The sequence below is a fragment of the Leptosomus discolor genome, chromosome 4 (assembly GCF_034619465.1).
Source record: "Leptosomus discolor isolate bLepDis1 chromosome 4, bLepDis1.hap2, whole genome shotgun sequence".
NCBI classification, from domain to species: domain Eukaryota; kingdom Metazoa; phylum Chordata; class Aves; order Leptosomiformes; family Leptosomidae; genus Leptosomus; species Leptosomus discolor.
The window spans coordinates 45,450,127-45,594,305 of record NC_141394.1 but is presented as its reverse complement, the minus strand read 5'-3'; the positions used below and the strand labels follow the sequence as shown (position 1 = coordinate 45,594,305).

The 144,179-nt window shown below is 40.7% G+C and overlaps 3 protein-coding genes across 6 annotated transcripts; 1 reads left to right on the top strand and 2 right to left on the bottom strand.

Moving 5' to 3' along the window:
• Positions 1 to 53,188: 53,188 nt before the first annotated feature.
• TMEM154 (transmembrane protein 154) lies at positions 53,189 to 71,655 on the bottom strand. The gene is made up of 6 exons (XM_009961057.2): positions 71,530 to 71,655; positions 62,823 to 63,134; positions 61,044 to 61,071; positions 59,788 to 59,873; positions 57,537 to 57,597; positions 53,189 to 53,675 (listed from the first exon to the last, which is right to left on the bottom strand). Exons 1-6 carry the CDS (start codon positions 71,594 to 71,596, stop codon positions 53,660 to 53,662), a joined length of 570 nt encoding a protein of 189 aa, XP_009959359.2. The 5' UTR covers positions 71,597 to 71,655; the 3' UTR covers positions 53,189 to 53,659.
• Positions 71,656 to 89,431: 17,776 nt separating this feature from the next.
• On the bottom strand, positions 89,432 to 90,967 carry TIGD4 (tigger transposable element derived 4). Its single transcript, XM_009961056.2, has one exon. The coding sequence runs from the start codon at positions 90,965 to 90,967 to the stop codon at positions 89,432 to 89,434; it is 1,536 nt and encodes a 511-aa protein (XP_009959358.2).
• Positions 90,968 to 91,698: 731 nt separating this feature from the next.
• Positions 91,699 to 134,435, top strand: ARFIP1 (ARF interacting protein 1). 4 transcript variants are annotated; one of them, XM_086464087.1, is made up of 10 exons: positions 91,699 to 91,727; positions 96,144 to 96,223; positions 100,912 to 101,013; positions 110,661 to 110,769; positions 113,516 to 113,587; positions 115,096 to 115,205; positions 120,054 to 120,275; positions 123,740 to 123,897; positions 126,931 to 127,105; positions 134,048 to 134,435. In XM_086464087.1, the coding sequence occupies exons 2-10, from the start codon at positions 96,146 to 96,148 to the stop codon at positions 134,201 to 134,203; spliced, it is 1,182 nt and encodes a 393-aa protein (XP_086320213.1). In that variant the 5' UTR covers positions 91,699 to 91,727; positions 96,144 to 96,145; the 3' UTR covers positions 134,204 to 134,435. The 4 variants fall into 4 exon arrangements, with proteins under 4 accessions (XP_086320213.1, XP_086320212.1, XP_009958148.2 ...); XM_086464086.1 differs by having other exon boundaries at positions 113,516 to 113,611; XM_009959846.2 differs by lacking the exon at positions 91,699 to 91,727 and having other exon boundaries at positions 96,116 to 96,223; positions 113,516 to 113,611.
• The last annotated feature ends 9,744 nt before the right edge of the window (positions 134,436 to 144,179 follow it).

The window sequence follows — 144,179 nt, the reverse complement described above, 5'->3', positions numbered from 1 at the left end:
TACAGGAAGAGCAAGACTGCATTTGTAAAGGCCTGATAAAAGGATGCTGCAGCAATCATGATGCCAGATGATGAGAGCTGGGATGAGAGGTTTAACTATGTGGATAGAATACAAATCTCTCAGATTTTCTGCAGGAAGAATCAGGGTGATTGTAAGTGCAAAACAATAGCAGCCATCTCCTTCTTTGTGGAGAGACACTTGTCTTTCAAACCTGTATTGAGACAACATGAAGTGATGTTGAATGAGGGAGCACACCTATGTTTCTGGCAGTCTCTGTCCAGTGTGCTGCTACAGATACACAGTCAGTTCCCTATTACTGATCCTACCAGTGAGGTGTAAAACAACCACTTCCCACCGCTGTAAAAGTGCAGCGGGGTGTTTCTCAGAATATGCTTGGTCTGGCATTGCCGTACCAGCAAACAGAAGCAGACAGACCTGCCACTGGGAGGAGCTGTACTCTTACTCGATTTTAAATCCTTGCCCTCCACTCTGGAGACTGCAAACCTGACATGTTACCACCATTCCTGCACACCACGTTCTGCCAACCAGACAGAAGCTGCCTGCTTCAGGACACAAAATAGTAACTGAACAAGCACAGAGAACTGATTCTACGTTTTATAAAAGAGAAGTCAGACTTTTAGACCTTCAAATAGTCTGTCATTTGTGTTCTTCCCTAGGTCAGTCCAAAGTTTCATCTGAAGCTATACTGTCTGAATCAAGTGTAGTAAAATGAGTAACCCAAGCACGAAAAAGGCACCAACTTCCCTGAAACCACAAACATTAAAATCAAAGTTTCTCTATAACGCCACTTTCAACAAAAGATGAAGTACTGCAAATATGAAAAAAAAAAACCAAACACCCAACCCACACCCTCTATATCTGTCCCTTTGACCACACCTTCACAAATCGGACAAAAGAAACACTTCAGTCTTCACCATGTCATCTATGAATAGAGGAAACAACAATGACCAAAAGCCTCAATGGTAACTTACAACAAAAGGCTGAAGAGTTGCTCAGTTTGAAGCAGTGCTTCTCCATCTTATTTTGTCACTGAGCCTAGCACAGCATAGCAAAATTAGCAAGGTTCAGTGTGACTCCCTCCCACAGCGCATGCCCAGGCCACAGCCACCCTTCCCTCTGCTGCTGCCACCTCCTCAGCCTCCAGCGCAGGAGTGCTCCCAACCTCTACAGCATCCATAAGGACGGGCCTCAGCCATGCACGGCTCTCCTGTGGTCACTGTCCCTCCTTAGCAAGATGCAAGTTATAAAGCACGAACTCCTGAGCACTGGCAATGCAGCATAGATGACATAAGCCACCTCAGAGCATTATATGGCCCAGCAGAGCCAGGAACTGCCACTGGTAACGATTTTAGATGCAGTTGTCTCCCCACTGAATGATGCTACAAGTGCCAGATGGATTCGTTAACCTCTGGATTAGACGACAAGAGTGAGGAAAGGCAACTAGCCCTCTAAAAGCAAAAAGCATGTGTTTATGGAGGAAAAAAGTAAATACTATTTATCCTATCTACAGAAAATATAGAGCTAAAAACCGAGCCACAGGAAAGGTCACACCAAGAAGAAGGGGGCAAAGCAGTAGGGCAAGTCTATAGATCAAAGTGGCAGAAGAAACTGGCTAGGGAAAACATAGACTTTCCTTCACTGCATGTGTAAAAATAGAGCAAAACATTCCTGACAGACACTGGTTTAGATACAGTAGATTTTTTTCTTGAGGAAGAAAGGTCTCCATCTCCCAAAGTTTCTTCTAGCCCTAGTTGCTCTTAATGAGCACATGTAACAAGATAACAGGACGTTAATACAATTTCTAATGACATTTTACACAGGACTGACTGTCGCGTCACAATCAGCATTTTGGTAAAAACATGAGAGGCCTTAGCAGGGCAGCTGGTAGTGCTCTCTAGTGGAGATAAAGGAGGAAACACTTCAGAGTTCAAAGCCATGGTGGCTTCCCAAAACAGAAAATAAACTCATTTTGCTGTATTTCAAAGATGTAATTTAAATAATCACAATTAATCACTGTAAACATCAATACTCCTATTCAAAGCCAAAGAGGCAAAAGCAGAGTGAACACCTTCACAACATAAGTTTTCTAAATAGCTACAAAAGATAAAGGTGGGGTTTTTTTTTCCTTCTTTAGCTTAGTACATTGCTTCTTATCGAGTTATTTTGCTACAGACATACGACAGAACAAGGAAGAGGCTAGAGAATATAATTATGCAATATTTAAAGTATGCTTTACCATCCATATCCAAAAGCAATAGATTCTACAGGTAACTAATGCAAAGCTTTAAGGTAGATGGATGATAAACTAGAATGAAGTAGAGCCCCTCTAGTGTACTCCTCCATTACTAACATCACAGTTGATGTTGCTTCAGAAAGATCACATCATACAAACACAGCGCAGTACTTAAGTCTAAATAGAGCAACAACAAGTTGCAACCAAAGGCAGCTTTTTTTATTCAAAAATTTTATATCAGGAGTCAAAGAAGCTAAAAAACTTGCCAAGAACTCTATCAAACACGTATTTGAGTTCAATGCTTTGGTGACAAAAGAGAGAGTGCATCCTTATGACATTGCCATGGGCATAAGATCTCAGTTGCACACTTCTGAGATCTTCTGACCCCCAGAGTCCATAAACACTGCAAAATCTTAATGGTAGCCAGAATTATTTTCTCAATGGTACAGTTATACATCCAAGGTAGCAGGAAAGGACTGAACTGTTTCAGGTTGTCTGTCAAGATGACCTAGGATTCAGCTGGAGACTCGGAGCTAAATCTTTGAGTTATTGGTGTTGCCTCTTTTTATTTTGAAGGAGGAAATGAGACTGGCAAATAACTCCTGGGGGCTGGCTGAAATTTTGGATCAAAGTAGATGCTAATTATCAGAGCTGGTAACAGAGAATAGAATGGGAATGTTGAGATTATCTTTTCTGATTTCATACACAGCAGTAAAAATTCTAAATCCCAATTAGGCCCTCAGTTATATCTGTGCAGCCTTAAAACCTTCAAATCAAAACTTAAAGGGCATTTTCAGTGCAATCTGAACATTCTCTATGGTTATACAGGCTTAGTTCTACTAAACAGAACAGAAGTCTGCAACCGCTGGACAAGAAGAAAATTATCTCAGCAATTTAGCAGTAACATGAAGAAAACAAATGCATGCCATAGCATACATACAAAGCTACAGTGACAGTAATTTCAAGTTAAGTTTACAAAGGCACTGAAATTTAAGCTATGGTCACTGTGAAAGATTAACAGTTATTTGTGCATTTTGATCACCAAATATCCAAACAGACAATCACAAAGAAGTGAGGCATTGCATTAAACTTGTCCTCTTTGAAAGATGGAGACAGTTTAACAGATCTATGAATGCCAGCGCATGCTTACAGATGTTGATGTGATTAGGACAATTTAGGTGGAAAATTAAGCAGCAAAACAGCCTGTGTATTTTCTATAAGAAAGTTTCAACAGCCTTCCTGAGGTCCCTGCTTAATCAGTTAACTGAGGGAGAAAGAAGAAGCAATTGTATGCAACCTCACACAAAGAAATACAAAACATTAGTAGGCCATTAACAGAGCATGTAATGCTGATCTTTTGATCCCATCAAAGGCTCATTCTCCTAGGATCTATCTGAAACTACAACCAATGATACCTTGGCTGTAGAGGATTTTTTATTTTAATTTTTTATAAGCATCGGAATAACCAACTTTCCAGGATGCAATAGTTCCCATAAGTAACACACAATAACCTTAAACATTTCCAACACAGTGAAACAAGCTACCTGCACAACAGGGTTTTTTGCAACTGGAAGGGATAGTAAACAGAAATGGCAAGGCATTTTTTTTACTAATGCTTTCAGAAACCGAGGCTCACCTCTCCTGGTAGAGGCAACAAACGTAACATTACATTATCTTCTCTCAGACTAAAGAAAAACTACTGTGTAGGCAAAAACTTACTACTGATCTTGTACACCAGTCTTTTAATAGCTTATGTGCCATTAAATTAGGTATGTAAACGAGCTTATTCTCAGTTACTGTTCTAAGGCAGTACTCTTCGTACTTATTTTCAGATCACATTTTACAAAGAAAAGACCTCATAGAGCAACACAGATGCAGACCCTGCAGAAAGGCAGCTAAATTTACAGTAATGGGAATGTGCAGTGTCAAAAAAGACAGGATGCCAAGTTTTCTACTGGAACAGCTGAAGAGCCTAGTGATCAGTCTCTGATATTAAGAAGGGTTTGCAGCAATTTTATTTTCTGTTTGGTTTAGTTTGCATAAGATTAAAGAACAGTGTGTCAAAGCAACTCTTAATAGTCCCTGGGGTCTTGCAAATTCTTCGAACAGTCAATCTAATCTTAGCACCAGGTATGGAAAACTAGCAATTCTGTTTACTTACCTTGTGCCAGTAGACAGAATTAATTTTGCTTTCCAGCAAGCCGAACATCACTGAAGTGGATAAACATCAAGAAATTCCCCAGCATGGTCTTGGATAAGAGTCTGTACCAAAGGCATCTAACATTTTTCTATGTTAATACGGGTGTGTAGGTAATTGTGAGAGACACAAATAGACAAGTACTGTGGTCTACAGAACCATACCTGTCATTCTACTATATACCCAGAATCCAACGGACCCCTTTGAAGCAGTTGGTCCCTTCGTCTATATATATGTATGATTTCTCACATATGTAAGCTCAGTTGGTCCAGACCTTTGTTATTTTAAGAGTGAATCACCACAACAAGGTACTGGATAGGCAGACAATTCTTAGGAAAATTTGAAAATACTCTTCATAAGAACATGTCTTAGATTCTCAATAACTTTCATACAGCCACCCAGTTTTTTGTGCAATACTCTAGTAAATTCAGATATTCAGATTAATTCAGATTAAAAGATAAATCTGTGTCTGCATCCAGGTTCATATGCAGTATTGTTAAATTATCCTGCAAGATCTTTCAGTTCCATGGCCATCTAAATATTTTTATGATATTGGTATTTAAACAGGAAAATAAATATTGCATTCATTACATGTATCCTATTTTAATTGGATAAAACTCAGTTCTTCATAATCCATGACAAAAATTTCCAATAGTTTGAGGTTTCAGTATAATACTAAATTCCAATCTCTCAAAAAAAAAAAACCCCACCCATAAAGTATTACTATAAGAGTTCACAAAGCCAGTATATCTAAACTAAAAACCCTCAAGATGACACCAGGCACCTTTCAAAATAAGGAGTTTACCAGTGAACTTATCCATTTCCCACAGCTGAGATTATTATAATTTTCAGCTTGGCTATCAACTCAAGTTTGGCCCATTACATAAAATACTACCTAAGTAATAAGAAAGAATAATGGAAGCATTTATTAGGGAAGGAAGGGCTGTTTGCTTTATACTTCCCATTTGTTTGCTAACAAAACATTCTGTTGGACTTTATAAAATAGCAGCACTCAGAATGAACAAACAGAAAAGAATTAAAAATTAAATGGGATACAGTACTCTCTTCCAGTAACCACCACTTCAATAGCAAAGCAAAAAGGTAAATTGACCAATCTTGTTAGAAAAAGATGACTGTCTTTGCTAAAAGATTTCTACTTTAAAAATCTAATCTGAGGAGTATTTCCTTCCAAAAATCTGGATGTTCTTTATACAGATTCCCAAACCTGAAATAAAGGAAAAAAAAAATCAATCCTTTCTAATGGCATACTGCGTGCTAGACCCTCCTGCTGGCTGCTGTTTATATTAGCATGACAGTATTCAAAGACCTGCAAAACCTACACTTAAAAACAATATATAGGCCAGCTGATGAGGACCAGAAGCAGATTCAGGTGCTCCAGGCACCAGTGTCCACCAAGACACATGTTCCTGCAGCTCTGCTTCTGCTCGTGTTCAAGGACTGTAATTCTACCCACACAAAGCAGGATCCCATTCCTTCATGCAGTGGTAACAGGAGCATCTGTAATGTGTACTATTTTTAGAAGCAACTAGTCCACTGCCAGCTGAGAGAGGAATGAGAAGCTGCAAGCCAGAACATCAAATCTGCCTGCTAGCTACTACTGACCCAGAGGGACATGTCAAGCTCCCCCTGCCCTTCACTACTACCTAGAACATCAACTCAAACTCAAGCTTGCTAGAGCCATTTTTCGCCTCTCCTTACCTTACTTCAGGATCTCCTGGACACTCACAGCCAGTTTTGCCTGTGCTCTTTCCAGTCCCAGGCAGGCAATGCTTTGTGGATTATGCTCTGGTGATGTCTGCAGGCTTCTCTTTGCAGCCCATGGGCTCGAGCATTCTGTAGACAGCTCAAGGCTTTGATTGCACCACATGATGGCAGGTGCCAAAACCAAAATTTAGGCCTATAATTCATAGGCCTTTGCTTAACGCTATTCAAAACATCCTTCCAATTAATTTGACCCACAGGAAGATACGTGTGTATCTGAGCACCAAATGACTTCCAAGGCTTTTATATCTACCCCTACAAGAGCAGCACTGTTATTCATATCTAAACTGCACACTGGAAATCAGAGTAAAGCACTAGTTCATTAAATGTTGATTCTAGCATGAGAAATTTTCAAGCAGTAAAAAAATCAGCATGTCTTCTTGGCTGTTTTATGATATTCATTTCAGACATGGAAAATTAGCAACATTTTCAAATAAAGTATGAACAGTCTGCCTTACAGACAGTGATTTACAAGATCCGGGTAAGGCATTTAACAGCTCTTAAGACATCAACCCATATTAAAAAAAAAATAAAGGTAAGTACTAACATCTTTTTTCAGAAGTCTGAGCATTTCAATGAAGTTTCTTCACAGTTCTTTACAAACTGCATTAAAAATTACAGGCAAAGTCTTCACATCAGAACAGGGGGAAAGGAATGAAAATTATCGTACCTGACATTTAGAGTGGAAAACTCCACAGACATAACTTTCCAGAGATTGAGTCACGTAATTGTACCTTTCAAACTTGAGCAAAAACAACTAATGTTGTTCAAAGATCCTGCATTCAGTTTCTATGCAGCACCAAACTCAAATACATGAAGGTCTCTGCTTCCTTTGAGGGAAAAGAAAAAAGTGTGAAATTCTAGCAATAGGATATCAACATGAAAACTTGTAGCAATGCCTGTCAGCATATCCTTGGCAGAACCAGACTGTCATTGAACTTTCAGTAAATACTTATCAGTGTCAATAAATATCAATGCACTCCTTCAACTTTGTCTTTAAAGCTTTAAAAATCCACATGCAGTATCTGCCAGCCGTCCTTCAGCTACAGGTACAAGCCATTCGTATGCGTTCCTTACAATCAGGAATGGCTTTAATTCAAACATTTTACTACTTGTAAGTTACATGGCAGCTTCAAAATGAGACCTCTCTATACAATGCTTAATTTCAGAAGAGTCTTGAGGTAATATATTTGTGCATATATGCTACTAGAGGTATGCTAGGTATACTACAGTAGAGCTGCACACTGAACCGACATAGTTCTTACCAAAGTTGAAGGATCAGCATTCATTTAGTATCATACAATATTTAATGCAGACCAATTGCATGGATTTAAGTAGTGGCCCGGTTATCTCCACATTTGTGACAGCTGAAATAACAGGAAGAACATCTTGGGTCTGGGGAAGTGATTGTTTAGTTTGTTGGTGTGGTCTTTTTCCTTGAGGAGTAGGAGAAAGGATATAATCGCACCTTAAAATTTTACTGTGAAACTTTAGTGTGTATATCTCACACATTGAGAAAGGCAAACACAGAGCCATTCAAGAGCTCTGTCTTATTTTTAGCATAACTATTCCCCACAGTGCACTATAGACACATTCTTCTTCTCTCTGCCTTCAACCCCTCAAATAAATCCCCTTTATTGGATTATGGATTAATGCAGCAACTATAGCAGTAAGCTGTTTCCATGAGAGTGAAAAAAAGGTAAGATGTGGACCATTAAGCAGAGTAACTTCTCATTTGGAGTTTGTGCATCTGTCTTGGCTATTGTGTGCAGTACAGGAAAACAGTATTTATGTCTCATTAAATGTGTTTCGAACAATATCAACAGGGCAGGAATTTAGCACCTGCTAAAACAGTTCCACAAACACCGAAGTAATTAATATAAGCACCCATTTTCAGTAAAATATCTCATGTCCAGTTAAACTAACAGCAACTCATTTTAAGTCACTGGTCCCATAAACAATTAATAGTTATACATATGTTAAAGACCACATTAACTTAATAACATTACAGAAGTTATGGACTGTCATTTGAATGCAGAATGGTGAACTACTGATGCTGCATCTTTTCCACAAAGAAATAAAACTGTGTTATTATACTATCACCACAGACTGTGATCCCCTGAAACAAATATCCAGAACAGCGTTTACCCAAAGATCTCAAAACGTTTTACAGATATGGTTAATTACTCTCTTTTTATAGAGGATAAGGCACAAAAAGCAATATTATGCTCTTAAATAAGTGAATCTTGGACAAAGTCAGTGGCAGAAGATAGGAACAGAAGCCCAAGTTCTTCCAACTATCATGCCACTGCCCTGTCTACATCTCCAGCCCCAAAGGACTGATGAAAAAGGCAGCTATGTGATTTAAAAATAACTTCCGATTAGCAAGGCAGTGATGAAGACAGGAATCCTATGGAAACCAAATGAGCTAGTCAAGGCAGAACTAGACTCTTAGCTGGGGAAATCAAACATTGTGAGGCCAGGTTAACATTCTGCTCAAATTAAGTGAAATTGAGTTTTCTAAGGCAATTTTGGTCTGGAGAACAGTGTTAGAAGCACTGATACTACAAAGCAAAAAATCTCTTCTATTAGTCAAACTGACATAGCTGAAGAGATCAAGTACAGAAGACCTCCAGATTTCAAAAAGACAAAGAACAACCCTTCAGAACAACTTTAAGTTGAGAATATGAGCTCTAATTTCATCTGGGCTATGTTCATTAATATGAGGTGGCTGAAAACCTATGGAATGGAGAGAGGTTTTTCAAGGAAGATGGGAAGTTAAAATGCTTTTTTCTTTCAAGGAGCACAAAAATAGAAAATTACTATTTAACTGTGATACACCAAAGATTTAAAGGAGTGGGAAAGTTTATGCCATTCCACAAAATCCCTCTTCTTGAGGCCATGATAGGCCGCATTATCTCATACTTAAAGACCCAGATTTGTCTTGTGAAGGTTCCTTTAGGCCCACCTTGGTTAAACTCCAACTACTCAGTTCTTCCTCATTGCTTGAAAGAATAGAGTGGTTAGGTCTTTTCTCATTTGTAGATGTGAGTTCATTTGGGTGCTTAGCAGTTGTTTGCTTTCCCTCCCTTTACTCCCATAAGAACATTTGGTGAACTGTACTGAGTACATTACATTCTCGTGTGTGAATATGTAAGACCCACAGATTTTGTTGATTTTAGCGGGGAGGAGAGCAAATATTTACCATAGGATGGTGAAGATTCATTGGCAAGCTTTGCATTTGTTGCTCTGCAGAGCCTGGTACTATTTGATGCAAATTCACCTACAAAAAGTTTGGCTCTGATCATAAACTTGATAGCAAAGGATTGTTAGAAAGCTAGGGAAGAGAGTCAGAGAGAAACTTCTTCCACATACATTTTTCACTATAGCTGGAAATGTTTAACCATTTTCTGTATAGATTCCAAGGCACAATGGTAAGCCACTTCAGGGACTTTTCTTGCTGTACTGCAGCAAGTTCTTGCATGATATTCAAAGATTTTACTATTTCTCTAGAGGAACAGTGTTCTGAAGTATATATTTTGAAAGATGAATATCAAATGCGCTCTTCTGTTGCAGACGCAGGGATATCTAAGGGCTAAACAGTACACATTTTATTGTTATGTTGCAGATGGTTGCTGGTTTTAAAACACACAGATGTTAGTTGTGTCTTCTTTCTTCAGTACATGCAGTTTGTGGGCTGCAATTTGCTACTAAGATGGATGTTTAGGAAGTTGATATTGATGAAGAAATGTATAACAAAAAAGCTAACTGCAGCAAAGCTCTGGAGAGCTAGAATTCTGCAATTTGTTTTATTTCTTTATCTTTACTTAATCTATCTTTCCAGTGAAAACTGCACCAGAATTATGAGTTTTCTTTGACATGTACAGGTGGCATAAGATGCCATCACATATTCAAGTTACAGATGGTGCAGCATCATTATAATATCGACACAAATTCAAAACTAGTTCCCCAACAGCAGGCTGTTAAAACACAAGTTTCCACATAGTAGGATGAAGGGTTAAAAGTATTATTTAAAGCCACACATCCTCCATTCCATTACTTGTAACAATACTTTGGACATTAAGAATTTACAAATATGAATTGTGTTTAGCCAACTGCTGCCTCTGAACTAGATTTCCATGTTGACTACTGTTACAGTATTTTTATAGTAACCATTATAATGTCAAAAACCTTGGATACCTTAACTGATTCTAAACAATTCTGAGGGCATAAGTTACCTTTTAATTTTTTACATCAGGGAGCTAACATGGCCTCTGGAAGAGGTGGCTTCTTCAAAAGTCAGGGCTGACTCAAGGCATTTTTTAGGCTTACAAAGGAAAACCAAGGTTTTTTAAGACATATAAAACTACTGAAACAGCACTAAAATGCAAAACAAGGGTGGGAGGGCAGAACTGGACAAGCAAGGGTGGAGAGGAAAAAAGCTGCAGCCAGAAGGAGATAGAGAGATAGCACCAAGAAAAGAATGCACTAGAGAGCAAAACAAACCTCCTAACACATGCTGAAAGACCACAGGCAGCAAGATGAAAAGCACGGAAGGCAGTAACCAGAAGAGGTAGGAAAGAGGGCACTGTGTACAGTGGCAACAAAGAACTCCAACCCACCTCCTCATGGGAGGGCAAAGTGAAAAAATGTGCTTTCCTGCTCCAAGTTTCCTCCATGCAAAGCCATGCAAATTTTATATTAATGACATTTTGATGCTGTAAGATTCAGAAGAAAAATAAAGTCAAAAGGTACTTCCTCTAAATAGCATTGCTAAACTATAGCTGCTAACCAGAGCATGATGGCAAAGCCTGCTCCTCTCTGAACAGGATCGGCAATGCACAGTCTTGAACACTTTCTCGGTGAGCTGCTTCTCCTCAACGTATTCATATGCAAGCGCAGCCAATCTCATTCCTAACTTCAAAAATAAGTTCATAGGGGAAAACTCTCAAAAGTGAAATCTAGATAAGTCACAGGCTTCACTGCCTGTCAGTTTTCCCCAAGAAATTCTCTCAGGGAAAACTTGCTTTCCTGAGGAATTAGGAACGCATTAGGGCACAAAACTGCTCCACAAGAAAAACAATAATTCAAACACTTTATTGTAATACAGAGACACCACTATGAGCTAGGCCCAACACTAACCGCCAAGCATAAACACAATCCCTACAACAAAACTCAAAGTATAACTAAAGTGTAAAATATATTCCAGCAGCTACTCCTACCAAGTAATAAGTGCTCCAATGCAAATCTGCAAACCAGAAAGCAGCCAGCCACAGAACATCTGAGCTGCACTGCACTCCCCCACCCTAAAAAAAAAAAATATTTGCAGAGAACAGTAAATTGTTCTCGTACAGTGCTTTCATTAAAAAGAAAGTTCCTAATCCTTTTAATCACGATTATAACTTCACGTGTTATGTAATGTAAATACATTCAGCAAATCTATCTGAATCCCCAGCTTCAACTGCAACACTATTATTCTAGTTACAGGAAGATGCTCACCTTTTACAAATAAAATAAGCATAACTCTAAGAATGACTACAATGTCATCACACCTGATTCAGCATCCTTTCATTACACAGACATCAACTTTGAGAACTAATGATTATCATTAACAAAAGTCTAAAGCATCTAACAAATTTGCTCGTCTTAACCATACAGCCAGAAAAAAAAATTCTGTTTGCTTATTTAAACAAATTCTTTGGAAGCAATTCAAGAAATAAAATATGGTCACTTAAATCAATTAAAGGCTATGGTTAAGTCATGTGTGTTAATCACCTAATAAAAGAAAGCAGACAAGCAATAATAAAAAAGAATTTTTTTGAAGTCTAACACACTTTCCATTCAGAAATGAGTACCTACTCAATATGCTTCCTTACAGCTACAGTGCAAATACCTTCTTACTTTACACACAGGTTCCATGAAAAACAGGCTTCAGAAAGTCACTCTCTTTTCTTGCTTCAGGTGGTTCACTATCCGGAGCCACCTAGCAAGAAAAGTAACAGGAGAGGTACACTGTCTCTTGAGTTTTACGTTGCTGAACTCAAGTCAGAAAGCTGCATTACACTTCTCCCCGCACACTTTCCTTCTTCACAAAAAACTTTTTATTGTGCTTTAACAGAAGGTCAATGGCTATCACTTCTCTACTCTAGCACAATGCTGAATTGAAACAAGAACCCATAGCTGCTTGGACCGACAAAGCAACCAGTATGTCTAAGCCAATAAAGCGATTTGTTCATTAAAGCTACCAATAAAGCAACCTTTTGTTAGTCTATGAAACATCAGAAACCTCATAGAATGCATTTAACTATGCTTTCCTAAAAATCACCATCTCAAAAGTTCTAATATCTGTTAACTTCTCCACTTCCTCAAACTGATGATAAAAAAAACCTTAGCACTGACTTTTTGAAAGACAGCAAGTGCAATGCAAACTTTCATGCCTATTCATCAACAGAAAAGTTTAAAGTTCTTGGTGAAGGTATCCCCCTGCCAAGAGCTCAAATTTATCCTATTAATCAATTATGCAAAGTTTCCTATGCAACACTGACAACCTATAATAAAGACAGAACCATAATTCTGTACGACAACAACATCACTCAATGGATGCACTCAGTTTAGATCCAAAGATTCATTTGGATTTGACAAACAAAAGAAATGAGAAGAGCTGTGGTGAGCAAAGATCAAAAATGCTCTAAGTACTTGTGTCCATTGCTTTAAACTAAACTGAAGCAGACAAAGTTTGAACTTAATTCCCCGGTGTCCAGTGGTGTTGTGTGGGGGTTTTTGTACCATTCTTGATAACCAGCTCTAATATGACTATGGCCACAAACTTCTTTCAGGCAAGATCAGTATTTTTTGCCCTAATAAAATAGCTGTACAGTATTGGCAATCCTTGAAAGAATTAAAATGAAGTCTCCTCACTTAGAATTCTTTTATTTGCTTTATTAACAAGTCAGCTCCATTATTCTGGGGGCAGGGGGGGAAAGCATCTTTCCATCTAGTCACACAAGCCAGGCAGATATAATTCCTCTAAACCACTATATTTATAATCTTTGAGACATTTTTACCAGCAGTAACATGCAACTATTGCAGCTGCATAACACGTTAACATAGACAATAAAGCAAAACAAGATCTGAGGGGGAAAAAGTATGTATACGCACTCTATTACTCATATTTAACACTGCAATACCCCTTGTTCTAGCAGCAAGCCAGCATAGAAGCAATCTGAAATCATTCTCTGCCACCATTTCTCATCTGCTTCTTTTTGTCATGCATAGTGCTTGGGGGTTTTTTTATATGTACAACTACCCCCCCCCCCCCCCCCAAAAAAAAAAAAAAAAGAGCAAGTTTCATCCTCATTACTGCAGTTTCTCACGGATAAGATTTCCCATTTGCTACAATGGATGCAGTATTTTTATTCACACTGAAAATTATTGTAACAGAACAGCCATAAAATATATGTCCCCACTGAGAGATATTTACAATTAGCCAAGGTTCTGTCCTTTGTTATTCAGAAAAAATAATCTCTATTTATAAAATAAACAAGTCTGCTATCTAGGACAGCGATAGCATTCCTCCCCCTACACTGTGACTCTCACTATCAAGCCATGAGATTATATCCTCCTTCTGGAATTAAGTGCTTATTCTAACAATAACACTTCAATAGCATGTGAAACTTTTCAATTAAACAGTTGTCAAGCAGCCTGATAAGGCACAGAAAGACAACTGATAGCAGAAACAAGAGTCATACAGTAAGTTTTGCAGTCTTCCTAGCTACTGCCAAATAGTTAATCAATGAGCAGTGATGTTTGTTTGCTTCTTGACTTTTCACGGCAAAAGTGGACAGGTAATTTTATTTAATTGTAAAGTTTCAGTCATCTTCCAAAATTTTCACTTAAAGCTTTTCTTAGACTTTGGAGTCTTTTGCCTACTATTGCACCACTGACATGCTAGCAAAGAAAACAGCAGTACAAGAACTATTGCAGAAACACTGATTCTAAAGAGAGTGTTACACAATGTTTTTCCTATATCCTCCTTGAGAGCAAATAAACATGACTTCTAAACAGCAATTAAAAATAAATTTAAACGTAATGCTTTCCTACTTAAGTTCTGAATTTACATTTTGCTAATTTTCCCTGCCCATACTTGACCAAGTCTTTCAACAATTTTACTGTCAGATTTTCATTTACGCTTAAGAAGACTCATAAAAGAATGAGACCACAACACAATATGCTGCCTGGTATTTGTGATTTGCACTTTTCAGTTTGCTTAACTTCCAAAATTAATCCTTTGCTCCAGTTCAATTCTACTCCTCTCACAGTACAAAGTCAATGGAATTTATGTTCCTTAAAGACTAAGCATACTTGAAAAACCCTGCTCGTCTAAGATTAAACTTCATGCTCTTCCAAATAAATAAATGCAAGCTTAGAGTAATGAAAAGCTCCCGGTACTTTTTAAATTGTGTTATCAATGAAAAACTGAGTTTTGTTCTGAGGCAACAAAAGTACATTGCTAAGAAGTTTGATAAATTTACATTTGTAGCTACTGACATAGCAAACATTTATGCAGACACTTAGCTTTCTACAGGTATTCTTATGATCAAATTTAAGTGTATACTCCAATGACTGCAGGATCAGACTGCATCAGATTGCATTTCATTAATTATATTCACCTAATATGACAGCCTATCAGTAGTGGCAAGAGAAAGTTAACCACTGAGTTAAAAGGCATCACAAATGTCTTCAGATTTGTCTTCAGGACAGTGATCAATTTGACCAAAAAAAAAATCTATGATTATTATTTAAAATTAGCTTTTAAAAAACACTGCCAGTTACAAGCTATTAACACCTTCATAAGACCTCAAGATGTAGCTTGCAGAATCTATTTCTTATATTTTTGCCTTCTGCAAATCATCCAGTTAAATAAAGGCTTTAGAGGTTTACAGAAAACCAATAAGCACTAAGTTTACTTTCTTCACAAAAGTACTCATTTATGTGATAATTTAAAAATGGAAGTTGACAATGCACTATCAACACAGCAGAACAAAAGACAACTTCAATTACAAGAGTTGAATTTTTGTTTGCTTTGCTGGTTGCAACAGTTATAATACTAACATAGGAAACTTACTATTTATAATTTCAGAAAGATACTACGGGGGGGGGGGTTGTTTGGTTTTTTGGGTTTTTTTGGTTGGTTGGTTGTGTGTTGTTTTGGTTGTGGTGAGGGGGGATGGTGGTGTTGCTGGTTTGCTGGGGGTTTTTTTGTGATCCATATCAAGACACTGAAACTTAAAAGTTGCCAAGCTGATGTTCTGACCACATTAAAAGATGGCCACAGGAACAGCTATACAAGAATTGCCATTTCCTGGAGACACAGGTGAGAATGCCTCATCTTTACTTTAGTATCCATCATTTCCACAGGGTCAAGCAATTCTTCAGTAAACATCCCCTTATAGCCTAAACTTCAGCTGCAGTTGCCATTCCCAGGGTTGACTTCAATCCTGAAACACTAGTAAAGCACTGGTGCCCAAGTAGCTCCCCACCTTTTCAATTAAAAAAAAAAAAAATCAAGCAATCAGTGAAGAAATATGTCTTCTTACGGATGTGCACTGTTTCGGCAAAAATTACTAAAGTATTTAAGAACTGGCACCTGAAAAATGGTCTCTTCTGGACCAAAGAGCCCAATTCCAAGGGACCATGCCAGAGGCAAGTGACATGAAAAGCAAATGATAGTGACTGACTGTTCATTGCCTCTTCCAACAGCAGCTAATGAAGCTAGCAGGAGCCACCTTCCAAAACACAAGTGACTCTTCAGGCAATAACTAGCAGACCTGTGGAATTTGTTGTGAAAGGATGGAACAGAGATGAAAAATTTACGTGTGTTCAAGGATAAACTGGACATGTTCACAGAAGAGAAATCATTCAAGAGTTTCTGAACAAACAGAAATAATCTCTGGCTCAGAGATTCCATGAGCTGAAAGTAGCTGGTGAGCAAGCACAAAACGAAAAGTATATAACACTTATCTTGTTCTCAATGTTCCCCATGCATCCACTTATAGATGTTTTTGAGATCGGTCATGTGAAGAATTACGGAACTTCTGGGTTCCTGTACACGATTTTCTCTTATATGGTTGCTATCAGACATGAGATATTAGGCTAGAAAGAACGTCAGTGTGATCCAGTGTAGCAATTCTTCTGTTTCGAAATTAATAAATACATTTTAAAATGGAACATTCCAATTAAAATACAGAAAAAGTGTTTTAATGTTTGGATCCCCCTCCCAAAACTTCCAGCTTGATAAAATACATTACATTCAAATGTTTTAATGAACTTGACCTTTCATTCAAAATATTAGTTAAAAAGTTATTACACCTCTACTGGAACAACATTATTGATTACTCTTCACCAAAACATCTACAGCAGTTTCATAGCTTTTTGGCCTCCTATACACTGTCTCTGTGCAAGCTCTTAGCGGGCTGCAGAATGGTCTTCCACCACAGTCCTGGCTGCCATTTTTCTCCTCAGAAAAGCTAAATGACTCATTCTTGGGTTCGGTTTGCAGGTTGTTTTCCTTCCTGAAAAGGGATACAATAACCAGATGGAAGAACAAGTCACAGGCATCAGCCCATTCACTAATTAGGGAGACCTCTATACTCCTGTTTGGTCTCTCTCCACTGCAAATCTCACAGTATTTCTGTCATCTGAATTAAAGACCTCCTAGATCCCAAATTTAAAGTCAGGAAGACTACCTGAGCACAAGCATTTCCCAGCTGCCAGCACTCCACTACACAATATGGGGGAATGGAAGAGAGCTAACAAACTTAAACCATTAACACCTCATTTGGAGAAAATCTGGTACTTTTGCATTTTCTCATTTTATTAGCAGAAATCAGAACTGGGTTATGTCAGAGAAGCAAGAGAAAAAAAAATAATTTGTAAATATTAAATTAATCTCCTACTAAAAATACCTAATATTAGAATGTGAGAAAACACAGTACTTGCCTACATTTAAAAGAGCCAGAAAATATGATTTATCATGTTACAAACAAACAAGCCTTTCATGCATCAGCAAGCCAGCTGAAACAATTGTTCAGAGAATACTATTGTAAAACACATAGGTTGATATCAGAGAATATACACAGCACAGTTTCTGAAAAGGAAGCTATGCTTTTTTAGGCTAGCAGAATTTCATAACAACAGTATACTAAGCAGAAATTGTTGAAAAACTGACTTTCAAAAAGCCTCACCCAAAGCCTCAAGAGGCCATTAAGGAAAATTAATCTTGGTGTTCAGGGAAAACATTATCTGCATTTAGATGCCAGCAACAAAGCATCAAAAGAAAAAGCAGTAAGTGTTCTGTTAACTTGCAGAAAAAGATTAACAGCAGAAGGCTTCGGTTCTATACTAGAACTACTTCACCATTCCCTAATGGTCCAGAGGGCAAAAAAGTGGCAAAACTCAATCACATGAAAATTATTAAGGTTAAGACAAGAGAAGGAACTTTAAGAACTTCAGATAGTCTAACCAAGCAAGATAAAAAGGGAAATACATGACAGACAAAGAAAAAAATCGACAAGGTATTGCACATCAAGGTGAATATTCTACTCACCAACTTTCTAGATTTTAATAACGAACTCAGACACACATTCATTCTGGATAGTCCATTGAAGAATATTTAGTAAAAAAAGAAGTACGTTAGGATGTATACTAAATGTTTAGGAGAATATTACAACTAGTACATTATGACCTGAATACAGCACTCCAAGTAGGCACACAATGTAAAAACCAGTTTGAAATGCTAATCAAACTAAAACAGTCTTAAAAAAGGTAAAAGTCATCTTAAAGGGGATGCCAAAAAACATAAGACCGACCAGATATGTTAACTGTAACTGAAAGATGCAGAGTAATACACAGGAAAAGGTACAGAAAAAAAACCTAAGAACTTTGAGTTCAACTGGACTTTTATAACAAGAATATATTCGACTACACTACGGGGTTAAAATATTATGAGTAACATAAGGTATTACTATGAAATTCATTATTAATATGACACAATACATTTCCATACAACAATTGCTCAGATCCCCAAACTTGGTTAAAAAAATTTTTTTAAATCACTTAAATTACAAACCTAACATATACTTCTAAAAAGGATTACATGTCTTATTAAACAGCATGATAAGCTGTAACAACAATTGAGACTGATCTTGAAGAACAGTGAATTACTAGAAGTTTTATACATGAAAAAAGTGGTTCTGAAAAGAAAGACAAAAAGACATTTGTCCTATAATAAAAATCCTAATTCTTTTCTGGAGATGGCAACTAATAGGCAGAGAGAATAGCACAAAAGTTAAACTCTCAGCTCTACTATCAGCAGAATTCTTGAACATGATTTTTTTTTTTTTTCCTCTTTGGCAGCATCCAGCAAGCATATACATTCAGCCCAGCTAGCAAACTAAAAAAAAGCTTGGTAGGTTATATGGGGAGTAGCATAGCAGTCAGGCTGCAGGATGTGAACCATATTGTGATAATGGAGGTCACAGAAGATAACAGGACAGTAATGAGGACTTTGTTACTGCAGTGGTGGGATACAGCAGCAGACAGAGGATACAAATCCACAGGAAACCAGGTTTTGTTAGCTCTGCTGCTCATAGAACAATTTGTTTCCCTTGTGTTTTACAGATTTGAATACTAATATTTCTGCACACTGTAGCTTTGATCACTGTGTTAAATGTAGCTCTACTGAATAAAAGGATTAGTTTGTCCAGATTGGCACAGCTACGACTGTGATATGAAGGGAACTCCAGGGAAAAACCTTTGAAGATCAAATGCATGCTCAATTTTGTAGGTTGAATTGGCAGTAGGAACTGAAGGTACTTTTTGTCATGCATATAGTTTACAGTATGATACATACAACAATACTTCTGTAGTTTAGTATACAGATTATAAACATTTTTAGATTACTTATATTTGCCTTGCTGTTAAAAGGGGCAATCCCACTCTCTCCTTACCCAAAAGGGTAAGAAGTCAAGCAGCACTAGCACTCATGTTGGTTCACAATCAGCTGGATTTGCAAACTGGACAGCACAACCACAAACCCACAAGGGGTGTGGGGAAGAGCACGATCAACCCTTTTGGTTACAGCACATACTCCACACTGGCTTCAGCAGATCATCAAGCTGCAACTGTGAGGTTTCAGGGCAAAGTTAAGCTGATTTAATGGCCAGCCAGCGCCCAAAGGATTCACTACCAGCTGTGCATCTCCTGTGCCAGCTCTAACGTACATCCTGTGTCACACTGAGACAACGCAATTTGATTTTTAGTTCCCTTCTCACTTAAATTCAGGGAAATAAAGTGGTAGAAAACCAACAGCACACAATTAATTACCAAAAAGTCAGATTAAGCCAGTAGCAAGCTGTTTATGTTTAGTCCGTACCCAGGGCTAAACTATAACAGTTGCTCTATCACCTGACGACCCCTCACCAGCCAGGGAGGGGAATTGGGAAAAAGAGCAGCAGACCCACGGGTCGAAGTGAAACACCACCAATACCAAAAGAGTATATATATATATATAGGGTTATACTTAGGCAAATGAATAGCCAGTCATCACAACTGACCAGAGAGCAGCCCTCAGGAAAAGCCAGAGGACTAGCAGAAAGAACCCCACAGGAGCTCCCTCTCCTCAGCAAACCTTCCCCCTTTATAATGACCATGACATTATGGGATGGGCCACACCTGCAGCTAACTCAGGTCACCTGCCCTGGCTGGCTTGAAACTGCTAATGGTCTGCCTAGCCTGGCTGGGCTGTGATTCTGTCCCAGCCAAACCAGGACATTAGCACAGGAAGAGGCTGGGGTGGGCAAAGCTGTTTGGAACCACTCCTTTCAGCAGCAACTAAGCAGGTCAAATGCAATATGAAATGACAACCCCATAAAAGACAAATGAATATAACATCTCAGGAACCCACAATCTTTGCAAAGGTCAGAAAGATTTTATGAAGGAATGGTGAATTGTTTCAATTTTAAGTTTCTCTTCTTTAATCTTTGCTAGGTCATGCCTAACCTACACAATCAACTTTGTTCCCACCACACTGCAGCATAAACAAACAATAGGAATGAGAAGGACCAAAACGTTAACATTTCTTTTGTGCCACCAAACAAGCTTCTGTTTTTCCAGTCATTCCCAGCACCCTTTTGAAAGGTTCCCACAGCCCATGTAAACAACACACAAGCTGAGCGGGATGACTGTACGTACCTCCTACCTAGGCAGTCAGCAACCACAGCATGTAGCTCCTCTTAACTAGATAGCCACACATCCACCCCATGACATGGGACACCACCCACCTTTACCCTTCAAACAAAAAATCCTGCCTGTGCTCCTGAGTCATACTGAGTATTATCTAGTACTCCTGCCAGGCACAGCCAAACATCAGTAACGGCTGAGCCGAAGTTTGACCCTCAGTTATTTCAGTATCAGTCCACTTTTCTGTAGAACATCAGTAATTACTTGATTTCAAAATAGTCAAGCATAACAGTATTCAAAGAACAAATAACAACAAAACAATTTGCAAGATTTACCATGGCAATAAGCTATGAAGCTGGGAATACAACACAAAACCTGAAATGAAGAAACAGTACATCCTGGAAACAAATCAAATGAAACTATCAATGTCAAAGTTGCTTTGTACAGCAAGCCATGCCTAAGAACCACCCTAGTTTTAGTGCACTCTGAGGTATGCAAAACTTCCAAAATTTAGTTAAACATCTAGACAAGCTAAGAAACTGCCATTATGGAGATAATCAGGGTCGTTAACACAAACACACTTCTGTATTACAGGTTTGAAAAATTGAAAGTTCAGACACCTGTCTATTAGAGCCCACGTAAGATATTCTTAGTAGGACCTATTTCACATGTTATCACTTCCCTGAAGACACATAATGTCAAAACATAGTTAGAATTACTGCTGTGTTACTAAGGGGCTACCAAAGCCTGTATGCTACTCTTGCCACATTTCATGAACATGAAGCAGCCGTTCAGGACCATGTGCCACACAGCTGGTAGTGCAGAGCAAGTCCAAGGCAAGACAAAGTCCAGCAAGCTGGGAGTCAAGCAATGACTAAGTCTAGCTCTTAACCAGACTGGAAACAGCACAGTCAGAATTCACCTGCTACCACAGATAAAGCTACTCACACACCATGAAAGCAGAGGGGTACAACCGCTCCCTTCTACTAGAGGCTTGTCACAAGGGTGCGCATCTGTCCCCCTCTTGGCTACACAGAGAAGTTTAAACATGCACCAGGTGGACAGTGTGGCATGGGGGGAAGCATAGCAGGTGGAATCATCTCCCTCCCCAGGACTCTTGCAACCAGTAGCAAGTTAGGAGAATAGCAATTCCCAAACACAGTGCCCCCAAAAAATCTGATTTATTTCATCTTGCTGGAACATGCAATAAGGCCTGCTATCTAGGTATGTGGAGAAAGAAACAGCGACAAAAGTTTCCTGGCCAAAAAAAAAGTACACAGCAACTTTGCCTTAGCATGATTTGAAGGATGATGAAGATGCCCTCAAGATGCATAAAAACTGTCACGACTGTACTCTGCAGTAAAGAAAAGTTACCTGTTATTGCAGTGATCCACCCACTCACAGAAATGCCACAGATCTGAAGACATACTCATCAGCTCTGGCAACAACAGACGAAACTGCCACAGCAGAACTCAGAAACAAACATTACAAATAACTTAGGGAAGGGTATCTCCAGGATGGCAGTTTCAGGGCCCTTTTCTGTTGTGCTAGAAGATCTCTTGCTTTGAGCATCATTACATGACTTAAAACAAAACAGCAAGAGAAGCAGGTACTCCTGGCAAACTGCAGGTTTACTGCCCAGCTGATCTGAGCTCAGGGCTACAAGTAACACTGCTTAGCAAAGGCAGAGCATCTAGTAATGCAAAGGCATAGACATCCTGTCTTCCACAGAGATTCAAAAGCATATCAAGCTACACGGGACCACACTTGCCACAAAAGACAAGTAACATTTCTTCAGAGGCCTCAATTCAAAGTTGTAGCTTTGGTTATCATTAAGTGGTTATGGCCTTAAGCACTGAAGAAAATATCCTTTTAAAGAACAGCCTTATTTGGCAATAGAGAATTCAACAAAAGCATGTACCCACTCTTGTCAGGTCTAGCAAAGAAATGCTAGATTTTGCAGCTACTGAGCAACTTCAAGTATGAACTATGCTACAATGCTGAAAGGCTTGCACTTGCCAGGGAACACACTGAGCAGTTACCCTCCTAAAAAGGGAAGCTGGGAAAAAGCTTGAAACCTTTTCTTCCCCATTGGCCTTGGCTTGTGGTGTTTTGGGCTTGTCAGTCATTTAGTAAGACAAGTAGCTTGTCCTGAAGTAGTCTGTTCACTTCTGAAAACATTGTGACTATTTTCATTCCTGCAGATACATAAGGACACACATTCTATCCTATAAAGCATATCACACATTTTGCATAAAAAGAACAACATCCTTTCACATGCAGTTTGTAATATGGCAAAATCCCTACGAGCATAGGCAGATCCTGCATGCTACAGCAGATCTAAATGTAAAGTTTCACTTTAAAGAAAAAAATGATAGACTTTATCCCGAAAAACATGTGCTCCAAACGTATTCGCAAGCATCTGCGAGAACACAGAGCCAATGTGTGCAGTAAGGTCATTATGCCAGTCAAAGAAGGCAGAGTTAAGCAGATACTGTCAACAACCCACACCCTGGGTTTGCAGTTCCTGTCCTTCAGAAATTCAAAGCAATTGCCACAACCTACAACATCACAAAGCCACAGCTGAGTACTCCTGACTGTGCATGAAGTTCAGGAGTACTTCAATCCATCAAACACACAGACACACACCCCAACGTTCCATGTGCAATCAACTCTCCACCACTACCCTAAAGCTCTTTGACAATCCCAGCAAACAAACCCACAAGGGAAGTCTCCAGTAACCCGTATCATGTCAAGGCCTCATCCCACCTTCCTAGTCACCCAGAGCAACATTTCTAAAGGAAGACATGCTGAAGAGGGAAATCTACAAGCTTTGATATAAGACCAAAAGGCTGACAAACTGGAGAAGGGAACAGAGGAACAAGCACAACGATTATCCCAGAATCAGTTCCCATTTCTAATTTTCAAAGAGAAACCCATGTGTAAAGAGGGGGACCAGGGAAAGAAAAGAATGAATCCATGATTATGATGTGGGATTCTGCAGTGGCAAGACTCATTGATCAAGGTTTATGAACAGTTTAGAGGAAACTGTTGCAGCTCGCCCTCCCCCAATGTCCCCTTCCACAGCTCCACGAGGCCAGGTCTGGCCACAGCATGCACACACCCCTCACCTCTTAGCTCTGCCTCTGGGCGACTCTCCTGCCTTGGTAAGGAGGCAAATCTTGTGCCTAGAAAGTGTTGCTTCAGTAGTATGCCCTGCCCGCACTGAAGAGCTCATAGACTTCTCAGCGCTGCTTCTCCGGAGAAGCAACAGGCAGCTCATGCCATCCACATCACTGAAAGGTTTTCAAGAAGGCCAGCACTTCAAAACATTCCTATTTTGGACAACTCGGGATAGTCAGTCTTTAAACAGGAAGCATTACTTAACTACCTCAGAGCTGTCCCTCTGCTATAAGCAGCCATCCAATTGCAGATCACAAGACAAACTAATTCACCTAGGCCAGCTTAGCCATCCACTACCTGCTGCAGGCTTCCCTGACACTGTAGCTGCTAGAAAGCAGTCATGTGACCAATCAGGAACACAGATAAAAGCAATTTCAAGAAACACATTACTCCCCCCACCGCCCCGCCCCCCCCAGCCCCCAACATCCCAATGACCCCATGCCCACATGACATCAAGGGCACATCAAAATGTTAATCAGTATCATAACAATGTATTTGGGTTACAAAATCCAAACAGCACTCTCAACCTTCTGTGACACTATTAAAGGGAAATCGCTTTTATTTTTTAAAATACAATGTGAGGTAAATAGCATTGCAAAATGTATCATACTGGCACAACTCTAAATTACAGCCAAAACTGAAAACAGCACATACAATTAAAACATCCTATGCTTCTCCGTTTTAGGGCCTTATTGGTGGTTGGTCAAAAAACTGGACAAACTTTACTAGTTTATACTGCAGCGGCCACCACTGATCGTGTTGGAGGGATTTCGGAGGGGAAAAAAGGAGCTGTTTGAGAGCAAATCTTGCTCTTGTAGCTACTTGTGAGCATGCAACCTGCTGAAATCACCACATCAGAATCGTACCAGCAAAACAGCACACACCAACACTCCTCATCCTCCAGCGCAAAGCCAACCATCTCAGCTCAAGATGCAGGCAAAGCTTATCTGAGTTAAGCAAGCTGGTTTGGGACAAGAAGGACTATTTCACATACCTCCTCTTACCAGACAAGCTGTAGGTGCTGTATTCTCTAGCCAATTGTACCATCTTCTGTTGCCCCAGCAAATAGGAAAAGATGTCTGCTAGTATGTTAAGATACAACATTACGGAAAAAATACATTGTTCCACCCCTGTAAGAATAACTGTAGTTGTTTCAGAGAATACTGAGAAAACAAAATACTGAAGAGATACTGAATAATAAAGACCTGTCTATTTTGCAAAGATTAACAGTCTTGAAGAGATGACGACATAGGCTTTGTCACAGTGAGCACAAACAAGACTGGATGCAGTAGTTCCTTTTCATTCTGACATTCCTTACTTTTGAAGTACTTGACCTTGCAAACTAAATTATACTATAATGTATATGCATTGTGTTTCCAAATTTGAATTACTTTGATCAAGCTCTGAAAAGTATTATGCTATTTCAAAATAAATGGTGGGGGGAGACGACAAAACAGAAACCCCACAAACAGTTATTAGGCTTCTTTAAGCATAAACTTCAGGAATATGGACTGCAAGTGGAAGTGCTTACAGACATAAATCATATCCACACTACTGACAAAAAAAAAAAAATAGCAAGGATCTATTAGAAAACACTTAACTGCAATGCATACATTGATACAGGATGAACACTGGAGCGGCTGATAAGAATCTCTGGTGGAAAGAACTAGGCAGGATTAACAACATCACAACAGAGTAATTGCTCCCATTCCCTCTCCCTAACCAAAAAATGCTCCCTCACAAGTGAGCTGCAATGCCTCTAGTGCTCATTACAGCCAAAAAAATGTTTTGCATATGCAAAGTTCTCAAAGGAGAAAAGCAAATGCGTACTTTAATATTTAAGAAAGCACTTAATCAAGCCATTAGGTTTATTTACTGATTCCAGCTGACAAGAGAATGGAGCTAAAAAATGGTTACTTCATTATTTCACCCATAATCTCTATAAAATGAAAGTTGTTTCATTTTCCATTGAACACAAAACAGTGACAGGTGAGTAGTGGACAGGATCACACAGGAGTCAGAAGGTATCCAACACAGCTGATGACTCGTATATTCAAAACAAGTCACTAAGCAGTGAATTGCCTACTCTTCCCTCAAAGCCACCAAACACATTCACCCAAGAGGAAGACATCAAGGGTTGCCAAATGCACAGAAATGACACAGCCCTAAAGCACACGCTGATAGCAAGCGGAAGGGTGTTCTGGGACAGGGACTTGTAAGACATAGTGCTGCCTACAGTCTTTCACAGACATCCACTGGTGACCACTGAGAGACACCGGGCTAAACTGGCATTTCAGCCAGACAGCCTGTGTCATAACCAGTGGCCATACCACCACAAAGCAAGACCAAGAAGTTTGTTAACAGTAAGTTAACTTCTATGCTTACATGGTTCTAGGTCTTCGTCAGACAAATATTTCAAGTCTTTATACCCTTTGCTGTTGCAAGAGACTATCTTAAGTCCATAGAAGTGATCCTGGTAAACAAATTTTGTCTATTCTGTGACTATATGGAGCATTTCAGTACACAACCATCCATTGGTTTCCACATACTTTGTCATGGAAGAGCATTTTCAAGTGCGATTACATGTAATCCTCACTATCTCTTTCAAGAATTACCTGATATACAGAGCCCGCAAGAGAAGGCCGAAGCAGCTCTGCAGGTAGGGTTATTCTTATTTCAAATGCAATGTACATATAGTCAGTTAATAAGCCTGTGTTCTTCAGAAAAAGATCCAGAAGACTAAGCATGTTCATTAAATACAGCCTGAGTTTAAAACACGCTGACCAAAAGACACTTAACTTAGTTTACTTTAAAGAGACAGAAGAATAGCATTCCTCTCTGTTTAATAACATTGCCAGGCCTAAATCATCACACACCATTCCTTTCTTTTACTGGTTCAGAGAGAACAAATTCCACTGAAGCAATTAACAAAACTTGTGCAAAGTACCACGTGCGTACATAATGAAGGGAAGTAAAGTTAATTTGTCCATCTAAGAGTCTAAAAATAAAAACTATTTCTTTACTAAACTAAAAAGCTACTCATTATAAAAGCTTCTCTAACAGTTAACTCAAATGAAATTCATATATTTTCTGATAAATATTTATGTTTCCAAACAGACACTGCTGTAATAGCACATTACTCAGCTTGAACAAAGGAACTACACTGATTAGATCTAAGCTGGATTAGAAGGAAAAACGTAAATGTTGACAAAAATAATTTAAATTATATAAAGTGATATATCTTTTTGAGATCTCTACCAACCTGGAACACCAACAAGAATGTGTAAGCGCTATCAAGAGACAGAACTAGGCTGCCATTAACAACCGGATGATGACGGAGTGGGAAAAGGCAGATTTAAGTTTGGAACCAGGAAGTGACATAAAAGCATGTGCAATCACCGTATTGGAAAAAGGACATGCGGCCTTTTAGCTCCTGTAGATACTAACTACAGCATAGCATTGACCATCTTAAGGCCTGAAGAGAATGCAACTTCCTTCCTGACCTCCTAGTTCCAGAAGCAAGAAAAGCACAGTGGGCTGAATGTACAGTTCAACTTCTTTTACTCCCCTTCTTAAAAACAGCAGCAATGACAGGGAGCTTAAGACAGACATACATTTCAGTCTAAAAAAAAAAAAAAAAAAAAAAAAGTGAAACATCAGGTGCCCCATCTACCTTTGTACTTCCTACTGATGTCTAGGCTTCCCCCTGAGAAGCTGTCTCTTTCTCAGTGAACAGACAAGTACACAGTTGAGAAACAGACTGTGTGCACTCTCAAGCGCATAAACTAAAGCACCGAGCGAGTACACATTCCTAGGATTCTGGAGTATGCCTTTCCCTTCACATGGGTGTATTTTAGACCTTCAGCCGCTATACATTTCTGCTACATTGTATTTTTCTCTACTTTCAATTCCATCTGGTAAAGAAAACAGAAGCGCAGGACCCTAACAACTGACCCACAGGATGTTCACAAACTGTTTATTCTGCTTTTAATGAAGAACCTACATTCTTCATGAAGAATCCTACAACCCTTCCCTTCAAAGTCTTTCTAGACTCCTTCCAGGGAGATGTGTAGAGGAAGCAGCGCAGAGGCTAGACTCATGCAAACAAATTTTGCACAGAGTTAAGATTTCTGGATCTATGTCTGAATACTGCCTCATCAAATAAACAACATGCAATCTCTTCACTTTTTAGTACATCCGCTTCACGTGAAAGTAAGTGTTTCATAAATTTTAAGTCCCGAATAGTACAATTTAACGCTTACATACATAAGCGTTCTTTCCCCAACTAGCTACTGTGGCGTTTTCTTCAGTTAAGAGCAAGTTAAGATACTCTATTCAAGCAATCCAAGTTTTTTCTGTAGTTTTTGCTCAGAGGGAAATTCTGCACGCTGCAGAAGTGCTAAAAAGCAAAGCAAAACAAACCCCAAGCAAACAGAGTCCCATTCCCAAACGAGACCCTCCACTCCCCAGCCTCAGAGCAAGGTTTGGAGCAAGAGTAAGAGCACTTGCTCGTGCTTTGGGAAAAAGCAACTTCTCAGATAAACAGGAAGAGCCGACACTACTTCTGGCTCTTAAACTGAATTTAAAAATGCTTGACTTGAAAAAGCAACTCCTTAATAACTTTTTCCCGTGATAACAACAGCAGCATTTTCCACCCAAGTGTTATGTAAATGAGCATGCAGGAGGCAGCCACGGGGTCTATTAGGAGCCACTCAACCCTTTAAAGAACAAAAAAACCCCAACCACCACGGGGGGGTGGGGGGTGTTTGAAAACCTCCCGGCTTACAGCCCCGCGGCTGTGCGCTCCGCTCCCAGCCTTGCACAACTTTCCGCCCCGGCGGTTCCGCGGGGCTCTCCCGGGTGGGGACGGCGGGGTCCCCAGCCCTTTCACCGCCCGCCGCCTTTGTTCGCAGGGGCCGGCGCGCCCGGCCCGCGCCGCGGCGGGCACAGTGCTTGTGGCAGAAGTTGCGGAGAAGACCTCAGCCCTTCCAGGGGCCGCGGCGGCCCCCCTACCCACCCCCTCGCCCCGTCTCCACGGCCCGCGACGGGCGGGAGCGCGGCAGGGGCCGCCCGCCCGCGGGGCACCAGACCGTGCGCAGCCAGCAACGTGAGCCGCATGGGAAGCGGTGGCGGAGCCGCACCCCCCGCCCCGGCCCGGCCCCCGCCCGCTCCGCCGGCGGCCCCGGGGCGCCCAGCCCCCCTTCCCCGGCGGCTCCTCCCGCTCACACTCACTTTTCGGGACGGGCTCCGCTGGGCTATCCCTCCGCTCGCGATGCGGACGCCTTCCCGCCGGCGGGGCGATGCCGGTGGCGAGGCGGAGCCCCCCTCCCCCGGCGGGAGGGGGCCCGCTGCCCCCTGCCCCGGGGCTGCCGCCGGGGGGCGGGCGGCTTCAAGCGGACGGGCGGGTCCAGCCCCCCGTGGGCGGGCTGCGGGCAGGTGGTCCTCGGGGCCGGGCTCCGGGCCCGTTCCCCCGCGGCTGTCCGGGCAGCTCAGGTGCGCCGCCGCGTCTTCTCACATGGAGCCGCCGCCTCGCCGCCCCTCGCTGCCCCCCCGGGCCGGTCCCCGCGCCGCCGCCGCCGCTGGCCGGGAGGCGAGTGGCTCGGGCCGCGGCCCCCGCCCCGCTCTCCCTGTCTGCGGGGCCCCGGCTCCAGCGGCGGGGGGGGCCCGCTAGGGCCCCAGCCGGGCGGCGCGGGGCAGCCGGGCGGCGAGGCTCGGCGCCGCAGCCGCTCCCCTCTCCGGCATGTGTGAGCGGCGGCGCTGGGCAGCGCGGCAGGGCCGGGCCTGGCCGGGGAGGGGGGGCTGGGCGCGGAGGGGCGGCGGGCAACGGCGCCCCGGGATCCGCTCGTTTCCTGCGGCGCCGGGAGGGGGCGGGGAGGGCGGGCGGGCGGGCGAGAGAGCGAGCACGGCGGCGGCGCGCGCGGATGACAGCCGTAACCCGGCAACAGGCCCCGCCCCGCCCCCGTGCCGGCGCGGGGCGATGACGCCACGGGAGGGCAAGGTGGAGCCGAGCAGGTACCGCCGCGGCTGCATGGTTCAGCCTGGGACAAGGGGGCGGTGTCGCGTGGCGGGTCCGGCCCAGCACAGGCCTGCGCGCAGCCGCAGTCGGCGGCCTCGGCGCGCCCCGCCCTCTCCCGCCGCGCGGGGCGGGGCAGCTCGTGAGCTCAGCCGAGGGACAGGGCGGGCAACGCTCGCTAACCCCCCTCCCCCGTGACGTCAGGGGCGCGGGGAGGGCGCGAAGCCCTTGCCCGCGCGCACGTGCGCGTGCCCCCGCCCCGGCGGCGGGGAGGGGCGGGCGTTGGCGCTGCCATGGGAACGGCCGGCGCGAGCGCGGGGGCCGCGCCCCGTCCCCTCCCCGCGGACCCGCGGGCCGCCCCGCCTGACGCCGTAACCCGCCGGGTTCGGGCGGCGGCGCGAAGGGCCTCAGCCGGCCCGCGGCCCTGCGGGTGCTGCCGGCGGCCAGGGAGGCACCTGTCCCCCCCGGGGCCTCCTCGCTCCGCTCGGGCTCCTCCGCACCGTCGCCGAGCGCCTCAAGCTCAGTAGCGGGGGTGAGGGCCATGCAGGCCCTACCCGCCTGGAGACAGGGCAGTAGTTACAGCAGTCTCCGACATCTGTTAGAGCCGTGGCCGCTACACGCGAGCTGCACCGGGGTTCCTTCGGTAAGCGATGCAGAAGATGCGACGCTGTTAATGGAACACAAGGAAAACACAAAACACTTAATTGCTGCTCATTAAGTGCGTGGGATGGCTGCTCGCAGCATCCAGACTGTGCACCGAGAAAAGCTTAAGCCCTGTGGGGAAAAAAAAAAAAAAAAAAAAAAAAAAAAAAAAAGGCGGTATTTGATCATGTTACTATGATAAAACACACACGTGAGGGCAAAATTAAGATTACTCATGTAACTGAGCTCTGGCATTTCCTACCTTGTCAGCACGAGTCTTTGCCGTGTCGATGTATCTCCTGGGCAGAGCGGGCCGCAGACAGACGGTAGCTGCCCTGCCTGGAGCCCACGCCAGCTCTGGGCCAGAGGCTGATAACCACTGCAAAAGCCACCTGATTGCCCACTGGCTTCTTCCCGTCTGCTATTCAGTTTTAATACTGCCTCTTAGTCATCTTACACTGGATGGTTCTTTAACATTTCCCATAACCTCGTTTACCTGATTTTTCTTTTCCTGTATATTAAAAAACATGTTTGAGCTCATCTGAGTCTCCAAACTTCTCCCTTGTCCTTCTGGGACAAGCTAGCAGAGGAGCACTCTCACCCTTCACAGCTACAGCCAGGTCCCTTCCTCACCAGCCAAAGCTCCGCAACCTCAGGCACTGCCCGACTTCTGCTTTTTGTCACAATTTGGCAAGGGGTGCTTTTGCAGACAGCAGCCTCTGTCCCTCGCGAGCCCCGCTTCCACACAGAGCATCACTTGCCTTTCCCACAGAATGACAAAGCAGCCCTGCAGTAAATAGACAGATAAATATGTACTCAGGTAATTAATTTAAACTTCATATTCCTGGAGCAGGCAGGAATTAAGTCTGCATAAGTAATCTAGTATTTTCATTTCGTTAAGTTTCTTTTTTCCCTAAGTTTACCAAAATGTGCATTTTTTGCCCTCTGCAAAGGCAGTGCTAAAACTGGTACATCTACAGTACAGATCTCTGCCCCTTGGGCTAAGGGAACGGAGATCTCTCCCCTCAGAGCTTATCCACGTCAAGGGGTTACTAGTTCCTGTTTCTTGGACCTATTGCTTATTCCTCTGGCTTTCTGTTTTATTGTGGTGTTCTCCCTCTGCCAGCTGAATAATAGATTTACCCATAGATCAAACATATTTGGACACTGAGTACCTATCACTCAGGAGTGAGGGAAGAAGTTGTCTGTCCCATCAGCGTAGGTCACTGACAACGACAGATGCGTCACTCAAGAAACAGAAGATCACTGCTCTGCCCGCACCAATGACGGTGCCGAGACTGTATATGGATTTAGTGAAAATGTTACCATTTTTATTAGTCACAGATTAAAATGGTTCAGCGCCTAGTCTGTAGAGGAAAAGTGGTCATGACTGACTGTACTTCAAACAGGAGGGATAAAAATAGGAACCGTAGTGCAGATCAATGCATTGGCAGAACTAAGCAGGGAGATTAACACTGTCGTATGCTAGACTCTAATGCCACCACACATACAGTTTCAGTAAAACTTACTTTAAAAATAAAACATAGAACAGTTTTAAGCAGAGCTGTATTATTTTCAACATACGATCCAGCGAGAACACAAAAAAAAACTTGCCAGAGGTTATTACTGCATGTGAAATAGTGAGAGAGCTAGAGAAACACCGGTCTTAAGCACCCTGTCTAGAGGCTGGCAGGATACCTGCTGGCTGTCTGGATGTATTTTCTTCCCGTAGTGTTTTTAATCTTGATGGACTACCATCTGTACCAGAAACTGGTGTTAAGCTTAACGGCAAGACAGCAATCTATCAATTTTTTTGTTATGCTTAAAATGCAGGTGTAAGAAAAACTACACTGAGGTACAGTAAAACTTCCCCACACCCTTGGTAACTGAAAAGATTACATGCTAAATGGCACAGAAAAATTAGATGATGATTTGAAAATGTGAGTTAGCCAGGAGAGAGAGGGCACATGCACTAGTAACAAGTCTACAACAAAAATTGTTATTATAGAGGAAAGCTGACTCTGTATTGTACTGTCATCATAAATAATAAGGCTAAATAACCAACAAAAGGAGCAAATTCAAATACTAAACTACAATTTTTAAATCTGATTCATTTGCCCATATTTCTGGTTTTATAAGATGTCCGTGATAAATTTTGTAAGCTTGAAGTGCTGTTTGCAGATAAAGAGAAGCATAAAGGAAAACATGGACCCAAATGAAGTTAATGCTGAAGGAGGCCTTCTGTACAATGTTCAGTCCATTTTGACTAATGCAATTTAAATTCACATCCTTGCTTTTTTTTAAGACTATTTGCCCTGAAGTTTACAGATAGATATATCCTAATGGCTTGCTGTGCATGACACTGCCTGCAGAAATGAGAATGGAAACTGGTGCTGCCTCAGGCAGATGTTCCAGCTTCACTAACCTGCCCGTATCTGAAGCTCCACGTGTCAGGGTTCGGGATGGGAGAGGCAGCCAGCCCACGTATTGGGGTCACAGGTGGTGCACACACGCGGGGCTCCTGGGCTGGGGAGGGTTTCTGGGGTCTCAGAGTCTCAGGCAGGGGTTGCTGCCTGAGAAACAGACCCTTTAGCAAGACTCTTGTGAGGAGGGAGTCCCACTAGACACAAAGTCCTGGCTTGCAGCATAGTGCTTACCCACGTTTTGGACCCCCCCTGCCAAAGGCCGGACAGAGCTGTGGGAAGCTGTGCTGTTGTGCTGCAGGTGTAGGAGGAGGCAGGCAATGGAGCGGGGGACCCAGGATCAGCAGCTGTCTTAATCACAGCATGTTTTTCTGGGCGAGGGAAAAAACCTCAGGAGCAGACAAAAGGTAGCAAAACGGGCAAGATAAGCAAGTAACAAGGGAGTAGAGCCACACTTTTTGTTGTTAGTGAAATATAGATCGGTTCATCTGTCTCAAACTTCACCCTACCGGCTGCAGTGCGTATGTTGCACATAGGCTGTCAAAACCTTCATACTACATCTATTAATTCAGACCACCTCCTGCTTCTTCCTAAATGGTATAAAACAGCCTATCTATCTGCTTCATGTACGGATATGACAGACCTCCAACAAAGAAGCAAAGAGCTCCTTTTTTTATAGATGACCTTCTTAGCAAAGTCACGGTTAGTTCTACCTTTAATTCCCAACAAATGAAACTGCTGTCCTAGCTGACCTTGGGAAGGTCATTTTAAATACCCTGCATGATGGAACTGAAACCTCCTCCCTCCCAGCAGCTAGAAGTTTGGTTCATTTCTGTTTTCTTGCTATTATTTTCAAGAATGTTTTTAGAGTCACTGGTAAGGCATAATTCACATTTCTCCCATGGTTTTACTTAGTACTTTAAAGCTGTGTGCAAACAAGTTGCATCAGTCTTAGATAATAAAATCATGGTTGCATTCAAACAAAATACAGAAGCTACAACAGAAGTCTTCTTTCATCTTCATCCCTATAGGAAACAGGGTGTCACAGACATACTGAGCTGAAACAGAGTTATAATGTAAATTTTCTGTTCCAATGAAAGGAACAGGTAACAAAAAAAAAAGAGCTAGCCAAGATCTCATTTTCAAGAGATGTAACAGCCTAACACTTCCCAGCTGCAGATAGAAAGGCTGTGAAAGAAAGAAGACATTTCCAAGATTCATAAGGCCAATTTTCATGGATGCAGTCAACTAACTGGAGCCTATTTCCGGAGCCTCCTCCCAAAGACAAAGGGAGAACATTTACTGCAACCATCATCAATGAAAGTTTAGCCAGACATATCTACAGCAGAGCCGGGATCAGGCTGTGAGTAGATAACGGACGATGCTGCAGTAGCACCAGCTCAAGAAGCTGACAGCATAGGTGATCTCATCAATAGGGAATTTCAGTCTCAAGCCATAGGACTTGGTGACACCACCATCCTTTGCCACAGACATCTACTTATACATTTCATAGCAGTAACATCATACCAGAAACGGTTTGTGAATTCTTACCTGGACTCAGGAAAATGGCCTAATTTTTGATACTTAGAGATGATACAGTGCAAGAGTTTTTGGGATTTTTTTCCACTATTCTGTTCCTCCAGTTCTGCTCATTCCTTTATAGGTACTGTAATGATTTTGGCAGAAGCAGCTTATAAGAGAAACAGTGCAATCAGTGAGAAGGTTGGCTAAAGATTGTCTATATAAATACATTAAGTTTAGTGATAGTTACCTTTGCATATCTGGTTGTAGTTTAATGCAAATATAACTCGAGTTCAAACAGGCATGGTGTAAGTGTGCTACATACTGATATTTTAGTTTGCTTGTAATACAGGAGTGTTGCTGGGGTTTTTCTTTACAGTACTGTTGAACACTGCATTCAAAATTGTACTTTTACAAGACACAGCTTTAAACAAAAACACTGGGTTTTGTGAAAGGTTTGGAACCGAGCCCTGTTTGACCTGACCTATGCAACATTGCAGGCTCAGATTTCCGATCTTAGAAACCTCATGGACAGATATTTAGCTCCATCCCTACGACTAACACACCTGATAACACACTCGGATGAACTGATTTCTGAATGGTCTCCAAATCCGCACAAAAACACACTTTGTTGGGTCCACCAATGCCATGATTACAGCAGGACTAAGCCAGCACTAGAACCTTGTTTAAAATTAACTGTACCCTGGAAAAGTCAGGGCAGACATAGCGAGCATAGTGCAGATCAATGTATTGGCAAAACTGTGTTGGGCAGCTCGCCTGAAAGCTCACTGCTAGCAAGCCTTGTCAGTCTCTTGCTGCTATGGGACCTGAAATTAATAGTAACAAAAAGAGCTCAGATGTCTAAAAGCACCTACTTGTTCCCATAAAAGCCACAGAGGGAACACAGAAAATTCCCACGGGAGAGCATCTATCCTGTGTCTCTGTCAAGTACTAGTTTACAAAACATCAGCCTATTTATAGTATTTGTCTAAGTGTGCACTTGAAGTTGAAAGTGTAAGCACCTTTCTTCTATAACTTATATGTAGCCATTGTAGTCTGTCATGAGCAAAGCAGGTCTGGTGGGAGCAAATCCTAATAAGGTATCCCCCAGTATTGAAAATAACTGAGTCACAGTTGTAATATTTTAACTATTTATAATACCACTGAACAACAGTTCATAGGAAACCACTGTGGAAACTTCTTTTCAGTAACATTGCTGTTTTCTGCTACAGATTGATCTTAGTGCTGAATAACCCAAAGCAGAGCCCTGGGTTTTTTTTTTTTCCTCAGAAATGTCATTAATTTCTTGTCCATGTCTCCAGAGGTAGTTTCATAAAATTCAAGGTTTTTTTTTTACTTACATTTGAATATCTATTTCATCTTTATTTCAAATACTGACACTGTCCTGCTCTCCAGTATAATTAATATTTTGTTTAGCCATCTTCCTTTGTCCATCAACAGCACCCCCCCAACAGTTACAGTTTATAAATCAATTTTTCATCAGCTCCTGCAAAAAGGTTTGCAAAGATGTAAAAAAAGACAATCTTAGGGAGAAAAAGTCATTGGACTTGTATCCAGCTAACTTGCAGAATAATCACTAAGTGTAACAGGCAACAAAGCATTCTCATCAATTGCAGTTTCTGAAACCATTTCTACTTTGGATTTTAATTACCTGGCTATAAAATGGGACACTGAAGTTTTAGGCAATCAGCACCTGGTCTGCCAAACTAATAAAGTCAGTGGAATGGGGGTAAAATCACTTTCTCAAAGTCTGAGAAAGACAGTTCTCAATTTATCTGAATTAGGCTATTAGTAGTGCTGTGGAGTGGCAATGGTATCTCATCACATTCTAGGCTTTAAATCTTTTCTGAGGTTACATTTTGCAATCAAAAATACTCATAAATTAATATAAGCTTAGAACTTTATTTCAATTACTTGCATGCTCTGCAGTTTGTAACTTGTTTCCTGCATTGTTGTCTTCTACTCGGTTGTACATTCTTACTTCTCTCATGTCTAAGCAAATTAAACTGTCCCGTGACTGAATAAAATATAACCAAGTTTCTGTAGCTGTGTTGCTCCAGAATAAACGGACTTTAATACAACTACCTATATTTCAATAATGATATTTTAATTGTGTATATACACATACAGAAAGAGAGAGCAAGAGCAACTTTTAGAGTACTTATCTATGTACTAAAAAAATTAAGACATAGCTGTTACACAGAATTGTGCAATACGAGCTCAAAACTATACAGATTTGGCAAGCCTTGTGAAAAAGGAATGATCTTGCTATCTCTTAATGGTGCAGTCCGAAATAATAGGTTTGGTTAGCCAGTCATGCTGCTACGGTTTTTTATTTAGCTCCAGCTAAATAAATCCAGGCCCCTAGGAAGAATGGAAAGACGGCGGGGTTTAACATTTTACACTTTCCTCAGTGCTCTTTGGGAAAATTTTTCAATAAATTAGCAACAATTTAACAGGAAGTTATTAGATTATATAACAAAGACTAGATTCTGCATGGCAGGTTTAAAGCTCAGTGCTACACTATCTTCCTTTAGAAAATGCCTTTGCTCATCAGATAAACCTGTATCACCTTAAGTCCAAAGGCAACAAAATGCATTGAGAAATAGAAACATTCAGCATGTGGGGAACACTGAACATTGAAAATATCTGCATCCAAGAGCCCAGCTGCACAGAGAAAATTCCCAAAATTGCTTTTCAAAGGCAGAACCAGCAGACATTACCTGAGGAACCAAGCAGACGGCTGCAGATTTGTTCTTTCTTCAGAGCATACTTTTGCTGTAAGCAGGTGATACAAAGTTTTCCATAAGATAGTAGCATAGAGAGCTAAATGGGCTCCTAGGGAAGACCCTGGTTCAGGGGAGGGGAGAAAAATTATACCATAAATATGTGTCAAATACTGTCTTTTTCCCCTGAAAAAGGAAACCCTGAAGAGAGGAGGTGTTACAGCCCTGACAATTGCTAGGATGAGCGATCCTTTCAGATTGTTATGATCCATCTATCTCAGATATAAAAGTTAGCAGTACAGCATAAAGCACTTCTCCCTTTCCAGAAGGGAAAAGTTGGAGATCTCCAAGCATCAGCAGGAAGATGGTCCTGAAATACAATGGAGGGCAGGGCAGGAGAGAAAAAACATTTTTAATATTTTTGATTCCCTAGGACTTTCAAGGGTTATTCTGAGGGTCATCATCACTTTCAGAGATGGTGCTTCTATGCAGGCTGTATCGTGCAACATAAAGTGCTTTGAAAGTTTTAATCAAAGAAACCAGCCTGAAAGCAGCTGCTCATTAGAAGTAAGAACAGTCTCAGCTGCCTGAGAGGGAAAGCTGAAGGCCATTCCAGGATGTTCGGAGGCAGTCCAAATAAATTTCTAAAAATTTACAGGATTATAGTTGGACCCTCTTACTGACCCTGTCATTATAAAAGCAAAATTTTTTTTTAAAAAAAAATGAACGTGTTTATGGGAATCAAACAGTTAGTCTGAGTATCCTCAAACATGGTTCTCATTAGCAAGGTGTTACCACAGCTTTCTTGACTAGTAGCTGGTATTCCTTCGGGTAATATTAATAGCTACAATCAGAGACTGTTAACTATTACCCAGATTAAATAGCTTGTCATTCAGATTTATGTAATCGAAGGGAGGAAATAAGGATGAATTGCCTTCTAGCACTCGCAGGTCAAATAGTTATTGTAGCTTAGCTACTATAATGGGCTTGAACCACGTCATAAGCTTGAACAAAAGCAAGATAACATAATATATCTTCTACAACTCTGCTCAGGTCAGGTTCTTCACTGTTTCTATTAAGAAAAGCAATGAGCCTACATGTGTCATTTTGCAGAACTATCCGTTAGCAGAAGCAGTACTAGAAAACAACAAAGAAAAATTCCTCAGCCACAGTGTCTCCTCAATTATCATCTCCAGTGTTGCTCAGAAGGCTACCGTGCAATAAAACTTAACCTAATTTGGCATGAAGCCTCAAGACCCATGTAATTTGTAGGAAAAATTCCTAGAATTATAATCCTCAATCAATTGTATGAATATTAACAGAGCTGAGAGCCTTAATCTAGAGGGTTCTTTGCAGATTTGTTCAGCATTACGCTCATCAAGCCTCGTGGGAGTATGCCTCAATGTCACAGAACTGAAAACAGTTGCTGAGGAAAAGCTCACACTGGTTGCTGACGCTGCTTGCAGTGCTGCTGTGCACACTTTAGCAGCAGAATTTGGGAAAGGGGTTAGGGAAACCCACAAACTCCCGCATACAATGCTGTAAAGCAGTGTGCTAAGGCTCAGCAGGCGGAACCTGGCCAGGTGCACACCAGCAGACTGCATTGCTGCCTTCCCTTGGGAACCCGGGCTGCAGCAGGAACCACTCCTTCAGCCTTCAATTTGGTGTGTTAATGATGCTGCACACAAAACCTGATGCTTCCTAGCAACTGCTGCTAGGCTGGGTGCGGCCTTCTAGATTCCGGTTAATGCTGCTACCAATAAAACAGCTATCATTTTACTGTCTGATCAACTGGGTTAGCCAATCTGAAAAGGTAAAAGCAGTCACAGGAGTTTGGCTTTTCACTCAAGAATTGAGGAGTAGTAAAAAATGCTTTGAAATCTCAGGCTCTGCTTAGGATCTCTATAAAAGTCAGGTTTTTCTTAGTTTTGCCCCCTGACTTGGCAGCGGCTTCAGAAACGCAGGCTGGGCTTTTCCCCTGTGTAATTCCAGAGGACAGGGCACCAAGCATCATGCCATGATTTCAGCATGTGCCAGCTCTGGGAGCCCTTCTCACCTCCATACCACGCAGCCCTGTCCCCACCCTGACTGCAAGACCAGCTTTTTGTACAGCCTTATTGAACATCAGATCAGAAATAACCCTTTCTTAGGAGGTTTATTTTGAAGCTCAGTCAGCTAACTGCTCCTTTTTTTTTTTTTTTCCTATGACATGGTGATGCTGGGGGCTGGTGCACTGAGCCCGCCTGAGAACAAGTAGCCAAGGAAGCAGGAACTTCCCAAATCCAGCCTGCTATCAAACCTAGCATGTGGCAGGTTGCATTTCATACAGTCTCCCAAAAGCTTCACTCATTTCTGTTACATGATTGTTAAAGCAAACGTAAATTGGAGGCTCCTGAACAGTTGGCAGAAGTCACATTGACCTTCCTAGGGCTAGGACTTCATCCATTTAAATAAAAGGGCAATCAAATATTTCTCATGGTGTCATCGTAAACTTATCTGTCCCACAGCTGCCATAAAGCCTTCCAGGTCTGATCTTCTAATGCAGGAGATGAAAGACCATGCTTTTCTTAACTTTTACTTTCCAGCAGGAAGGAAAGTGTGACGCCTGGTTATTTTTTTTTTCTGTCAGTCACCTGGATTTTAAGCACTTGATATTCAGGGCTGAGTCTCTGAGTGGGGCGTGAAGTTTGTGCTGTGAAATTCAAATCTGCTCCATATCCTTTAGGTCTGAGTTTTAGTTTCACCTCTGCTTTTCTTTCAGTATTCATATTCCATACACAATGTTAGCTGCTTTTTGTTGTTACATTTCCAGGAAAGTCACTGGGTATCTTCTGATAAATGCTGAATTACATCCTCAGGTCCATGTTTGTGCTTATTTCTGAAATCTGTAACTGCAGTTCCTAAAATTTCAACTACATCAACAAAACCCACAGCATTCACTTTCTTCATCTTATCTCTCTGTGCTTAGTTGAATTCAGCAGGCAGTCCAAGTGAATAACACACAGAGCATTAAACAGGATTTCAGCAAACTGGCTACAGAGCTCAGCTTTGGCTTGTAATACGATGATGGAAGATCTGCAAACATTTTGTTTTTTGTTACACCAAAATAGTCCCCCTTTAATATCTTGTTGGGCAAAAAAAAAAGATGATAATTGTTTAAAAGGTATAGAATAAGCTGAAATTTTTAAGTAACTGCCTTAAGTTTGTAGTCAGATAATTAAATCAGATGACTTATAGTAACTACAGGAACCAAGGAAGAATTTTTATTGTTGTATACCCATAGAATCTAGATATATTGTAGGAGGAGTTGCTCTTTGAAGTGGTAGGTATTTGTCATGGGTGATGTCAAGATACCAAACTTGATGAACAAATTGCTTAATGACATATTTCCCTATCTTTTTTTTTCCTTCATGTGTCTCTACCTAAAACAGGTTACAATCTTGTCTATCTTTTTTTGAATGGAAAGTAACTACAGCATATTTAGTTAAGATCCATCTATGACAATTCTTGCATTGGAAGCATAGCTGGGTTAATGCATTAGGCTTTCCCTGATGAAGTCCTAAACTCTGTTTCAGAATGACTCCCATACAATATGAATTTCATTATTTAAATCTCATTTCTTATGGCCACAATTAGTAGTCTCCGTTCAAGGGAAGACCAGCACTGAAATATCAGATATTTCTGCTTTTTAAGTTGTAAAAGGGAAGAAAATATTTCTACCAAACTGCGTACAAAGAAAACTAGTATCTGACAACACTGTATGCTTGAAGCCTCTCTCACTTTTTACTTTCTCATCAATGACTTTGTATAAAATCTTAATAAGATGACAGAGCCACTAAAGAATTCAGGTGCCTGAAAACTGGATAAGGCAGTCACCAAACTTTGAGGCTTTATCTATGCTGACATCAAAGCCTGCCCTTCAAACTATCCTTCACCTGAAGAAACCAGCAGCTACCTCCACTGGAAGTCCTTATATCTTGGCCCTTGGGAGCAATTCAGCCCAGCCTCTGGAATGGGTATCACCTGGAGTGACCTTGCCCACCAATTTGCTTTGATGTGGTGCTCTTAAGCTGCAGACTGCAAGCACTAGTGCCACAACTTTCTGTTCCTGGCTCACAGCTGTGGCTGGAGAGTCAGGATAAGCACGGAAATAAGAGCAAGGCTGATTGCCTAAGGGCTCCTGCTGTAGGCAGCATGATGCTAGTCCCTGATGTACATCAGGCAGTCTTAGGCTGACTAGACCCTAAATAGTGGCTTCTTATGAGCCTGCTGAAACTTTCATCAGAACTGTGAGTTAGGTGTGTTGATCTTGTGTGGTGCTTAGAGATTGCTCTTAATAAATGACGTGTTAGATTAGAAAGTATCCATTACATGTAAATACTGAAAATTAAGGTTTTCTGAGGTCTCTTCTTTCACTGTGTTCTTAGAGCTGTTTTCAGTTGTCCTGCTTTTGTGTTAGTCTAATGAAGAGCTAGATAGGAAATTGGATGTATCTCTTTGCTGAGTGTTTCTATTGGTCTATTCTCAACAGCTCCTGGCTCAGCATGGGGGTTTTCTGGACTGTTGTTCAGAGAACTTTTTGGGAGTCAGGCAGTCTGTAATGTGAGCAAAGGGAAACCAACAAGAGAAGGTACAAGGCAATAGATGTCCTGTTTGCTAGGTCACTAGTGCTTCAGAGTGATGGTCAGACTTGTAATGTGACAAAGAGTGAATGTATCATACTATTATTATTCAATGTTGCTACTAAATGTTTCTAGCTGCCTGATATTGCTTGAAACTGGATATTCTGAAGTATTTCTGGAGCAGCAAAAGGAGGGGAGAAAAAAGAACAACAATTTAAAGAGTATACCTAGAATCAATTATGCACTGATTTGTGTAGCCTGAGATGGTTATATGCTGGCAAAAAGGTGCCTGCAGCAAAACACTTGTTCCAGCACTGCAAATTGTTGGTATGGCTCTCTGATCCCTGAAGGTATTTACTGAGTCAGAGGGAGAGATTCATAATTCTGACTTTAATGGTTCTACACTGACTTACATCAACCAAGGAGCCTCTGTGTGCTTTTCAGACTTATCTGCTTGACAATTTGTCCATCTTCCCATGTGACTTGGCTGTTTTCTGTTCTTAGGCTTTAGTCTTCTGCACATTAGTGGGTGTCATGGTAACTGAGGAGCAACCACATGCAGTAGGCTAGCAAAAAACCCAGAACTGCTGAAGGTTAAGAAATAACTGGAAGGAATATTTCAGTAACGTAGAAAAGCAAGAAAGACACTTCAAACTAATCTCTGTGGGGTTGTTTTGTAAAGTAACACAGTGGCAGTAAGTGAATATTACAGCTGAGATGCTGAACAGTAGTGTGATGGTTCGGTTAGACACCTTGGCAGGCAACAGGATACGGGTTTAAATTTGATCAGTTTCTTTTGCCTATGTACAAAGGAGGTTAAAGGCAGCAAACTCTGGAAATGTTTAGGTTTGTGTTTTGGTAGTTGTCTGTGGTCGGAGAAGCAATGATGAAACTTGCCTTTGCACAGCTAGAAACCAGATAAAACCCTTTACAACGTTTATTCCTAATGAGCATGTAAGAAGTGCAATGGGAGCTTGCTGTGGTGTGGGCTTGTGAGAAGGAGCTGCAGGATGGAATGTGCCAGAGTATGACCCCCCAGGGGTTGGGGGGCAGCTTGGTGATGGGGCGTGCCTCAGCAAAGAGGTTCATTGTGAACTTTTAATCCAGTGATGTGTGCTGAGGGATCACAAGTCTGAGAAACAGTGATGTGCAAAAAAAAAAAAAAAATCTAGTTTATGATTCAAAACCTCTTAATCTCTGTCTACTAGATAGTCTAAAGACAAGTGGAAGATGAGGAATGAGCTTGGCCTATAACTCCTGGATCTTAAACTTTCAACTGTGCTGATATCCTCCAGCCATACCCCTGTGTCTTCAAAAAAACAGGCTCTTTTTGAAGTGCATTGAAAACTGCATAGGAGGCATCTTCATAACTTCAGAACCTTAGGGATGTTAAAACACTTCTAACCACATCTCAGCTAACAAATGTCTCTACTTTAGCCAGCTGCTGATGTTAGTTTAGACTTCCTCTGTTAGGAGGGGAAATGAGATTTCTTCAGAATAAGTCTTAGAATGACAAATGCATCCTGGTCCTATGTTAGTTACCCTTTTTTAGAAGTGTTTCTTGCTCCAGCTTTCATCCATTGAGTCTTTTAATATAGACTACAGATTCAACAACTCTCTATGGTAAAAATCTCCCAGTGTTGAGACATACAAAATGCTACAATTTCAATTGCACATGGCTTCACATAAATAACTTGTCTGGAAAACTCTTCTTCTAATGGCACCTGAGCAAAGCCCTTTAGAGGCAGGCACATCCAGTGCTGGAACCACATTTACAGGAGTGAGGAGGCTGAAGAGCTCTTCACAGGTCTGTAATCAGAAACCCTTTCCTCACTCTCCGTTGGTCATTTTCAGACTGGACAATTTTAAATTGCTGTGGTGGTGTAGTTTTCTTTCACAGTAAAATTAGTAACTGCTCTGCTTGCTTGCTTCCTATTGGTCACTAGAAGCTACATCCATCTCTATAAAGGAAGTTATCATGATGTGTAGTTGTCATCTAATTTCAGTGCCTTTTTTATGGAATAAGGATTTCATGAGACAGGAGTTGGATTCTTTGGCTCTTGCTTTTCTCCTGGGCTATTACACCAGGGTCTTTCTTGCATGCTGTCTTTCAGATGTGTACTCACTCAGCCTTGGCTTCCCATACCGTATTTCCCTTGAATTAACTGCCTTCAATGGTACAGGTGAACGTATTTGCCTCTATCTAAAGCACATTGGTTTAGGCATGATCTTGGGATTGAGAAAGTGTCTGTGTGCTTTTATATATAACTGGGAAAAGAATCTCAAAACTCATGATGAATACAGGCCTAAACGTGCTTGTGCAATCTGTGCATAAAAATCATCTTCTGCCCGCCTCAGCTTATAAACATCCAGTGGCTCTGTCTTCCACATGCTGCTGATGCTGCAAAGTTGGAATCCTCTCTGCTTGCTCTTAGCAGCCCTGCTAAGCATGAGTCCTGTCAGTCATTCTCAGCACTGACAGATCGGGTGCTGAAGCTGTTGGGTCAGGTGAGAGGAGGTGTGTAGCTCTCCTCTGCAAGCTGCATGACTGCCCACCTTGGCTGCCTGGGAGGGTAGGGTCATAGCTGGGGGACCACTGTGCTGTGTCTATGGGAGGAGAGCCTGTCTCGGGGAAGGGGGGGCTGTGGCGGGTGTAATGCTTCAATTGCCTTTGCCTCAGAAAAAGTAAAGAATTGAATTTGCAGATGGATAGCAATTGCAGTATCCTTTGTATAGGTGGGGTGAAAGATAGCTTGGTGAAAGATAGCTTGCTTTCTTTGCTTCTCTGCTTCTTCCCAGCTCAAACCTAGGAGGAGTAAAGCCAGGCCCCAGTATAACCCGGCACAGACTCAGTCCTGCTTTGAGTTATCCGCTGCTGCCATCAGAGACAGCCAAAGCTCCCTGCTGCAGCCCTGTACTGCTCCCCCATGGAGAACCTGGATGCAGAGTGAGGTGAAAGGGGAAGAAAAACAGAGCAGCAAATTATGCCAGGGAGAACTCCTTATTATATTTTTAAGGCAGCCACATTGGGGGCCAAGGAGTGAGGTGCTTATGGGGTAATGGAATAAATTCTATAAATGCAGTTTAGAATGGATGGGAGGATGCAAGCAAGCAATTTGTTTTATTATTTTTAATTTCAACTTTTTATTCAGGTGTGAAGCATTTCATATTCACAAATGCAAGAATGTGCAGACTGAAAGTAAAAACAGTAAATGTGAATTTTCCTATTAATCTGAAAGAGGTTAGAGATTCATTGCTGGAAGAATCACTAGTGGAAGTGACTTTTTTTTTCAAGCAAAAAGATGCAGGCCCTCTCTGTCTAGGATCAAGGATTGTGTTATGAAGGAAGGCAGAGAAACATCAGGAAAATAAATAAGGTACAGAACTGCATGTAAGAAAACAGCAAACGAAGTGATAAATCTGGAGTCCAAGGTAAGACAAGGGTAATGAGATGAGAAGCTACTAGGAATAAAATGCCTGTCTGCATGGATGTGGTCAAAACACTGAAAAGGATTTCTAGAAGAGAGGAAGAAATCATTAGGTCTTTATATTTGGCATTCTGAATAGACTGGGAGGAGGAAAAAAGACATGGGTACTGGGTAGGTCAGAGAGCTGGTGGCTACAGAATTACCCATTGCTTTGATTCAGTTCCCCAGTATAAAGACCCTAATAATAAAACTGTAGATGTCCAACCAGTGTGTCACCTGTGGGGACAAACTCCCCACTGCTCCATGCCTTTGTGAGGCTTAATGAATAGGGGGCAAGCAGAGATGGGATGCAGTGTGCTGGGCAGGGAACTTGCCAAGCCTTGCTTGTGATGTTGTATTTGCTGCAGGGATGGAGCCTGAGGGGAGGACTGGGACTGACTTTGGTGCAGAGGCACTTGCCAAAGCCCCCCAAGCTGCTGAGCCCTTGGGGTGGCCCTGCATGGGCACAAGGAGGGCAAAAGGTAGGCTGCTGCTGGGGCACTTCTGCTTGCATCGGGTGACAATGTGGCTCTAGAACTGGCATAACTGAAGTGTCAAGTGCTACTGGCTTTAAACAACAGTTTTGGCTGGTTGGGGTTTTTTTGCCTAGGTTTCCCAGAACTAAACAAGTATAGTTGACTTTCCCAGATGATAGTTCATGACATGTGGATGGGAGGGAAGTGGATCACTGAGGCTACAGGAAAATTTATTTGCAGGAGAACAATAATGCCATATATCAACAAAATTTTTGTTCTGTCACTTGATAGCTCATAAGCCATAAGGCACTAGCTTGGGATCTTTGTAAACTGAGGGCAATGGCCTGTCTACACCTGAGTTATTTCAAGATTAAGAAGGCCTTCATGATACTTCTATGAGTGTCATAGAAAGAGTCCTATAGAAATGAATGGTAGCTGGGCTGAGGCCAAAACCATCACATGCCTCTTTGTAGTAGTTGCATAAACAGAGGATGAGTAGATAATTTCCCGCTCTCTCCTGCTCTTGTCTAAGATCTATCTTGTCATACATAATTATAAATCAAAAATAATGAACTTCCCCTTTAATGCGTTTGAAGCTTTGGCATGAAGTGGTATAAACAAGTTCTGAGGTCTAGTGTATGGGAGCATTAAACCTAATTATTAATAAATAAATAACACTTGATCAAAAACTGAGGGAGTAGTTTAGGACTGGTGTTATTTTATGCTAATATGTATATCCATAAATAGTGTTAACTTGAGTCTCCTATGACTAAGCTTGTGTGCACAGAATAGATGCACTCTGTGCAAAATAAATAGAACAGAGGGGAGCCAGTTTACTGTGCTGCCTGCCTGGACCTATGAGTCCTCCCCCAGACCTCAGCTCTTCCTGTGCTCCTGGAATGTGCAAGGATAATACCTCAATTCATGCCGCCTCCTGGTTTTTGCTTTCAGTTCAGTAATTTGGCTCAAGTGAGATAACAGTTTTTAGACTATAGTCTTTTATGAGTTGACTAGTTCTCTTATTTCTAAGTTTTCCTACAAAGATATTCACAACACTAAAAACTGAAAGGAATTATCTACAGTTAAATTAAGTGCCAGCTGTATGTTTAACCTTAAGTATTCAAATTACAGCAAAGAGACCATTCATTGTTCATGTGTTTTCTAAAAATAAATCTCTTCTGTGAATCAAACAAATACATGGCTATACAAATCCCTGGTTTTCCTCTAGGGTTATAGGCTCCTTATTTTATATCTGCTCAATTATTTCTCCTTTGTTATGCCTTTTGTCTGTGTACTCTGACAGTCACTGCTCCATGGACAGTGATGCTCCTTGCACATATCCCTATACTATTGTCATCCAAACACTAGATGAACCATCTTTAGAAAGATTTCCACTTTACCGTCTCCATGAAACCTGTTTTCCCTCTTTGCTGTTTGTGAATAAAGCATTAAACCCTTTGACAGGTCTGGCTATATAGTGACTGAAAGAAACTAAACTTCCTAAATCAGCCTGCTCCTAGAACTTGCTGTCTGATTTCTTCTGCATTAACTTTGTATACAAACATCATACAGCCTAGTGGATAAGAAATATCTATTTTCCCCAAAGAAAATGCTTGTACTCATTCGGGGGTGGGGAAGAATGTTGTGTGGTTTTGTTCTTAAACTGCCCTTATTTTGCTACAAAATATTCTTAAGGTTTATGTAAAATAATTTAATACTTGGGAAAGTAAATGCTACTCTTAATAAGGGCCAACCTTGCAGTTCTTACTTGAAAGAAGTCCTGTTTGAAGAAAATGCTCAAAATACAGACTAAGTATGATTTTTCAGTGCTTTAACCAAGAATATTCTTGTATCCTTTGGACTGGTCTGCATGACTAGCATTGGATAAGACTGAAAAGGTCTGGCTGAAGATCAGACTACTCCGGTGTGCTGTGGGAGTCAAAACAGCATGTTCCCATGGATGAAGTCTGAGTTGTGGGTGACCCTTTCTTGGGAACAGTTTTACCCTGGCTGTGGTACTGACCAGCAGAGCTTCATCCTCTGGGATGATCACCCTTACAGATGATCCCACCAACAGCGAGCCCCACAGCTGCAGCAGGCCGCCAGGGTGATGGGCAGATAACTAGGGTCAGCAGTGCTCCCCAGAAAGTGTTGGGCTCCCCTCTGCTGGGGAGAGAGCAATTGGTTTGTAACCAACCTGGGCCAAACCCTGGGGAGCAAAGCCGGCAAGCCAATGTGACCTGGGGGAAGAACATTTGCTCCCTGTCCTGTCCCCATGCTGCAGGCACTGCCGCTAAGGCAAACTAACCCCAAACCCTGGGCTCCTTCTTTCAGTAATACAAATTATGGTTTGATGTAGAATATGCACTGCAGTAAAAAGCATTTCTGCAGTTGCAGGTAGGGTTTCCCTCCTGGGGGTGGCAGTTGGAGTACCATTTTGAACCAGTGCTAGATGCATCTAAGGCAGAGCAAAGCTGGTGCCCTAAGCCAAGGTACAGCTGGGAAAGTCCCCAGCAGTGTGACTAGAACCAAAAATGTTCCTTTACTGATAGCTGGGGGCCACACAGCAAGCCTCCAGCCACTTGGTTCATTGTAGAACCATGCCCAAATATATATATACATAAAGGAAATCTGGACAAGGGCTTTTCCATAATTTTATTTCACTCTGTGCATAATTCACTTGTTTGTGATAATTTACTGGACTTTTTCCCTACAGGGACTGCTGCTTGCTGTATTCTGCAAGAAAAATGTGAAGTGGGACAAGTGTGCAGGTACTCTAACCCAGAAAGAGTGTATGCTTTTTTGATAGCTACAATCTGACTATAGTAAACTAAATAATAAGTTACAGCTAATATGTGGCAAATGGTAACCTGAGAGGTCTGAAGGAGATAAATTATGGCTGCAATCGCACCTACTGCCTGAATGCATTTGCAAAAGAGGTTGGAGGGTGTAAAGATTTTTGTTTTTTTGCCTGGTATACTTTGGACCCATTGTGAAAGAAAAAAATATTTCAACAAAAAGCCCTATTAACAACCCTGAGAGTAGAAAGCTGATGAAATTAAACTACGATGTTGATTCAAAAAAAAAAAAAAGTGTGGCAGTGAATCTGCTAGAGTTACTTGAATAAGGAAATAACAAAACTCCTGTTGGAGAAACCTGCTATTTTTGATGCCTTGTCATACAAATCCCAATGACAGCAGCAGAGCATATGCCATTGGCTCCTTATTTCAGGTTGTGAAATAGAACAGAAGTCTGATTACAATAAGCAAATTCCAAGTACTTTAATGAAATGTGTCAAATCTGGTAAATATCAGATATTACAAAGCAAATCTTCTACTCTGTGTATGTGTACATTATGCAAGTGTATAGATCTCTTCAGCTTGTGAAGAAAATAAAAATTGAGATAATACTGCCTTCCCAGAGCTGACCATAGTGTATGCATCTTAATTGGGTACTGCTTCCCAAGATTAAATTTGTAAGTTTAAACTCAGACTTGAGTATAATTTTCTGTGCTGATATTTTTAGCAGTAATATCTGGATGGGTATTTTGGTAGCAGAATTTCTTTCCTTTGTTTTAAAAAGCATAAGTCTCAAACATTAGCCTCTCCTGTGAATTGAAGTAAAAAGAAATAAGATTTGAGTTGATTTAGAACGGGGGGGGGGGGGGGGGGGTGTAGTTAATCGAGCTAACAAGTTTCACTCCACTTCTGGACTTGGTGTTAGTATTCTATATGGACAAATACTTTCATTTCAAAACTTTATTCCAAAATATGTTGTGGACTCCCTTTTCAGTAATCTTAAACATTTTGCAGAATTTGAAAACCACTGAAACATCTATATATAGACATGTTTGGTTTCGAGAAAACTCACCCTTCTCATGAAAAAGCAGCTAGTCAAAGGATGTCCTGATCCTTCTATTGAGATCTGTTTTTTTAAAAAATAAAATTAGCTGAATAAGAGCTAGATACTTTGTTCTTGTTTTCCTTCCCTTTGAAGGTTATAGCACATCTAGTCTCTTAAAAAAATGAGAGAAGGAAAGAGATATTGTTTGAATGTTGTTTGAACATTAAAAGCATTAAATAGAATCAAGACTGACTTGAGCTTTCTGGATACCCCCAGGCCATCCTGCTCCCCTCTAATGAAATTGTCTGTTGCAAAAATGGTTGAAAGTAATGTTCTGCTTTAGTAATCTTTTCTGAATCTCTATCTGGAAATTTATACCTATCTCCTTTTTCTTGTCCTTTACCCTTAAATCCACTGAAAATTATTTTAGCAGCTTTATCAATTTAGAGACTAGCATTTTGGTGCTTAACTGGAATAACTTGAGAAGTGATTGATCATTAAAGAAAGATGGCTACAGTCACCAAAGGAGAAATCATAGGGGTATTCACCAATTTCACTGGAGCCAGAATGTGATTATTGGTAAAAACAATCTGGAATATTCCAACAAAAATATAATGAAATATAAAGCAGCTTTTTTTCTAGGCAAAATTAACTTCAAAGCCCTTCTGTAATTTGAAAAGTCTAATGCAATAGCTTTAGTCTTTTTGCCTGAATTTTAGAGCTCATGAGAGATGTCTGTACCACATATCTTTGTATATCTTCTAAGGCCTGAGTAATCTTAACATCAATAGCAAATAATTAGCATCCATTGACTTGACTCGATTAGCAGGACTATGGGAAAGAGAACTTGTAGACACTAAACACTGCTATAAACCTTTAATAAAGTTCTTTAAAATCTCAAACTCTTATATACAATTAAGCAATGTTATGACTTTGAAATATTTACATTACGAAATCATTTGAAAAAGCTATTTGATAAAACAGTTACACATACAGCAATTTTATATACAGAAAGTAAACAAAAGTTGTTTTTATAGCCCTCCGTCAGGTTTAGCATTGCAAAATAAAAACAGTTTACTTTTTAATCTCAGATCAATAGTTTTCTATGGATCCATGACTTATGACAAGCTAGAAACTAAAAACATTTTTTTTTGCTGAGGTTAGTGTTAGGGTTATGTACTTTACAAGTGCAGGACAAGTATGGTATTAATTAACTGCTGGCAATCTGGTAACCTTATGTTTGTAACTTTATGAAGGAGTTATTTCTATTTTGTTGAAAAATTCTCCAAGATGCTGATTTTTAGCATATGTAAGAGAGATGTTGGGGTTTAATTACCCTTCTTTTTATCCATCTATTTCTCAAACAATGCCTCCTTTGGTTCTATAGCTTTTCTGTCTTCTGTAGGACAAAAGGTGCTCACGCTGTAAATTGGATGTTGAATTGACTTGACGTGCTGCATAACTACTGAAATACTTGAAGAAAACAGATGATGTGACAGTTCCTTAGGGATTATCACATTTGTTGAATCACAGAATGTTAGGGGTTGGAAGGGACCTTGAAAGATCATCCAGTCCAACCCCCCTGCCAGAGCAGGACCATCTACAGTAGGTCACACAGGAACGCATCCAGATGGGTTTTGAATGTCCCTAGAGGAGGAGACTCCACAACCTCTCTGGGCAGCCTGTTTCAGTGCTCTGCCACCCTCACAGCGAAAAAGTTTTTCCTTATGTTAATGTGGAACCTCCTGTGCTCCAGCAGGTGACTTCCTGTTTGCATGCTTTTTCTCAATTTTTACTGAGGGATAATAACTTGTTGTATCAGTTGGTGGTAGATATTGCAAGATGATGGTCAGATGGGTCAGCTCAGATCAGGCTGATGATGAGGATATTACAGCAGAGGCATAAATACTGTGTAGTGCCTGGCAATATTAAAATAATTTTAAAAGCCCTCCTAGTATCTGCTGTCTGGTTGTCCTCTTTTTTGTTTTGTTTTGTGAGTTACAGGACCTGAATGTGTGCATCACTTAGGGGAAATTAAGGTGCATGTCAGAAGGTGTAAAGGTAATACTTACGAACTAGGATATTACAATGTTTTGGCTGTACAATTGTAGGAGTAAAATGGTCTAAATTCCCTGTAATTCAATTCATCTGTGAGATTAAAATATTGATATAAACTGTGTGTAAAAGGGAGAAGGTGGTGGCTGCTGGATGGGGAGCTGCGCAGGCTGGAGCAAGGTAGGGCTGAGAGTCACTGCTGGATACTGGTGTTGCGAACTGCTGGATACTGGTGTTGCGAACTGCTGGGTCACTACTGTCGGCCCTCCGACCGCACAGCTGGTGATGGTCTCAAAATACATCTTCTAATCTTACACCATTAAAAAAAATTTTGTCTTTTGGGCATCTTCAGGTTACTGCTTTGAAAAATGTAGGAAGCCTGAGCATTACGTCTTTGTCTGTTGGAAAGAGGTTGCTAACAAAGCTGCTGCTGGAAAATATCCACTTCCACTTTTTTACTTTTCTAAATTTCAGTCTTTCACTTTTTCCCCCTTGTGATTGTGTTGTTTTAAACTAATATTCTACAGAATGAGTTTAATGTCAGAATCTCATGGAAATGTTTTTAAAAAAAAGTTGTGAAAGATGAACTTAAAACACTTTTTTCAGAGTTGAAAATCATCCAAGCAGGGAAAATTAATTTACTATCACTCATATTAAATCAAATATTTGTAATAAATGGTTTTGGAACAGTGAAGAAATATTTTACTCTTTGAGGAAATTACTAGTCAAGTCGTATTCAGTAATGAATGAATATGGTTAGCTGTAATCATTTTTTTCCTTTTATATTTTGACACATGTTCAATTACTCAAAGCTGAATCCTCCTCTGTATTTGTCAGCTGTTAGTGACACTTAGCAGTCACCCCAGAGGCCTTGGGTGTTTGCTCTCTTTAACCAAGCCATGCATCATAATATATTAGTGAAATATTTGCAGGCAAAATAAAACTTATCATATTAAACATGTTCTGAATGGGAAGAAATGATGTATTTAAATATAAAATAAGGATAGCTAAGATATGATAGGGTAGGATGTAAGGTATGGTAGGATGTGAATTTAATGTTTCAAGTAAGTTTGGGGAAGCCTTGTACAGACAAGGATCCACTTTCATGTGTGTTACACATTCAAACTACATTCGTAAGAGACACGCCACCTAAAATCAATGGACATGATTACAATATTTATATTCCCACCTTGAGGTATCTCAGGAGTCTGTGGGGTTTTTTTCAGTGTAATTAAAGGTGACCAGGCACATTTAGAAGTCAATGTGTTTCAGATATTCCAAGCTCAATATTAAAAAACAGAAGCAGAAATCTTATTAACATCTGAAAACCTTGATCAAGTAGTTACATGTTAACACGTACCTGTTTAAACATTTGTGTTTGGTGTGAGTACTGAATTGCTTAATTTTTCAACCTCTGATTTTTAAAAAAGAAATGTTTTCAAGTTGACTGTTCCTGAAGTAGGTGGTTGTTAGAGAACAGCACCTCCCTGCCCAAGGGAGGAGGGTTAAATAGTGAGAGCTAGCCCAGTGTACTAATCTGTGGAGATAATGAAATGAAAGGCAATCTTGAAATAACATTTTTCACTTCTACAATGCTTTTAATTTGAAACCCAAAAAGCACGCTACAAAGACCATGCCCTCACCAGGCTGCAGTTGCTTCTGTTGAATCATTTGAGAGGCTTTTCAGCTGCTCTGACTGTCCTCAGAGCTGGTCTGGCTGTCCTAGCCTGGTACCTCCCTAGCAGAAGTCCTGTGCAAATCAGTGCACTGGTACCAAAAAGCACATTGAAAAACAAACATGGTATAGGCATGAGCACAAAAAATACAGAGAAACCCACCAAACTTGGAACAGAAGTGGTTCTGATGATACACAACCGAGGAACTAAGCAAAAACCTGGATTATTTTGAGAGGTGGTGTGGTCGCGGTGTTTGGGTTTTTTGGGGGGAGGGGCTTCTCTTGATTTATGATGAATCTCTTTGCAGAAGGAATTTAAATCATACTATAGTGTTTTAACTTCTTTTTCTTCCCCTTGGTGAAGTTTCCTTTCTGAAATCTGTATGTATCAGGACACAACAAAAGCATTTGCTTCTCTGGCCTTTTGAGATTAATTACATTTAAATCCAGTTCATCCAATATCTGGGGGATCATTAGCTTGTGTGCTGCTTCCCTTTAACCAGTTCCTTGCTGTTCTGACTTCATGATTCACCATCGCTATGTGGAAAAGAAAAAGAAAAAAAAACAGTGTTATGCTGTTGGGTTAGTTGCCTCAGCAGGAAATAAAATGCAAGAGTATCTCTGGAGTCCATGAGAAGGTGTTATTGGTAAAAAAATTTATCAGCCATGCAATGCATGAAAGGACACTATCTGTAGTGCTAGATGCTGGCAGTAAGGGCTGGTCTGATTCCTCTGCTGGTTAGTGGCTGGTTAATTACTCAGCACACCCTTTCTCCTGCTCCCAGGTGAGGACTGAGCAATCAAATTGTCCTTTTGCCATAGGTGTGGATCATTTTTTACAGATGGAATTTTTGTATTTGCTCTGGCTTCATAATAGGTGAATTTTCTTTGTCCTGCTGGTTTCTGCCTAGCTAGCTTGCTCCCTAACACTTTCTTAATAATGTTTGGTTCATGCCAACATTAAAAATGCAACGCTTTTTATCGGCTGGTTAGACTAGTCAGTGTTAACAGCAGGGGTTTAGACCACCTCTGAAGTTAAAAGGGCCCCTCATAATCTTCCTATTTTGCATATTTTTTTAAAGTATTTTGGCAAACTGAGGCACAGCCTGGGAAAGTATTTCTTTCTGTACCGACTTATTCCCCTCCCAGAATACCTCTCCATAAGGAAGCATCACCCTTCTTTGCACAGAAAGACTAGGAGGGTGCCCAGCAGTGCCCAAGGAAAACCAAACCCCCTTGGGATGTGAGATAAAGCAGGAGGGGATTGCTTCATCATAGTCTGCAGCCTACAAAGACCCATGCTGTGAAGGGGACAGGCTGTGCTTCTGTTTTGCCAGGGGAGTAGAGGTCCCCAGAGAAAAGATGGGTCTTGCCCCCACTTGTGCGCCACAGGAGCATCAGCCCTTGCTGGCCGCCCCTGCGCCTGCCTGCCCGCTCCCTCCTGCATTCACAGGGTGGGAACCCTGGCCCCAGCGAGCCTGGGGAGATTTTGTAGTTCTCTGCTCAGGGACAATCAGGATTTTAGCACTAGGTTTCAAAGGCAAGATATACTATTTTGAATATATATATGTTTTAAAAAGTATATACACATATATATTTTAAACTTGGCTTATGCACAAGGCAGATGACCTCCACCTACAAAGGAGCCCAGGCTGTCATTTTTGCCTCTTGTGCACAAATCTACAGCCTTAACGCTCATGAGTACAAAATTTTGCTATAGTAATAGCTTTGTTTCATTTTACTTCATAGTCTTTCACTTTTCTTCCTCAAAATAGCTGCTGAAAACTTCTATTTATCTGTACGTAGCCCTCTTTCTGACATTTATTCAGCTAAGAGTTTGGTCAGGAAAAGCAGCAGATCTTGGTCAGATAAGGTTCAACTGCAGAAATAAATGGGAACCAATTTTTCTTGTTTACCAGGAAATCCGACCACTTCAGACGCCTTTTCACTTTGACATGATGCATATTTCAAAATTTCATGTAAAATGAAATTTGAAAAAGTAGTTTTGAGTTAAGGGATACACTTAACTAAGAAATATTTCACCAGCCACAGAGTTCTGTTCTTTAAACCTTTTTAAAGTTTTAGATTGAAAAGTCACTTACTCTGAAAAGTAGTTTTGGAACAACTTTCATTCTGAAAATGTCATTATTGAAATGTTTAGTCTCAGATATTTACAAAGTCATATCTTGTCAAAATCAATTCATAGTTCAAAACATTTGGCACTTGATAAACTCCTCCCAACATCTTTATGAAGCAGGAAAACAACACTCAGCCAGCTGTGTTCTGTGAGGCCTTGAGATATTTACCATGTTGAAATATCCTCAATAAAATCTAAAAGAGGAATTACTATAATTTAAGAAATTTGCCCAGACAACGCAGTCTTTCAGAATCTGAAATTGAACCTAATAATCTTGTACTTTGTATTCAACTAATATCCTTTGTCTGAGCAGCAATGAATGTTTTAGAGATAAATAGCCTCTTTTTATTTGCATTTGTTTGCCTTCCTACAATTTGGAGGCATAAATTTCTCTACAGTCTGATTCTGAGATATGAGCCGTAAGAAAATATGCTTAAATAATGTGTTTACCTTTACTCTGAAGTATACTTAGCTGAACAGGGCTGCTTTTTTGCATCAAGGCTTAAGCCTCACTATAATGCTTTGAAGTGACAGTATCTCTGTTTACAGGTGGGCAACCTGAGGTAGGGTGTAGCCCAAAGATACATTTTGCCAGTCAGGAGCAAAAACTCCACCTTCTGATGGGGTTAATGCAAATCCAGTACAAAAGCATTTCAGTAAGGATGGTATTCAAAATGTCAGCTCAAACTGGTAGGTCATGATGACTTTCCTGAAAATGAACTGGTTAAGTTTTTGGAAAGTTAACTTAATGCTTGGGGTGGTGGTGTGCCTAAAAAGCCTTTTATAGTATGACTAACTTTTGGTGTTAGCATATGGCTCAAGCACACTTTGTCCTATACTCCCTACTGTAGTCAGTGGTATGCTCAGCAAATCTGTTTTTAGAGAACCACTGTGCAGCTGCCTCTCCTAAACCATTTCCCCCTCTGAGTTATCATTTAGAGGCTGGAAGGGAAGACCCAGATGGCTAGCAAATCCAGCATCTTTTCCAGCTGCTCAGGGTAAAATTACTGTGCTTGCTTTCATCTGGAACCTAGGCTCTAAGTCTTTTATTAAAAAACAAAACAAACAAAAAAGCCCAAACCCCACAAAACAACAACAACAAAACCCAAAACACACCCACAACACAATGATTTCTCTTGTAATAGGTGTAAGCAGAAACCTTTCAAACAGAAATAGCTGCAGCGGAGCAGCCTCACCAAAAATCTACCCTGAAACTGCAGCTTTGGAGCAACCGAGTTGCTCCAAACTCTCCAGCAGTGGTGATTTAACATCAGCAATATTTCACACCTGAGCAAGGAAACTCAGAAAAAAAGGGAGAGTGGGATATTATGATGGTCTACACTGGGAGGTGAAGCTCAGTCAGAGGTGCACATTGAGCTGAGTTATCTGGTGTCATGGGAAGGGGAAGACCTAGGTCCTCCTCCTGTCACTCCTCCCTGCTGCCGGCCTTGCCTGCTTGTGTCTGCTACTTCCACTGTGCCAGGGATTTTCTTGGCACACAGGATGGTTTAACTGTCTGCTATTGTACCCTGGCACAGAGGAGCTGCTTTGCCCACTCGCTAAAATGCAGCTGCAACAGAAGTGTTGAGGCAAGGGTGATGTACAGCCCCTTGATTTCACCTGGAACTAGGATTTTTAATTAAGGAAAATGGGACTTTGTTGAGAGACATTTAGGGGTTCTGGCCAAAATCTTGGGGAAACCAGCCAGAAAGTTTTTAGGTTTATGAGCTGTCAGGATTGCGGTTTGTCATCCCTCTGAGATCTCTGCTTGGACTGTGAGCTAGTGCCAGGGGAGCACTGCACAGAGGCAGTGGGAAGATCCTTTGAGTTTCTCTTGGGGTCAGACAAGCCCCTCTCCAGCAGGTCACAGCTCCAGCCAAAACATGTGTCAGTGGCTCTCAGGGACCTATAGGCACCTGGTGGCAGAAGGGAGCTGGGTGCTGGTGAGGAGTGCCAGGGAAGACATGCTGAATACTTGTATTAACACTTTGGGAAACTGTGATTAAAGTCTGATCGGTGAGTGAAACTCCATCTGTGCCATCTGGTTGTCTGTCTCACACAGGTTTACAACTGCAAGATTATTTAGTAGTGCAATTTACAGGCAGAGACTGGTTTAGAAATAAGTTGAAATTGAAGTCCCTCTATAAAATATTTAAAACTTAAACAGACCTAAGAATCACTCTATAATTACATATTAAAAAGGTAGATTTTTTTGGAATGACACTGACCGTATTTCTTCAAATAATATGAATTATAAGTACCTTGGGTTGGCAATTGATTCTTTTTCTTCTTCTCTTACAGTAGGCAAACATTCACAGTCAGCTGAAAAAGGGTAAGAAACAGGACTAGAGTTACTCTTGGCAGTTCTTCTACACTTGTGGGTACTGGTGGATGAGAAGCTGGACATGAGCCAGCAATGTTCACTTGCAGCCCAGAAAGCCAGTCGTATCCTGGGCTGCATCAGGAGAAGTGTGGCCAGCAGGTCGAGGGAAGAGATTCTCCCCCTCTGCTCTGATGAGACCCCATCTGCAGTGCTGTGTTCAGCTCTGGGGACACCAGCATAAAAAAGACATGGACCTGCTCGAGCAGGTCCAGAGGACGGCCCCAAAGATGATCAGGGGGCTGGAGCACCTCCCATGTGAGGACAGGCTGAAGAGTTGGGTTGTTCAGCCTGGAGAAGAGAAGGCTCCAGGGAGATCTTCTAGCTGCCTTCCAGTACTTAAAGGGGGCCTACAGGAAAGGTGGGGAGGGACTCTTGATCAGGGAGGGTAGTGATAGGACAAGGCATAATGGTTTCAAACGGAAAGAAGGTAGATTTAGATTAGGTATTAGGAAGAAATTCTTCACTGTGAGGGTGGTGAGACACTGGAACAGGCTGCCCGGAGAGATGGTAGAAGCCCCATCCCCATGGTCAGGTTTCACGGGGCTCTGAGAAATCTGATGTAGTTGAAGATGTCTCTGCTTGCTGCAGGGGGATTGGAGTGTATGACCTTTAAAGGTCCCTTCCAACCCAAACTATTCTATGATTTACTTCAAAATTGCATCAACTTTTATCATGCTATCTCTCTAGAATGTGAAACTGCAGATGCTCTTCTGCACCCTTTTATTTGTAAAATCTGCATGGTGCCCATAGCATAAATGTTACAGGTTTTAAATCCTCCTTCCCTTTGACAGGTGTTGCCATAACTTCTTTGTTAAACATATTTCTGATGTTTATGTACACCTATACAAATTAAGTACTTTTGAGGACAGTTTTCTGTAAACTACCATGGGGAGGACTCTGTTAATTTTCCGCTGCTTATACTTGCACCTATGCTTCATAGTCCAGCTGGGAATTTGGGGCTGGAATTTAGGGAACACTAACATAAGAAAAACCCATATGTAAACGATTTGGTCCCTTCTGTCCACAGAATTTAAAAGAAAGTTTTACAGCACTATTTCCCTGTGTACTATGCTTAATGTCTCTATTTCACTACTGCTGCCTGGCACATGTTTTCTGCTACAGCTCACAGACTGCAAAGGTCAAAACCCCATCATGTGGAGCACTGTGCTAACGCAAAGAAATGCTCCAGAGAGTTTTATGTCCTGAAAAACAAAGCATCCCTAGGAAGTCAGCCAAATGAGCCATTTGGATATAAGGCAAAGGACCAGGATGAAAAAACTATCAGAGTTTCAGCATTTCCTAGCCAATGAAAAGCTGTTAGCAGTTCAGAATCAGGCCTTGGTTAATTCATGCCTTACTGAAGACCTGCATTTTTTTGAGAGCCTTAAAGGAGGATGCATGGCCCTCAGAGATTTTGACCAGGAGATTTCAGCTGGGAGGAAAATGGGGGGAAAAAATACAAGATACTTAGAAGTAGTTAAGAAGGAGCTGAAAATGCTGCTGGTGGTAGTTACTGCAGGTTCTAATTGCTCTGTGGGCTGATAGACTTGACAGAGAAGGTGTAGATGGCGGATGGTGCTGGCAGCAAAGAGCAGCTTATGTTTCATGCAGTAGAGATGGCAAGCGAGTGAAAGGGCACAAAGATGGGAGGGATGTATTCATAAGATCCTGGCAGTAATTCTAAGTGAACAGTGGTCTGCATTATGAGTAAATGAGTGTTTCTTCTACCATAGCACAATGTGGAGCACAGAACTGTAGAAACTCTGAAGGCCGAAAGGACTAGATGCTTCAGAGAAACTAGTATTCATCATTAAAGACGCATATTTAAAAATATAAGTACTGTTCACAGCTATATGTGTGTTTAATAGAAGTGTCTACTGGAAACTCAAAACATTTACGATATTCCATCATATGTTAAAAATAAGCTCCCACATGAACTAAAATACTCCTCTGAACAATTCTACCCCTGACATTTGTGCTGCTATTTCAGTAACAGGGAGTGAAGAACACAACTAAAAATGTTGTAGGAAAAGCAGTGACACACATACAAAATGCCTTACACTGATTTTCTACACATGGGATATAGGTCAGCTACAGAGGGATGATGGAGTAGAGGGGTTACCATGTACCATTTTTGTTCATGCTGTTCATCCATTTGTCAAGCTCTTCCATCTCTATCTCCATAACTGAGGGTGTGTCTTCTTCAAAAATAGGACTTGCAAGGAGGGAGGGGGAAAAAAAGGCATTACACAAAATGCTTAATTCAAACAACTTACAATGCAGTAATTTTGTATGAGTCTTTCATAATTCCAGCCACATGTATAAACTCTGGAAAGCCATCCTAGTCTAGTAATCTGAGAAGATGTCAGCCCAATGGGTGTGAGAGCGAAGGAGAGTTAGCAAGATACCGGTCCCGGGCAGAGGTAGGGCTGGCTGGGACATCACATACAGGGGGACTCAAATGGTGCAGTCTGGGATAAGCCAGGGCACAGGACCACTGCAGCTATTTGAGAACTGTTCCTACTGTAAATAGAAAACTGAAAAATAAAATAGTTTGTCTCTATCCTGCTGGAACACATGGCAGAAGTCCCATTGCTCCAGTGATAAAAGCAGAGGGCCCGATGTTTCATCCTAGCTATGACTGACATTGGCAGTGACTTCAAAAAGAAAGGTCATAAGTAGAGTAACTCTGCATTTATTTAAATGCCTCTGTTTATCTGCATTTTGCTGATCATTCCTGGAGTCACAAGGCAGAAAAAAATACTTCTAGCAAAACCCCCTTTTTTCCCCTCTGAAGGCAATTTAATAACTTCCATCATTGATTAGCAAGATGGAGCTCAAAAGGTATTGATAAAAATTAACACTCTGATAAGAACCACGCAGCTTTTGGCTTGTTTTCCCAGCAGCTAAGGCATTGCTTCCATGGTAGCTGTGCAAGCCTTTCTGCTTCACCTCAGAGAGAGAAGACAAACTTGAAAAACAGGGGAGCAAGTCACAGAGCTTATTCTGAATAGCAAAAGCCTACGATGAGCCTGGGAACAGATCTCCTTTGCTCATGAGGCACCTTATATGTCTTGTGGTTGGCAGAGCTGGGGGTGCCTACAGCAGGCGTAGGGGCAGCTGCAGGTGGTGGGTGCCTGTGGGGCAGTGCTTGCCTCGGCCACCATAACTCCTGTTCTCCTGCTCTAGTCTTACACCTTCAGCTAGATGCTGGAGTCACGCTTTAGCCACCTCTAGAGACAGTTAATTGGAGAAATTGATGGCAAAAGTTAATGGTGTTTAGTGTACAGTTAAATTAAAACAGGTGGTGAAGGAGCCAAAAATCATAATATCCTGTTAGAGTAAAAGAATAAAAAAAAAAAAGAGTGGTGTTCATAAACATTACCTTTTCACATTTTCACTTCCCAGCTCATCTGGAAAAGAAAAAAGTTGGTGTTCATAGTTCTGCTCTTTGTACATACCAGGTCCAAACTGCAAGCAAGCCTTGAATAGGGTCATGTAAAACAGGTTGCATTTTCAAAAGGCGTAATAGTTAACTTGTAGATGAAAGACAGAACTTCTCATCCTGTTTGTAATTGTCAGAGCAACCCATTATTTTTAATCTTGAACACACTAAAAGCAGCTCATTATTAGCTCAGCCATGCTGGGAGGAAACCGACTGTTTGCACTGCGGTGGGCAGGACATGCTTCCCTGAGCAAAACAGATGTTGTGAGAGAAATGGTATCCTGAAAAGGAACAACTGCTACAAAAAAAAAAAATTGTTTACTGGAAGCATTGGGACGTTTTGCTGCAGACTACACACAGGCAATCCGGCTCTGCCTGGAGACTCTGGGAGCTGCTCATGGAGGGAAGCAGGGGATGGACTTGCATGGCAGGTTAGATCTCAGTTAGGCAAATGAAGCTGAACTAGCCAAAGGATCCAAAGCTAGTTATGATCCCAAGACAAAGTAAAGATGGGGAAAAAAGTAGTGTAACAGACATTATTCAAATAAATAACTTCCCCTCCAGGAATCAAGTGACTGAAAAGCCTCAGCCCTCAAAAAAGAATGAAGACCTACATATAGGATTCACGTTGTATACTGTCTTAAATCAGCTTATTTTTAATTCATCATTGCTAATGGGTGCTGACGCCTCCCACTTGTGCCAGCATATTCCCTGACTGCAGAGCCCAGGGCTACAGAACCGTCTGCCCCTGCCTTGAGGATGCCCAAAGTCACAGCTCCAAGCAATAGGCACAGGGCAAGAGATCCCAGGTTTGTGCTCCTGCAAGGCCCCACGTTTCCCACCCCTCTGAAGAGTGTATCTGCATTTCAGGTCATTCAGAAACAGGCAGGCAACTAGGTGCCTGGTTGTGAATTCAGAGTTTGCTACAAGGGTGATTCAGTGGTAAGGTAGGTGCAGCCAAAAAACGCCCTGAAAAATGGACTTAAAATCTGTGTTGAACATGTGTCACTATGCACGTTGAGGAGCTTACAGCCGCACTCTTGTTGTGTAGAGACACTGATAAAACCATTTCAGGACTTCACTTACCAACTGAGTGGTCTTAATTTGACACCTCGGTTTGTTTTCTGTGGCTTGACACTCCAGGTTACCAATTTCTTTGCAAACAGATCAAGGTACCTTCCTGAAGTGCTGCTCTACCTATCGCAGCACCCAGGCAGTCTGACCACGGGATTCCTAGCTCATTTACTGTGATACCTTCATAGCTGCTATCACCCTACAGGATCCCTTAAAAGTATTCCTTAAAACGGTTTTGCTCATTTTATTGAAGCTCCAAGCAGCTTCACCTTGTGGGTAGTATAGGCAACAGAAGAATTAAATTCATCTTGCATGAAGTTGTTAAGCATAAAGACAGAACAAGCATTTGCAGCCACACAGTTACATCTGTATGCTGTTCCCGGCATTGCCAGGAGCCAGAGCTCAGTGCCATGGCTTCCGTGGGTGTGCAGTGTGGGAGGTGCCGAGAAGCAGAACTAGCTCCTGCCCAAGGAGAGGTGTGTGCCAGATACTGCTGGCTGGGGGCGGATCCCTTTCCTATCTGTCAAATGTGCAACTACAGAGAAGTACACCCTATATATGGCATTCCAGGCCTCCAAATAACATTTTCTTAATGTTGAGTATGTCCTAAAGATATCTTTCTGATGCATGAGAAGACAAATTTACCTTGCTTAGACTTTTTCCGTTTATGATGTATTACAAAAAATACGATCAATGAAATCAGCAGGACCAGCAGCGCAACAGGGACAACGTATATCAAGATAGACTGTTCTGCTGCTTCTAGGCTGTCCTGATTGTTGGTGTCATTCAATTCAGTACTTGGAGTACTTTTTGTTTCAAAGCTGCTTTCAGTGGTGCTTGCAGTGACAAGTACTGGCTCATGGTCATCCACAGTTGAAGAACGCGTGGCAGGAGGAGGCGTTACTGTAACCGTGGGTAATATCGGCGATCCATCTCCTGAACCACCATCTTCAGAGCCTGTCAAATACATGAGGACAACTTAACATTTCATGGGGTTTATTGGTATTATCAGTGAGTCAAACTGTACAGCTTTAATATATATTTTTCATTTGATATCTTAAAAAAAACCCCAGCAAACGCCTCATACGCACAGATTTGGAGTCTTGGGCATCAGATGTAAAATTAGATCACAAATTCATCACAAACATCTTACCAGTCCTGACTACGTTCTTCAGCTGCCTTTTACTGGGACGTGTCAGCATGCGTGGTCTGTCTGCATGCAGCTGTCTTGTACAAACAGACTGTTTTTCCTGCAGGTTGGCATCCGGTCTCACTCTCACTAAAAGTCTTCTGCTTCTCAGTAAACCACACCATCCTGCTTTGCTCCTCAGCCTTGGCACATATGGCCGCAACTTCTTTTGCCCCTCCCCTTACCCAAGGAGCTAGTACTCCCTTCGGGGAGACCATTATCCCTGGTCCACCCATTCCTCAGGCTCACTCATTTCCCTGTTTCTGTGCCTTTCTCAAAATTGTTAAATTTGTTTCACTGTGAAAAACAGAATTGGCGAAAGGAAGTCTGAAGCTTGCAGAAGCTGCTGACTTTCACTTCTGCATGGGCTAGAAGAGGTAGTAGTAACACAGGAACTTTACTGGGTAGAGATGCAATTAACTGCTCCTCTGTCTGATCCTACAGACTGGCTGAAGAAGCGTATGGTAAAGAGTCAATGCTGGTCATTCTTCACAAAAGAGGTTCTGAACCTTGACTGGGGTTTTGGTTTCATTTATCATACATTTTGCAAGAAACATGTCTAAAATTGGCTATATTGGTAATAGTGAAACAAGCTTTTTTTTTGAGGTGAATTAAGAGTCTGTGTTGACTGTCAGGCTTAACAGAAGTACAGCAAATTCTGGGCTGATACTGTATTCTGTACTGATGCCAAAAATCCTGTTGTAGCCAAAGGTGCAGGAAAGAGTCCTTAGATAAATTACATGTTTCCAAATGCAAAGCCTTCAATAATTTTCTTAGCATGAAATTAAATGATGATTTTTTCTGTTATCTGCCCTTTCAGATACAATGCTGGCATTGTGCAGCTCTCACTGTATACAATAAAGAAGGACAGGATTTCATGACTTTTGCAATGACATGTTTCTCCTCGTTCTTGTAAAATGCTGGGTAGCCATAGTTTCCACCAGAGTTAGCAAGAGCTTAAGGTTTTCAGCACCTCAGTGCTGGCATTTCCAGTCTCACAGGACTGGAACCAAAAGTACTTAGCATTTTAAACGCTTTTGTAAACACATTAATCTTCATAATGGTCCTGAGAGATGAGCAGTTATCATCTCTGTTTTACAAATGAGAAATCAGAAGGACAGGGATGCTGTCCTTCCCAGGGACAGAGGGGAGTGAGTGAGAGAGGAAAACTGGGATTAGAGCGCTATCTCTTGCTTAATCCACTCTGCAGCATCTCCTCTCCTGTCAGATTTGTCTTGAAGAGGTGATGAATATCTCAGGAGACTGAATTCCAGGAAACCCAATTTCAAACAAATAAAATGGTTTGAGTGTGACAGCAGTGATTTATCTGGGTTTTTATGCTGCACTTATCACTCAGGCACCCAATTGTTTTATCAGTTCCTAAAATCTAGGAAAGAATTTTAACACTTAATAAATAATATCTAATACTTGAATATAATACTGCAAAGGTCACGAGACTGACTCACCACAATACAACAATGAAAACGTTAGCTCTTCGGTGGCAAAGCACACTGTGTCAATAATATCTCTGTGGCTTTCTTCCACATTTAGTATTTCAGTCAAGAGCAAAACATGACCTCTACCTCCCTTGCAGGTAATGACCCCTTACGCATGTGCTCCTCCACCCCTTCCGGTGATCTGCTGGCTGTCCTTAATCCTATTGCAGAGGACAGGAGGGATACCTCTTCTCCCTTATTACTTTGGCCACTTGACTTTTCTTTCCCCAGGTAGTTTATAGTCCCTGGTGCCTGTGGCCGCTCCATTTCAATTGCTGTTGCACAGAGTGGTGAGGTATTGTTAGAGATGTTTGCACGGCAGACTGCAGCATGATGGACTGTGCTACTGGCAGAGCTGCTGGACCACCGCAGCCTCACTGAACTGCTTCAACGACCTTGCTTCATTTCCCTCCTCTAGCCATCGCCCTGGAAACCTGTCATCTGCCGCATTTGATATGTTGACAAGGACAAGCCCTTTGCTTAAAATAGTACCAATGGGAAAGGGTGTCAGAAAAATACCTTATTTTTCATTTATTCTTAGAGCTAAACCAGATTTTTAGAATGTCTAAAGCATGATGTGACTTTGAAGCAAAACCAGTCACACCTCATTAACTGCAGTGCTATACTTTCAGCTGCAGCGTATGCTGCGCTTGATTTCCAAGAGAGACTTTTCCAGTGCCTCTGGTAGTTTTTATTTACCTGTTTTTGAACTATGAAGCAGATTTCAAATCGTTTGTCTCTGTGTGAAACAGAATTACCTTTTCTAGTCTCTAGGCAAAGAAAATGGCAAATCACAGGGAGTGACCTTGCTGCCATGTATTTCTGTTCACTTTGCATAATTCCAGGGACAAAACAGCATCTCTTCAGTGAACGCCATTTCCTCTTACAGAGATCTCTCTCCGAATGGACAAAATATGTCTTTCAGCAGAAGGGCAGCCAATTGCACAATGTTCTTGCAAGGATATTGCTCTTATTTCCTGTGTTTCACCTGCTGCCTCGACACATCGCTATCCAGCTCTTCTGCCCGTCACCTCTGAGGACCAGAGCTCAGACCTGAGGGATACCCAGCCTGTCACAGAGGGACAGCTCTCGCTCTCAAGCTACCCATACATCGCATTTTTTACACAGTAGGAAAATCACAACCTGCACCTGGGTGGGCCTGGTAGCTAGCACCAAGGAAGGGTTTGTGCCTCCAGCCTGGCAGGGAGGGACGGACTCAGGCCTCCCAGTGCAAGCACAGCGCTCACCGCAGCCAGCTGCCCGAGCCACAGGAGACCCATGTGGCTGGCCCCAAGATAGTCGTCATTTTTTCATAGTGTTTCAGTTTAAAGTGCTCAAAATAGTGAGCAAGCTGTGTTGAAGCTGGTCCCAGTGGCTGTTTTGTAGGGTGAATAAAAGCTGGACATTGCGCGGTTTGGAGCAGAGCAGGAGAGCATCTGAAAGTCAGAGGTTTTGTGAGACGCTGTTCAAACATTTTCTCTATACCCAGAGGGAGGCAGATTTGTGGTGGTCGTTCATAGCATGAAATCTCTTGTCAGCTGTGCTTGGGTTTCATCTTGCAGAGATCTACTGGCTCTCTCCAAAAGGGAGTCTGACCATAACATAACATACATTCAGTACGGAAAACCAAGGGCCATGGAGTGGAACGAGCAGCAAATCACATCTGACCACGTAGATATCTCCTCAGCTTTGCAACGCCCGTGCCCTTCCTCTTGCTGAGCTCAGCCTTATACTGTTGGCTACAGTCTCGTAGCTGTACTCTGCCCTCTGCACAGCTCAGCCAAGGAGCAGCTGCTCACACAACATCTGCATCGGCTTCAGCTTTGTCTGGACCACCTCGGGCATGAGTGCTGGTGACTTCTCCCCATGTCAAGGGAAGTGGACGGGACCATGCTGCAGGTTCAGCCCAGCCCATATTGCCACTTTCCATGCTTTCAAGAGCAGAAGGGAGAGGGACTGGCATGCAGCTGCCTCCCGCCCTGATGGGTAGCTGGGCACAGCTGGAACTGGAAGCTAAGAAGCTGGAAGCTAAGAAGTTGTCAGGTTCCCACCACTGAGGTATTAGAGGATCTAGTCCTCAGGGGACCAAAATGCCTGAGCAAGCCCTAGCAGTGGCTCAAAGAAGGTTCCATTACAGTTCTTATGATTTACAAAAAAGTTATGTTTCTGTATGCTGATACCATGGTATAAGGTACGATTCAGTATTTTCTCCTTAAAAAATATGCTTGGATTTCTGATGGACTTTGCGTGAGTTTTGGAGGTGCTCCCAAGCCTGACTTTCAAGGGAGACAGAGGGAGTTGAATATACCGAGCAGCTTTGCAGTCTGGAGTCCAAACAACTGCATCTCAAACAAACGAACAACATTTCTGTTGTTGCAGCATTTCTTTCTCTGGAGGTTTGTGCTGTACCACTCAGAGGTGGTGATATGAGCTCCTCGATGAAGGAAGTGGGCAAACAGGTTTCTGATTTCAGCTGGATGTGAGGCAAAGGAAAATAGCCAGCAGTCAGCACATTCAGTTCTGCTGTAAAATCATCAATCTCTCTGCTGCTTTCTCATCAGACTTGAGGACTGGGGTCTCTGAAGGGAATTTTTCAAATTACACTATAGTACCTACTTATAGAAGAAAAAGGGATGAGGTAGAGAAAAAGCAAGAGCTGAGTCGATGGGATAGTCAAGCTTATTAGCTTGAAAGGAAATGTTTTGTTTCTCCAAACTTTCCTAGAAGCTATAAAAATGCAGTGAAAGCAAGTCTCACAAGAGGGTGACAAAGCAAGCAGAGGCCATAAAGGTGTGTATGCTGGCGTGAAGTTACCACATCCTATATCACTCTGCTCTGCACACACATTCCTTCTGGTGGTATAGTCATACCACTCCATGTGGTGCGTACGATCCCCCCTCCTATTGCTTGACTCATCCCTGTTCTGTTCTTCTCCCTCTACTGCACGTTGCTGTAAGAAGGGCCATTCCTTGCCATGGCCGGGGCTTGCCCAGCTGCCTGTTGCGGCAGGTCCCGCCTGTCAGTCTGGCTAGAAGAGGAATCCTTAAAAGCCTGCAGGCTAGCTGTCGGGTGCATACGCTCTTCTGATGAGGGAGCACAAACATTTCAGGATGGCTAATCTGTAGACAAGATTCTGTTAAAACTGGATGCTTAGAAAGTGTTATCTAGGTAAACCTTAAACAACCATTTAAGTTAATTTATAGATGATGGAAACTCTTTTCTCCTCACTGTGCTTCCATCCAGCTGAAGTGCTGCATTAACTGCCCGTGTTGCAAATTCAGTCACGCATCTTAGACCCAAACTGTGAACCTGTAGTCCCATTTTTTGCCCCCAGTACTAAAGGTTTTCCAGACCAATTTATGCATTTAGTTGCATCTACTTAATCTCATGGCCTTCTAGCTCTGCATCAGTGATACCCATGTGACCTCACTGTGATGCAAATCTCTTGGTGCTCCTTGCTCTCAGGAGGACCCTGAAATTAAAGATTCAAAAGCTCTGGAGGCTCTCTAGCTATCATAAAATATCTTGAGGAAAAATAGACTGGGGTCACTGACTGAAATTTAGTATACAATCTTGCTGATGTAAAGGAGAGATTTTCTGAAATGTCCCCGAAGTGCTTGAATAAAACACAGTGGAAGTTTGTCTGTGTAGATAAAATGGAGGAATAGGAGTAAATACGTGCAAGGAATTGATGTGTTCGGTAGAAAGGGGTTTTCATCTGCTTTTTAGGGGACTGCAGTTCGGAAAGAGAGGATGTAGGAAATCCTCATTTCTTATATTGTTGCTTTGCTACAAAATTGTAACAGGCAACTCTGATGGGTTCAAACCCATTCTGAAGATCATTGCTCGGGGGGGGGGGGGGGGGCAGGTAAAAAATATCACTTCCTGAGGGACCGTGGCTTTGTAGGGGACTTTACCTAAAACACTCTGCCGAAGAGAGAGTTGCTGCCTGTGCTCACAGTACAAGCTACTGAATATCTGGATCTTTGGTAGCAATGTGTCTCTGAATGACAGCTCAAAACAATAGCACAGAGACACAGACAAAATAAAGCACTACCTACGACCAACCCAGCTCTTCCACTTAACGATCTTACATGCTTTACTGCTTCTCTCTCTTATGTGTTTTCTCTCTCCCTGCGCCAGACCACTTGTGCTGCAATTTCCCACATGTTACATCGAACATGGAGGGACATGGCATAAACTGGGAAATGCCTGTAGGGTCAGAGCCTTTTCCTATAGGCTATAGTAAGGGCCTTAATACTTGTTCCTAGGGTCAGCACATACCTAGGTACGTCTTTAGGGCTGCTGCAAGGCTGAGCAGTGAGCACCATCACCTGGAGCAGGGATGGCCACTGCTGGCCGTCAGCAGATCACTGGAAGGGCTTTCTGCCTGCATAGAGCAAGGAGACGGGCAAGGGGAAGGGGACTGGTGCAAACCCCGATGTCCCCTCAGCATTGAGCCACGACAGCGCCAGCACCCAGAGATGAGACCTCAGGCATGCTCTTAGAGCTACTGGCTTAGAGTAATTGTAGTGTAGCTGGAAGAAAACCATCTGTTAATCATAATCCAAATGGCAAGGCTAGGGTTTTACAAGGCTCCCACATGGTATAGGAACAGGACTTACAAAGGCTTCAATCTGCCTATGCTGCAAGATTTAATCATACTCTTATTGCCTATTTTGTAAATGGTTTCTAGAGAGTAGACACGAGACCTGGGAGATCCCCAAGAGCTTCTGCCCCCACTTCTCCAGCAGGCCACTTTAAATGTGAGAACCGTGTCTGGGACTGGAGGAAAAAGTCAAAAATCTCCTTTAAAGGTCCTGCCCTGTTCATCTTTGAGCATGGAGGGGTGAGAGCAAAGGATACCCCCCAGGAGGCTGCCCTCAGTGGCGGGGCTCCCAACCCACCAGTGCCTCTAGGGTACTTAGGTCCCTACGTAAACTCTTCCCCCTCCAGTTCAATTTTCCCCCAAGGCCCAAGTTCACAATTTCTCCCCTCCCACCCTTTCAGTCAGAGTAAGCCCCAGGTACATTTTAGGGCTGGTTGCATAAGCAAAAGCCACCTTTGTATGGGGAGAAAGGGACCCTGCTCTTCTCCGGGCGGGTGCTCTCCTCCCCTTCCCCAGCAGCTGGAGACTGGCTCAGGACGCCCAGGGCTGACAGCGGTACCAGAGAGCTCTGGCAGAGCTGACTCACTCCCATGGAGGAATTGTTCCAAAATCAACTGGAATTTAAAGGTAGACCTATGGGTAGGAAGCCCCTAAAGGCAGCGGGGAGTGGGTTGGAGCACCTGGTATGTGGCATCTGCCTGGTGCTTTGTGCAGCCTTTCAAAGCCCATCACAAAGAAGGACGGGGGGCACTCAGCTGTGGGCTGGGGGGGTTGGGGACTAAGGCGTTCCTCTGCCCTGTGGAGATGGTGATGAAATACTAGTGACAGTACACTGCAAATGAGCTAAGGAAGCTGGAGCCTGATCACTGCGTTGCTTGTGTCACGCTCCTCTGTTTCCCTGGGACCTCTGTTTTGCTCTGTCCAAGGTGGGATTTTTCCCTCTGACCACTTTGATTCTGAGCTACGTTCAATGCTTGTGGCGTATTTTCTTAATGTGTCTGTAACACAGCAGGGCTGTAGTAACGCAGACAGGACCAAACCATTTTATACCTCACTTAGCTCACACTTATGGCTAAGCAAGACTCCTAACCGCAGGCAGCTCAGCAGCGCGCCAGGAGCCAGCAGCCCAGTTTTACACCCTGCTTATAGTACTGGTTTTCAGGGAAAAAATGCCTATACCAAATGACCTATTTCACTAATGCATTTTAAAACCTTTATAAAAGCTGTCCAGTGATAGCTGAGAGTGACCGTCCTCTTTCCCTGCTTCTGGAGAGCTCCTGCTCGCTACAGCAGGGAGCAAACACTCCTAGTCCATACTGAGGCACTTTGGCAGAGATTTGTTCGACACCAAAAAGCATATAAGCACCCCCCAGCAAGGTTTTACTAAGAGAGCTGCCTGTCTTGAGCAGCTGCTGGCTGCCAAAATGCCAGTGGAACAAACTATCCCCCATGAACAGGTGAGAGCCTCTGCACCAACATCCCAACGCTTCAGCATTTTGTTGCAAGCAGCTTTTCCACTCACGGTTCTTCCCTTCGGAAAGTCAGAACACAAATCCGCGCTGCTGATCACTTTGTTCTGCAGCTGAGAATTCAAAATATTTGTCTCTGGAACTGGCTGTTCTGTTGTTAAACCGGTTTCAGTGCACCAGGACTACGGAAATCGGCAGTCAGCTTTTGAATGGATGCATTGCTCTGTCTCTAACTTTATTACTAAATGCTGATAGTATGGGCATGGGGTTAAAAAAGTACAACAAATAATTAAAATTAGAACTAAAATGCCTGGTAGGCCAGCATGGAAACTGGTTCCCTACACACCTGCAATTTAGGAAATGTAGGAATTGTAGGATCTGGTTGCTGCTGTTCAGGTTAGGTCTAAGGAAAAAAAGTCAGGCAGCTGAAAACAGAGAGGGTAAACACAGCTAAAAGAAGTGGAAAGCTAGTCCCCACAGATCTTTCCTAGGGCTCAGTTTGGAGGGTGTTGCCCTCCGTCTCGGTCCCATCGCTGCATGCACGAAACGCGGTCCCACCTCGGAAGGCAAAAGGCGCTTTCTTACTCACTGTTCTCCGCAGATCCTCCGGCCAGCGACAGGGCAGAAAGCAGCATGAAGAGGTTTTGCTTTCGCATGTTGCCTTGGCGGCGCTCCCACCCGAGGGGCGCTTCGGCGGGCTCCCTGCTTCACCCGAACATTTACATTTCCTGTTTCCTGCCGGGGTGCATCTGAGCTGCATTTCTTCAGGAGATGGACTCTCTTTGATGGGTTTTAGGAAGTGATGTAATTCTGTCTGGGCCTGTCAAGCAAGCAATGATTGCAAAAGAAAGAAGGAAGAAAAAAAAAGAAGTTGCTCTTCAAGCACTAACTTGGCTGAAGCACCTCTATGCTGTAGGTGAGCGAGCTCCTTCTCTCCTCTACTTTTTTGACTCTCAACTTTACTACCATCTCTCTTCATCTACATGCAGTATCATGGGGGCAAACATCACACAAATACATCAGACACAAAATTTCATTTATGCATTCTATCAGAAAGGTTTTAAGTTGGTTTTCAGGGTGGTTGAGCAAAGCAGATTTCAATAGTGCCTCCCCCCCCCCCCCCCCCCTTGGTTTTCAAGCTGTAATACTCCCCCTAGCGCGGTGCGACACTGTGTGCATTTATGACCCTAAAAGGCAACCCCCAAGCAGTGCTGCCTCCAGCAAATGGGAAAAATGGCTGGTTCACTTGGTAGCCTGTAACTGAGTATTTTGGGCTGGTTTGAGCCAACCAAGAGGAAAAACCAGAAAACCACATAATTTTTTGTTAGGAGCAGGTGGCTTAGCTGGAAAGCACTTAGACACTGGTGTGATGATGGCTGTAGATGACAGAAGGTCTCGAGCCCCACAAGGATGCAGTGCCTGGCATGGAGGTCCATGGTGCCACAGCTGATGGAGGTGTTGAGGGGGCAGGTCCTGCCTCCCTTCTTCCCTTCTCTTGATTTTTGCTCCTTCCCAGTGGTTCTACTGGTGTAGACCGGTACTGGAGTACTGTATTCAGTTCTGGGCCCCTCAGTTCAAGAGGGACAGGGAACTGCTAGAGAGTCCAGTGGAGGGCTATGAAGATGATGAGGGGACTGGAGCATCTCTCTTATGAGGAAAGGCTGAGAGACCTGGGGCTGTTTAGCCTGGAGAAGACTGAGAGGGGACCTTATCAACAGTTATAAATATCTAAAGGGTGGGGTGTCAGGAGGATGGGGCCAGGCTCTTTTCAGTGGTGCCCAGTGACAGGACAAGGAGCAACAGGCACAAACTGGAGCACAGGAAGTTCCACCTGAACTTGAGGAAAAACTTCTTTACTCTGAGGGTGGCAGAGCACTGGAACAGGCTGCCCAGAGAGGTTGTGGAGTCTCCTTCTCTGGAGATACTCAAAACCTGCTTGGACGCAGTCCTGTGTGACCAGCCTTAGGCAAACCTGCTTTAGCAGGGGGATTGGACTAGATGATCTCCAGAGGTCCCTTTCAACCCCTGCCATTCTGTGATTCTGTGATTCTGTGATTCTGTTTCTGGATGGGTACGCAGACTGTGGGGCACGTCCCCCTCCCCCCACCCTGCCCTGCTGTCCCGTCCTCTGCCCCCACTGCCCCACCACTGCCGACTCACCCAGAAACACACAAGGTTGACCAGGAGCTTCCACGTATTGCCTGTAGCTGGATAAGAGCACCAGAGGAGCTCAACATTAAACCTAACATTTTCAGTCTTCCTGCTCTATGGGGTGGACCTAGCCAGGGCTTAGAATTTGGACCCAGATCTAAATCATACCTGTCCCCAAGCAGGGAGGGTGGTTGGACCATAGGTTTGGTTTGTTCCACTGTACAAATAAGTGCTAGGTCTAAGATTCATCCCTCTGAGTCCAGGAGAGTCAGCACTCCAGATTTTACTCTGCAGCATCTCAGGTTTGAGCCATTTTAAATAGTTGCCTAAAATTTTCCAGGAATAAACTAAAGAAGAAGAGATGTATGCTGCGTGTGCAGCAGCTTCATGTTACTTCCCCCAGACATGAGTCTGTGCCAAAATAGGTTTTCTGCTGAATTAGTTAAAGCTGACATCGGTGAATCTTTCTGTTCAGATTGGTGGGAGCTGCTGCAGCGACCAATCGTTGCTCTGCTTCTCCAGCTAATAATTTTTCTTAACACACTGATGCTTTTATAGGTCATCAGTTATAGTTTCTTAGCTTGAGTAGCTGAGAAATAGGTCAGTGATTCATTTAATGACCAGTTTGTTGATAGATTTAAAACACTTCAATGACTTAGTTAACTAAAAACTGGTTGCTTAGTATTGGCAATGTATGATTATGCACTACATAAAACTAGGGTGAAAAAGCAAAGCAAAGTTACAACATCGCAGCTACAAGAAGATAAAGAGGAGCTCTGAGTTATGAAACTGCTGACTGACTAATTAAATATTTCTAGGATATATTCTTTAATATGATGTCATAGCCATACATGATAACACTTACCAGACAGAAGTGTCAGAGGTGAGACTTGCAAGTGATTTTAAGATTTTCCCATTAAAAAATGACAGACGTTCCCAGTATTAGTAATAGTGTCCAAATGATATAGATACTTTCAATTATGAAAGTACAGAAATTGAGGCTACCCAGGCATCTCCTATGTGCTCAGAGGCACTGTGGCTTTGTCTAGTCTGGTGACTGGAAAACCAGTAATTGCCCGTCTGGCCAGCATGGGCAAAGACTGTCTATGTTTTCATAAGCATAGGTCCTAAGGCTGTTACTATTGTCCAGCCCCAGCTTTTCTTTAACTTTAGTCAACAGTAGGCAAAGTCATACTTTTAAACAGTATTTGTGTTGCCTTAATGTATAAATGATGTGCTATCCTCCTTCCATTTCTTCCTCATCTCCTTCTCGAGTTTGCTGCTTTCAGTCTTTCTAATACCATGTGGGCTGCAAACATGCTCTCCCGGTTTATCCTGCCCTGCATATTTGGCTATTTTGCCCCACTCTGTAGACTTAGCCCAGCTCACTCATCCCTTACTAAAACATAAGCCTAGATGGAAAGACTGGAAGGGAAAAAAGGAAAGGACTTGGTTTTGTTTTGTATCTTTGCTGGATTTTTATCTCATATTTCTAATGTACAAGACTACATCCTTTCCTCTTTTCCCTTCCAGTCTTTCTATATAGGTTGCAGCATTTCCCACTCAGATTCTCATCAACTATCTTTGACACATGTCTGGCTAACAACTCATCACTGCCCCTTGAGAGCAAGATAGCCACCCACTGGTGTGTACCTAATTAATGATTTCTAAGGCAAATTAAAATTCAGGATACATGACTTTGTGCCACATTACATTCCAATTAAGACTCTAGAGCGATACAAAGGCAGCTTGGCATGCATTTGACTATTTCAATTTTTAAAAAAAATATAGAGAAAGAAGAATGAGATATTTTGGATGGTGATGAATGGGACTGTCACAGAAGGGCAGTTACCTCGGCCCATCCCCACCAGCGCTGCAATCGTGCTCCCCTGAAGCACTCCTAGTGGGGTCCCTTTTGCCTGCCTGGGAAGCAAGGTTAGTACCTTCACCTCAGTTGTTGTCTTCAGCCACATGCTTCTCTCTTCACAGTAGAAATACAGAAACCAGAAGCTATAGTGACAACCTTGCTGCAAAACAAACCTGTGCATTTGGAAAGCCAGGTGGCTTAAGTCACAGATGGTTTTTGTAAGAGAGGTAGATTGTATATGATAATTTCATAGGCCTTAGTGTATTTACTAGGATCCTTAGCAAAAAGAAATGTCTTTTCCCAAGTGAAACATCTAAGTTTCCTGGGTGTTTTCAGCATATGTGACCCAGCTGGAAATATCTGTACATGCTTTCTGTACTGTTTCATCGATTTTTATGTTATAAAGGCCATTTCTGACCACCTAGCTAGGCTAATATTCTTCCCTAATCAGAGAAGAGTTTGCATCACTGAGATTACAAGATGTCATCAGTATGATATTTTCAGAAAAACAGAAATGTTTTGTAACACTACAGCCACTTGACTCACACTCATCTTGTTCCTTATTCCTATGAAAACTCCAACAACAACAACAGCTAAACTTTTGAGAATGATGGAGCAAGTTGCTGGTTAGTTATAGGGCTTATATTATAAACTCCTGCTAGTGCAGCTTGTCTGCTGCAGATGTCAGCAGATAATCTGCCTGCTCTGAAGTACAGACACCAGTTGAGTTCTGCTAGTCCCTTAATGACTTATTTCTACCTCTGACTTATGCTGGGAAAGGACAGATAAAATTTTCCCACAAGTCACTGTGAAAGAACGGGAAGTTGCACTATATTGCAATTCACTGCAACATACACACACAAAACATTTTTAAAGAATCCCCAAAGCAAAGGAGGGTGTGCAAAGCCCACAGGGATCTTCTCAAGCCAGCCCAAGCACAAGCTGCAATGGTGCTTCTGCGGGCTGCTGAGATAAGCAAGAGTTGCAGAATCATGGCTGAAATCCACAGCATCCTCATGTAGAAACCTCATGAGGATCTGGAACTGGATCCATGGCTGCATTTGTTTCAGAGCAAGCTTTGCCTGTGTGAGTCACAGAAGATAAAGCTCGCTCTCTCCAGTAAACTCTCTGAATTCTGGATTATATGAAAAGACAAGTTACATTTTATTTCGGCTGCAGAGGTGCTCGAGAAAAAGATTTATACCTTTCTGAAACCAATGCCACCAGTATAAATTAGAAAAATGCTTAGAACAATGAGATATTGTCCCTAACTGGGTATCATCAAATAACATAACTAAAAAGAGAGTGACAATAAAAGCATAAAACCAAGTACCTGACAGTTCTAAGTACCTCTTTACTTAAATGGGCTTGTAAATTTCTGATTTCTTTTACTGTCCTTTTCTTTATATTCTTCCGTACGCAAAACACAAGCTGTTAAATCATGGCTATAACATTTCGGAGACTTTAATGGGAACAGAAGGAAAATACAAAACTATACTTGAAAATATCCAGATATTTCTATTTAAGTTTCCTTTAACAAAATGAAAAATGAATTCAAAGAGAGACTTCTAACTTTGAAAAACTCCTCTGAAATGAAAAAGGCTGCAGGGTGCAGCTAGGGCGCTCTCAGACTTGCGTCCAAGTGTAGCTGGACACTTTGTTTCTACTCATTTTTTGGAAAGCAGTACATGGATTATAAATGTTGCACATGTCAAAAGCTTCCTAAGTTATTTGAAACTTGTGTAAAATCCTAAAATAGAGGATGCCTGTATTCTGTTGTAGTACTGGCTGTGTTTAGAAATACGCTTCCTCCTGGGGGCTCAGCTTTACTTCAGGCAAAATCAACAGCTGAAGACTGCATTTCAGAAAGGACGATGACTGGTCAGTAAAGTCATCTTGTTATTCGAGCGCTAGAGAAACACAGTGTTATTACGTGATGTAGGTAGTCCCAAGCAGTGCCTCCATCTAGCCTAGTGCAGGGTCTGCCCATGAAATCCTTCACCCGCCATCTTCCAAGACTCCTGCCATTGAAATCCGGGTCAGACTCCGTGAGGTCTATCTTTGTCTCAGTGCAGGTTGGATGAAGGTGGGATGAACACCCCAAAGTACATCTTCAGGGTTTGTTTTTCAGGAAAGCCTGGGCTTAGTGCTGCCAGCTTCATCTTCCCTTCAGTGGCTAAATAATAAGGGCTCTGTCCGTGCTCCTGAGCTCCAGCAACAGCCATGTCCTTTTCTGCCCCCAAAACTAACTGTTTTAACATGGAAAACCTAGGTGGTTGGCTTAAGAGGCTGTGCCTATGCAGAGCATCCTCATGAGACATGAAGCCATAAGCACTTCAGACAAGCAACCAACGTCTGTGCAATGTAATTCTGAGAACAGGGTTTTCAGGCACTTTTATTAATTTTAACACTATTGCTATTGTGACAGAAATCTACAATTTATTAAGCTTTTCTATTTGAATCCTTTGAGGCCAGTGATGAAATGAAACTGAAATATAATGCATCAGTTTTTAAAAGGGCTTGGGTCACTTTCCTGATCTTTTATGTCTGAATAAATCAGGTTTTCACTTCTTTTCAGAGCAGCACAGGGAATTATTAGCTACATATTTGTCTCATTCTTTCGAAATAATTATGTAAATGTCCTATTACAATGCTTAGGGTCTAAGCTGGAATTAGGGACTGAAATTATTTAAATATAAATTTTCTGCAGGGTTGCAGTGTATCCCAAGCTTGTATTGTAAGTGCACATTTGGTATAAACAGTCCAAGAAAAACAAATTTAAGGAACAAGTGTTTCATTGTGTCATTGCAATTCTGCTGGCAGGAGAGGGTCCCCTTTCACTCCCAATCAGAAGTTTGAGAAGACTCTGACTGGAAGTGGACCCCAAAAGTAGCTAGGAGGAACAAATTGCTTGAGATGCCTCACAGTGGGATGTGAGTGTGCTCAAGTGCCTGTTTAGAGCAGGGGCTGACTGCAGTCTCCGGTACCAGAAATAAAGCCTTTCTGTACGGAAATGACTGTGCAGGCACAGGAGGGGAGCAGACCTCGCAGTACAGCCAGATACAGGACCAGGGCGGACAAAACAATTGTAATGTGAAAAAAAGTATCTGTGCAATTTGGAAAAACACTTCAGAGAATGGAAATACTCTGATCGCTCCTGGGAGCAAGAGAAGAAACACTGCCTGGGTGTCCGGCGCAAGGATCAGAGCCTTGTCTGGCCACAGGCTTTCATGTGCCAACTCAATTAATAGATGCGCAGTCAGCAACTTAAATGGGGGAAAAAGCAGTCGGCTGGTGAATTAGCTTTACATGAAATGTCAGTACTGTGTGTCTTACACAGAGGTGCCTACTCATTAGTTGTCACTTTCAAGTCAATGTTAGCTTAAGACCTGGCTTGGAAAAAAACCTCACAGTGCTTTATAGAAATTGAAACATTTCTCTTAAAGAGATAACAAAAAGTGAGACTTATGAAGTAAAGCATTGAAAAACAAACACTGGTGAATTTAGTAAAACAAAGAGTAGAGAAACAAAGTACTTGAGGGAAAGCAAACTAGATTTTTTAATCCCTTCTTATTTTTATTTCTAGGGTGCTTCAGCTGACTGTTTGAAGGTATTTTCTCAGCTGTGAACAAGTCATAAGAAGAGAATAAAATCTGAAAATCACATTCCTTCAGTAATACTCGACCAGAAAAAACCACACCAGCACACCCAAATTGTAATGTGAGTTCGAAGATTTTTCCAGCCACACCTTAAGTATCTGAAGATAAACTTTGATGTTCTAAAATAATGCTGCTTAAATGTTGCTTGATACTTTTTTAGGCTGTGGCAGCTCTCATTTGATCTTCCCATCTAAGTCCCTTTCTCTGTCCTTGAATTAAATTGTTCTCTTCTTTTTCTTTTGTATATTTTCACTGTAATTACTGAACTTTACTTCACAAATAGTTAATACAGAGTCCAGACTCTAAAGAAACATTAAAGACAAGGTTTTTTAAAGCTACGCAGATACCTAAAGATGCAAATAAGCACTAAGTACTTTCAAGAGTATGGATATCTGATCTGGGGCAAGTTTGGTTCCTAGATACTTTGAAAAAGTGTATTTTCCTAGTTGGTAATTTAATTATCCTTAAAGGATCTAACCCAAGTGCCTAGTTCTAGTCTAGAGTCTAGTTCTAGTCTAGTGTCTCCTGCCTCCCTTTAAAATCAGGAAGGCAGCCTCCAGTCCTGTCTTAGTCCAGCTCTGCAGAAGTTGTGCCCATATTTAAGCATGTAAATATAATCCCAGTAGAATCAAAGAGACAGCATCTGGCTGAAAACCAGACAGATATTAAAGGAAAAAAGTGTGACAGTCTGTAGAGAGATGGTATTTATAACGTGTATACAAGCAAGAGGCTAAATTAAGGCTGTTTGGATAGCTTTCAGCATGTGTTTTGAGCATGTGCCTTTTTAACTTCAGGCCCCGGTACAGAAAAGTGTTGGTGCTCCTGAAGGCACTTTGCCTGCTCTTCTATGCCAGTGGAAACTACGACTGAAGCAATGAAGCATAGGTAGGTATTTTAAAATGGACCTAGGTATATTTTTGAAACACGGTTTAAAAAAAATAGGCAACTGAAGTATTTTCTGTGGCACTATATTGTTAATACTGATTTGACCATCACAGATGCTAATGTGTGATACATCCCTTTGTCAGCGTGATCATATTAAGCACACAGATTGCAAACTCTATGAGTTTTTTACAGTCTTTGCAATACCAAGGATGCTATTTCAGGAATTTGTAAACTTCTGCCTAGTATCTGACATCATTCAGACACTGTGCTGAAACCTAGAAAATCACATGCCTGCACCCTCATTTTCGGTAGGCAATGTAAGTAGTACCTTGCTTACAATTCTTATTTCTCTGAAAACAGTGCCCTGTCCCAACACATGGCCCCAACACCATGTCTTCAGGCAGGTGATAATATATTTTTTGTGATATTTTACTCATCCAAAATGCCATCAGTCACAACCCAGGGAGGTATATGCTGAGTGGAGTTATGGCAGAAAGCACCACTTCTCAACACCCTGTGTTTAAATCTAACTTTCAGTTCAGTATAGCTGACCATAGAGCTGCAAGACTACCTGAAAAAAATTTTGCCTTGTGTCTTTTGTGCTACTTTATTTTTGATTCTTTCTCTCTGAGATATGCCTGTCTTCATTTCCCATGAGAAACTATGCTGGTTTATTACACAGTTAAAGTAAGTTTATGTGTTTATTCACTGCATTTTGTCTGAATATACGGAATGGCTTCCTACTTAAGTTGCAATATAGCTGTCACTTAGTGAAAGCTTAAGAATTTGATTTGGTTGTGCAAGTGCTGAGCTTACCAAAATGTCACTTAGTGAAATCTCATGAATTCTATAAATTGTAGAAATGTTGAGTTTGCCAAAATACAAGCAGCTGCCTATGTCCTCTTCCTCCTGCTTGAGTCCGATATGGGAAGAAATCCTTTCCAAACAGCTGTGTTAGATGTGCTGTAGCTCATTTTCAGGTGGATCCATGTCTTGACCGGTATCTGTGACAGCAGTGCAAGTCGGCATACCTTCTTTAGACAGCTTTTTGGTTGCTGTGGAGGGCTGTGACAGTGAAATACACTTCAGTATGGGCTAGCAGCCCAATTACATATCCTAATAGCAGTATACAAACTGATACCCCTTGACTTCTATGGCTTCTTTTCTATGTATCTGTCTATGCCACAGTCATACCTCTGTGCCAAAGTGTAGGTGCACCAAGTGTGGTAAGAAGTGAGAAGTTCCTGGGTCTGACAGGCTGCTACATTGCCTATAAGCTGCTCTCTGAAGATTGATCTACTGCCAGAAGGTACCATTTATCCTTAGGTGTACCCTGTGTATGAGGTGAGCCATATTAAAATTCTGTGAGAGCTGGCATTCGTCCAGTTACGGGCAGATGCATCCAGAGCAAAAGAGGTCAATGATAATGGCTGGTGATGAAACCCATGATGGAAAGAATTGTAGATATGATTCTATAGGAAATAGAGGCTTCCTGGAAGTGAATGTGTAATTCCTCTGTTAATCCATTTTGGTTCTGAGTACTTAATTGTGAAGTTTTACATCTTCTACCATGTCTGCAAAGGTCAATCCACACATAGCCTGAGTCTACAAGCCCCTTGAAAGTCAATAAGAGCAGATCTCTGCATGGTGTAAATTCTTATAATTGTATCTCCACACAGAAGGAGAAACATGGGGTTCATTTGAGGTCCACAACTCATTCTTTTCTCATTAGCGCTGGAAATGCTTTTAAAGAATGCAAATATCTGGTCCTCAAAAAAAGCAAAAATATGCCTGTCAAATATAGGAGCTATATTTAAAACCTGTAAATCAGACAGGTGGATGGCACAGAACTATCCGAGGTTTCCAAACTGGGGGACTGATTGGATCGGGCAGGCAGCTGACAGGGCATTTTTTATCTCCGAGAAGCTGGAATGGCAGACAGGAAGGAGAGTGCAAGAGCAATGATGAAAAGCAAACCAGTACCTGCATTTCTGCTTTTGGAAGATGTAATCTCACAAATATGTGCCTTGCCTGAGGAGTCGGCTTCCTAGTAAGGGGCTGGCTCAACCCACTCGGGAGGCAGAGCAGCACTTACACCTTTCGCTGGCTGGAGCGTAAGGGTTGTTTTCCATACGTTGTGAAATTTCCTCCTAATTCTTGCAGACTCATAAGATGCCAAACACTAGCAGAGCTCCCCACAAACTATGTTGTTCAAAATGGTCATGCTACCTGCTGTGAGACTGCACCAGTGGAAGCCACTGGGTTCTCCCCTCTGTGAGATGAGGTGAGAAGATGAAGAAATCTGAAGGAAGTTTTAAATTCATAAAGCTCCCTAATCCCTATTCTAAATAATCCCTTAGGAAGCTTACATTAATGTAAATTTCATATAATCTCATTGTCCAGGATGATATCTGCCATCCCAGTATTAGTCCTCAACAGATCAATGCTGAGAAGGCATTTAAAGAGAAAGACAGGTTTGGAGTTGCACATGTGCATTAAAGCTGGGTATAGATAATAGTGTAGGTACTGTTAGGGAATGATCAAGTTCTTTTATTTTAACCATGAATATTTAAGATGAAATTGGAAGATGGTTTCTGACCATCCAAGCATTAAGTTTGCCAAATGTTCTCCTGTTAGCTGCAGTGGGCAAGTTGCTGGCATTAAATTAGATTTTGACAGATCTTTGAAGGTGCACCTAACTCTATGTGGGCTGAGTGAAGGCCAGGTGAGAACAGGACATAAAAACCTACAAGTTTCATTTTGCATTTACTTCAGCTTTACCTTTTGTAGTTCAGGTTTCTGCAGCCAACTTCTACATGCTACAAGCATATGAAGCACGGCATTGCCAAATTGGCAAGAAATTATCAAATCTTAAATCTCTTTTGGTTCATAAGAGGATTTCTTTTGCTTTTTGAAAAAAAAATGGCTGGGTAATGGGACATGTAGGGAAAGCCCTCCTCATGGGGCATAGGACAGTCCTTTATAGTGATTCAAAAAGCGGAGCTGAGAGCCTGTAGCTCTGTCTGCCTGTACTTGTCTTTTCTGTCTCGCCGTTGCATGTCTACAGCATATGCCACGTCTGCTCCTGTTTCTCTGCAGATGCGCACCATGTAATCCATTGAGTCTGGTCACCCTTAGCTCTCAGAGGGAATTTAGAGTTTGTCTTTGCTAGAATTTGAATTGTCATGTTTGTCTGTGCCATGTGTTGAACATATATGTAATGCTCTTCACCCCTTTTTCTCAGAGCAGTAAAATTGATATCCATCAAGCCAGCTTTTCAAAAACAGTTCAGTAGTTGTTGGGAAGTGCATGTAATAACTCTAATGCAGATCCCAAGTTCTGAAACACTACAAAGTGTTTTTCAGTAACTTCTGAAACGCCATGCCAATTTTCAAGCTCATCTGACTCTTCCTGCCACTTCTAGACACTACAGAACTACTGCTCTTACACAGAAATGCTCTTTCAGCCTTGCCTTGTCTCTAGGCAAATTTCTGTTTGCTTACTGAACGTAGATGAGCCCTGGGCACTGCAGTGACATACAGTTTACATAGATTGCGTCTCATTAGTCCTGGGGAAAAAATCCAATCTCGTGTCAATTAATTTTGAAGTGGAGCTGAATTATGGGTGGCCATTTCTTGCCATCCTAAATTCAGACAACATGTGGTGTTATCTCTCCTATCAATTTCTGTGGCTAATTTGGGTATGGATGCGGACTTTCAAAGGACTCTGAATATTGATTTTGAATAAAAAGTTCTGCTTAACCTGACTTACAAGTTCTCTTCAAGTTCCTGCAAGGGAATCTCAATGGACCAGGACCTCGCCTTTTAACTCCTCCTTTTTTATGATCTACCTATTTTTCCCCACCATCTCAGGCCATATGGGCTGGCTACAAAGCCAAACAGGGCATAAATATCTGAAATCTCACAAACAACTATTGAAATAGGAAAAAATCAGAGTGAAAATAAACCACAAAAAACATAAATTCAAAGAAAAAAACCTTGATAGAAACTAGCTAATGTCTGAGCTGGCTCTCAGTCTAGTTTATTTTACGCAGCACTGTAACATGGTTAGCTATGTAAACAAATAGCCCTAAACTCCTTCTTTGTGCAAGTTTTGTTTGTAGGTTTATTTTTTTACAAGCTTAAAAAACGGACCAAATTCATATTGGTGATCAGGAATGTAAAAGAAAGTCTCAAACAAAGGAAAGACTTTAAAGTGCTAAGACTAAAGAATGGGAGAAAACAAAATGCAAAGAGGTAAACTTAGAGAAAATAACATACTTTTAATCATTACATAATCTTTGATCTAAGGTTGTCATGAAGATATGCCAAGTAAAATAGAAAGTAAATAACTCGTTGTCTCCTTAACTACTTGTTTTTGCAGAAGAGAAATAGACATCAAATCATGAGAAGGAGGAAAAGGGAGTTTGAAATGTAGTTTAAACATTCGATGGGGCCAGTAAAAGAGGAGGTAAGAAAGATCCAAAGAGCTGATGTTAGGGATACAATATTTAGAAATGGAAATGCGAAAATGAACTGTGGCAAGGATGCTATACAGGCAGATAAGGGTAAGAGATGAAAGAGAAAAGAGAATGGTTTAGATGAAGATACTAAATGTCAAATTGAGAATCTCAAAAGTACAGATCAGAAGGGACCGCTGACAGCAGGAAAAAACGGAGACATCGGAAAGGAGAGAAAGATTATGTGTTTTATTACCAATTCTCTAAGACATCCTGGGTGACTGCTGGAAAAAGCCCTGCTCACTCTCCTTTACAAAAAGAGATATGGACATACTGAATGTTCTCGGCTAAATGAAGCAAGTATTTGGGAAGGTCACTAAATACAGCAATGGAGAAATTAGGACCTGAGATCATGAGCCTGTGTACCAAGAAAGTGATACTGGCTGATACATGAGAAATGTATCAAAAATACCACCTGTAAAAGATAATATTAGAAATAGGGAGAGTAAGGAGAAAAGCAGCTTGCCAGAAGGTTGTGCCAACGATTCTAACATTAACACTACAATTAGCAGGATATCAATGAATACAAAACGATGAATGGATGAAAAATGGCAACGGTTGAAAAAAGGTGGAAGAGGAAAAAAATATAATTTTGAATAGCAAAATACTATATTGCATCATTTATACAGCTTAGTAGCATGAGGCACCAAGACTACTAGAAGAAAAGCAGCAGTTTCATAAGTCGTCTCCTTGTATGCATGATATGGTGGCAGTCCAGCAGCACGTTTCAAGAGAAGTGGATGACTGCTGATGAGAAATCCAGCAACTAGTGATCACACATCAAAGTAATCCTTGAAGAGCAAGTGTTTTGCAAGAACTTCTCCAGAGAGCAGAGCTCTTCAGCTTTGCTACTGAGCAAGCAGTTAAACAGCTACAGTTATAAGAGAGAAAATACATCTCAAATGGAGTAACTGTACTAGCAAGACGGGCAATGAGCTACACTTGAATTACTGATCCTATAAAACAATGATGTGGTTATACCACAGTGCAAGTTGTATCAGTAAAAGGGAATCACATATCTGTACAACACTGCTTTACCAATATAAAAGCTATCTGTCAAAACAGGCGATGGGACTAAAATTGTTATCTTTCCATCTGTTGCAAAGATTTTTCTGTTGTTAATGAATGAATTGATAGAAGTACGCTGTCACTCATCACATCACAAAAAATTCAATTACATTTGTTTGCTTATGAATCGACTGGGTTTGGTTCTGATTTTCAAGGAAGGAACTCCCAAAATAGGCATATTAAAACATCTAGATACAAACACTTCCTTGCTTAAACATAAAACCTCTTCTCTGGCGACAGTACCATTCAGTTCCCAATAAGAACTTTGCAAAACCTCCCTTTAACAATTGCCTCTCAAAAATCGGAAGCACCAGCTTTTATTGATATTAAAGGGAGAAAATAATGTGAAACGCTGTCATTGCATGCCACGGTTGCCCAGTGTCCAGGTTTGGCTGGGATAGAACCATAGGCCAACCATGAGCTGGGCAGGCTCAAGCCAGCCAGGGCAGCTGACCTGAGTTAGCTACAGGTGTAGCCCATCCCATAATGTCATGGCCATTATAAAGGGGGGAGGCTTGCTAAGAAGGGAAGGCTCCTGTGGGGTTCCTTTTGCTCCTCCTCAGGCCTGCTCTCTGGTTGATTGCGATGTCTGGCTGTTCCTTTGGCTAAGTATATTTCTGTTAGTATTGGTGCTGTTTCATTAAATCTGTTTCACTTCAACCCGTGGGTCTGCTCTCCTTTTTCCTGATTCCCCTCCCTGGCTGGTGAGGGGTCGTTGGATGATAGAGTGATAGTTACAGTTTAGCCCTGGGTACAGGCTAAATGTAGGTGCCCAGTCACCTCATGTTTCAGTTATGTGTTGAGTAGGCCAATATTCACTCTACCATTTCAGTAAACACAACCAACAAAAAAATCTTGAAGGTATTTTACTAATATTTTAATGTTATAATTTAATTTACATTTATGAAAATATTGCAGTTAAAATTTAAAATCACTAGACATTGTATGTTTTGAGGCTATCGTTTTCAAGATTCACATAATAATGAGAAAGCATCAACTTCTTTATTCCCTCAATGACTTAACTATGAAAATGTCACAAATGTTGGGTATATGGGCATGTATGGATTGGTCTCCTATAAATCCCTGACTGCCCCCTCTCTTCTGTTTTTGCCTAAGGGTGCAAAAACTTTTAAAGTAATTTCCTTTTACCGTTAGAGGTGAGTAACCTTCCTTTGAGTAAAAGTTTTAAAAGGAGATGCAGCTTTATATATCTGAAAGGCATCCAGAACTGCACACAACAGTAACACACAAAAAATCAGAAACACTGTAGCATTTATTAGAAATTTCAAATGCAGATGTCTTTTGAAAAGCATACTTAATTTTACATATTACTTGTCTCAAGAATGACTCTGAGGATGCTTTTGAGTATATCAAACAGTCTCCAAATTACTTTTTTCTATTTTGGCCTTGTTTGGGAGTCAGTTGTATTTTTTTAAAACTGTTCTAGAAGTCACTTTGGGTTACTGAAATTAACCTCACTCACTTGATGCCAAAGCACATAATTATTATTTAGCCATAGCATAAAGTAGAAAAGCATACTGGCAAAAGCACAAAAAAAAATAATTGTCCAAACTAATATCTGAAGCATTAAAGCAAACGACAGCCTTAGTAACCCGCCTTTTGTACAAAAGGTTCTTCTTTTTAAATATGGTGCAGCCTAAAGCAATATTCTTCCTCTCTCTCCAAAAGACGCCACCCCAGACACAAGAAGCTGGTGTCCTGGTGGTTTACCTAGACAATGGGAAAAAAGCTCTAGCTCAAACTGCATACACAGGCTAAAATAACTAACACTTACATAGCGTACCACCTCCTTTTCCCCTGCTAGCATTTCAGATCTCAGGAGTCTGCATTTCCCTGTGGCAAACACCTGAAATAGCAACAAGCTTCAACATGGATTTCACATTCTCGGAGTATAACTGTGACCAGAATCCAAGCGAAAAGAAATAATTGGAGTCCTAAATAATTTTTAAAGCCTTAGAAAACCAAGCTTAGTGTTAGAATACAGAGTATCTGACTGAAAATAGCTAGTTTCAGTGACTGCATCTTAGCTTGGTTTATCAGAATTAACTAGGAGGCTAGGAAGAAGTCATATGTTCTCTAAGGATATAGGATTTCAATGGTTTATATGTTTTTTAAAGTAAATTCCACAATTCACCTTCAAAGTCCAGGTCAAATTAGTAAATCCTTCCTATTGTTTGCATGAGGGAATATGACAGCACTCAGTAGTTTACTTCCTTCGTTACCACCTAACAACGTTATTTCCTATCCCCTGATTTTCTAAGCCTCATCTTGCAAAGGTTACACTTCTTGTAGATCGAACCCTTGTTTAGCCAAGACTTCCTGCTTACTTACGTAAGTCTTTCTCACTCAGATCCAACACTTTCACACTCAGAATTCTCTTAGAAGGAAACAGAGAGTCTCCTTATCTGGATCCCGAGCCGATGAGGTCCACATGGAGTCGAATCTTAAAGAATATAGACATTTACTATACGGATAATAGAAACTTCTTCCTAAACTTTCCTTCAGCAGGAGAAGCTGTTGCAAAGAAAAGCATACACTTTAAATCAAAAGGTTACTACAGGAAAATTCTCCATAGAGCTCTGTGGGATTTATACAAACTTCAAAATAAGCTCAGCCAAAATAAAAAGTAATTTTCATGAACTTGTTCTAAAGTATTTAAGCAAGCAAAACGTGTTGGTTTATTTGACATGGCTTCTAAATTTAAAATACTCTGTATCTGTATTTTAAAATAATAAATAGTTAAAAGAGATAATGCAGAAGGGTACCTCTTCCACAGAATCTATAAATCTCTGTGTGGGGCTTTATTTATCGGAATTTCAACAGAAACTTCTTATTTAATCAGAATATGCTTTGGATGGAATTCCCATCAGATATTTCATAACGAGAAACCAGAAGTTTGTGGGGTTTTTTGTAGGGGTTCTAGTAAAGCATTCATACAGTTTAGCCATAGGCATTTTCTCCCCACCCTCCAAAGTTTTCACCGTCTTCCAACAATTTGATACAACTTCTGAAATGTTTTTACAAATGGATAAACTGTCCTCCACCAGAAAAAACAGTAAATAAAGCCTTAGCCAAACTATTTATTGAAAATTGGAGATTCAAATGAGTAAGAGATTGTTTCTCATGGTTTAATTATAGGTACCGTAATACATTCTTTATTACACTGCCCTAAAGGTCTTTCATAAAATATTTTCTTCTTCCTCTAAATCAGAAAAATTATCTCTAACTTCTGAAAAATTTAAAATTGATAGATATGGAAAATATTTAAAACAGGTTTTGAAAAAGTCACAAGCAGTATGCTTCATAAATTGAGATTTTTGGCTCTGGTATGATTACACTGCTTGAAATGCATACTTGAAGATGTGTAAATGTACTGTGATTTACTCAACTTCCCACTGCAGCCACGCAAACAGCACCCCTGTTAATGGTACTTAAAATAATAAACCACGTTGGTGCATTGAATCCTATAGCAGAGCCTTCAAGTATAGTAAATAAAACAGGAGTTTGGTAAGGGTTTGAGTGCAGATATTGCATAAGCTGATTTTTTTCTGTATTTACTGTAGAAATACATGGAGTTGCACAGAAGGACCCACATCAAATCCAAATTCCAAAAAGCTTGAAAGGGAGAGAATGACTTTCCTTTTTTCACCTCTTCAAAGACCAAGTAAAGGTTCGTTTGTCTTTTGACTCTCGGATAAATGATTATGCCGTTCACACGAGCAGCTTTAAGAAAGCAAAACACATCCAAAGCTGCTAACTTCCTGCTTTTCATCATCTGCTGCAAGAATAAACTATGGCTAGAAATCTTGAGCAAGGGAAAAAAAAAATAATAAAAAAAACCCCTTAGTTCTCAGAACGTAAGCCTGTATTTTCTGCATTATTCGTTTTTTTTAAGTATCAGAAGCATCAAGCTGATAAATATTTACTGTTCCATTGTCAACAATATCAAAGACACCAGTGAAATTATTGATGTGAAGAAGTGCTAATCTCCTCCTGAAGACAGAATTCCAAGTGGGCAGCAGTTCATCCTGAGTGCACCAAACTGCTCAAAGAATTGCTTTTGCCTCCACTGAACTTTAAAGGTTCAACTTACTCGCTCTCTCCACCCCAAATTTTGTGTTCTTTCCTTCTGATTTTGTGCAAAACTTCAGTTCACAGTCCTTTTACGTAATTTCAGTTTTCTTTCATTATGTACATCTAGGCACCTGAGCAAGACACACTACAGAACATTGCAGCAACGCTTGTTATTAAACTGCCTATTTTTGTTTACTTATATAATTCCTTTTTTTTGATTGCATGCCTTCACACTTTGCTAAAATACTTATTTACATGCTACATGTTGAATAAAATTTTCCAGATCAGCTAGGGAATTGTGAAGAGAATCACTTGTGTCTTGACTGTTGAGAAACCTTTGAAGGGTATCTAAAGCACTCAAAGCCTCGTTTTTTGATGGTAAAGGCTGTTCAGCTCCCTGAAATTGATCCCCTTCATCCTTATCTTCATCACCAATGAATGTTCCAGCTTTATCCGATGCACTTTCTTTGGCACACATCCTTTCACCACTTGTGATCATTTCGTAAGCTACAAAGCCATCATCTAGAGCTGCATATTCCTCCAAAGACAAACCTTCTGGAAACTCCACTCCAGCTGCCTGTGCATGTGAAATCAAATCAGCATCACCTCCAACCTCTGTGTCGTTACCATTAACCCTGGTTTCTAATTTGAATCCTGCTTCATTATAACTTTTCACAATAGTCTCCGGTGTTACTTCCCTCCAGCACAGGTACAACATCTCAATTGCATCAAGAAGAGTCAGCATAAACTCTTTATTACCTTCTACACAGTCAACGAATCTCTTGATAAGACAGTGCCTGTATTTAAGCTTCAGACTTCTGATAGCCCCTTGTTTCGTAGCTACACGTGAAGAGTCTGGAGGAGAGAACACTAATTTCACAGACTTCAGGTTCTTTACTTCTGTGTGAGCTGGGACAGAATCGACAAGAATAACTACTTGTCGCTGCTGTGCTTGAAATCTGTCATCAAGTTTATGCATCCACTGTTCAAACACTTCTGAAGTCATCCATGCCATATCATTTGCTTCATAATCCACAGGTAGTGACTTCAAATCTTTGAAAGAGTGTGGACTTTTGTTTTTTCCTATAACAAGCAAAGGAAGTTTCTCGGAGCCATCCATATTTGTACCCACCACAACAGTTATTCTCTCTTTACTTAGTCTACCTACAGAACAAGTTTCCCCTTTAAATGCAAATGTGTTATGTGGCAACATCTGATACAACAATCCAGTCTCCTGTATATAAAACACATTTTTTGGCTGATAACCATTTAAATAATCAGGAAGAACACTTTGGTACCAAGGAGTAGGAGCATCCCCTGTAGTAGCAGCAGCTGCTTCTACAGGCTGAGCTCTGAAAACTAAACCATACCTTGACTTGAAACGATTGAGCCACCCATTACTGCATTTAAAATCACTGTGTCCAAGCTTCTGGGCAAAATCATTAGCCTTGAGGCGCAACATGGGACCATTTACTGGCACGTTCAAGCACTGAGCAATTCTGTACCACTTCATCAATGCCTCCTCCAGGTCAGTATAAAAAGCAGTCCTTAGTCTTTTTCTTTTAGGATCAAATTGTAAAGATTCAAAGGCTTCCAAAACTTTTTCTTTGTTCTTCATAATCGAAGACAAGGAATTATTCTTTATGCCATACTTGGCTGCAATGTCTGCCTTTTTCTTGCCACTCTCCACAGCACTTATTATGTCTATTTTTTCCTCAATAGATATGCTTTTTTTCCTCCTCACTATGGGTTCGGGCAGAGGACTCCCCGAAGCCTCTGCCATGATACCAAGCACTGTCTTCCAGAGGTGAACATCCACACCCAGTCAGCCACCTTCCCGCTCTGCCGCTTTCGGCCGTGGATGCCTTCGACGAGGCCGGTTTTCGAGACAGCACTCTGATCTCAGGGTCATGGCACTTGGCAGCGGCTGGAGCACCCTCCCGACTGCAGCTGGCACACACACAAAGCTGGGCTGGGGAGCAGGCTCGCCCAGCGCCGAGCAGCAGGCCCAAAGAGGGGAGAGCCCGCCCGCACACACGCTGAGGGCGGGACACGGCCCCCACGGCCGCGGTGGGCGGTGTACCCCTCACCGTGGCCTCCCCTGAGAGGTGCCGCCGCCGCTGCCCCCTCCCCCCGCGGCCAGAAGGCCGTCCCCGCCGCCTCCCCGCCGCCTCCCCGCCTCTGGGCACCCCCTCGGCCCCCCGAGACCAGGGCCGCCCCCCCAGAGGCCTCCGCCGGGCGGTAGCAGAGGTTCGACGCCAGCGGGAGAGGAGGGACGGCCCCGGCTCCGGTTGCTATGGCTACGGCTCGGCCGGGCAGCGACCATAGACACGCAGCGCCGCAGCCTAGAGCGGCCGCTGCCCGCTGCACCTCCCCGGCAGCCGCCTTTCCGGCCAGGCGCTTCCGGCTCCTGCTAGTACCGGAGAAGGAAGAAAATAAAGCTGGAGAGGGGACACCGGCGCCGCCCCACCCGGCTTCCTCCTTCCCCCCCTCCCTCCCCCCTCAGCACGACGCCCCCAGGGCCGCAGCAGCGCCGCCGGCAGGTGAGGGCCGGGGCGAGGCCGAGGCCGAGGCTGAGGCCGGGGCCGGGGCCGGGACAGGCCGTTGGTGCCCGGGGTCGGATCGGGCCCAGCCCAGCCCGGCGCGGGGGTCGCTGCGGCGGGACGGGGAAGGCCGCATCTCACCGTGCGCTTCGACCCGTCCTACGTGTCGCACCGCGGGAACGGCCTCCGCTTCCTCGGCCTCCCCGGCAGCCCGTGGGTGCGGGCAGCGGGCGGCTGGGCCAGTCGGCGGCGTGGGGGCAGCCCACAGATTCCACCGGGGCCCACCTGGGGGCTGCCCCCGCCCGCTTTGTCCTGCCCGCCGCCCCGGGTGCCGGCGGGTGCCCTTGCCGTAGGGGTCGGGAGTGCCGTGCGGGTTGGGGTCTGCCTCTCCTCTCTGTGAGGTTCACAGCAGGGTCTCTGCTCAGGGTTTGTGGGCACCCAGAGAGGGAGGGCAGAGCCTGAGCTTGGTAGAAGGTGGGTTTCACGTGAGAGAAAGGGAACTCGTTTGGTGGAGGAGGAAAACTGTAGATACTGCATAAATTTCGTGCCCCTGGGAATAATTCCACGCCCTGACAATTACTGTTTTAAGTGTTTCAATTTGTCTTTTGCAGCTGGCTTACTATTCTTAAAACATGGAAACACTGTGGTGGTGCATGACAAGCAGGTGTTGCATCTGGTATTGTTTACAAACTAGAAGGAATGCTTCCAGCATTCCTTACAGTACATCTCTGACTCATCTTTTTTAACGGAAGCCCCCTCACAGCCTTTCATCTTGCATCCACTGAACTGGATGTAATTTCAGTGTCTAGGGTGTGCTGCTTACGCTTGGTGGAACTGGTAGTGAGAAGTTAGCACTTGCAGTCAGTGGCTTTATCTAAGTGTTGATTCTCATAGAAAAGATAACAGAAGGGTTCTTTTGCAGGGCTGGGGAAGGGTGTCATTTGATCAGTGAAACTCCAAAACTGAGTGGCTGTCTGAATCATATGTATGTTTGTGTACATATATGTATGTACACACACAGTTAAAAAGGAAGGAATAAGTAATGCAGAAGAACATTAGCTTGGAAAAATTGGAAGCTGAGGCAGTATCTTTATCAGCTGCTTCTTTCTGTTTTGGTAGAAGTTGAAACATTAATGGGAGCCCATGCCTTAACTAATCTGGAGATGAGCAGAGTGTTAAAGCACTTAGGGGCAGATTGACCTGGAGTAGGGACTGGAGAAGTTAGTGGCAGCCCTGTTCTCTAGTGCTTATCTCCATTGCATCTTGCAACTTTCAAGCATAATTAGATCTTGCAAGTGGAGCAGCCAGCAAATTCAAGAGCATAAAGAGTAAACTATGGTGTGATTGCAGCAGAAAGTGTTTAATATAGTTCTTTAAATTCTTTTTAAAAAGCAATTGATCTTAATGAGAATTACTGTTAGTGTTCTTAGTTAGAAACTGAAATTAAGAAAATATGTGTTAAATCATTCTTTTCCACCAGTACTTGCATTTTCTGCAGTGTTGCAAAAACTTTTATTGCTTATCTGTGCAGTGGAGTGATAAGACAACAATAAAAGTGTGTAATAAGCTTTATCTGGACAGAAGATGTCTTGCTTTTACCTTAGTGGCAATTAATTTAAGAGGAAAAACTGAAGTAAAGGAGCCAATGCATCCTACTTAGAAAAGCAGATGTGGTTGTTGAGAACGCCATGGTTCTCGTTTCTGAGACCATAAGTCATTTACTGAAGTAATGTAACTATGCTAAGAATAAACCCCTTAATCAAAACGAATTTATGTTAATTCATATTTGCATGAATAAGCAAATATGAATTTGCCTTTTTTATGAAAAGTCTGTAAGTATGCTGTTATAACCACTAATTATAATCGTTTAAATATCTCTGAAGTCTTCATCCTAGAGGAAGCTTAGTATGTTGTTTGTAAGTTTTTGCTTTGCTTTTTACTTTGCCAGTTGAAGAAGTGATATATAGATCCCCAGGACTTAAAAATTCTGCAGTTTTATTTACAGTGAGCAGAACTTAAAGTGACTGAGGCTGTAATCTGATGTGCATTTAAGGTGGCTTTGCTATGACGGGAAGATTCTCAGTGTATTCTGTCTCCTCTGTTCTACTCTGGTGCAGTATTTGTGTGGATTTGCAGAATCTAGTGGGGAAAAAAAATGAAAATCCAGAGGGGCAGGAGTGATGAAGGCAGGGTTTCAGGCTTAAATTAATGTCAGAATATGGATCAGGCATGTTTTTTCCAAGTAGAATGTCTCAGAATTGTTGTAATTGCAGCTGATGGTAACAAATGTCCTGGTATACTGAACAGTCACCTTAGCATGTTCTAAAGTCACGGCTGCTTTAGTGAAAAAATAATTGATAATGCAGAATTTATACTCTTACAAGGAACAGCCCTTCCTCTGACACCTGCAAGAGAAAATCAGGAACAACTGAGATATAAAAGTCTATATGCATTTCTGTAATGGAACCTTAAATATGAGTAGTATATGTATGTAGATGTCTCTTTTGCCACAATTTCACATGAGCATCTTAACTTCTGAGTCTTCATAAACATGTAGAAGGTTGTAGTCTTTACATCCAGCATTTGATGTTTACATCTACTTGCTTTTTTGCTGTAGAAGCAATCATTAGGGAATTCTGTAGTTAAATTAGAATGTGCAGTTAAACTTTTTACAAATTTTCCCCTACTCATGTTTTAAAGTTGGTCAGTGTGATCCTGCAGAGCTGTGTTGAAAGTGTTGATACTGCTTGCAGAAAAAGAATGCTATACAAAAAAAAACTGCTGTGGGGGAGGTTGTAATACAAATGGTGAATTAATTTGGATTTTAAAAATTGAATTATTTGTCTTTACCCAGTGTCTTCTACAAGGGTTTGTGAGATGGCTCATGGTTATTAAAAGTCTTAAGGCTATCAAGAAAATAGTTTTGCTGCTTAGAGCATTTAGTAGTTTTAAACTGCATTACCATGATATGTAACTTTGTACGTGAGGTACAAACCTAACTCCAGGATCACTAATGTGGTAGAACTGAGGTACAGATTGTCTTGATTAGGACTGCAGTGCAAGATTAATTTAGCTTCTTGTTTAACCAACAGAGCAAAGGAATTGCACTTAGTCTTCTTGTCCGTAATGGAAATTTTTTATCTACTCAGAAATAAGCTGTTAAGCATGGAGGTTCTTTTCAACCACAAGCAGAGTTTGGACAGAACCGTGTGGGAAAACAGCACCTCTGCTGTACAGTCTTTCATATTCAAAAGAATTATAGAAAATTAAGAAAAGATACATGGAAAGAAGTTATACCTTTCTTAATTACTTCAACAGGAATTTTGTGTTGGTGGAGAAAAATCCAGCTTCAATCAGTGATAGCTCTGAATTAATTGTTTTTCTGGAGAAAATATCTTATTTTACATGTTTGGTTTTCCAAAGTAAAGTAACAGGTAATGTGGTGTAATATGATCTAGATTATCTAGATGATTCAGTTTCTCAGCCTTTGTGTCCTTATTTTATTTCCCTTGTCATGTGAGCTGTTAACCTTATTAATTATTTGCTTTAATTAAAATGTTTTATAGTTTAGGAGATTGAAATACAATATAAGTATAAATAGTGATCTCTATAATTTTTCTTAATCTGGTATGTGGCTGAACATGTATAAAATGGTGCAAGGCTTAATGAACTGAAGTCATGTGTGAATATACTCAATACTGACAGACTGTGTTTAATTTTTAATGAGTGGTTGTCTCCTCCTCTCAAACAGCTGAGTGAATTGCAGTGTCACCTGTAGTTACCAGCTATTTGAAATCAAATGCATATAGCTCTCTTATTTAAGCTATATTAGGTATGTAACTTATCTTTCATGATCGCTATAATCACAGGGTTGGTTTCTTGTGCTTGTGCTCAGTGTTATTGACTTTCTTTGCCTCTGTAGGAGAGATTTTTTTTTTTTGAGAATAAAATGAAAGGGATTCTGCTTCATAACAGACTGAACATCTTACTAGGTTCCAGTGGCTTAGCATCAATATAAACTTGCAAAAAAAAAAAAAAGTCAGTTTGGATAAATCTGATGTTTTGACAAAATTGTGATCTCTGCAATAGTAGGATACAGTCAGTGTATTGTTGCAGGTGACAGTAAATATCAGCTAAAGAACCTCGTTTGACTTCTGGGTTTTATGTTGCAAGCATAGCCATCTGTGCAGGGAAGGTTGCTTTGGCAAAGGAAGCTTATGCTAGGCTGTATTCCTAGTCTTGGTTAAATTTTGGAGAGCTAAAGACCTGGTCACCATCGAAAGAGGGAGGTTTCTCTTTGCTTTAGAGAACTTGTTAAAATAAATGTTTTCTGAGAACTTACTTCGGTTTCTGTAAGGTGCAACATCCAGCTCCTTTCACATCAATTAATGCATGCCAAACCTATTTTATTTTCAGGTATGTCAGAACACAGCAATGAATCCACAACACTTGATGAATCTCATCCAGCTGCAGAAGAGATCCAGTCTGACTCTGAGGTGATTGGGTGATAGTTATATTAGTGTAAAATCAACCAATCCCAGCAACAGTTTCAGACTGCCAAAAATTCTTATGTGCATAGCACAGTGAAGTTAGTATGGGGATATGAGTTCATGTCCGTTATCTTGAGTGGGTGGGGTTGGTTTTGAGACACTATTAAGAGCAATCCTATTAAGTCATAACAAAGGGTTACTTCAACCAGTAGTCTGTTGCTGTGCTGTGGTGTTTGTTTTGTAAGTTGAATAGTTTTAGACATGGTAGAGTCTGAAATGTGTAAGTACTGCAGGAAGGAAGGGTTGGTATTTTAAAAGGCAGCAATCTTGGTGTAACCTTGCCATAACAAGGCATTCTATCTGCTGCTGGAGTGGTGAATCTTTTTTTTTTTTTGTGGGGGGGGGAGAAGATACAGCTTGTACCTTCTTTGTGGAGAAGTCTGTGACTTTTAAAATTACAAATTCCAAAGGTTTGCAATAATACTTAGCCAATCAGATGTGTTTGGGAGGCTGTTTTAGAAATGTAGACATTTCCCTGACTGTTCTAGAGTAAGAATGAAAAAAGATGATGCTGACTTTATCACTATTAGAGTTTTAGTGCTAGTGAGTTGTTTTAAACTTCTCATAAAAACAGAATAGTGATTCCACAGATATTTAGCCTGTCTCCAGATCCAATGTTTGTAAACAGACATGGGCGAAGAAAATAGTGATTAAGTTATTAAGGGATGAATGTATTTTTTTCTAAATAAAATGTCTAATGGAGACTTTGTGATTTTTTTGTAGTGTGTATGTCATCAATGCATCAATACAGACTTAGGAACTTCTTTAGATTTTCTTTAGGCTATTCCTACATATGATAAATTTTCCTTTGAGGTTGCAGTTTCTTTATATATACTTAGTTTAGATCAGCTTTGGGCTACATTTGCCAAGGGGACACTTAATTCAGCAATCATACTTGCTGTTTCAATAGAAATACTGTTGTGGTTTGGTGGTTTAGTTTTCTCTCAGAACAGTATGCTTACCATGATTGCGTGAGGTTGCAGGAACATGCATCTGGAGGTAAAGAGAAATGGCTGCTGGTTTTGGTAGTAGCCTACAGTTAGTGTTTTGAAATACTGCACTGCTGAAGTAAGCTGATGCTGTGGCCAGGAGCAGTCCGTCATTCTCAGTAGTTTCTTACTGCATTATTGCCCACTCTGTTTCATAGACAGCAAGTGTTGAAGCTGTGTGATGAACTGTCTTGGAGAACTGATTTGAGTGGAAAAATTGCCCATCCCCTTTTTGGGCATAGGTCACCTTCTTTTAACCTGCAGTGTTTCCGCAATCTTGTTTGCTGTACAAATACGTTGTTCTGGCCCAGGGAAGAGGTAGGGGAATGGAGAAAGCTGATGGGGGGAAGAGTTAGGGGTAAAGGGCAGGAAAAAGGGTAAGGACTTGCTTTTGGAAGCTATACTAGCTTAGACTGTTGACCAAAATTCAGATGGTGATTTCTTCTTATGGCTGAGCCAAATAAGCTGTTTTTCAGCTGCTCATTTCATGTCTTTGGTGCTTGTCTGACCTCATTGCAAACTGATTCAGCTCACTGAAACTGTGGAAAATTAACCTGGGAAAAGGTCTGTTCCTAGGCTAGTGAGTTGAGTGTGTTTATGTGCAGTCTGGTGAGTGGCTGGGAGTTGGGACACTGGTGTGGCAGTGGTGAAACGTCCTCCTTTTAGCACTGGAAAATGGTGTGTTAATTCAAACATAACATGAAACTAAAGTTAGCGAGTAATTTTTTGCATTCTTTGAACCTGATACATAGATTTGACTTAAGTAAGAATGCCTAAAAAATATGTGATTTGCTTCTAGATCATCTTAGATTTCAAAAGTTGTCCAGAGAAGCTGATGAATTTTTGTTTCCTAATGTATGTATTTACTAGAGACAGGTGTGCATATGTTTGAGCCTGTATATCTCTGAATAAATGCATAAACATACATCATTGTACAATATTAGCAAAATGATTGGAGGTTCTTGATGAAAAGCACCCAAGGCAAGTATTTGTTTTGCCTTTAATTAAATTTGGAGATGCAGTTTTGTTTGTGATCCCTGCCAAACAAAGTGTGTCCCCTGACAGTACAGACTTCCCCTTGACACTCTGTTTTCTGATAATTTGCAGAAAGAACAGCAATAGCTACCTTAGCCTGTGCTAACATTTCAGTACTTCGATACTACTGAAAAATACCTCACTTTACTGTGTCAAGTAAAAGTATAGTTCCTAGCAGTCTTGGATTTTAAGCAGATGTGAGATTTAGAGCAAGCTTAAGAAGCTTAAGCTATTGGACAGATTTGCTAAATTAAAATCTGATACGGCAAGTACCTAAACATTTGATCTAATGATGCTGTATAGGAGCTCCTCCTGTGAGGAGCAGGGAGTTGGACTCTGTGACGCTTATGGGTCCCTTCCAACTTGAGATATTCTATATTCTATGAAATGAAACAAATTACTGTTTTAAAAGTACTGATAAAATAAACAGACCTTTTGGTGGGCTTCAATATTTACATTTACTTAAAGGCTCTAAGTTTTGAGTTTTTTCTCATTCATGAAGAATGACCCCAAAAAAAAGCTGTTCTGTGTTCTAGTTGTGGGTGAAGACTGGACTGTGTGGAGAGTTTGGTATGCTAGGCCAATGGGAATATATGGCATGTTAGCTCTTCCTTCCCAGTGCTGAAAGAAGGCATTTACTAAATGAGTATCCTAAATGAGGGGGGTTGATGGTGTAAGTTAGTATGTTATAGAGTCACTTTTTCTTGAATTTCTCGAACATCGACTTTTTTTCTTAAATGGTTTGAAATCTGTTCTCTGTGTATTTAGAATTTTTTCAAAAGCTGTGCCTAAATGTTTAGCTTCTCATTTTAGGGAAGTGTTTCATAAAGTACTATTTTTGACAGAGTAGCTTTCAATTCATTTTTGTTACATTAGTTGTAGGGAAAGTCTTGATCCTCAAAAGGGGAAAATGTATCACCTCAGATGGCGTTTTATGAGTGTGCACCCATGGACTGTAGTTCATATGTATGGTTCTTAGAGTGGCTTGTCCTTGGCCTTTTTCTTTCTGTCCTCTGTATGGGTACAAAGCAGCATTTACTCAGAGTTTGATGGACTTCTGGTTTTATGCTGCTAATTGAAGACGCTTATTACACTTTCAGAAATGTAAATTGGATTTTGGAGATACCAAATAAAGTTCGAGTAGTGAGCTCTGCTTCAAAAGACCAACAGAGGTGAAGTGTCAGTAATTTACAGTCTTTGGAGGAAGTTATGGTAACATAGCGTTGAAAGCGATCTGGAGCTAGAGGAGCATGTTTATTGGAGCCCACAGGTGGTGACTAGTTAGGAAAAAAGATTGGGACCTCAAAGTTTACTAAGGAAATCAAGCTTACTAATGTAAATGACGTGGTGGTAGGTGAAAGTGGGGAAAATATTAGCAATGGGGTATGACAGAAGATGTTGCCAATTAAGAATGATGCAGGTGATCCTGAGTAAGTACCAGCAAAATCTGTGTATTGTGTGGATATCCTGTAAAAGCTTCACGTGTGGTTGGAGAAGCTGCTGGTACTTCAGCCTCATCTCAAATGGGGCTTCTTCCTGACCCTTTGCCTGAAAAGAGCTGGTTCATTTTGATGGTTTAGGAGCTTTAAGGGAAGCAAGCACCTGTTCTCAAGTACCCATTGATGGTGTACCGTGTCTTGCCAGTCTTGCACGGGTGCACGGGCTGGTTTGAAGACTTCAGACAGCTTTTATGTAAGTAACTGGACAATTATCGCTTTGGTTGTGTGTTGATTTTTCTGCTGTTTACACTTTAGCTGACTAGTGAAGCTGTCTGGCAGAGCTAGGGGTAACTTTCTGAGCGGGCCAAAAGTTTCAGTTTCTCTTAGTTTGGGAGAGTGCTAGGGTGCCATTCCCTCTTCAGGTGCTTGGAAACTGTGTGCATTTCTTCTGGGAATGTCTCTTCTAAGTTATACCTTAGGTCATTCTTGAAAGCAGTGGTGTCACAGCTGCTGCTGCTGTTCATAACACAGCTGCATTTTTGAAACTAACTTTGATTCTTGAATTGTGTTTGTGTATTTAAGTTCTTGTTCCTGCATTTCTCTTTAGATTCAATGCTGTTGACTGAATGAGTTGCATACCAACGGTTTAGTCAGAAGGTGGCACTATATTATGATAAAATAAGAAGCAAGTTGAACTATTTTAAAGTTACTTCACTTTTGTAACGCATGATTAAACTCATTGCACTTCTCTAATATTTCTTGCTGATCATTAGCTAGTACAATTTTTTTTTTAGCCAAGCTCACCTTGTTGATAGTTTGAGATACGTGAACTACTCTTAAGGGTCAAGTGTGCATAGAAAATATTTGCCTGCCCCTACATGTCTCATTTGTCTGACACCCCACCATCCCCGTATCAATGGGTTAAATTTTAGTGTTTGTTTTCTCTTAGATCTTGAAGCTTTAAATTATTTCTGTCTGAGCTGTGCTAGCATATTAGTGTGATTTTGGTGTGTGATTAAATGAACGTATACAGACCTAGTATATCAGAATATTACCAATAGGAGTTTGAAATAAAATCAACTGTTATGAAACAAATGCATCAAATATTTTCATATAGATCACTCACTGGAAATTTAAGACAAATGCTAACCTGTTTCATCTTATACTATAGGAAGGTGCGATGGCTCAAGAGTCTCCCAAAAATTCAGCAGCAGAAATTCCTGTGACTAGCAATGGACAGCTGGAAGATTCTCATGAGCACAGCTTTAACAGGGTAAGAATTTTCTTTGCTGTCTAACAAGGTACCATTGTTAAAGTTATACTGCAATGCATAGCAATCTTCACTTGACATAGTTTTCTAGAGCTTTAATAGAAAAACTCCTTTGAAGCTCATAAATTATTATTAAAGTTGACATAACATAATATGATTGCACATTGCAATAATCTTTTTTGGATAAAAGACATGTTAGTAGTGGCAAATATTTCTGAACATGAAATAGAGTAAAGAATTGGGTGCTCTGTAATGCACAGCCAAGTGTATGTGCTTCTACATTCTTGTCTCTGATCCTTGAGGATACTGATTTTTTTTAATCTGATGATTTTATTCATAAAACAGGACAGCAAGCATTTTTAAAAATGAGACTTGACAGGTCCTATAAATTCAGGTTACCAAATCCTAATTTTTTTTTTGTGAAGAAGTATCAAATTGTTTCAGGCAAGCTACTTCTAAGGGGTGTTAGGCTTAAAAGTAAAGGTCATTGTGAGGGAACTGGGGCTATTTAGTCTCAAGAAAAGGTGACTGAAGGGAGACTTTATTGCTCTCCACTGCTACCTGAAAGGACATTGTGGAGAGGTAGGTGCTGGTCTCTTCTCACAGGTAATTAATGATAGAACAAGAGGGAACAGACTCAAGCTGCACCAGGGTAGGGTTAGACTAGACATTAGGAAAAATTTTTTCACTGAAAGGATTGTCAGACATTGGACTAGGCTGCCCAGGAAGGTGATTGAGTCACCATCCCTTAGTGTGTGTAAAGGTCGTTTAGATCTGGTGCTTGGAGGTATGGTTTGGGGTTGTACTTAGTAGAGTAGGGTTGATGGTTGGACTCGATGATCTCAAAGGTCTTTTCCAACCTGAACGATTCTATGATTCTGTGTTCTGATTTGATGTTATAAACGGGAGAGAAGTAACTTTTCTTATGTTGAAACTGAAAAAATACCACTGTATTGTTGTATGCTATGTAGATGAGATGTATCAGAATCCATCTTATTTGTTGTATGTTGAAAAAGAAGTTATACTTCCATAATCATCTGTCTGAAATTTTGAATTCTTTCCTTTAACCTTGAAATATTCTATGATCAGTTCTACTTGCGTTTGGCTGTCCAGCAGAGGGTGCTATGGTATAGTTTATGGAATTTGGGTTGGTTTTCTTTACTTTTATTTTGATTTTGCTTTTCAGTTGGAAATATGAAGACTAGTTAATTATCCACATTTATTTGGTATCTGTTGAGACTTAGATTTTAAGGAAATCTCGAAGCTTTGACAGTCCCATGCTGACTTGCAGTGCAGGGTTGTTTCTAAAAGAAATACTGAGTGGAACTTCCAACATTTTATTGTGTCCTACTAAAATGCTGATTAGAGGGGGAAACCTTCATAAGTTTAAAAACAAATTACATGTACATCCCGAATATTGGTAAAATAAACACCTGCCTAACTTTCTCTTCTGATTTTAGCTTTAATGGAAACCTACTTCAAAGATGATAAACTATTGTTAAAATTGATTTAAAAAAATTGAAGCAAATACTGCATATTGCAATAAGTTTTTTGTATGAAAGGTATATTAGTAGTGGCAAGTTTTTTCTGAATGTTAAATAGTATAAACTATTGGGTGCTCTGTAATGCACAATCGAGTATGTACATTTCTAATTACTGATTCTAAGCCTTGAGGATATTGGGTTTTAATCCAGGAATTTTATTCATAAAACAGGAAATCAAGCATTTAAATATATATATTTAAAGTATAGTTTTAAACATGTATTTATTATTTTATCGTTATAAATAAATGTTATTTAAATATGTAAAATATGTATTTTAAAATATTAAAAAATAAAATACATCCTGAAGACAACATCTGAGACCATGTGACTGATTGCAAGGTAGCTGTATAGTGAGCATGGCTGTAAAAAAAAAAAAAAAAATATAAAACTTCATGAGGTGGAAATGCATCAGTATTGGAGCTCTTATTAAAAAATACTGTAGTTATTACTGGGCATTTTTCTACTGCTGAATGGGCCATGATTTTTTTTTTTAATGAATAGCACTGCAATGAGGGAAGAGTTATGTTTCTGAAGATTTGTCATTCAATGAAGATCTACCAGTAACATAATGGAAAAATTAGAACAATGTTTAATGAAATAAAGTTAAAACTAAATTTTCATGAAGATGTACCTGTGGCTGGGGAGGGGGGTGGCAACAAAAATACACCTTGAAGGGGTAATGAATTGAGTTTCACCTGGAAGCAGAGAAACAGATTTACTATTTTTAAGGCTGGTGACCTTGATACTGCTGTGACTTGACTGCTGTCTTAAGTCATCTTTTCGTTATGTAATGATTGCTTCTTCAGTGTGGGGCATCCGATACTTATTTATTAGTTACGGTAAATGAAACTTGCACTCTTGCTGACTAGGTCAGAACCCTTGTTCAGTCGCAATTTGCTATTTAATCACTATTTGCTGTGGAAAGTTGAAATGTTAAGGTGGTTTTTGTCTATGCCCACATACAAAAGTTGAAGTAGGTTTTTGCTGGCATGCTAATTATTTTGCTGGCTTGGAGTCAACTATTTCAAAACTTCCACAAAAATGGGTCAAATATTTGGTTGACTTGCAGAAAATTTATACTATACAAGAATAGTTGGGTTTGCTGCTTAATTATTTTCACAATGCTTATTCTGAGATCAATGAAGATGAAGTGCACTTCAGATATTTTTTTGAACTGTCTTGTACGAGTTAACACCTGCATGTGTGACCTAAACTCTGAATATGTGATGATCAGGGCTTCTTATAAACAAAATAAACAAACTTCTTGGAATTAACATCTAGGTCTGTTTACTAATCTGTTAGTCTTAAATTCTGATATTTAGCTTCTGTTCATCTTGCTTTGTGTTTGTTATTTCTAATGCTTAATGCTACTCTTTCTTTTTTTTCCTTGCCAGGTAATTTTTTGTTTTAACCTAAGGCAATATGCATTGCACCACAAAAATTCTGTGCCAAGTTTTCAAGGGTCTTTTTTCCTATCGACTTGTGGAAGTGACAAACCAAGTACTGATTTTTAGGAGGTCACTTAAGAAAGGGGCAAGAAACCATTACTGCTTTAAGTTGTGCTGTTACCACAGTGCTCAGTAAGAGTATGTGACCACAGCAGAGTTTAGAGCACTCAAAATTCAATATACTGATTTCAATTACGCCTTCTTGGGAAGCTGGGGAACAAGGTTGTTTTACTCTCTTGTTTTTTTTATTGTAGTGGTCAGGGGGCTGTTCAGCTAGGTGTTGTACAATTCAGATGTAAACAATAAAACATCATTTATCCTGTATTTTTCATTTGGGCTTCTACAGCTATTTTGTGACAAACACTTGAGCAGCCTTGATTGTATATTTTTGATAGACTGAGTAAAGAGGTAATTGAACAACCTTTTCTTCAGGGTTCTTTAATTACAAAACTAAACTTTCCTCTGGACTTGTGTTCTGTTTAGTACTTCCATCAGACCTCATCCATAAGCTGCTCAGGCATGAAAATGCACATTTATTTTCTACCAGATGCAGTATTTGTATGTACTCAAGCATGAGAAGTATTGTAAGTTTGCAAGGCAATGCAGTGCCATAATAAAATTTCAGAAGGAAGCATATTAGTTCCAGTCTTGTGGGAATGTAATATAGCATGACTTGATATATCTTCTTCCTTCCTTATGTTTAAGTAAAAAGTCAAAAGCATGTTTATAAGGTAACTTAAGTGTTTGCCTAACTGTAAAGTCTTATTCAGAAATATGCTGTTACATTCTGATTCTGTCTTGTTTGTAATAATAAGAGATGCCTGTGGAATTCTGACAAGTTTTGTCTTGCCCATACGATGGATGGAAACTTTTTTTAACTAAAAAAGGCTGTAGCTTCAGTCATCATTGAATGAAATGTCTATGTCCTTTCATTACGAAAAAGCTTGACCCAGTGCTTTTTCAGCTCTCCAAGCTCTGTTGGAACTCGCTTGAGCTTTAAAAACTTGGTGTAAAGAACAGTTTGCCGATGTTTGTTAGTCTGTCTTAACAGAGGACTGCAGCATTTCCTAATCAAACGTGTTTTTCTTACTACTTTTTACAAGAAAACTCAACATACAAAAAGGTCTTGCTTGTTTATGTTCTTCACTGGTTTATGTCACTTATCCCTGACTCCTAGAACAGTTTTCCTCCCATGCTATTCTAATTATGGGGTTAGACTAGTGGTGTTTTACTGTCACTGAGGGGATTGGGAGCTGAGGGCTGTGGGAAGGAGTAAGGAAGTATATTATTCCTAATTTAGTAACATGCCATATGGTGTGAAAGCTGCATAGGAATAAATTAATCAAGAAACCTGTTTGGTCTGCCTGTAAAGGTATTCAGGCAGCTGTAAGCCATTTGTTATGTTTAAACTATGGTACAAAATCTATATGAAGTTCTTATCAGTCTGTGTCTCTGAAATTGTTGTTCCAATTGTTTCCTTTTATTTTAAGTATAGAATCTCTTCTCCTGCCTCTTGTACTCTTATGGGGACAAAACGGTTATTAAACGTGTATATAATACCAGTAATAAACTTCAGGCTGCAAAAGATAAATTAACTTTATTGTGAGTCTTCAATTTATCTTATTAGAATTGCAAAATAAGCGCTGGGACCTGATGAATCTGAGTGCAGTTCGGTATTCTGTTCTGTAATTTTATTGCCAGGCTGCACAAGTAGATAAGGTCAATTATTTTTTTTGTCTTGCCTTTGAGCCTTGTTGCTCACATTCTACCTGAAACGTCAGAGTTCATCTCTTCGGTTTTGCTATGTTGACTGGCATAATTAGATTTCACTTTTGGCAATTGTACTTCAATTAATGTAGACAGATTTAAAATATGTTTCTGTGTGTCAGTTCTAGAAAACTGGTTTTAGGAGATGAAACAAAAAAGACCAGTCTTTCTTTTTGTTGCTGAGAGATCTGCTTCATAGAGTCTTAAAAACCAAAAATATGAATGGTGAGAGTAGAAGGGAAACTAGTTTAAAACCAGATTGTAGTATGACATTAGTAAGTCAAAAGGATGTAGTAGAAGAAAGGGTCTTCTGAGTGAAAAGCAACGTACTGGAGAATAGAAGAAATGTCAGTCCGTGTTGTTTGCCACTTCAGCGTAGATTAGACCCTTCAGCTCTCCTCCCATTTGTTTTTATGCTTGAATTTATATTATTGTGAGTATCTAGTGGCTTAATTAATGGAAGATAGGAGCTGAGTGATATAATAGGGCAAAGAGAAGAAAATGCTGAATATGTACAAGGACCTCCACTTGCCCACAAATTAGGGCAAGAAGTTAAAGTTCTGAGCCAGTTATCTTACTGGGTAGATGTTATGTCTGTCTACATAACATTTGTTTCATGAGACTTGTAATCTTTAAAACTTTAAACAGTGAACGTTACAATCAGATGTGTTGCAAATTTTTCCTGAAGGTAACTTGAGTAGTTTTATTTAGAATGTCATTCATCATTAAAAAATAAATGTGTGTGATTGTTCCTACTTTAGTTGCTCCACTTTTAATGGACTCCTTGAAGTGGCTGGTGATGTGAGGTTTTTAAAATACCTTTATTCAAGATAGTAAAGGCAAGTAAAACTGTATCTGTTAAACTTGCTGTTGGTACTAAGCAAAAGGTAATGCTTAGTCATGCATTAATAATGGACTGGCTAACAAAGAAATTAATACAATTAGTACTTGCTCTTTAGTTTCTACTAAGTCTCCGCAAAGTGAGTGAGACTACTGAATATGCTTCGAGTGAGTGAGCTTCTGCTTAGTTTGTATGAAGTTTTGACTAGGTTTGTTTCTAACTTTCAACTAGGTTGGTTTCTGGTGGTTGATGAGCAATATAGTTCTGGTATCTTTACCCTCTTTGTTTTAGATTATTATGGATAGCATGGGTGGGAAGTATCGTTTTGGAAATAGTCTTGTAATTTAGCCAACATTCCTTCATAAACATGCATTCTGAACGACTTCTTTGCTGTGTCTACTGTCTCAACAGGATTGATATGTCAAAAATTCATACTGGTTCATTTGGATGATCTGTATCATAAACTAATGAATATACCTGTTAGTCACCTAAATAAGGCTAACCTTACTAAAATATGTTCGGTTTAATATGGTGATTTAAACTAATTAAAATGGGATTTTAACAAAGGGTTAAAGTGGTTTAGATGCTCTCTACAATATAGATTTGCACTGTCTTGTCTAGACCTAACTAAGCCAGCACAGCTGTTCTGTGTACCTATATTTCGTGCTTTTGCTGCTTTGAGCCTTTAGCATGCTATGTGGCTGAGAATGGGATAGGTAATCCAACCTTTTGACTTCTTGCAAACCTCCTGAGTTGTAGGGGCTTTACACTTCTAGTCCTGGGTCTCAGTGAAGTTACAATATTAAAATTCTTATTTTAGATGATAAATGCATAAACATGCAGTGGTCTTCGGCCTCATACAATTGAAAATTAAGAACGAAGCTGTTTTTTGTGTGATGGTCATCCCTTAACAGATTAGTGGTTTTGAAATGTATCAACAGATTTTGATGAATTCTAAAGGCTTGATTTCCCTTATATGAAAAGGGGGGGAAATCACTTCTGAGTTTGAAAGCAGATCTTCTGATCATCAACATCTTCCTCTTAGCTAGAAGAGCAATATGTAGTCAAAATATAATCACTGTGTTGTGGTAGGGCAATCTGTCGTTGCTCCTGCATTGTAACAGCAAACCTACATTTGGTGGTAACAAAAAAGAAAGCTATTTACATTGCCTTCTTACCACTCTAAAAATCTCTAAGTTCTATCATACCTTCTCTTAAATGTGAAGTTTTGTGCATGTCTTTTCTTACTCTAAGGCTGTTCCTCAGTCGTTGCTCTTTGCAAATTATTGAAAGGATAAATTGCTTTGTCAGAATGATTACAGATTTTTGGGTAGCTTTTTTGTTTATCTGCGCTTGTGTGGGGAAAAAAAAGCAAGCATAATCAGTTGCAAGAAAGACATGTTAAAAATTGAAGTTTACGTGCAGAAGTGTGTCTGGGCTGAATGGTAACTTGCATGTTTATAAAAAACAAAAAGGTAGTGTTTTGATGATCACTGACATTTTGGTGACAGTTCTGGTCATGTGTAAATCAACAAATGGTGAATTGATATGCAAGGATATCTTTCTTCAGCAGGGTATTTTTCAACTGGGTAATATAGGTGTTTAAAAACAGGTTTAAATGCAAGGGTTTTTTACACTGAGCTTTGTCTTTTTGTCAATGAAAAAAGTGTAGATCTCTTCAAACAAATATGTGTTTGTGTACATATAGATATATATTTACGTAAAAAAAAAAAATCCTGATGTGTATATATGCACAATTGTAGATCTTAATAATTTTCGTGATCCAAATACCAGCTTTTTATTTGAGAAGGATGTGTTGTAATATTCTGATTTAACTCTTTAGTTTGTTCAGGTTGTGTTTAGCTTCAAATTAGAGTTAAGTGGAATGTACGGAAATAGTACAATTGCTAAAATTTATATCTAAACTTTTGTCTTTACGCAGCAGATGTTGTGCATTTTAACCTTAAATAGAAATGATTGCTTAGATTCCTACTATGAACATGCTTAAGCAGGTTAGCTGTCTTCATTTGTTTGGCTACAGATTTAGATATTTCTGTAAACTATACAACGTGCCAGGGTGCCTTCAGGAAAAAAAAAATTGATGCCATGTCCTTTTTGTTAAATCAGTGCTGCTTCTCCTCTGCAACCTGGTTATTCTTTTTCAAGTTTCTCTGCTTTTTCAGCTCCTAGTGCCTAGTTAAATGGACTCTGTCTATTAGCTAAACTAAGTTGAAGCAAAGGCTTTCCATCATACCACCAACTGCGAGTACTTAAATGGAAGCATCAGTGTTAAGTCAGTTGTGAAGACTGAAAACAGTATGTATCCAATCTTGTGATATGCTTAATTTGTGAGATCAGGTTCTGCATGTGACTACTATTTGTTGTTCATGCTATTTCTTTTTTGTTGTTTTTTTTTGTATAATGCTTCAGATACAGAAATATAGCGTAATCTGTTATTAAATAGGCTGTTCATGTGAGTGAATGTATGGCTGTAGGAATTGGTTACTCTGACTGCAGTGACATCCTGGACTCTTGATGTGAACAAGATTTCTGTTCTGCTGGAATTCATATGTTTGTAGCTCTTCCTTTTTTCATCTTCCCAGGAGTTTGTCTTAAACTAAAGACAACTAAGTCTGTGGGGATGTGATTGACAGTCTGAGCCTCTAGGCAGTATCATTCATATGCACTAACTTGCTTCTGGTTTGTGGATCCAGTGACTGCAGTAATATGTCAAACATGGATTGGATTTTAAAGGTTGTGTTTTCTTTGTAATTAGAAGCATTGCATATATAATAAATAGTTACTGTGCATGTCCAGATGGTGACATCTTAAAGCTATGTATGGTTTTTCTCTACAAATTTCACTATTGCTCCTCCATACTCTTTCATCTTTTTTTGCCTCTGTGGAAGCAGAGGGGATAAGAAAGCATACCTGACTCCAGAAACTGCCAGTTTTCCAATTTCTTTGTGCTTAGTTTTTTGTAAGTGTATTTTACGGTTTTGCTTTCAGGTCCAGAGTAACTTTTCACTCGCTTTTTACTTTTATTTACTTACTAATTATTTACTATTTATTTATTTTACTTTATAAAAATTAGTGGTTTTAAATTGCTTTGAATAAATGAACTTTTTTTAAAGCACTATGTATATTCAATAACACCAGAGGCTTAAACTTCAATCAGATGGCTGGAAATACAGTCCAGGAAACCTGTGGGAGCTATTTGTAGAGGTGGGTAAGGTAGCAAAAATGGACAGTAAGATGGTATGTGGATTATGGTGTATGAATTTATAGTTCAGTAATAGGCCTGTATTGGGTTTCTGTGAAAACTTAAGTTGCCTGAACGTTGGTTGTAGTAGTTAATCTAGCTCTCAAAAGTTAAACAAAGTGATCTTGGGCAATTTTAAGACAATGAGTTGCAAAAGAGAAGTAAACGGCCGTGAGCACTTGTGATGTAGAGTAGGTGCTCAGAAGGAAGCTGCTGAAGTGATGACTTTCTGGATGTTTCTTCCACGACAGAGGTTTCATGTGCTATTTGTAGAAACTAAGGATGCTGTGAATTTTAAAGCTATTTCTTGCTTAGAGTGATTTTTTTTTTTTTTTTTTTTTAAATCTTTAACATTATGGTAGTTGTTTCCATAGTTTTGGTTTGTAAAATGTTGTCTGCTCTTAGGCTTAGATCATTCTGTACTCCTGTCAGTTTTTTAACTGCAAACATTATTAAACTGATGTGGTTGTTTGGACCAGCTTCAGGCCACATAAGATGATGTTGTGGGCCACATCTTCGGTAACTACTCTTCTAAGACATGATATTCTAGTTGTTCATCAGTATAAAAAAAAAAAATCTAGAATAAATATGCAGGCTATACTTAGTGTTTCTCATTCGTTTATTTTGTTTGTGCATCACAGTAGAATGCTGTGACACCAGCAAAGACATTCCAGGCAGAATTGTCTGTCTGAGAGCTGCTAGTGAAAAGTATTCATTATAGTCACACAGAATCACTTTTTAACTTTTTTTGAACACTAACTTTCCATTTTTATTCAAATATTTCCAAGGACTTGAAACGTTCGTTACCAGTTGGTCTTGGACTTTCTGAAACCAAAATAACATCTCATGGCTTTGACAGCACCAAAGAGGGAGTTGTTGAGGCAGGACCATTTCCAGGTAAATGTAACTGCTTTTTGTCTTTATTTCTCAATTTAAAATCTTCAGGTATATTTTCGTATGGTCAGGAATACAATGTTCTGTTGCTGCTTTGAGCATTTCAATGTAAATGTATACATTGAGATGTGCATTAGTGACAGCCTGTTTATGTTCTCTGGTAGCTGGGTTGTTAAAATAGAGAATATATGCCACACTTGTAGTGTCTGTCAAGGGACTAGTGGAAGCTACTTAGTGCTAAATTGCTCTGTGTTTACAGGAAGAGAGGTGCTTGAACACTTTGAAATGGTGTCAGACTGAAGAATTTTACCATTACACTGCACTGAAGTTTTCTTTAAATGTTGCAGGTGTTGTCCTGATCTGAAACATAACTGGACAGTTATTTATTTCTTGACACACAGTTCACTTACCTGGAGCGGATTAATGAGTGGAATTCTTTATTTCCCGTGAGACTTGTGTCTGTTGTGTTTTTTTTTGTTATAGTGCATCTGTTACTTTAATGTATTGTTGTTAGGAGTGATAATGCTTTGGGTCTCTTTTTCCAGGTACTACTTAATGAAAAAGTGCCTGTTCTCATATTTTCTCAGCACAGAGTTGTGGTTGTTTATAGCAGAAGGACTTTAGTCAATTAATATTTAATTCACTATGCAAGTATTAATGTATACTTTAGAGAATCTAAGCTAGTATTAAACAATGAGAAATACAAAGTGATGACAAGCCAGCGTTTCCCATCTGTCTAAAGCAATAGTGCCACGATACAGTATGTGAAAGGGATATTTTAATGAATTGTGTAACTTCAGCAATTTCTGAATTTGAAAGGTTTGAAATGATCTCAAATGAGCAGTTGAGAAATTAAGTCTCTTTGTAGTCATAGATTTAATTTACATTTTGCTTCATTTCCTGTTTGGTAAAATTTTGTGCTTATGAAAACAGTGATTTACATGCTGTACTTTACATATATTACAAAGTGAATGCTGTGGTTTCTTTAAGTCTTTGAAATTAGCAAAATATTCAGCTAAAAACTGGGCAGGTGGCAAACTGCTCAGCATTCTTGCCTTTTTGTATTCTATTAGCAGGATAACTGTTGCAGCTAAGTGCATTAGCCTGTAAGGGAAAAAATATCTAAGATGTGTTTCAAGCTACGCTAATATGTTTGAAATCCAAATGTTCTGTAGAAAGTTAGGTACAGAAATTATGAGCTTTGGATGTGTAATTTTTAACTTTAGATGTCACTGTTTTCCTCGAAGGATGTTTTCTTCAGATTTTTTTCTAATGCTCGAACCAAGTCAGAGAGAGAGAGAGAGAGAAGTAGTAGAAACCAAGGCTTCTTATGAAACTATGGATAAAAGTAGAATGATTGCGCTAGTTCTAAAAACTGTTTTCTGTTTCAGTGTCATTATTAGTGCCTCATTTTTGAATGCAAAGTAGACTATCCTGGAAGGGAAGGGTTTTTAGCATTTGGGGGATGTTGAATGATGAAGAATGCATAAAGCTGCTTTAATACTGTCAAATGATAAGGATTTTTAATTGCTTGTCTTGGCTCGCTCGCTGAAGTGATTCAGTCTTTACGCCTTTAGCAGGATCTTGTAGTCAAACTTTTACGCCTGGATGAATCCAGTTGCAGCTCTTATGCAATGTATGGCTGCAGAAGGACACAGCAAGTGAGCTATCTTTCAGTCTCATCTTTTCTGTTCGTTGGGTCCAAATCATGGGATTCACGTATCCTGTGTTAGTAGCACTCTGTAGTATGTTGAAAAGGCAAAAGCTGATTGTTGGCTCAGTTATGTTGAGTGATATTTTTGGTGTTACTGATAACTAAATTTTGTTGAAACTGCTAAAGTTTAGGTTTGATTTCCTCCCCCCCCCCCCCCCCCCCCCCAACACTGTCAGTCCTGAAGTATCTCAGAATTTCTCAGCAAAAGCAATAAAACTCCACCACCTCACCCCACCCCCCACCTTGATATTATGGTTACTCGTCACCACAGAGAAGCTAATTTGCTTGGGTTTTAAATCCTAGCAGTTTCATAAGAATGCCACTTCAAGTTTATGTGATATGAAAGAGTAGCAAAGTTCTGAGAAGTGTAATCCTAAAACAGCTTAGAGAACACACACAGTGCAGGTCATTTAAAGTTTGAGTTGGTTTCTTTAAGGAGAACAAGCAAGTGATGTAAAATCTTTCTTTTGGGAAGGAGATTACACACCTGAACAGCTAATGGCTGGTATGATCTTCAGGATAGCTTATTGCTGTGTGTTTACACAGACTTAGGAGCAGATGTTAATCAAGTATATCTGAAATTGGCACAGATTTCAGAGCTTACTTCACTGCTTAATGCTGTGAGTACCGTTCAGTGACACCGCAGAGTGAAATCTACTTAGACCTGAAAAAGGAAGTTTCAGCTGTGGAAGCTCTTTATAACAATCTTTCATGGAGTTCTGTGTTGATAGTGTATACTTTACTGATGAAGCTGTTGGTTATATTTTGATTATTCTTACAAAAAAAAAGTTTGGCATCATGACCTAGAGAAAAAGATTAAATCACGAAAACTTGGAGTAGTTCACATGAGAAGCTGCACCTCTGAAAAAGCATTTCCATCAGAAATTCCAGCAACTTTTCTGTGAATGCTTCTATTTAGTGTGTTGCTGAAGCAAATGTTTCTTTGTTCTGAAAAAACACTATCTGTGTAAAAGTGCACGTTGCCTTCTAAGGGAAGATGATGGATTTTCATGGTTAAATATGTCCCCTTTTCAGGTTCTTCAGCATCACCCAAATCATCTATTATATCTCCTAGCAGTGCAGCAGCTAGCAGACTGGCTGGACAAGGTTGTGATTTAATTATTCCCACAGGTATCATAGCACTGAATGGATAACGCCCTTGACTCTGCTGACACTGTACTAACTCCTCCATGTCTCTAAATTTGATTTACTGTTAGTTGGAAATAAAACTTTTGGGGATTTTTTGGTGGTTCTCATTTCTGTTTTTTTAACAGTTTACAAAGTAACCCCTGCTTTCCTTTCTTATGCTGCTTTTTGCTCTATAAAATTTAAAAAATAATTACCAAATATTAGTAATAAGAAACAGTAGCTAAAATGGGAGTAACCAAAGTCTTTTATTTAGGTTAAAGCTGAAACTTTGGGCATTTTTTGCCAAAATGATCACATATGCCAGTAGAATAGAATATGAGGTGACCACAAGGAATTCACAACACCCAAACTAGGCTTTGCCACTTGACTCATTTTGTGCCTATGGGCAAATTACTTAACATCTTTGTCTGTTTCCTCCTATATAAAAGGAGAAAAACTATTCAGTTACCTCATAAGGGTGTTGAGAGGATTAATTACTTAATGTTTGCACAGCATTTTGAAGACGTAAAGAACATAGTAGAGCTTGATGCTGAAGGAGTATCTTGAGGCATCTGTATAGACTTTTTTCCAAACTCTTGATTTACATAAATAATCTGGCAAGGCTAAGGTGACTGTAAGCAGCAGTAGGGATTAAGCAGGAGTAGTCCAAATTGTATATGAATAAATAAAAATGTTGCTTAAAAAGTGGTAATGTTTTACAGTTGTTACTATTTAGGACACTAGGAAATATTTTTGCAAAATTAAAACTTAGAATTCATGTGATATCTTATAATAGCTTGAAAATGCTAGATATTGGCAATTAATGTGTGGTGATTTGCCCTAGATATTTTAATTTGTTGCTTTAAATCTTTTCTTTGTTGCTGTGTTTTTACTGGTGGTTTGTAGAATTAATTATTCCTAATACAATGAGCTAATAAAGCTGAAATAAATAAGATAAATATTGGCTGAACACGTCTTCTGAAAAGGATGATGTTCATGGGAAAAGATAAAAAAATCTGGTTTGAAATTTGTTAATTATACTCTGTGACAACAGTTTTTCTATGCCAATAATTTTCATGTAATGGTCTGCAGGTTGTAAACAGACTTTTAGATTGGCTAAATCCAAAAGGGTGTTCAATTGTTAGAATTTTAAAACATAGATTAAGTAATGAACACATCTCAAAAGCTGTTTTAATGTTGGTTAGTAAAACTCCATGCATTCAGGTAAGCTTTATTCAGCCTATTATATGAAATGCTGAGATACAGATGCACTTTATATTGGTTTTAAAATAATTCTTTCTTTCTGGAATTGGTTTTGAAAATCTGCATATTCTTCTTAAGTTCCTACTGTCCCCTTGCTCTGCCTTTGCATGTGCAATTGCACAAATCTTCCATACCTGCTATTAATCCCTTAAAAGAAAAAAAAAACACACCAAAAACCAAAACCAAAAACAAGGCCTCGAAGATTTGCTTTGTGTCTGACATAGGGGGAAGAGCTCAGCAGAAGAGCGGACCTGTTGTGTTAGCAGATGAAATAAAGAATCCAGCAATGGAAAAATTGGAATTGGTGAGAAAGTGGAGCCTAAACACTTACAAGGTATGCAGCCATATATTTGTGCATGTGTATGTATTCTAGAAATTAGTTTGCCACTAGATTGGACTCCAGCTTTAAAAGTATTGTGCTACTGTATGAAAGTAATCTGTTGTGGCCGTGTTGCCGTGCAAATAAGCAAGAATCCTAGGGAAGGCTTAGTGTTCTTCCAAGTGTAGCATTCTTTGTAAGCCTCTTAGAATCCCTGGGTGTAAATGGAGAGTCTTTCATAGGTGTTATTGATTTAACAAGGTAAAGAATGTTCTGTTTCTAATGTGCCCTTCAATATACAGAATGTACAGATTTCAGCACTAATACTTGTAACTAAATCTTTTGCGATCTCTGAGGTGATTACTGATACAGTAAAATTTTAATTGATGGGAAAAAGTCAGGCCCATCTAGAAGTTCTGTACTTGTTAATCACTGTTCTGATTTTTTTTGTTCTGCCTTGACTGGTCGTTTTTTCTTAGTGTTAGAATTGTTGCTTTGATTTGTGTATGGCTTACTTTTGTATAGTGCTTCTTTGTGATCAGTTGGGATTTGATGAAAGTAAAATAATAACAACAGAATAAAGAAAAGGTGCTTAAAGCACACCAGTTTGCCAGAAGTGACTCTCATTAAAAAGCCATGAGGTAAGGAACAATTATCATGGAATATGTTACTGTCAGGAGTTTTAAACAAAGACTAGTTTTGAAAAATATCTTTTTGTTATGCCTGCAACTTAAATGTCAGAGGTGTGGACAGGTAGGTTGTGCATCAGTGGGATCTACATCAAACTCTGAAGGAATGAAGAATCTGTGGAAAAAAACTTCCCTTGTAAAACACAGGTCTGAATCCCTCCAGTGTTCCTAAGTCCAGACAAGGACTCTTCCCCAGTGAGAATGGGAAGCAGGGATGGAGACATTCTACCCACTAGTAAATGCTTATGCTGTTCTTTGTGTTAGAATTGGAAGTTTGCATCTTTTTATGGCTAGTTAAATGGCTTTTAGAATTTCTGCTTTTCTTGTAATCTCAATCTTGTAGCAACTGCAAAAGTCTTTCAGCTGCTCCTGGATCGTGCTGTGTTCCAATCAGAATATGTGCTACTCGGCTGAAGCCATTCTTTAAAATCCTCTGTCTAAGAAACATTGACTCTTGAGATTGAAACAGCTATACCACAACTAAATAGGAGAGGACTTGACCTTATTCTCTTTTTTTGGTGCCTTGATTTAGAAAACAGAACAAAACAAATCCCCGTCTCCATCGCCGAATGATTGCAAACCCACTTACATGATGCAGTAGCCAGAGACTAGTGAAAAATGCTGGGAAAAGTCTCAGATCCTCATTTAGAACATTATTTGGTGTTAGTCTTTGCAAAGTCTGGTTTTTCTAGGTTTCTTTCTTGGTTTGAACCTCCCTCTCCCTGAAATCCAGAATCCCACCAGTTATGGCATAGCAAGTAAATACTAGCACTTTCAGAAAACTAAATGAATCTGTTTTCTTGAAATCTGTAAGCTTGAAGTTGTTCCCAAATGTGCCAAAGGAGATAGGTCAGTTATGATCTTTCTAGAGTCCCATGATGACTTCTTCTGTGGCTTTTGTTGAGGAATAGCATTGTTCAGAGAGAGTTTATTAATTAATTCTGAAGTGAGGGAGCATTATGCAAATGTCCCCGGAGCTGCCATACATTTGAAAACACTTTGTATGTAGGCTACAAACAAAACAGAGTATTTAATTTGATTAAGGAACTGTCCTTCAGTTTCTGGACATACTGGCTTGCTTTGGTTCCCATTAGGAAAGTCGTGGGAAGAAGTCTCCTCCTTATCTGATAATAGCTAAGTGATGATAGTTAGAAGATGCAGAAATAAAAGGCAGGAGTGAGTGGTTAGTGGAGAGAAGTCAGCAGTTGAACCCCTCTCTGAGCCGAACTCCTTGCTATTCAATGTACCAGGCATTCATCTGCAAGTGGAGTTAGTGGTGAAACTTGCTTTCAGGAGGTTCTTTAGGAGTCTGACATGAGTAGTTCCTTGGTCGCAGTGTCCATGTTAGGAGTTGTGAAATCTAAATTATTGGATACATTCGGAAGTTGTACCCATCTGTGAAGAGATGATTAAGTATGCCTGCATATATTTTGAGTACCTTGCTTTTTGTCCCATGCGTTTCTGTGAATGAGAGACAATTGCTTTTATCTCCTGCTTTTATTTCAGTTTTAAGAAACTGTTCCCACTTGAAAAATTGCAGGAGGTTAAAGCAGCTCTTCTGTCTAGCCTAACTATGAATTTTCATAGACTGTATTTAACTTTTTCCCCTAATTTTAACTTGTAAGATAATTCTGTTGCTTTTGCAGCTACTGACCCTCTTCACTATCTCCAATCTTATGCTCCCTAGTAATCATGAGTTAGCATAAAAAGAAATTGCCCTTCTTTCCATAATCTAGTGGCAAGAGCTTTTTGTGTTCTTTCCCCTTCCACTGACTCCCCCTTTGGATGAGAAAGTTGTTTTCAGTTCAGTGTAGACATAGGCACGAGAAAATTGAGACTCTTCTTGACACTCAATGATTTTAATAAAAAGCTTATCTTTTTTGATTTTCATACCACTTCTTAAACTTTGAGGAAAAAAATCAATAAACCTGTTTTACAAGCCTCTCTTTAATATTGGGCTACTAGTGGAACACTTATTTCAGAGACTTGTCCAGTAATGTCTCTGTTCGTCTTTTAACATATGCAATTTAAAATATATTTCTCTTAACTCTATTTTGGTGGGGTTTTTTTCTTTGAGAGAGTTTTGTTTCTTGCTTTGGCTTGTGTGACTTCTTTTTCAGGAGCGTGGTCTTACTCAGGACGGTGTTCTTTATAGATACTCTTAGAACAAAGCAAAATGGAATTAATATGTGGAATTTTGTTTGTTTGCTAGTGAGAATGTACAGCAACTTGTGTGTCTGTACTAGTCTGCTTAGAAACAGAGTAAATCAAAATGGATAGGTGCCTCTTTCTCAGCTACTGTTGTTCAGTCTGTGTTCAACTTTAGTTACATCTCAGTTTAACTAGGTATGCAGTGTAAGTCTTTCCAGTTACTAGTTTTTCCTCACTTGTCACTGCTGGCATTTTTTAGGTGGTTTGCTGTAACTTCTGAAGCAAACAGTCATTGGTTGAAAATAATTTCTTCCTTTGTAGTTTAATCTTGCTTCCAAAAATTTTGTGCCTCATGATTCAGATTTTGCTCTTGCATTTCCTTAGGGGTGTGTGTGTCTCAGCTTTTTTGGAAAGTAGCCAAAATTTGTCCATCAATTCCCTGCTTCCTAGTGAAATGCTTATTTATGCTCCGACCACACTCGTTGCTAAGCTGTGTTTTGCAATTTATTTTGCAATTTCTGTTGCAGACTGGTAGTAAAGTCGTATTCTGTGTTGATATGATTTGTTACACTCAAATTTCTGATTCTTGACAGGCAGATGTCTCCTAGATTAGCTGTGCTCTTTCTTGTTAATTGGTTGAATCTAATGAAGTAGCTCAAATAGCCTGTACCTTTCAATCTAAAGCTTATGAGTTGACCAGCTCATTCTGCTTGATCATTCTTGAGTCTTTCCTGTATTTGTCTATTAAATTTAGAAAGGACGTAAAAGTTCTAGCAGGTTAAATATGTATCTGCTTTGGGTGTAAGTAAAGACTGGATTAAACTGAAGTCCTTGAGTTTGGAAACCCTGGGAAATCCTGTGCTGTAATGTGTTTGGGGAATGTGATACAAGATAGACTTGGGCATTATTTCACCTAACAAAACAGCAGCTTTGCACTTAGTTTAAGTCCCTTCAGAGTAGTTGTGTCCTTGACTACCAATTTTGTTTCCTTGTAATTCTATTTCTAACAGTAATTTTTCATATGTGTAACTTGGTTATCTCTTCACCTCTTGGGACCACTGATTGACTTCAAGTAACTTACTATAACAGTAAATAATTCCTGCTTTCCATAAAGAAATGGTATGGCTTTGCTACACATCTGCTCTGCGAATGGCTTCTCCTGTGTCTCAGTCAAGGGGGACCCCAACATGCATGTTGGGAGGCTCACTGCCAAGTTGGGCTTAAATCTCTGGCAGAGAAGGTGTCACAGATAAGTGGAATGTGGTAGCAGCCTGAGCTGTCACAGCCATTGACTGGGTGAAGGTGTCTACAGCCTTGTTAGAGCAGGTTTTCTGCTCACTGTGTTAGTGAACTGCAAATCTGTTAAGAATTTGACTTGTGACAGAGAAGAAAGAGTAAGTCTTTGAGACAGTCAGCTCCATTTTGTAGATGTGTAAATAGTGAGAAATACATTTTAATAGTTTTCCGTATTTCTCAGTAGGAATTCCCAGTTTCCCAGTCAGTATTAAAAAACATGCTGAAAAACACTGCCTCCTTACCTCCCTCCCTAAAACCCCCAAAGTAACATTTTTGGAAAACGTAACATGAATGATCTGGAATTGGATGGTTAGTAGACAAAGCCCAGGAGATCACTGACTAGATATTTTTATGCAGAACTAGTAATGCTCCCATTAACTAAGTTTAATGCAGTGGGCTAAACAGCTGCTTTTAACTTAATGAGATTCACCAAACCTAAAAAGAGATAAGTGTTCTTTTACTTGAGAAACAATTAGTTATGCTCTTGATTTGCTAACTTGAATATTCATCTTAGTAGGAGTTGAGACTTGTCCAACTGTTCTTGCTGAGTCCTGATAAACTTCTAAAGAGTGTGTTGTTTTTTCAGTTTGTTGTGCAAACTTATATTGGGAGGGGTGATTGTGAAAGAATTGTGTGTAATTATATGTCCCTTGAAGCTGAAAATGGGTGTATGCTGTGTTGTCTTGAATATACTTGATTCTTTATAATGTACATTTTTTTTCCCCAGTGTACACGTCAGATCATCTCTGAAAAATTGGGTCGTGGCTCAAGAACAGTAGATCTGGAACTAGAAGCTCAAATAGATATACTGAGAGATAACAAAAAAAAGTATGAAAATATCTTGAGACTGGCACAGACACTGTCCACACAACTCTTCCAGATGGTACATACCCAAAGGCAACTTGGAGATGCATTTGCTGACCTGAGTTTGAAATCATTGGAACTTCATGTAAGACTTTTATAGCGTTAAAAAATAAAATGGCAGAGATGAAGATAAGCCTAGTTGACTTGTGCGGGGTATATTTTGGTTAGCAGCTACTTTTCTAAATGTTATAGTTAACAATATATTATTATGTGCTTTTTCGCTTAAAAGCTTATGTAATTCTCTTAAAACTATAGGAAATTATTTAAATTACTTTAGTTCTTTATTGTTTCTTAAATATTTGTCTCAAGAACTGACAACTTTCCTTTGTATAGAAAATGCGTTTTACTATTAATTTTGCTTCTAATGAAATGTCATCAAAGTGTTCCAGAGTGTTACGTCATTTCAATTACAGTATGTCTTTGGGGAATATGCCTGGGAGTGAGTAGAATAGGGCACATTACTTCACTTGTGCACATTGAATTTGAGTGAACTATTTTTCTGTAGCATGTTTAAGCATTGAGATGTCATCTCAAAGTCCTTTTTTTAATGGGAATTTTGCTACTAATAGGACTAATCTGTATTCTTACATTGTTTGGAGTTTCTGAGCAAGAGAAGCAATCTTTAGATATCTGCATTTACATTGTTATGATTCCTTGGTTTAGAAGTTTACGTAGCACTGGCGCTTTTCATTGCAGATGATCAAACACTCTGCTGTAAAGAGAGAGAAGGTAGATGTTGTGTGCAAAATGGAGTAGCTGGCTTGCTTCTACATTGATTTTTCTGTACTTCCAAAGTTAAAGCAATTTGATACTGCTACTGATCTTTTGGAAAACCAGTATTAAGGGGCATAATTCCTGAAAACATAGCTGCTGAAACAGCCCAAATTATCTTTGTGATTATTAAATTTAAAACCTCTCTGTTTATTTTTCTGTTTTCATGATTGTCTATTCCCATTGAGTTTTAAGGAAGGAGGTGGAGTTCTTGCTTGCACAGAGGAACCTTAACTGATAGGTAGCTGAAAAAAAATCAAGACCTCCTGCACTGCAGTACAGGAGTTTTTAGTATTACAGTCTGACAGATGAAAATCTGTGAAAGTAGGGCACTCTTAGCAGATGAGAAATTAAATAATCTGCTAAAGGAAGACGTTTTTAATAATCAGTTTACTCTTGACACAAATAGGGGCAATGTGGTTTGTGGCAGAATTTAGTGATTGTTGTGAAGTATGTGCTGAAACTTGGATTAAATCTGGCGTTGTGCTCTTGTTTAATGAATGGGGTTTTTTTTGTTTGTGGTGGGTTTTGGTTGGGTATTTTTTTGTTCTCCACGAATAGCTTGTAACTTCTAGTGAGAATACTGTTCTTCCAGGTTCTTTCAGCATCTTGTACTGGTCTTGGAATTTCAGTCATTCATCTCCTGTGTAGATTATTGAATGGGGCTGTTGATGAAAATCAAATAAAGGCTTTTGCTGCAGTAATAAAAATTATCTAACCTTTGCCTCTTGGAGACTTGCCTGATGTTTGTCTCTTTCCTCTTTGTGTTTCCCCTTTGATTAATCTGTACTGTATTACCATCTGTAGCCTGGCCTATTCTTCTTGGGTGTTTGAATAGCATTGTTGCCTCTGAAACTTGTGCAAGACTAAAAGTAACATTTCTAAACAGTCTTTAATCTTTAATGTGATAACAGTATATAAGTTTAAAAAGCAAAACCAAACCCCACACCACTCCTTAAGGTAATATTTCTTATTTTATACATACAAAATGAGATCTCAATGTGGTATCTGCAGAGGTATTACTTAATGTGAATGTTTTGCTGTTTCTCTTTTGGATACAAAGATAACTCCTGGTTCCAGGCTCATGTGCCTCCAATTATATAGACCGATGAATTCCAATTTTAATTGACCAGTTCATAGAGTCTGAACTGAACGTAAATTCTTGATACAGAAAGGATTTCTGGTCTTGTTTCCTGAGAGATGTCTGCAGAGGTCGTGGACAAAACTGTATGAACCAGTAGAAGGACAGTTTGGGGGGCTAGCATGTTTCTTAGTACTGCAGTCCCATCCTTCTTACCCCTCTCTCATTTGAAATGGTGGTGTTGCTCATTTGGGTCTGCAGTGATCTGGGTCAGAGGACCAGCTGGAAAACTTAATTGCAGTCCTGCCTGCAGGAGAGAAAAGAGATGGGACTAAACAGTGCTGAAAGAGGAAGTCCTACTGCTATTGTCTCTGCCTGTATGCTCTTATTTCTTCCCTGTGCTAGCGCTTGTGTTACTGTGTAGCTGGCAATGTTAGAGCAAAACCAGCTGAAAAAGAGGTGTGGTTTTTTGGTGTGTGTTTGTTTGGTTTTTTTACTTCGGCAAGAGCTGTAGTGATTTGACTGACTGCTTTTTACCACCCAAGCAGCTGTGCAAAGCAAAGGTGACTGATCTTTACTGGTGTTTACAGGGCTTAGCTCATGAAAACTTGCCCTAAGCTCTCTTTCTTTTTTCTTCTCCAAATTCCTCACTTCTGCTGCACCTGCTTTTCCAGAGGATTCTTCCCTTACCATTGCCCGTTACCCTTACCCTCATGAAGTCGTTAATGTTAACATGAAATATCATTTGGCTTTGGAGTTTGTGTTCTAGACAGATGAAGGGAAACTGGGAGAATACAGCACTTCTGAGTCAGTTGTTGGCAGTGTGCAAGCCTAAAAAGACCAAGTTCTAAATATGAACCTGGTGTGTTTTACGGCCATTACAACCAGAGATTTTACTCTTTTGTGAGAGCTCCCATCTGCAGAATATGAAGATGCCATATGGATGACATAAATATAATAATTGGACTCGTTTGGCATCCATGCATTGGGAAAATCTTTGCAACCTTGGTCAGGGCTTACACTGCTGTTAACAAAAAGACGTGAACAAACATATATCCAAATGTGACTGAAATGCCTTGGAAATAATTTCGCCCTTGTCCCTTTAAAATTTATGGCTGAGCTACATTATAATTTTTATTTGCTGTCCATTATAATGTTCTGCTCTTCAGTTATTTACAGCCTATTAAACTGTGATAGGTGTTGGGTTTTTTGCAGTGCACTTTTCCAGAATGTAAGAATAAAACTTGGTAGCTAATGGATGCTGCGTGCCCTTGTGAATTTGTTTATATTACTGTAATGTAGTGGTGTCTCTTGGTATTAAAGCATTACCTAGGCAAACACATGAGAGATGCTGGTTTAAAACCTTGCTGAATGACAATGTAAAGATTACATTGGCACTTCCTTCTAAGTAACATTCAAGACTTCCGAGTGCGGGAAAAATAACATTACAAAATAGGATTTAACATCATGCGTGGTAAGAAAATTGTAAACTGTTTTACTGATGTTAGAGACATTTCATAAAAACCATGAACTGAATATTGCATTGAAATCATATCTGTTTAATCATAACCATACCCAAACAGAAGTGAAAGAACTGCCACATCTGTGTGTGTGTATTTTTTTATATACATATTTGCTGATGAATGTTATGATTTTAAATTATGTACAGTTTTGTTTTCTCTGCTCTTTGTTTATAGGAGGAGTTTGGCTACAACGCAGATACCCAGAAACTGCTAGCTAAAAATGGAGAAACTCTTCTCGGGGCTATTAACTTTTTTATTGCCAGTGTGACTACATTGGTGAACAAAACAATTGAAGATACATTATTGACTGTGAAACAGTATGAAAGTGCCAGGTAGCTATTCTGTGTCTAGCTATTTTCCTTACAAACTAATCTTCAGGAAACAGACTTTGTATCTGCTTAGTCCTTGTATTTGAGTGACTAACCTGTAAGACAAAAACCTTCTAACACAGCTCTCATACAATCAGGATTTACAGTTAACTGCCTCATTGCGCATATCTTCAAATGTTTTGTCAATGTTCAGTTGTAGACTTAATTTTACTTGTTAGCTCTTGAAGTAAGTATAGCTATTTTTTCCTACATGCTAGATTAAGGTGGCTTTCTAAGCAGCATGACAGTGCAAGATTAAGCCTTTTATCCAGCTACCTTGTAATAGGTCAAATAATCTCTTTGCTTGAAAAACGTTTAGTCTTGTGCTTCTGTTGATGCACAATATGTGCAATTCACACTTCAGTTTTTATGCAGAAGTTGCAGGCTTGGCCAGAAAGGGGAAAATTTAAGAAATTGCTTAGTGAGTAACATCTAGTGGTAGATAATGGGTTTCCTGCCCTGGGGAAGGTTACTTTTGGATGTGGCATAGTACTGTAAAGTCAGGTTCCCTTTTCCTGCCATTGTTGGGACTTGTGGTCCTTTCAATGCTTGGTTCTATTCTGACTTTCCTTCACTTAAGAGGATAAAGTATATGTCTCTTAATTTGCCAAGGATGTAGTTTATGCATAAAACTTTTCGTAATTTTTTTTTAGGTGTAAAACTGCAAATCACTTGAGTTTTGAAGTTGTTCCCCCTGCATTTTTTTTTTTTAGTTTTTCTGTTCAAATAGCTAGTAGTAAGTGAAGTAGTTATGTTTTGATACTTAGGTAAACTTTCAAAAGGCATGAAAGGCAGTATTAATATGAATATAACGTATTGCTTTATTTTTGACATTGAAGTATTTTAAAACCAAATTTTCACATATTTTTCGGGTATCCCCTTGAAAATGTATACAAAATACGTCTGCTACAATTATTCTTGCCAGTCATTTTCAATATATGATTCTTCCTGAAATACCTTCATTGCTTTCCCTTTCTGTTCATTAAAGAAAAATATTTTGCCATTTCAGGAAGGCAAATAAATTACAAAGGTTCTTCACTTACATAGCCAGTCCATCATTTTGCAATGTGAAAATAGGTCACATTCATTGCTGTGCCTCTTTTTCCCTGTCCCCAGTTGCCCTTCAGCATTCATCTGTTCCTCTCTTCTATCAACTCTGTATTAGTTTGTTTCCTTTTTTGAATTTAGTGATAAACCCTTCAAATAAAGCCTGAATCATAGCGGCAATGAGAATCAGGAAGAGCCTTTGTGAATATTACTCCTTGTACCTCTGAAAATATTGTATTTGATTTTGGAACAGTAACACCAAGTCAAAAGCTAATTTTTAGAACCAGTTTTTAGTCCTGGTTTGTTTCCAGTTTTAGAAATGTCTGGGAGAAAGCCTATTTGAAAAGCCAGCAATAGGTTGGTTTGTTCCATTAAAATTGGCATCTGTCACATGCTGATATGCTCAGTTCCATTATTTGAATGCTATGAAGAAGTATGGAAGGAAGAGTGAGGCTTTGGGCAGGGCTGCCCGTGACCTTGGAGTGATTTCTGGCTGTTGTCTGTTGCTTTACCTGGTCAAGTGCTAGATGACTGTGAACAGAGGAGCACATGTTACTTAAGAGGAGAAAGAATAAAGTTACGAGGCTACTAATGTTACTACATTTGTCTCATCTACTTGCAGTAATGTTTTAAAATATAAAAGTAGTTTATCTGGCAAGAATCCGGCATTCAGTAGACTTGTATGTAACACTGGAAAGCAGAAGATTAATTTAGTGATACAATCTATAAACTACTAACATTCCATAGGTGTTTTCCCTCTTAACAAATGCTATATGTTGATGAATAGAAAGCTTAACTTAAACTTTCTTGAAAGAAAAAAAAAAAAAAACAACAAACTACTTAATGTTTTTGAAGACAAAACTGAATATTCAAACTTAGTTCTGTATTAAAAAATACTTTAAGACATTAGATTTTTTTCCATTAAATTAAGAAAGAAGGTATGACTGGTTCATCTTTATTCATGTAATAAAATGGTACAGTCTAATATGGAAGGATATCAAGGAGGTTTATAGCTTATTTTAATAGATAGTGGTATATGAAGACCAGCTGGTTCAATTAAAATGTTTTCAGGTATCTGCAGGCAAGAGCCTATACCATAACATCAATTCTGGTTTTGCTAGTAGTATTCAGGATAGATAATTTGGAAAGAACAAGACTAAATTAGAAAATACTTTCATCTGTCTTATCTAGAAGTGGGATATGTACCTTTATTGCAGTTATTTTAAATACTTACCAGGTTGTTAGTCTTAAGGGAAGAGAAAGACAGAAGGTTATCTCCTTCAGTGGTGGTATTGATCCAGAGAGTCTGACTTCCCTAGGAAAATAAGATAGGCCCTCAGTAGAGTATAAATAATGCATCATCTTTTTGCAGCCTGGTTATCCATAGGGCAGACAAGTTCTTGCAAAAGAGTTGTGGAAGAACTATAAAACTGTTCCGGTTAATGTATACAGAGGAGCCTAGCGCATGCTGAAAAAGCCTTGGGACAGAGTTTGGTCAGAGTGACCCATTGCTCAGACATCTGCTTAAAGGGCATGTCCTGCTCTTGGTGCTTCTCTTGCTCTCAATACAAACTCTTCAGGGAACTGATTCAACAGCAGAAGAATAACCTGGGGGAAAAAAAAAAATTACTAACTTTATCTGGGTTAATAACCTGAGATGTCTCAGGAAAGACTCTGACCATTGGATGCAGCACAGAACAGAGGGTTGGGAGCCTATGGCTGAGGCAGGAATAGTAGAGGGAGGGTACTTGTTGAGGCCGCTTTATACAATGTACTTGAGGGTGGTTTTGCTTGATGAATAGGAGGAGAGGGGAAAAAACTTGCCCAGCTCTTTTATTTTTTCTATACTTGACTGTTTTGTTCATCTTCTGTTGTACTTGACCCTATATTTGAGGTCTGTTTTGAGATGCTTTGCCTTTAGATTTTTTTCTTCCTCCTCTTTCTTCTCAGAATTGAATATGATGCCTATCGAACGGACCTAGAAGAGCTGAATCTTGGCCCTCGTGATGCAAACACTTTGCCAAAGATTGAGCAATCACAACAACTCTTTCAAGTGCATAAAGAGAAATACGACAAAATGCGTAATGATGTATCTATCAAATTGAAATTTTTGGAAGAAAATAAGGTAAGCTACAACTTCTGGTGTTAAGTTTAGTGGTTTTGTCCTTTTAAGTTTCTGCTTTGTTAGAAATAATGTTAGTTGTTAGATCTTAAAATGTATAAATTTGGAAGTAGAGCGAGCAAAGAAAATAAGCTGAATTTTCTAAGTTCTTGCTGTATTGTTGGAGGACATGCTTTTAGATCAGGCAGCCTTAAAAGTCCCTCATCAAGCTGCTCCAGCTACAAATAGCAAACATTATGGCAGTAAGTTTCTTGTTCATATGGGAGGTTTCAAGTTTGGAAAAGCATTACTTTTCCAGTTTATTGCATTTAATGGTGAAATGAGTCATGTAACTACTGATTTAAGATTCAAAGTAATACTTGAGTTTGGCAACACTGTCATGGAGGATATGCACAAAGTGAGAGAACTGTGAAGAGGCTTCTTCAAACTTAAGCTTTCTTTAAACTAATAACTTGAACTGAGAAATACAACTTTCTATAATTAATGTCCTTATAGTTTCTTAATTCTTGAATGGTTTGAAGGGTTTTTTTTCCCCCGTATGTGTTTATTCCATCCATACTATTTCATCTATACCCTCTTAATGATGGGATTCTTACCCCTCTTACTCTGTCTACTAGGCAAAAACAGAATTGCCATACAGACTACACTTTTAAACTGTGCTTTCTTTGATAAACAAGTCCTTCTAAATTGTTTCTAATTAGATGTAAAAATGTTGATCTTTCAAGATCTGATTTTTGTTCATACTCATAGTAAATTAAATGGTTATAATAATCTGTGACTATTTCCTGTGTTTTCAGAAGGAGGAAAACATTATCAAAACTTACATAAAAGATAGTAGCTTGTCAGTTTGTCCGTGTCTAACGTTTGATGTTTTCAGTAGGAGTTAATTCATATATTTTAAAGATCTGAATATAACAACTGCCTGCCAGAGAATACAGGATTGGCCCCAAATGACAACAGCAGCAAACCATGGTCCTTGCATGGAAGGAGGAAACTTTAAGGGAAAATCATGGGGGCACGCTAAACCAATTAAAACTGATTGCTATGCTGAATTCTTGCAACTGCGTATGTGATATATTCATCAGCTACTTAGAATAAAGATGGAAGACAGGGAAGAAGCATGAACTGTCAACAGATGAGAAGAAAAAAGTGGAGAAAATCAACAAACCTTTTGGTTTCCAAAACAATATATGCTAAAAACATAGCTCCTGAGCAGTGTTACTTCATGTAGGCATTTGCATTAGGACCAGGATTCTGGAATTACATAGCCGTTAAGAGCTGATGAACCAGATCATCAGATGATTAAAAACTGATATTGCCCTGACTTTATTTGTTGTTCTTGTTGAACTTGTAGCCCATTCACTTTAAAATTGAAAAAACCCACTCGCATTTAAATTAATTTTCTTGAACAAGCTGAAGTCTGATCTAAATGCTGATACTTATGCTTCAATTAGAAGATGCTCGTAAGAACTGAGTTTTAAAACTATGCTAGGTTGACTCTTCTGCCCCTCTTTGTTTTCATCTTCTAGGAAATTGTTTGCTACTAATATGTACTTCTGTTGAAATTGTTTGATCCTTCCAGCTCATATCTGTACAGGAATTCTGATGTTTTAAGTTCAAATTGGTTGAAAATAGCACTTACCCTGCTGCTTCTTGGTTTGCATTAACTATATAGCAGAAATAATTTGATCAGTTTATATAGACAGGAAAGCTTCAGAGTGAAAGCATTTTATTTCCAACTTGTACAAAAAAGTTTCCTTTTTTTTTAATTAGATAATTTAGGGAACACTAATAAAGTCGTCTTCCTAGTGACAGTCTTGAATTAGATCAAGCATCCTATTAGGAGCCACAGCCTATAAATTTTGTTTCTCAAAGAGATTGTTTTTTCCTTCCTGCCTTTTCTTTTAGATTAATACAGAGGGGACTTTCACATGCTTAAGCCTTTTTATCACTGGTTGACATTTCTTAGTTTTGACACTAGAGATGTCAAAACCTTTACTAAAGGGTGTATGTAACTTTGTTCCCAAATAAGCCATAGAAAGGACTTCCTTTACAGTGAAATATTGGCTTAAATATAATTACAGAGAGCTTTACTCAGGTACGCTTTACTTTGGTGTTTTCTATTTATTGTATGGGATTCTCCATGATAAACAATATGTAATCTTAATCCTAATCCTAAATTTTCATTTCAGGAGCACCTTTTTCCAACTTGCATGTCTCTGATAGTTTTCGTTCTTCTTTTGCTTAGAATGCTTCCTGGGGTGTAGTGGGAGGCAGTAGTTATCTGAGAGATGATGTTCTTAGCAATCTGAAGTCTTTATTCCTTTTTCTGGTGTCAACCTTTTTTTTATCTTTTTTTTAAATGAATGTCAATGGAGATGAGCTCCTGTTGGACCTCATATTTGTGCTGCAGCTAGTATTAAGAAACTGGAATGCACAATTGTTTTGCCAGACAACTGTATAACCGTTATAAACATTACTTTTAATTTTGAGCTGCATATTCAATAAGTATAGAAAGTAGATTTTAATTTCAGTTAGAATTAATAATCTCAGGTGTTCTGCTTTTTCCAAAGGTACATGATAATTGCTATGATCTATCGTAATTTAAACATCTATAAATACAGCATGTGCCTAACGTTGAGAAGAAAGCAGGAGGAGCACAATGGGTACAGCTGTATGAGTGTGTCTGTAACACAGCTGATGCAGCTGTGGGACTAGTGCACTGTTTAGGAGATGGCTTAAACTGAAGACCATGTATGATGCTGAACTCCCAAGTGGAAGGGCAATTTTGATATTGTTAAGCTGTTACGGTCGTCCCAGGGAGGAAATTATACTGGTTATACTGATACTATGTTCTTGGTAAACTTGCCACTTTTGTGTGTCTGTCCCCAGGACCATGTTGGTGCCCATTTAATAGAATAGAACATCAAAATAAAGGAAGATCAGATGGACAAAATACTGGTTTTATTCAGCCTCTCACAAAGGGCCTTTTTGTAGCCTGTTTTAGAAATCCTGTGTCGTTGCAGGCTTATTGCATACAAGCAAATGAGGGTTAGTATTTGAGCAGTTATATCAAGGCATGGCCTTGCTAGACTCCTGTTACGCTATACAAGAACATGCAAATCTCTGATCATCAGCTTTATTAATACGTATCGTCATGGTGCTGAATCCAGATGTGAATTAATATTTGTTCTGAGTCTGATTAGAGAAGCCTTTTTAGGTAAGAAAATTATATGGTAGATGTATAATTTTTCTAATGTAGATTGTAAACTTTTGGGCTTCAATTCTTCTATGTACTGATACAGGGTGTAGTACAGTGTAGTCTCGAGCCTAGTTGTTATCATTTCTGTGTTGAAAACCGAATTGTGCAAGGAAACCTTGCCATTGCAAAGCAATTAAGCAATTTAAGGGTTAATTTTAGATTAGATAAATCAGTTAATTATTATCTCCCAATAAATGTTTTTACAGTCTGACCAATATTAAACATTTTTAAAAAATAAATTGTATATTTTTTTGCCTGACAAATTAATGTCAAAACAGAGTCCTAGGTGTTCTTTTATAAATGTACCTCCACTAGATGCACTCAGTTATGTTCTCACTCAAAAGTTTTGTGCCATGTTTGGTTAAGCATGAGATATGAGGAGAGCAGGGAAAACTGGGAGGTGATTCAAGCTGTCACTGCCGGTTAAACTGGCTGGTGGGCTCTGGTTGGTCTGTGTTGCTGCGGATGTCACCAAACAGCCATAATCTAGCTGGCCCTACGTTTAGGGGGAAAAAGGCATCATGTGGTTGCAGTGTCTTTGTACCTGTTCTCCAGAGTTCATCTGCTACTAGTTCTGTTAAAAGCCCCCAGAGGTCCAGAGAGCTGCATTACAGTGAAGCTGGGATTGCAAGTTTCTGTCTGCCAAACCAAGATACACAAAATTTCTATTCATTTTCCTTATAGCATTTGATCTTGAAGTTAGAACTGTTTTGTGGGGTTTTTTTTTAATGTTGCTGCAAATTTGTTTTGGTGCTATCCCCAGCTGGTGGAGTTGTGTAGAAGTTTGTTTCTGTAGAAGTTTGTTTGGGTAATTCAAAATCTGTAGCTTACAAATAGTTAATTTTTTTTTTTTAATAAGAATGTTGGATTGTTCTTAGCTTGAAGATTTCTGCCACTGAAAAATTTTTGAGAAGGCATTGTCTTTTTGAGAAAGGAAAAAACCTGTTGTTCCTGTATGCACCTGAGAAATGTCAAATATCATTCTGTGTAGAGAAAGAAATTGAATGCTCCTCTGTGAGTTTGTGAGTTGTGCTTCAGGAGGTTGGTGTTTAAATGCTTGCTTCAACAAATGAAAGCAATATGCAATCTAATGGAAACGCAGATGATGTAACTGTTTGGACCAAATAACTTTGAAAAAAGATAGCTAGGGGGAAGGATTGTGGTAGTTGGGAGGAGGTACAGACTGACAGAAAGATTAGAATGGGGGTAGTCTTTTTGGTCGTTGAGGTGGCTGAAACAGTCTGAATGAGGAGGATGTAAAGAAACCTGTACTTATTGTACCATAGAAGATACAGTGTTCAGAGGGAGGCGGGGGGGAAGAGGACAATATTTAAAAAGAAATTAAATGTTAAGAGCATCCAGAGGAAATGTGAAAACCCAAATGCCACCTATAGTATGCTCTATATATGAAACTTAAGTCTTCTGTTTAGGGCATGCCTATCTTTTATGCTTATCCACAAAGTTCAGTTTTGTTTTGGGACTTAAGTTTGCCAAGTCTATTATGGAGTGCTTACTCTGCTTGTAATTAGGAACAAATAGATGTATGTAGTTAATTAACAAGGAACAATTATTTTAAATGATGTTCAACTGTAAAATGTGATGGCTTTTTGACAGGCATGCCAGTCATACATTAGAACCCATATTTTAGCAACATACCATTAACATTCTTTGATTGAAAGGCAAATCTTCAAATGCTTCTTTACTGGCATAGGTGCTACAGCTCAGTGCTCAAGAGCTGGCCTTTAGCACTATAGTCCAATAGTCACTTTGAGGCTTTGCTGAAAAAGAAATAGGAGAAAGTGGTCCCTTAGCCCTCTATCCCCCTTCGCCCCCGTTGCCTTCTCTGTTGTGTTTACAACAGTGTTTTTGCAGCTGTGCAGAGAATCAGATTGGGGAACTGATATAGGTTAAAGCAAATATGTTGTTGGCTGGTTAGTTTTAATCTAGATCTGTTCCCTGATCCAACTGACTACATAACTGCATTAATGTTTTGCCAACAGAGGACTAAGGTGAACCAGAGTGTGGAAGCAGGAATCAATGGCTGGATATGGGGACTGGGTAAGGCTGAGATTCTTTCATGGAAAAACAGGTTAGGTGCGAACTTGGCTTTAAGTGAATACCACTTGTCCGGTTCTTAGCTGTGATTGCAGCTGTTTTTGCGGTGGACATCAGGTGATTTGAGATGTTATGGCTTTTTCTCTTTTCTCTTAAGGCTTCTGCTTCATAATCGAGCTCATAGCAGGGCTTCTTTATACAGTGTCAGACAATTTAAGTGGTCTTTCTCTAGAAACTTAATCTTACAAGTTACCTGAATGAAGCTGTGGATAAAAGATGTCACTATCACTTTTGGGATTCACTTAGCAATCAGCTTCTGAAGGAGGAAAGCAGAAGTTGTAACACCTGGAACCTCTGCAACCAGTTTGGCAACAATCACGAAATTTACACCACAGTGATCTGGCTTGGGCATAGAACCTCATACAGTCAGGTAGCTCTGGTAGTTCAAAAAACCCCACCAAAACAAAACTTTTTAATCAGAATCATCTACCTCTACACTGTCAGTTCCTGCCTCTCTGTGTGTGTGCACACATGCTTAAGCCTAGGCCTGCCTGAATTTATAAAATTATCAGAAGACTTCAGGGCAGTTCACAGAAGCTTTGTATTGAAAGCTACCCTAACAAAGTGCCAAATCTGGTCTGAAATTGGTGAACTTGGACTGGGAGGGTAGGTTAATTACCCGACTTTGAGTTCCTGCAAACTGTGGATGAAACTCTTGTAGCATTTTAGTAATATGCTAGAACAGTGAGTGTACTTGTGTGTAGCATTCCTAGCTTGGATTCTGTGAAGTCTTGCATGTCAATGATGAAAGAATCTGCTCAAGAAAAAGGCTGTACCTGCTCAATTTTTTGTGCTCTAAACTTCTAAAAGCAAACCCTTTATGTTGTTGTCACATTTCCACTTGGATGATGTAATATTTTGGGGGTGAAAATTTGTATAAAAAATTGTTTAACGTCATCAGTGCTGTAGCTTATTATCGTAGACCTGACTGGAAGAGAACAACAGTGATGCCCTCTAGCTGCTCTTATGCTCTTCTCCCCAAGTTTTGACCTGTGTGTTTCATGACTACTTTGTACAAATGTGGTAGTCAAGATGCTGACCAAGTACTGCAATTAATCCTGTGTTATAGGAGATAGGCAAGAAATACTGCTGGGAAAAGAATATCAGTTTCATATGACTTGGGTATATGTGAGCTGGAAAACAGCAGCGCTTTGCAAGGGGGGCAGATAAATGAACTGTGTACTTAGATAATGCATTTGTCATGTACTGTCTCAGGGAATTCCATTTGGCCTGCAGGTAGGTATCTTAGAGGTTTGACATCTAATTTCAAGGAATCAAGTACTTGTAATCAAGTTTGATATTTGATAACATTATGCTGTTTAGTGACTTTCTTTTGGTCCATGCATACTGAGTTGGGACTGACTGCTGAGCATAATTTATGAAAACTCTAAGTCACTCTAACATTGAAGAATTTTGTATTTGCATTTCATATTTGTATTTTTAAACTTTTGTTAAATAAACCTGTATGAAGTCTGAGCATCTCAAATACACCTTTTTTTTAATAACTGACCTGTGATGGTGTTAACATCTGTCTCCTCCTCTTAACCTCTCTCTATCCTTGCCTGCAGGTTAAGGTATTGCACAATCAGCTTGTTCTGTTCCACAATGCCATTGCAGCATACTTTGCTGGGAATCAAAAGCAGCTTGAACAGACACTTAAACAGTTCCATATCAAATTGAAAACTCCTGGAGCAGATGCCCCATCCTGGCTTGAAGAACAGTAATCAGATCAGAGAAGAGGACCCAATGTTAACCTAAAATCTTTAAATCTGATAATAAAAGGTTGGGGTTGAAGGACTGTTGTAGTGATTCTTGCACAGACAGCTTTAATTTTTTTCCCCTTTTATAATACTGTAAAACTGAATTTGGTGGGAAAGTGGGTGACTTTAAGGTAACCAAACAATTTCTGTCATTTCAAATATAAAGCACTCTTTTTGTATGTCAAGGTAGGTGGTTATTTCTGTAACTGGGATGGGAGAGGGAGGGAGGGGAAACAAAACTATTACAGATTTGCACTGACAAATGATGTTTGTGATTTATGGTCATTTTGGTGGCTAGTCAAAGTATTTCCAAATGGAGATTTATGTGATTTGTACCAACATCTGGTATTTTATAGATGAATATAGAAAACATCTTTAGTAATTTTCATATGAGTTTTAAAAAGGAGAGAGTTAAAAGAGTATTTTGCAGATTAATAATATGAGGCCTAGATGCAATACCTGCATATCAGGCAACAGTAGCAGATGGCTCATTGACTGGTGGAATTGCAGGAAATGCCTTTTTAAAAGATGTACCTTTCCATTACAAGTTAAAAAAAAAGAAAAACACTAAAGCAAGAATCACTGTCAGTCTGAGGCTTCTAAGCACACATTTTTGCTTTGCACCAAGTGGTTTGCTGAATGAGGCCAACCATGCAATGTACTAATTTCATTTAAAATTGTACTTTCTCTATGAAACAAATACCGTACTAGCCTTAAATCACAGGTATGTGCCTTTTTATAAGATATTTTCCACCAGTGTACATAACCCAAGAACTCTTTCACATAATAGTTTGTCGGTTCCCGACAAGGGGAAGGAGATTGTGTAAATGCTGTCTCATTGTACACTTAGAGCAAGTTAAAGCTTTAGTTAATCTTCATGGACAGATGATTTTGAGAGAGGAAATCGGGCCAGTATGGTTTTTCTATTTAATTGAAAAGCGTACTTCGGTAATGGGAGTAACATGGAGGATACTTTTTTAATTTCTCCATCAATCGTGTAGTCCTTAAATGTAAAATTCTGTGTCAGTTTTATCATAGACATTTTAAATCCAATATGTTGGAGTTCTCATTTGCACATGTTACGTTGCTTTGTGTTCTAGTAAGTAAAATGAAATACTTCAAAAATGTTATTTACAAAGGTGTGGATTGTATGATTTACGTACTGTATGTTCAAATGCCTTTCAGCTGACATTCTTAAAGTTTTCAGTGCTTAACACAACTGTAATGTAACTGTAAATCAAACTTTTTAATCATTCCTCATTAAATTCTTGGCCTGACAGAGCCTTCTTTATGTTTTTGTTCTGTCAGAATCTCTTTTAATAGTTCATTTACGTTCCTCAGAATGTATATCCTATGTGAATTTTGTATTCATATTAAAGGTGTTTGCAGTCAAACTTCCCTGACTTGTGATGGTTAAGAGTAGAGCTCAGCTTCTGCAGAAAAAGCTTAGTCCTATTTTTCTGAGATGCCACCCTTGCCCACGAATTGCTGGTAAAGCAGTACTAGGTGGTAACACCGTTGCTGTTTTATTTCAGGATGATTTAATTGTGTGCAAGTTCAACTTGAATGTAAACTCATAGGGAAACAAATCTTTCAGTATGTATAATTCTTGACTTAATGAAATTTCGTTTAAAAGTTTACAACTCTCGTGAAGCTATTGACTTCCACTGTCTCTGAGTCTTGGCATGTGTATGGTATGATGGTGCAAGAAAGAAGTTAGCTGTAGAACTGTGCAGTTGAGCTAGGAAACGCAGAGAGCAGCATTAGAGCAGGGATGAAGAATGCAAACCTGCTGGCTACAATTCAAATACCGGCTTTCGGAACGCTGCAGGAAAGGGATACGTATGGTACACATGCTGCTGGGTTTTATCCCAGATTCCCACGTCTCCTGCTGAGGATGGTCCCTGCGCAGAAGGAACTGATCTGTCAGACGGTAAGAGTGAACTTGAATCTGAAATCGCCTTATGCAGGAATGACTCTTGTGGCGTTGTGTAACCCTCAAACTTTTGCAGTGGCTTAAAACTGCCGGAGTCTCTTCACCTGGAAGAAAAGGTTGGACCAAAGTGATCACTCGCTAAAATCTGTCTGTGTATTGTTCAGTGCTGGAGGAAGTCGTTCTGAGTTCTGTTTTGCTCACTGAAGCAGTTGTTCTAATGGGTGGCCTCGGTGAGGAGGGTTCTGTGTTCAGCTGATCAATAGGATACTACTGATTGCCTTTTGGAGTACTTCATCTTTCTTTGCCCCCAATCAAATATATGTGCTTAAGAAGTAATTCAAGCGCATGTCTTGTATTCAAAGCTTGCTCTTTAGATCTAACCAAATTTAGAAACTTGCTTCTGGAGATCCTGTGAGGAAGACACTTCTGAAGTTTCCAATAGGAAGTAATTATGGTTGTCAGATATTTATACAGCTTTATAAAGCCTGAAGATTGTAATGCTGGCACTTACCTAGGCAAACAGTTGTGAGGATGGATTTTTGTTGTTTGAAGAGGGGGGCCATACCCACCTAGTAGGGTCTTGTCTGTGAAAGATTTCATCTCTGTTACGAGTTACCATGTTAGCGCTTCTAGTCTTGTGTGAAGTTTCTCAGGAGTAAGAATTTAAAGCAGTTCACAGTGTTTCAGATATGCTGTTGCAGCTGCTCTGCCAAACAGAGATGCAGGGAGCTGTTCTGTTTCTCAGTGACCATACTGTAAGTTATCTGTACTTCTGGCTTGTTTGAAACCTGTAGCTTCTGTTGTTTTGTTTGATGAATTCTACAAACAGCTCTTCTGCTCTAAAAATGCTCTTTGGCACACTTCATGCTTTGTCAAGCCCTTACAAAGAACCGTTCTGGTTATAAAATGTATCTAGTTATATTTGGAGAGAGGTCTATGCAAGTACAGTAATGTACTAGTATCATTAAAGTAACAGCTTGATTTCAATCTCCTGTCAACTGGTTTTCCCAGCAACCTTATCTCTGTTCTGTCTCTGCTTCAAAAAATGATCAAAGTAATATAAAAGGAAAGCTAAATGTTCCCTCAACTCTGTTTTGAACTGAACGGGGGGCATGTTCACTTTGTATTCTCCGCTTATCTGCTCTTGTTCCTTGTTGTGGTGTTACAAGAATAATAAGGTATTATAATTATTTAGCATTCCTTGTCGGCAATTGCCTTTAGGGTTTTTTTACTCTGGTTATCTTTTTCCGTGCTGCATGCCTGATGTGGGGCTTGTACTAGTCACAGTCTTTTTAATTAGTCCTTAATCTTTTAGTATTTTGTGATTGCCCCAACCCAAACTTATCCAACTACTGGCAGCTAGGTAGTGTCAAATTGAAAGTGTGGGTTTTTTGATGGAGATCCCCAGAGGAGCTGACTGTTGCTTGGTTTGTGTTTTTCTCTGTTCTTGTCACTTGGCCTTGTTAGTAGCTCTTTGACATCTTTGTGTTCTCTCGGGTTGTTCTGGTGTTAAAGCTAGTCATGCATCAAAAGCTCAGCTCTGGTCTGTGACAGCAGTCCTGTTCACCTCACTGTGCCTATTTTCACCAAAGTCCTTTCTCTTCATTTCTGTCAACCTTACATGGAAACCAAGCTGCCAGGAAGATGGGGTGTTTTACATGGTTTTGTCATCATGGCAGTACTCTGAAGTGAATTAAGGAAGTGCCTTACCCTGCGGCATAAGAGTAGCAAGCAGGATGGCTTGTGCCTGCTGTGGAGAAGGGCGTAAATCGATGGAGAAGCAGCAGAGAGGTGAAGTGTTGCTGTTTCATGAGAGTCCCCATACTGAAATGCAGAGAAGCAGCGTATGAACCTTGCAGAGCAATGGCCTTGGGCATCAATCTCAATCTATGGTTTGCTAAACTTCTGTTTCCTAAGGCTGAGAGTGCTGGCACGAGAGTTACTTTGTACTTTTTTTTCTTTCTAAAAAAAAATAAATTACAGAGGGGGCAGGAGCAGCAACAATTCTGTGCTGTCCCCTACTGGTAGTGTATTTGCGTTAAGTACTTAACACAAAGTACTTGCGCTCAGCAAAATGGATGTTCAGCTTTTTGTAATCGCCGTGGGTGAAGAAGCCTTTGTTTTCTGAGCAAATACACTGTGCCTCATCTCTTTATTAGAACCCATTTTAAAGATCCTGCTATTAGAAGAGCGGAAATATTTGATATTCCAGGAGAAGCAGAAAAAGAGATCAAGAGTATCTTTCCAGAGTTCCCTTGCATCATCGGTTGGTAGATGGGTACCAGTGCGTGGCTGTATGATAACATTTCTTAATTAAGTGCAGAGATCAGATATAGAACAGAGTAAACCTGAAACAAATTTTTAGTTCAGGTTTGCCCTGTTTTTGCTGTTTATGCCAGCATAAATCCATTGGTTCACTCAGGAACAGTTCAGCTACCCGCAATGTGTTCCTAGTAAATGGTACTTAACAAACAGTATGTCCTGCTGTGCTAATTAAAAAAATAATTATATACCTTGCTGCCTTTTAAAGAATACCGAAGGCTGTAAATTCAAGTATTTAAGAGTTAAATAATGCTAAAAACTAGTGTTGCCTGTTCAGTCTTGAATTGCCTTTCTTACATATGTGTGTGCATCACGCTAGTTCTATGTGATAGTGGTAATTAATTGCAGGGTTTTGTTTCGAGAATGTAACTAGCACAGAGCTTAATTTTGAAACCAAATAGAACTTGGTTTTGTGTCGTAATTAACTTTCTCTCCTGCCTTTGTCCGAACACTGTAGAAATGAGGGCTTGTAATGAAGATGACACCTTTTGTTCAGGTGGTATAAATTTCTTTGTTCCCAGTTGGTCATAAAATTCCTGTTCAGCCTAAAGCGTTAGAAGCTCTTTATGCTGTAAAAGAAAAGCAAGGTTTACAGAAGACTTTTTTTCTCTCTTAAAAGAAGTAGTCATCTTGAAAACTGTGTTGAGCATTTAATTAACTAGAAATCTTAAAATATTAACAGTAGGATTTGTCTTCCTAGTATACCAACCCATCTAAATGCTCCCTGTTCCAGGGAGGTGCATTTGTTGCTTCTTATAGGTGGGGCTGCTCGATCTACCTATTATTAAAGTTGCTTAATACTTCCTCCTGTAAAGGTCTGTTTTCAGATGTTTGTAACTCGGATTAGTTTTAGCCATGTGGGCAAAATCTTTGCCTGCTGAGCATTCACATTTTTTAGGGGGGAAAAAATTGACTAAAAGCTTAAAATTAATTTGCTAACATCGTGTTTTGGAAAAGTTCTGAGGGAAAAAACCCACAGGGTGAGGAAAAGCTAAGAGTTTAACTTCACATCCGGACTGGCTCCCAGGTCCTCTGCTGCCCTGTTAATTTTTTTTAAATTTTTTTTTTAATACAATGCCATTATGTAAGTCTGTTGTTTGGCTTGCTCTTTCCGTCTTTTTGAGCGAGCATTTGTGCTCATGACTGGCAGCAATGAAAACAAGTCTCTTTGGTTCCAACACAAGCAGCTACAGTCCAAGCGGCAATGCGCTTCCTTGCTGGTGACCTCAGGGGTGACCTGACACTCTCGAGGAATGTCCATGCTGGCTCAAAGCTGAGTGTGTCCTGCCCAGCTGCCGCTAACCCTGCCAAGCAGAGACGGGTGGTGTGGTATGAATTGCCATTTACTGCAGCTGAGCTGTTTCCACTCAGTGAATTTTGAATTTAAATGACCAGGTTCTGACATGGCATTCCTTAGATTTTCTTGTTTTCTTGTTGGTTTAATTTTTTTTTTTTTTTAAATCAAGTGACTCAAACAGGCTGTCCTTGCCAGACCAGCAGGTCTGATCTCTGGCTGCAGAACTGTAAGCCGGCATGGTGTAACCTCAGCGACCACAGGCCTGGGGCCAGAGGAGGCTGCCTGGCCTTCCACTCTTCCTCCAGGGGTTCCTGCCTCCTGACCCCCAGGCAGAGGCAGCAGCGCGGGTCAGGCATCCACACCGAGATGAGACATGCTTTTGTCCTTCTGCTCCTGCCTTCCTGCCCCTGGCTGTGCCCAGGTGTTAATTTCTCTCTCATGTGCCTGGTTCAGAAGCTCTGGTGGCTGATCATGCAACGCTGGAGGTGAGGTTTTCTTCTTTCTCCCTCCCTCCTTTCTCAGGAGGAAAGGAAGCGTTTCTGATTCTACCTGAGAATTGACCTCCTGTAAAAAGTAGTGTTGGGCTGTGCTTGCTCCCTACAGCTGTGACTATTTGCTTGAGTGAGGTTCTTCGCCTTTACTCTTTTTGGGAAAATGATTTTATTTTTGAAATGTGATTCAATCTCTTGGCAAAATACTCTAGAACAATGTAATTGTTTGCTGTGTCCTCCGTGGATGGTACTTTGGATTTTGGGTGTCCACGAGTCCTGTGAGCTGTCTAGCATGACACTACCCAGGGCTGTGCTGGCATCTTAAATTTGTCTGAAGTTCTTTCATGCCCTCCGCTTCAGAGCCTGGCGCATGGGGTGGTGGAGGCGTGCGGCCTGCCCCTCCTGCCCACCTGCTCCCGGGGCACCTACTCGGCGCCGTGCCTGGGCGAGGGGAGGGAGAAGGGGATACGTCTTTGGGAGCCCGGCTCTGGGGAGCGGGTCGCCCTCCTCCCGCACGGGCGTTTCGGTAGCACCGGCCGGGTACGGAAGGGGACGGGGAGCCGCCGTGCCGCGGTCGCGGTGAGGGCGGGTGGAGTCCGTGGCGCTCCCGGGGGCCGCCGCCTCTGTCACCTGCCGCGGCCCCGCCCGCGCCGCGCCTGCGCGCTGCCCCGCCCCCGCCCGCTCCGGCGGCGCGGCCGCGGCGCGATGGGAGGAGGTGGCGGCGGCGGCGGCACCGGGCCCTGCTGCGCGCAGCGCCGCGTGCTCCCGCGGGCGCGGAGGTGAGCGGTGGCGGGAGGGGTGCGGCGCGGCGTCGGGGGGTGCTCCGCGCGTGTCTCCCCCCGGCTGGGCGGGGGCTCCGCGCTGCCGGGGGGCGGCGGACGGGGAGCGCAGAGGTGTCGCCGCCGCCTGAGTGGGTCCCTCTCCTCTTTCCTGAGACGGCGAAGGGGAGAGCGCTCCCGAAGAAACGGCCGCCCAACCCACACGCGCCCCCCCCCCGCCGTTTCTTTCAGCTCTCCGGCTGCCCCCTGTCAAGGGGCGGGGGCTGCCGCCGCTCCCCTCGCGCGGCGGGCGTGTGCGGCGGAGCGGGGGGCTCCCGCGGGGACCCCCGGCTCTCTCTGCCGGGGCGAGCGTGGTCCCCGCCGCCCACCTCCGCCGGGGGAGGGGGTCGGGCATCCCTCCGGGCAGCGGCGGGCGCCAGGGCGCCCCCTGCGGGCGGGGCGGGGCCCAGCTGCTGGGGCGGGGCGCCTGAGGGTGGCCGGGATCCGACGGACAGCGAGAGACGGAGGTGAAAGGGCGGCGGTGGTACCCCGGGTCCTGCTGGAGCGGCGTCACCCTGCGCGCCGTACCCCCCGAAAAGCCCTCGACGATTCCCCGTGGCTTGCGGCGCTGGTCGAAGTAAGGATCTCCCCGTGGGCCCCTGGGGTGAGCCCGGCGGCAGGGCCCCCGCGGCGGGCGCTCAGGCAAGCCGCCCGCCGCCCCAGCCGAACACCGGCTCCGGACGGAAAGTGAGCGGTAAGGCTGAGGGCTCTTCCCCTGGCGTCCCCGTCCCCGTGAGCCCAGCAGCTGGGAGCCCGAACAAAAAATAGCTGGGATCGAGCCCCCTGACAAAAGCCGTAAGGTCCCTGCCTGGCGCTTGGGCCCCTCTGCCCGTCTCTCTTGCGTGGGGTTGCCTTCCCAGCGCCCTTCCTAGGGGAGGTTGGGCTCTACGAGGGGTTTTGCTGGCTGCGTGAAGTGACTGAGCGCAAAGTTGCTGTGATAGCGCGAGCTGCATCATCTTTGTAACCCACACGTTTTGGCAGGATCAGCGGCTAGTCGTGCGAGGCAGCGATTGCAGTTTCTTTATCTGCAGTTAGCAACTGGTTGCTCCATTTACCTTTTCATATGGCTGCTGTTGAAAGCCAGACTTCCAAAGGCTGTGGTTGCACTTTGGTGTCAAAATCGGCGTTCTCATGAGAATTTGGAGGATGCCTGACACAGAAACTTGGGCAGCAGAGAACATAAGGCGGGAGTTAAAGGGAGCGTGCGTTATGAAATGCCCTTCAGCACATCGTGCATTTCACCTATTAATTTGTATATGCAAATATAATGTATGTCCGTCTCAGTGGCAACTGCCTTTTTTGCAAGAAACAATTACTTTAGAGAGTTTGTCTTCTTACCTGGGGAGAAAGTTGTTCCTACCCGCTAACTTCGAAATACATTTCCAGGTTAGATTAGGTTAGCTAAAACAATGAACAAGAGAAAAAATAAAATATTTCTTTTATGCTAAATATGGACACGATTAAAACGTGCAGTTAAAGTTGTTACTTTAGAGCTGTTGCACTTCTTGGGCTGTTTCAGGTAACAAACATTCAAAAATGAGGTGTAATTGAGATACCTTAAATGTTTGTTCTCGGGTGCCTGCCTTCCCCCCCCCCCCCCCCCCCTTTAATCCTTTGAAAAGTGCAGAGAGGCTGCTTAGGAGTTAACATTTTGCATGGGTTTTATTATGCATCCCAGTCCCCGTGTGTCTTGGTAATCTGTAGTTCGTTGTTCCCCACCTCCTCTCGCTGTACTTCCTGCTGGGAAGCACCTGCTGATACCAACAAGCGACCCGGAGCCTGTCCCGGCTGCCAGCCTCTCTCCTCTCCCACCTGTGGTAATGGCAGGGGTGCTGGGGACATCTTTGAGCTGCTCCTCCGAGAGGCAGCAGGAGAAGGGAATTTTGACCTGTCTCCTGGTATGTGGTAACTGGAGACCGCTGTCCTCTTACAAGCAGGTGACCTCTGTCACCTGCATCCTGCTTATCTGTCAGAAGACAAAGCTGAATGCCAGCCTTTATGCCGTGCCTTTCCTTTCACGCCTTCTTTCCAAATGCTGATTCTTCCCCTTTCCTGATTCTGGGCGATGGTTACCTCATCTAAGGCAGTACACAGCTTGTTGGCTTGAAGACAGTTTTCCTGTTCTATCTATCTATCTTTACATCTAGGTTGGGATGTTTTCTTCCCCTTGCGTTCTCCACTCCTTTCACTAGGAGTGTCCCTTGTCTAACTCCCAAGCGCTCGGGTCTGAGATCAGTCATTTTCCACTCTTGTGTGTTAGTGCTGGGACTCTGATGATTCATCGCCTACGACTTTGTTTCATTAGGATTTGATCCCATTTTTCTTAAAGCATCTAGATTTATTGGAAGTTTCAAAATGAGGTTCTTTCACATTGCCCAGGGGCATGGTCGGTTGGTCTTGTCTCCTTTTTATTCTTTCTTTCTTTTTTTTTTTTTTTTTAAACTCTGTGGGAACCCAAGTTAGAAAGTAATAACTGTTGAATACTGCTTTGTGATGATGGAAGACTAGCTAATACATTTTTCATTTTTAAGTAAGTAGTAGGGAGGAAAAGATTTTTTCCTAGTTGAGTATTTCTTTAAATTAATGCAACACTTAATTGCTTTGAGTGGTTAATCTCTTTCCACCACCTTGCACCTGCTTTTTTATGCCTCTGCCTCTATGATTATGAACTTGGGAGGAGATGCATGAACATACAGAGAGCTCTGTAATAGCAACTGGGTATTAATGCTGACTTAAATTTGAAACCCTCTATCCTGATCCACTCACTCTCTTTGTAGCTCTTCCCCTTTTTAGCCTGCCATTAAAATATTTTCCATTGTTCCTATGACTTAAACCTCATACAGGTTTTACGTATGTTTTCTGTTCTTGTGAATACCTTGATAACGTAAGGTACAAGGCTAGAATATCTGAAGCAGGAAAGAGGAGTTTGGTGATACCTACACAAGCTTTTGAGAAGAAAAGGTACAGTGGATAATTTTGTCGGTTTCCATTGACTTCAGTGAAGCTGTGAGTGGCTGAGTCTTTGCAGACCAAGAGAGAATTTGCCCTAAGGCTTGTTTCTATGACTTGGGTCTGT

Bases quoted from the DNA above. Each gene is read 5' to 3' on its own strand.
- TIGD4 (XM_009961056.2), bottom strand. From the start codon at position 90,967: ATGGCAGAGGCTTCGGGGAGTCCTCTGCCCGAACCCATAGTGAGGAGG.
- ARFIP1 (XM_009959845.2), top strand. From the start codon at position 96,116: ATGCATGCCAAACCTATTTTATTTTCAGGTATGTCAGAACACAGCAAT. The intron at 96,224-100,911 runs GTGATTGGGTGA...CTTATACTATAG, and splicing joins AGATCCAGTCTGACTCTGAG to GAAGGTGCGATGGCTCAAGA. The intron at 110,776-113,515 runs GTAACTGCTTTT...TCCCCTTTTCAG, and splicing joins AGGACCATTTCCAGGTAAAT to GTTCTTCAGCATCACCCAAA.
- TMEM154 (XM_009961057.2), bottom strand. From the start codon at position 71,596: ATGCGAAAGCAAAACCTCTTCATGCTGCTTTCTGCCCTGTCGCTGGCC. The intron at 63,135-71,529 runs GTGAGTAAGAAA...TGTATTTGACAG, and splicing joins CGGAGGATCTGCGGAGAACA to GCTCTGAAGATGGTGGTTCA. The intron at 57,598-59,787 runs GTACATGGTAAC...ACCCTTTTTCAG, and splicing joins GAACAGCATGAACAAAAATG to CTGACTGTGAATGTTTGCCT.